Source organism: Silene latifolia, chromosome 11 (genome assembly GCF_048544455.1).
Source record: "Silene latifolia isolate original U9 population chromosome 11, ASM4854445v1, whole genome shotgun sequence".
Classification (NCBI taxonomy): domain Eukaryota; kingdom Viridiplantae; phylum Streptophyta; class Magnoliopsida; order Caryophyllales; family Caryophyllaceae; genus Silene; species Silene latifolia.
In genome coordinates this window covers 7,867,132-8,007,684 of record NC_133536.1, presented here as the reverse complement: position 1 = coordinate 8,007,684, position 140,553 = coordinate 7,867,132, and the positions used below count along the sequence as shown (strand labels likewise).

The following is a 140,553-nucleotide window of genomic DNA, read 5'->3' as shown; positions in this document are numbered from 1 at the left end:
GGTCCGGGAGACCGATCTCATAACCAAAACGGTTATTCATAGCATCAATCGCAAGCAAGGTCCGCCAAGTATATGGAGCCACTTGGCAAATAGCCAAGTGATTCAAGTTCAGATACTCTTGAACCAGAGGAGGAAAAGGAAACCTCAAACCTAGACGGAAAGCATATTCATATAAACAGATCCACCCCGCCCTCACTGAGTCGGCTTTTTGGCCAGGGGTTGGGATGTGAAACACCACATCGTCAGAGAAACCAAAGGTTTTCTTGATATAATCAAGATCCTCGGAGGTAAAATCGGAATCACAAGAATGTTTGGCGGAAAGGACGCCGCCGGAGAGGAAGTCGTCAGACGGCATCACTGGATCCGAAGCCGAGGTCGAAGAAACAGATTTTTTTGGCATGATGTGCAAAGAAATGAAAAGAAAACGAGTAGGAGACAAGTACCTGAGGAAAGACGGCCGGCGAAAAGGAGGGTTTATGGGAAAGAGAGATGAAGGTGATTGATGGTGATGGAGAAGTAAGAAAATAGGGAGTTTGGGGGAATACCGAGGGATATAAAGGAAAGAGAGGAAGAGTTAGTGGGGGAGTGGGATAGTAATTGTGACAGTTGAGAAGTTATTAATAGGGGAAGTTGTAGAAACCGAGATAACTGCTAAAACTTCGTCAGTTCTCCGCATCGCAGCTGAAATTCCCGCCTAAAAATATTTGAGACGGAAATTTGGGGGCAATTGTTAGGGATAAAAAATACCATTTAAATATCCTGACATGGCATCCTATTATCAGCGGAAATGAGTGGCAAAAGAGTGGCCACGTGGAGCATAGCAGTTGGTAGAAGAAGGGAGAGAGGGATTGCTGAGGTGGCGCACTGGGGACCGCAGGATTAAAGAAGCAACAAACACAATATAGCCCAAAAGAAAGAAGCCCACACGCAAGATAAGAATCATTTACATAGACCATACATATAATTTGAGTCAAAATCCTCTCTATTTCTTGGATGGTAAGTATTTGAATGGTATTAACAATAATACTTTTTCTTTTCAGTCAGCGTTGGGATGATCTAATCGTCTATATTCATGAATAGATGAATGATAATTATATAAATTTAAAGAAAAATGAGTATCAAGTCTGATGGGGCATATTCTGCACCCGCTGACCGAGTCAACATATTGAGCAAGGTCAAAGATATCCACAAAGAAGTCAACGACTTGACAACCCTAACCGACGCAGCACATCGGCTGTCGCTGGTCTCGGCTGGCAAGCCGGCCGGGGCACATATCCGCGTACTCATATCCAAGACCCCTCGGCCGGCCTGCCATAGGTCCATCGGCCGAGGGTAGAACGGTCTTTCCACCTGCTAGCCACTTGGCCACTACGTGACAAAAGGTGAAAGTCTATAAATACTCATCAACCCTCATTGAGGAGAGGATCCACAATTGAACCTAAGAATCACTATTCATCTGGTAATATCTTCCTTCTCTCTCTACAACATACACTTTGCCAAGTAACAACTTACCTCTCTAAGTTTACTGACTTGAGCGTCGGAGTGAGTACGCTCGGCCAAAGCCGAGCCCTCAGTTTGTTCATCGTTTCAGGAGACCGAAAGGAGGATTCAAGCAAAGACGTCATTCTACAAGCACGGGTGGTAAACAAATAACTGCTCTGGAATTACACCCGGAACAATTGGCGCCGTCTGTGGGGAACAATACTAGAAGCTAGTCACATTCATTCCCAAACAAAAAAAAAAAACAACACACAAAAACCCATCCAAAAAGCTAAGAAGATGTCGAAACAACAAGAGGTATTCGTGACTGACGAAACCGAATTCTGCCAAGATGATACCGTTCACAATTCTGGAGTTGCGCAGCCCTCCACCGGCGGAGTAATCCAACCGGAGTATGGGACACCAAAGGAACCAGATACGCCGCTACCCGCCGACCAGGTCACCATCATGGGACATGTGGTTGACGCAGCGAAGCTGAAACTACTTCTGGACCTAATTGGTAGTACGCCGGCTCACACTGTCACGCCGACAAGAGCGGCGGAACCCGTCCAGGAGACCAGGGCCCAAAATGTGACTCCGAGAAACTTGAACGGAGCGCTAGGAGAAGCTGACCCTACCAAGACGCCGGGGGAGCCCAGAGTAGTCGTGGTAGACCTAAGTCCTTCCCGAACTCGTGGGAGGACGGCGTCACCGCGGCACCAACGAAGCACACCCCAAAGGAGCGAAAGAAGCCCGACTCGTCAGAGTTGGAGGAGAAGCCCGACTCACCAGAGTCGGAGGAGAAGTCCTTCCCGCTACGAGGAGAGGAGCCGGACTAGGAATGCGAGGAGCCGATCGCCGCGTGTCGTTCGACACGTGGTCAGACAGCCCCTCAGTGCCTATGTCCTTGAAACCGCCGTGCCGACCAAGCTGAAGTTGTCGGCGCTCACATACAAAGGGGATAGCGACCCCACCGACCATGCCGAGACCTTTGAGTCGTACATGTCGATGTGGGAACAACCCGATGAAGTCTGGTGCCGAGTCTTCCCAACGCCCTTGCATGGGATGGCTTAAAGTTGGTACAAAGGGCTGCCCGACGGCTCGGTATACTGTTACGCCGACCTAAGAGACGCCTTTTTAGCCCAGTACTCTTGCAACAAGAGGAGGGCCGTGGAGACATCGGATCTCCTAACTATCAGGCAGGAGGGAGGCGAGTCTCTACGAAGCTATGTGAAGAGGTTCGACGCCAAGTTCAAGCAGATTCGGAGATTAATCCCGAGTTGGCGCCTCGCGATCGATGAAAGGCCTCCCAAGGGGAGACTTAAAGAACAAGCTCATCAAGGACGGAGGCCTGGGCTTAGATGCCGCCAGGAAGATGGCCGACCAGGCCATCAAGGTGGAGGATTATCACAAGACCTGGGTAGGCCCCAGCGAGGCCGAGCACTCAGAAAAGAAGAGCCGCCGGGAGGACAACCCGGATGAAGGACGCCGTGACAATAATCGGTCACGGTCCGGTGAAAGACGCCGTGACAATAATAGGTCACGGTCTGACAGGTCTGCCAGGAAACAGAATTCGGCGGGCGCCGGGGAAAGTTCAGAACTGTACTACCAAAAGCGGTACAATAATCACACCCCCCTGGTCGTATCGGTCGCCGAGGTCTTCGCCCTGAGCAGAAACGAGGGACAGAAGTGGGAAAGGCCCCCTAAGCCGAGAAGGGACGGTGACACGAGCCAGTACTGTGAGTACCACGGCCACACCGACCACTTAACTAACGACTGCCGGCATCTGAAAAATGCCATTGAAGAACTGATCCGGAAGGGGAGCCTCGGCAAATACGTTGCCGGAGGCCAAAAACCAGATGCGGGCGGGTCAAACGAGAAATCCGTCTTTGAACGAATAAGAGTGATCTATGTTGTCATCGGGGGCAACGAGAACGGTGGGTCCGCTCATGGGCACAAACGGCACCTGAATGAACTATATCAGGCCATCAACTTTGTGCCCAACACAACAACCCCCGCTTCCAACATCCCCGAGATAACCATTGGGAAGAAAGACTACGAGGGAGTCATCGCTCCTCACAGCGACCCACTCGTAGTCCACCTGGACATAGCCAACCACTTGGTGAAGAGGTGCCTGATTGACACAGGCGCCTACACAAACATTATGTACAGAGAATGCTTTCTCAGCCTCGGTCTGAAGGTTGAAGACTTGAGCCCCTGCGCCAACCCATTGTACAGCTTTTCTGGGGCCGGCCTGGTACCCCTAAGGTCAATCAGGTTGCCGGTAATGTTCGGCGAGGGAAATACGGCCAAGAAAGTTATGTCTGAGTTCGTGGTCATTGACGGTTCGTCTGCCTACAACGTCCTCATAGGCCGAGTCACTCTGAGTGAGGCCGACGCAGTAATGTCCATCCGGGCCCTGACATTGATGTATGTCTCGGACCGGGGGGAAGCGCATAAACTCGTCTCAAAGAACGAGAAGGGTGAGGTAGTCAATGTCCAAGTATCTGCCAGAGGGTGCGACATGCAATCCTTCAAAGTGGCGAAGAAATCAGAGAAGGGGAAGAGCCCATCCTTGCAACAGGAGGGCGAACGCATGGACACCTCCGTCGGCATGGTCGAAGGAGCCGAGACTGAAGAGGTGGAAATTGACCCAGGGCGCACCGTAACTATCGGTGTCAACCTGGAACCAAAATTCAGGGCCGCTCTCCTGACTGGCGCGAGGAAGAACAAAGACGTCTTCGCCTACTCAGCGGCCGAGATGCCAGGCATGAGCCGGGAGGTAATTATTCACAAGCTGAACGTACTCCCCACCGCTCGCCCTGTCAAGCAAAGGATGCGGAACTCCTCAGCCGAGAAGGATGAGGCCATCAAAGCCGAGGTAGATAAATTACTAGCGGCGGGCTTTATCATGCCTTGTACTTATCCTGAGTGGTTAGCTAATGTTGTGATGGTAAGGAAGTCATCGGGGGCATGGAGGATGTGCGTAGATTTTACCAATCTTAATAAAGCGTGCCCCAAGGATTGCTATCCCTTGCCTCGAATAGATAGTTTAATTGACGCCACGGCAGGCTACACTATGCTGAGCCTGCTGGACGCCTTCTCGGGATATCACCAGGTATTCATGGCCGAGGAAGACATGCCTAAATGCGCATTCATCACTGCTAACGGCACATACATGTACAAAATGATGCCGTTTGGTTTGAAGAACGCCGGTGCAACGTACACAAGACTGGTGGACAAAGTGTTCCAAAATCAAAAAGGGCGAAACATTGAGGCTTACGTCGACGATGCTATTGTAAAAAGCAAGTCTGACAGCGAGCACTTGGCCGATTTACACGAGACATTTTGTTCGCTAAGGAAATACAAGATGAAGCTCAACCCAATGAAATGCAACTTCGGTGTTCGGGCAGGTAAGTTCCTCGGCGTACTTGTCAGCGCCAGGGGAATTGATGCCAATCCAGATAAAGTCCGAGCAATCCTAGACCTATCGGAGCCAAGGAATCGAAAAGAGGTTATGATACTGACCGGGAGGATGGCGGCTCTAGCCTGTTTCATCTCTCGGTCAGCCGACAAGAGCACCCCATTCTTCAAAGTGTTGAAGGGGAATAAAGACTTCAGCTGGGGGGAAGAACAGAGCACAACTTTCAAGCAACTGAAAGCTCATCTTCAGACTCTCCCAACCCCGTCCCGTGCCAATCTTTGGGGGAGACGCTATACCTGTACATAGCAGTTACCTCAGGCATGATCAGTGCCGTGATCATCAGGGAAGAAGACAACAGCAACACCCAATCTACTTTGTCAGCCATACGTTGCTGCCCGCCGAGAGAAATTACCCGCTGATCGAAAAAGCAGCCTTTGCTGTCGTCATCGCCGCAAGAAAACTAAAACCCTACTTCGACGCACATCCCGTGACGGTCTTAACCGACCAGCCATTGGAGAAAACATTGGAAAAATTTGAGCAATCCGGCAGGCTCATCAAATGGGCAGTAGAGCTATCCGGCTTCGGCATTCAATACAAGCCGAGGCCCTCGATAAAGGGGCAGGCACTTGCAGACTTCCTTGCCGAGTGCACTTACCAAGAAGAATCACACCCCGGGGTATGGGAAGTATACACCGACGGGTCCTCCACGGCAAACAGCTCAGGCGCCGGCATCCTTATCATCAGCCCAAACGGGGACGAGTTTGAGTACGCCTTGAAATTTACCTTCCCGGCCTCAAACAACGAATCCGAATACGAGGCGGTGAAAACAGGAGTCGAGCTAGCAAGAGCTGCCGGAGCAGAACATATTGTGCTGAAAACAGACTCTCTATTGGTAACTAACCAAATCAGAGGAGAGTATGAGGCTCGAGACGACGGAATGGTAAGATACCTGGAAAGGGTGAAGGGCGACACAGCAAAATTGAAGTTCTTCAAAATTCAGTGCATCCCCAGGTCCGAGAACAATCGAGCCGACGCTCTCTCAAAACTTGCCAGTTCAACCGTCAAGAATATCAGCCGAACCGTGCTAGTGGATATCAGGACTGCTAAAAGCATTGCTGACACGCTCTGCATGGTAGGCAACATCGAGGCCGAGACGACGTGGATGACTCCAATAGTGAAATACAGACTCACAAATGAGTTGCCGGATAACCGCAGTCTGTCTCAGAAGATAAGAAGGATCGCCGCCAGGTACCTATTGTTTGAGGGAGAACTATACAGAAGGTCCGTAATAAGACCACTGTTGAAGTGTGTCGGCCCAGCCGACGCGGAGCTAATTTTGACAGAGATTCACGAAGGCATCTGTGGTCATCACATGGGGTTAAGAACACTAGCCCACAAAGCTCTCCGAGCCGGCTACTTCTGGCCCACCATGCTTGAGGATTCCAGAGCCAAAACCAAAAAGTGCAAGAACTGCCAAATGCACGCTCCGGTGATACATGCTCCTTCCCGAGACCTGCAACCGGTGCTTAGTCCCCTTCCTTTTGCACAGTGGGGGATGGACCTGCTAGGGCCATTTCCAACGGCCTCCGGAGGAAGAAAGTTCTTGATCGTCGCCGTTGATTACTTCACCAAATGGGTTGAAGCTGTAGCAGTACCGGCGAAGACCACAGCGGCCGTCAGAAAGGTAATCTGGGAAAATGTTATAACTCGTTTTGGGTTGCCCCAAGTCATGGTATTTGACCACGGCCGAGAGTTTTCGAGTGACCTGATAATGAACTGGTTAGAAGAGCTTGGCATCAAGTTCGCATACTCCTCCGTCTGCCACCCACAGAGCAACGGGCAGGCGGAGGCAGCCAATAAAACAATCCTCAAAGGTTTGAAGAAGACAGTTGAAGACCTTAAGGGAAGATGGGCCGATGAACTACCCGGCGTCCTGTGGTCCCTCAGAACCACGGAGAAAGAAGCAACGGGGTACAGTCCTTTCCACTTAGTCTACGGATCCGGCGGTCCCCCGCTGAATTGAAGCAACGGTGCCGACATACAGAACGCGAACCTTTGACCCAGCCGACAATGAGGAAGGCTTAAGAGCCTCCCTAGACCTGGTCGAAGAAAGCCGAGATACAGCACGCCTCAACTTGGCAGTATACCAAAACCGGATGAGAAGAGCCTACAGCCGAAGAGTCCACAAAAGGGACTTAAAAGTAGGGGACCTAGTCCTAAGGAAGTCGGCCGCCACCAACAAAGGAAACATTCATGGTAAATTGACGGCCAACTGGGAGGGTCCCTACAAAGTGGTTGAAGAGATGAGACCGGGTACTTACCGGCTGACGGACATGGAGGGTATGCCTTTGATGAGCCATTGGAACACCGACAACCTCAGAAAATACTTTGTATAGCGGCGGAGGTGTCCAAAACAGTTGTTGGCACCCCGACGCATGTTCATATCTAATGAAGAATCATCCAAGTTTTCCATCAAAGTGTTTATCCCCTGCGTATGCTCAGTTGCCTGGCAGAATAAGCGGTCAATATGTCTACAGATACGTGCGTTGTCGCGCCGTAACCCCGATTACCTCGGCCAAAGCCGAGAGCGACGGGGACACAACGGTCGATACGCTAGAAGAAACGTATGCTTAGTACAGTTGAGACGCAACTCTAGCCGCCTCGGCCAACCGAAGGCCTGGCAGAGGAAGCGGTCAATATGTCTACAGATACGTACGCTGTCGCGCCAGAATTCGATTACCTCGGCCAAAGCCGAGAGCGACGGGGACACATCGGTCGATACGCCAGAAGAAACGTATACTCAGTACAGTTGAGACGCAACTCTAGCCGCCTCGGCCAACCGAAGGCCTGGCAGAGGAAGCGGTCAATATGTCTACAGATACGTACGCTGTCGCGCCGTAACCCCGATTACCTCGGCCAAAGCCGAGAGCGACGGGGACACATCGGTCGATACGCCAGAATAAACGTATACTCAGTACAGTTGAGACGCGACCCTAGCCGCCTCGGCCAACCGAGGGCCTGGCAGAGGAAGCGATCAATATGTCTACAGATACGTACGCTGTCGCGCCGTAACCCCGATTACCTCGGCCAAAGCCGAGAGCGACGGGGACACATCGGTCGATACGCTAAAGACGTTAAACACAGTTGAGATATGCATTCTAACTGCCTCGGTCATGCCGAAGGTAAAAACGAAGGCACTCAATTAATAACGCAAGAACACAAGTGAAGGATTGTGATCAAAGCCCCGGCCAGGCCAAGGGCCAATAAGATAAACTTTATTGAAAATAATCACAAGGAGAATACAAACGACGGCCGTCCCCATTTGGATAGCTTAAACACAACCTACCAAGAGTTTTACAACAGAAAACAAGGAAAAGAAAAGCAAAAGATTACAAAGATATCATTTGAAGCGCCAAAAGATGGCAGGGAGGAAAGGCTCAATAGTTGGCCCCCGAACAGCTAAAGCTATCCGAGATGCCGGGTGAGTCTGGTAACGGCCGCCCGTCTCCCTATGCCTGTTGCTGCCCTCCACCGGTAGCAGCAGCATCTTCGGTGACCGGCTCAGGAGAAGACTCGACATTTTCAAGTGCCTTTAGCCTCTCAGCCTCCTCTTTGGCCTCCTTCACCTTTGCATCATAGGCCGCCTTGGCCTCAGCTATCTGAGCAGCCTTCGCCGCCTCCGCCTTCTCCGCAGCCGCTGTTTCCGCAGCCTCGGCCATCTCATCCAGAAGCTGGTCAAATTTATCCCACGGGAAGGAGCCTTCGGGGAAGAGCTTCTTGATTGCTTCCCTGGTCGCCTCCTCGGCCTGGTCCCGGAATTGGGCGCACATTTTAGGGATAAGCTCAGTTTGAAGCATCTCAATATCTTTCTCCTTTTGAGCAAGGATAGCCCTTGTGTCCCTGTGCGCCTCCGACTGGGCATGGAACAGATCCTTCCACTCTTCCCTTTTGGCAACCACGGCGTCATGAGCGCCCTTATACCTGTCCCGCTCCTCCATCAACTTGGCGGTGGCGGCATCAGCAGCCTCAACTTTGGCTCTCTCGACCACTAGCAGCTTCTCAGCTTCCTCCTCACGCTTTCGGGAAGCAAGGAGGTCCAGCTTAGCCTTCCCGGCTTCCCCCTTTGCAGCGGAGAGATCAAGCTTAAGCCGTTCGATTAATGGCCCAGTTTGGGCCATGGCCTTTTCTTGCTCCATAATATGGGAGCGAGCTAGTTGAGTCCACTTCGCCAACCTCTTGTAAATTCTCGTACCCTCTGCCACAAGCTCGGTGGAGGGAATATTCTGAAGCAAGGAGTCAGCGGTGGCGCTTCTATCATCCGCCTTCTCAGGCTGCTTCTCTAATTGCTGCTCAGTAAGAACGGCGACTGCCGACGGCGGATCTACAAAAAATTTACACAGAGCATCCATGTCAACATGCATTGACACGTCAGAAAGTCTATCACCGGGAATGTCCAACGAACCAGCTAGGTCTGAACCGCAAGTTAGATCCGTACCAGTCTGGACCCTCTTAGATGGAGGGCCGGCTGAGTCAGTCTTTTCCCCGGCAACGGTGGAAGCAGACGGTGGCTCCTTTCTCTTCTTCGGAGGAGGAGGGCCCCTCGCAACGGTCACCACCTCCCTAGAGATATCGACGACCTCCACATGCTGGGGTCGAAGAGGAAGTTCCTTCCGAACCGCTGGGGTCGAAGAGGGAGTTGGCACTGACGTTGTCGCCAACCTGGACGCTGCCTTCTTTGTTCTCTTCGGCACGCCTCCGAGAACCCGTGCTTGGGCCGCCGCCGGATCCAGTGCCTTCAGCTGCTTGTCCATGAGTTCGTTGGGAGCCAGTCTACGATCACGCGTGTCAGCCGTAGGATGCCGCTGAACGACCTTCCCGTCCTTATCAAGCCCTAACCTCTTCAAGGTCCTCTCAGACAGATCCTGGCCAAACCGGTCTGCAAGAAATCAAACAAGAGTTACATAAAAGAAGTAAAACAAAGCTCTAAAACAGGAGCATAACAGGCAAAGATGGGCCTCACACCGACCCCACTCACCCTGGTTGAGGGCCGGTATGAGGCCGACGTGGCAAAGCAGCTCATCCTGAAGAATAATCTGAGTCGGGGGCACCCATCCCTTCTCTGCATCAAACAGCTGCATCGCCCGCTTCTCATCCGCAGTGAGAGGGACCATCGAAGCGTCCATCTTCAGCTTACCCCGGGTGACCCATTTGTCATGCTCTGCTTTACTCTCGCACCGCAAATTAACTTGGTGCTGGAAGGACCGGGGCAGCGGATAGTCATCTGGCACTTCGACATACACCCATCGCCCCTTCCAGCCCTTACAGGAAGAAAGCTTATCAACGGAGACGTAGCCCGGCTCCATCTGCACGCTGTACCACCCCACTTTACCAGAGATCGATGGCCGAAGATGATGAAGCCGGCGGAATAAGTTAACTGTAGGGACCTCCCCCCTAAAGAGACAGAGCCACACGAAGCCAACTATCGTCCTAATGGCCAACGGATGCAGTTGAGCCACAGCGACGTTCATAGCTTTGATGATGGCCATGACGTGTTTATTCAAAGGAAACCGGAGCCCATACTCCAGGTGCCTGATATATACGCCGATATGACCCGGGGGAGGGCAACAAACCGCCTGACCCTCCTCAGGGATAACAATTTTGTACCCCTCACCGAAGGAGAAATGACCTACGAAAAGAGTTCCACCGGAACAACTGGCGAATTTATTGGTCCAGACACGGTCAAGACCAGTCGTGCATGCCTCACCATGATCCGGGATATGCAGCCTCTCACCATCAGAAGGGGTCCTCTCATCATCATCAGCATCATCACCCTCATCCTCCCATTCCTCCAAAATTTGTGGATCAACTACGGGAGAAGGAGACCTAGGGCCCCCAGACCTTATCGGGATGGCATCTAGTATCCCCTCCTCATCAGGACGCGACGGGGAACCCCCCGGCGCAGAAGTGCTAATTCCGGCGTCAGCAGCGGACATGATGGCAATGATTGCGTAACAAAATAAGAGATTGAGAAAAATTTGTTTGTTTACCTTGAAGAAAAGCACTAGCCGAGGTGACAACTCTGAAAATTAGAAGAAGAAAAAAACCCTTGAAAGTTTAGAGAGAAGAAAATTTTGGAGAAAATGAAATTGGTGGCTAATTTCAGGGACTAACTGCCCTATTTATAGGGGAAAGCCCATGAAGAAGGACCAATCAGGGCACAGCCCATGAAACGCCAGCCAATCAGCGAACAAACACGTCTCAGACATGCAACCACGGAATGTCAATCGTTCCAACAGTTAAACGTCAATCAACGCAACAGTGGCCAAGCGTCTTCAACACACCCCTTCATATCTCTTTGCCTTCTCATCTTCCTCAACAAATTCCTAAGTATCTGTTCTCCGCCGGCCAGATGATCAACCAAGCTAGGAAGCACCGACCGGGGGCAATCAAAAACAACCGGCACTCTCAACCCTGGTCTCGGCCAGCGTCATTTTCTTTTCCACATCGGATGCCCTTTACACATCCATGTGGAGGGGGGATATGGTACGGCCTAAGCAGAACCAAGCCGAGATAGAAGAAGTCACCGAGATAGAAGAAGCCGGGGCAGAAAATTTTATTTGCGCAGAATATACGCTCGACACGCATCGGAGCCCATACCACGTCATAGACTACGCTGGGGGCAAATTGATGGGGCATATTCTGCACCCGCTGACCGAGTCAACATATTGAGCAAGGTCAAAGATATCCACAGCAAGTCAACGACTTGGACAAATTTAACCGACGCGCAGCTGTCGGCTCGGCTGTCACTGGGTCTCGGCCGGCGGCTAGCCAAAGGGGCACATATCCGCGTACTCATATCCAAGACCCCTCGGCCGGCCTGCCATAGGTCCATCGGCCGAGGGTAGAACGGTCTTTCCACCTGCTAGCCACTTGGCCACTACGTGACAAAAGGTGAAAGTCTATAAATACTCCTCAACCCTCATTGAGGAGAGGATCCACAATTGAACCTAAGAATCACTATTCATCTGGTAATATCTTCCTTCTCTCTCTACAACATACACTTTGCCAAGTAACAACTTACCTCTCTAAGTTTACTGACTTGAGCGTCGGAGTGAGTACGCTCGGCCAAAGCCGAGCCCTCAGTTTGTTCATCGTTTCAGGAGACCGAAAGGAGGATTCAAGCAAAGACGTCATTCTACAAGCACGGGTGGTAAACAAATAACTGCTCTGGAATTACACCCGGAACAAAGTCATTTAAATTTAAATATCATGATTTATAAAACCCTAAAAAAACCAACGGCATAAATTTGTCGTACAAGAACTCCATGGGCATGCTCAAGAAATAATGATACACTAATAGATAATGCAGGGATGCAATACAGGAAGGAAGGAAACCATCTTATTAAATATACTATGAGGCAAACAACACGAGAAAAATCGGCAACGAAACTACACGTGACACTAATCCCAATAAACTAAAAGAATAAGAGAGCTCTAATATTTTCCCGCCTAAATGAATATTTTATATTTGGGCTTCATTATATCATATCTACAATTGGGCCAAACCGCTTAATTCCATATAATTCTATTTCATTTACACATTTATATGTCTACAACTAGGCCAATACAGATTAATTACATACAATTACTTACCTACTAGGAGTACAAAATAAGAGCATTCATATATTGTTTTTACTTCTAAAACGAAAAAATTGCCAATAATATTCTCCCTCCCAGCCACTATAATGTTCCCTTTTCCCCGAAACGGATTATTCAACTAATGTTCCCCTTACTATTTTTAGAAACTTTTACTCTTATTTTATTCATTCCTCTCTCCTATCACCAAACCCACACAACTCTTTTACTCCTATTTTATTACTTTCCTTTATGTTTTGGCCCCACAATTCTTTATTTAACTACTAATAATTCATCTCTCTCTTCTATCATCAACCCCACACAACTCTTTTACTCCTATTTTAATACTTTTCCTTAAGTATTGTGCCCATATCAAATGGGAACAATATAGTGACTGAGAGGGAGTATATTTTTCTTACACTTTAATTTAATATCTATTTTTACTTTATACAACGTGAACATTTAAATTTTGGTTAATTTTTTATTTTTATTTATTTAATATATACATAATATATTTATTACAACACAGATACACACAAAATAGTTTCAGCAATTTTATACAGAGTAACAGTGTTGAACCTTCTTTTTTCTATCTCTTGATACAAAACATTACTAATATTAAGTTTTATTCTATACTAAAATTTCAAATAGAGTTAAAATACGTTAAATATAATTGTTAAATTCTCTAATGCCCTTATCTAAAAAACCGCGTGTGCGCGGGATTTATACTAGTACGTGTATCAATTAGTTTAGCTACGTTAAATTCCTACTGCTTCAAAATTATGTATGCAAACAAGATTAGAGGAAAACTGGCTTAGCATTGATCGAGACATAGGGAGTAAAAATTTTGGGTTTTGTAAAAATTATGAGTTTTAATATAAAGTTTATGAGTTCGTTCACTTAAACCTAAGATTCAGTTAATTTTGAGTTTTAATGTCAAAAAATTAAAATGTAATTTATAAATTTAAAAGGCTCAGAAAAACACATGTAAATTCATTAACTAGAAGGTATGAGGTAATACATTAGATGCGTAATTCTTTTTTCCAGAGGATTTTGTCATTTTCTATACATTTTACTTTTGTCTTATCCATTTATTTAACCCGTTTTATTGTTTAAGGGTTAAAGAGAATATCCCCGCCATAAACAAGTATTTGTGTTGAATGTTTTATCTAGGGAGTATTTTAATTTTAAAAGTGACTATGGTGAAGTCTTTTAGTATTTGATTAATAATTTAAGGATTGTGTGTTTTTTAGGATTCTTTTGGTTTAATATCTTTGAGATTTGTAGTGATTTTATTTTGATATCTTAAGGCCTACGATAATTAATGAACCCGTAAAAATATCAAAAGTAAAGTTTGTTAATATTTGAGATATTAAAAATGAAACTGTTCCTTATTTCAATGTATGATGCAATCTATCACTCTAACTAAGATCAAATGGTATTGAATTTTGATACAAATTGTTTCTAATTAAATTTGGATTCATGAGTCTGTTTGAATTGAGATTAACATTTCATAAGCCATAGATTAACATTCATAAACCATTAGTCTTAAATTCATATACTCTCAATCATTTATTTATTTTTAATTAAAATGATCTTTCCAAAAATAAAAAGAGTAAACAAATAATTAGAAAAAAAATTATTACACAAGTGTCAGTGTCAACTTTCAATCAATTTGTTGTTATTTGTCATTTTGGAGCCTGTACAAAATACAAATACTTTAATACTTCCAAATATTGTCACGTGTGTTATATCTTGATCAATATTAAATTCAAAATTATTTTTAAAGTTATGCAAAAGAAAATCAATAGTAAAACACAAATTCTCATTTGTGACGGCACATATCCGTCACTCCTGACGGATACCATTTTACCTCACAAAGTACCCATTTTTTCTCTCTCTGCAACACTATTCATGTGGTCCCATTTCTCCACTAACCCATTTTGTTACCATTTTAACTCACAAAATATCCGCCACAAATGGTGACCCGTTACAAGGGAGACCAATTGATAGTAAAATATGGGTAGTCTTAAAATTAAGAAATTTATCTTTATAATAAGATGTAAATGGGGAGGGACAAACGCAAATATATTTAATCCAACGGTTAGATGCTTCTTTTATTAGTTCGTAGTTATAAGCTTAACTTTAAATATTAGTTGTTCTACTGCGCAAAATAACAAGGTTTTTTTTTTTGTGTAGAGGGAGGCGTAAGAACGATTTTGGAGTACCATGCACCTCTCACTTTACCAAACTAAGCTAGTTAACATTCTCGCACAAAATAACAGTGTAGAAAATTTATTTTAGATAACATATATCACACCAACCAATAATTGAACTTAATCACATAACAACTCTCCTTTCTTGTTGCAATTTTCTTTCAAATTAGTTAGTTATATACATTCCAATATTTATCTCTATCTCTATACACAACAGTAGTCTAAGTAGTGGCAATTCAATCCTATTTTTTTTAAGTTTTTGTTTATTTCTATGCATTATTGGTTAAAAGATTTGTCAAAACTTAAGATTGGTGGATTCGGGATTTGGACTCAGCGGAGGCAAACAGATAATAAATAAAGGAAACTTAAAAAAAGGTTGAACGCGTGCCCATGCTAATCCTTCCCGAACTTCATCACCGTACCAAGACTAAAACTTGACTATCGTTTTATTTTAAATAAACATACTCGTGTTGTATTCCAAAAATAACAATTGATTAGTTGAAGTACCAAACAAGATCATAATCTCTTTCAACCTATATATTGGTCCTCGTCATTACTCTTTACTTATATGCTGTTGGAAAGACAACATGACACGGAATCATATCACATATAACTTTAATTTTGTATAAAATACATTTGTAGTGAGTGTTGGTATATGAATTATGATCCGATTCAAGTTAATTAGTTGAAAGGTATTTTAATCCTTGCTTGATAATTGAGAGAACATTATATATTGCACGTTCCTAATGCATGGTATATGCGTCTTCTTTTTATATGGAATATTCTAAGGGTGTGTCTCAAATTAGGTTATTGGGTCTTGTACCAAAACTTACAAAGAATAAAAGGTTAAATTGGTAGTTTTAGCTTTCACTTATCCTCTACTCTCTTTGTAAATTTGGTGTTGGATTCTCCGGTAAATGGAGAGGATCTTAGCCCTTTATTTGGAGGGAAACAAAGGGATGAATTTGGAAGCAATTTACTTTCTGTAGATGATGCACCTAGCCTAAAAATTTAGCGGGGGTCAAAATTCAAAAATAGATGAAAGTGAAAAAAATTGATTGTACCAAACTTTAAATCTTGGTTATTTTCCTAGAAAGTGATACCAAATTAACAAATCTACTACAATATATTGATGCATGGCTAAGAAATGACAAATATCTAGTTTTCTGTGAGGTTTTGAGACAGCGCTGCCCTTATTGTAAGTCGCCACTAGAGTTAAATATCATTGCGGGTTGGGTCGGGTCGGCCCGCACTAGCCCAGCCGCCCACTGGGCCACCCCCTTCTCAGCCTAATAAATGGGCCCACATGGCCCATATAACCCACTTGGGCTGAGCTCGGGTTGTGATTGGTGACGCCAGGCCCGATCACTTCCCTGCCAAACCCACTAGGCCCGCTTGCATTACCGGCACACTAACAAACTGGGCAGATCAAGGCCATCCTTCCCCAGCCCGATCCGCTATGGCCCGCCACCCTTGCACTGCGGTGCGGGCTCGAGCCTCCTCCACCCCGGCTCGGACCGCCTTCCAGCCCAGTCTGGCTTCCCAACTCGACCCAGTGTCTACCTTCAATTTGCACAACAGCACCCTCAAATGTCTTCTTTTGCTTCTGAAATTTTGTGTGGCCGTTTTTTATGACCCGGGCAACCGTCCGTATCATTTACGAACATTTTTGTTCCGGAACACTAAGATCCTGAAAACCGTGTATTATACACTTCGATTTGAGCCGTTCGGGTGGTCATAACAGGCTATGTTTATTTTTCTCTTGGTTCTTCTACCACGTGTTAGTTGTCGCTTCAGGAGTTACCCTATACGATTTCAGCTACAAACAACAAGTTTAAATCCATTTTAACTAGTACTTGTTTTCTACCCCTGACTAGTTTATCGCAAATCGACACCCCCAAATGTTCTTATTTGCTTCTGAAAATTTTTATGGCCGCTTTACCCGACTCAAGGAACCGTCTGTGTAACTTCGGACGTTTCTGTTTCGGGACCCTAAAATCCTGAAAACTGTGTATTATACACTTCGATTTGAGCCATTCAGGGGGTCATATTAGGTCATGTTTCTTTTCTCTCGATTTTGGTACCACGTGTTCGGAGTCACTTCAGGAGTTACCCTTTACGAATTCAGCCCCATACAACATGTTTTTATCCATTTTAACTTATACTTGATTTCTACCCCCCGAGACAGGTTTATCACACACCGGTACCCTCAAATCTCCTATGTTGCGTCTGAAAATTTGTGTGGCCGCTTTATCCGACCCGAGGAATCGTCCGTGTGATTTACGGTCGTTTTTGTTCCGGCACCCAAAAATCCTCAAAAACCGTGTATTATGTATGCATTTCGATTTGAGCCGCTCGGGAGGTCGTATCGGGTCGTGTTTCTTTTTCTCTCGGTTTTTGTACCACGTGTTCGGGGTCGCTTCAGGAATTATCTTATACAATTTCAGCCTCAAACAACATGTTTTGATCCATTTTAACTTTTACTTGATTTCTACCGAATACTGGTCTTTCGCACACCGGCACCCTCAAATCTCCTCTGTTGCTTCTGAAACTTTGTGTTGCAACTTTATCTGACCTGAGGAATCGTCCATCTGATTTACGGAGTTTTTTGTTCCGGGACCCTAAAATCGTGAAAACTGTGTTACACTTCAATTTGAGTCATTCAAGAGGTCGTATCGGGTCATATTTTTTTTTCTTTCGGTTTTTGTACCACGTGTTCGGGGTCGCTTCAGGAGTTAGCCGTTACGATTTCAGCCCCAAAAAACATGTTTTTTTATCCATTTTAACTTGATTTCCAAACGAGTCTGGTTTATCGCACACCGGTATACTAAAATCTCCTCTGTTGCTTCTGAAATTTTTTGTAGCGGCTTTATCCGACCCGAGTAATCGTCCGTGTCATTTACGGACATTTTTTTCCGGCACCCCAAAATCCTCAAAAACCGTGTATTATACACTTCGATTTGAACCGTTCAGGAGCTCGTATCGGGCCCTGTTTATTTTTCTCTCGGTTTTTGTACCACGTGTTCGGGTTTGCTTGAGGAATTACCTTATACAATTTCATCCCTAAACAACATGTTTTGATCCATTTTAACTTTTATTTGATTTCTACCCCAGACTGGTTTATCGCATACCCGGCATCCTCAAATCTCCTCTGTTGCTTTTGAAATTTTGTGTGGCCGCTTTATCCGACCCGAGGATCGTCCATGTGATTTACGGATATTTGTGTTTCGGGACCCTAAAATCGTGAAAACCGTGTATTATACACTTCGATTCGAGCCGTTCGGGAGGTCGTATCGGGTCATGTTTATTTTTCTCTCGATTTTTGTACTACGTGTACGTTCAGGGTTGCTTCAAGAATCACCTTATACGATTTCAGCCCTAAACAACATGTTTTGATCCATTTTAATTTTACTTGATTTCTACGTGAGACTGGTTTATCGCACACTAGCACCCTCAAATCTCCTCTGTTGCTTCTGAAAATTTGTGTGGCCGTTTTATCCGACCCGGGCAACCAACAGTGGCATTTACGAACATTTTTGTTCTGGAACACTAAGATCCTGAAAACCTTGTATTATACACTTCGATTTGAGCCGTTCGGGTGGTCATAAGAGGCCATGTTTATTTTTCTCTTGGTACTTCAACCACGTGTCAGTTGTCGCTTCAGGAGTTACCCTATACGATTTCAACAACAAACAACAAGTTTAAATCCATTTTAACTTGTACTTGTTTTCTACTCGTGACTAGTTTATCGCAAATCGATACCCTCAAATGTTCTTACTTGTTTCTTAAAATTTTTATGGCCGCTTTATCCGACTCGAGGAACCGTCCGTGTGACTTACGGACGTTTTGGTTTTGGAACTCTAAAATCCTGAAAACTGTGTATTATACATTACGATTTGAGCCGCTCGGGGGGGTCATCTCAGGTCATGTTTCTTTTCTCTCGATTTTTGTACCACGTGTTCGGGGTCGTTTCAGGAATTACCCTTTACGATTTCAGCCCCAAACAACATGTTTTTATCCATTTTAACTTATACTTGATTTTTACCCGAGACTGGTTTTCGCACACCGGTACCCTCAAATCTCCTTTGTTGCTTTTGAAAATTTGTGTGGCAGCTTTATCCGACCCGAGGAATCGTCCGTGTGATTTACGGACATTTTTGTTCCGGCACCCAAAAATCCTCAAAAACCGTGTACTGTGCATTTCGATTTGAGCCGTTCAGGAGGTTGTATCTGGTCATGTTTCTTTTTCTCCCGGTTTTTCTATAACGTGTTCGGGGTCGCTTTAGGAATTATCTTATACGATTTCAGGCCCAAACAACATGTTTTGATCCATTTTTAACCTTTACTTGATTTCCACCCAAGACTGGTTTATCGCACACAGGTGCCCTCAAATCTCCTCTGTTGCTTCTGAAAATTTGTGTGGCCACTTTATCCACCCGAGGAATCGTCCTTGTGATTTACGGATATTTTTGTTCCTGGACCCTAAAATCGTGAAAACCGTGTATTATACACTTCGATTTGAGCCGTTCTGGAGGTTGTATTAGGTCATGTTTCTTTTTCTCTCGGTTTTGTACCACGTGTTCGGGGTTGCTTCAGGAATTACCTTATACGATTTAAGCCCTAAACAACATGTTTTGATCCATTTTAACTTTCACTTGATTTCTATCCGAGACTCGTTTATCGCACACCAGCATCCTCAAATGTCTTCTTTTGCTTCTGAAAATTTGTGTGGTCATTTTATGCGACCCGGGCAACCGTCCGTGTCATTTACGAACATTTTTGTTCCGAAACACTAAGATCCCGAAAACCGTGTATTATATACACTACGATTTGAGCCGTTCGGGTGGTCATAACGAGTCATGTTTCTTTTTCTCTTGGTTCTTCTACCACGTGTCAGTTGTCGCTTCAAGAGTTAACCTATCCGATTTCAGGCTCAAACAACAAGTTTTAACTTTTAATCCATTTTAACTTGTACTTGATTTCTACCCAATACTGGTTTATCGCACACCGGCAACCTCAAATGTCCTTTGTTGCTTCTGAAAATATGTGTGGCCGCTTTATCCGACCCGAGGAACCGTCCGTGTGATTTATGGACATTTTTGTTCTGGAACCCCAAAATCCTGAAAACCGTGTATTTATTATACATTTCGATTTGAGCTGCTCGGGAGGTCGTATTCGATCATGTTTCTTTTTCTCTCGGTTTTTCTACCACGTGTCCGAGATCGCCTGAGGAGTTACCTTATATGATTTCAGCCCCAAACAACATGTTTTAATCCATCTTAACGTATAGTACTTGATTTCTACCCGAGACTGGGTTATCACACGCCGACACTCTTAAATGTCCTCTGTTGCTTCTGAAAATTTGTGTGGCCGCTTTATCCTAGCCGAGAAATTATCCATGTGATTTACGAATATTTTTATTTTTGGACCCTAAAACCATGAAAATCGTGTATTATACACTTTGATTTGAGTCGTTCAGGAGGTCGTTTTGGATTAACAAGTCATAAATCTCACAATCCGTACCCAACCCAAACCCAACCCAATTATGACCAAAGGCGTAGGCTTCAAAAGACAAAGCCCAAACAAATTCAATTCTCAAAACCACAAAATAAACACAAACATAATCCCTTTCATTCACCAAACAAAAGAGAGAGAAAAAAGAGACGGTGTTTCTAATGGCGTCGTTGTGTTTATCCGCCATTAACGCCACAACCGGAGCTCCAATGGCGTCAACTTCTTCATCTTCATCTTCCAACAGTTTACGGTGTTGTCTGACCTCTGTTAACCCTATGAGACTACATCGTAAAACTAGCAGAAGGTCGCAGGTTGTGTGTATGGCTCCTGATGAAGAGAAGATGACTCGTCGCTCTCCACTGGATTTCCCCATCGTACGTCCCTTTCTTGTTTTTAATTACTCCATCCGTCTCGGTTATTTGTTTAACTATTCCATTTACGAATCACCCAGTCATTTGTTTATGTTTTTTTTTAATAATCCGGTGCATTTTGTCCACTTATCATCCATTAATAATAAATACGGATTAGTACAATTTGTTTCTCTTCTCCTCGATATTTGTCTAAAAGTAAAGTTAAACAAATGATTGACGGACTTAAAACAAATAAATGATTGAGACGGAAGGAGTGAAATTAGAGTCTCACTGTCTCAGAGACGATTGTTTTGATTGAAGGTATCGATTTTACGTTTAATTGCGTGTTGTGGTGTAAAATTCCGAGAAGTTGTGAAGATTTATCATTCACGAGACCTGTTAATCAAGTTCAATGTTGTCTGTGTAAGCCAATTTGTATCCAAATTGAGTAACAGTAACAAATTAAGTAAAAATTTAAGGTAATTCAGAGTATTCAAATCTGTGTGCTGTGTTTAGCAAATGAATCTATGATGTAGCTTATTGTCGTAACAAAGGGTTTTTGTAACTGTTGGCTGAGAATTACACTAATCATAGAGTAGTTACATTGTTACGAAATTCGTGGTATGTGTTTTTTCTGGGGTTGGAGGAGGGTTTATCGATTTAGAGGTGATCAGATGCGGACTTGGGCTGGACATTATCCGAACCCCTGTAAAATTTTGAAAATGCAATGTATGTACTCATTTCTTTGGCTAACCTATCTAATTATTTTGGACTATAGGACCGAGATGTTTTAAAAACAATTCACTTGGCGTTGTGTTGTGTGCGCAAAGCTCTTTATATGATTTTCGGGGATGGGGTCGTATTTCTAGGATTGTTTATAGTTGAGTCACTTTTTGTAATTTCAGTTTGACCCGTATTCTTCGTTCATAGGAAACAGATGCCATATACATTCCACATCCCTTAGTGCGCTTGGGTGTTGGAAGTTATCATGCTCTTTTATAAGATGATAATACATGTTTGCAGTACTGGCTATCCAAACTCCTTTTTGTAGCTCATAATATTGGCTTGAAGGAGTCTAACACTACCATTACTTGTACTATGATACTGTCATACTGAATTACATTTTCGTATTTGGCTTACTGATTACTTGTATAAAAAACATTTAATCCATCTCCAGGGGAGTTGGGAAAGGAATACGAGGCTGAACCGTACTTGCACAGAAGCCTTTCTAAACATGTTTAACATTTGTACACAAATGACCAGCCTTATTAGTGCTGAGTAAGAGTTGTTCGTTGGTTAATTGTGAGTGTTAAACCAATCTTGCAGCACTCAGAATGGTCTGTACTGATTTGCTAATTTGGATGCTCGTTGTTTTGAATCAAAATTATGAACTTTATAAACTATCACCCTGACAGTGCTTCACTGAATTGGCTATTATAGACACTTCCCGTTTTGCTTTTCTGTTCTTGAGTAATAAGTACTCCGTACTGATCACTCTAAACATCTGGTTTAAGTTCATCTTTGTAAACTCAGTCCTTTTTAGTCTTTTCATATTTTGTGTGGGACTGTGGGTTCAAGTTGACTAGGTGTGATTGGAGCTAGTTTATAAGAGTGGCTTAATTGCATATTGTGTATTTAGACAAGCTCTGCATTTAAGAATTACTCCCTCCGTTCCGGTCATTTGTTTACCTTTGGTTTTGTCCCAAAGACCAAGGAAAGAAGACGGGGCCAATTATTGGATGACAAGTGGAATAAATTGAGTGTGGATGATCAAACTGCCCATCAAGGCATTCCTAAAATAGAAAACAATTGACTAAGACACCCCAAAATGAAATAGTTAAAACAAATGACCGGGACAAAGGGAGTTTAAGACAGGCTAGTGATTTAGATAGAGCCAAAATGGTGTTGTGTCTTGAGGTTTTATTAGAATTTGCATACGTAGGGGATAAGTGGATAACGTGAGATGCATCTGTTACGCTCATCTGAACTACCTTAGAAGTGGAAGGGGTACAAGTTTCCTTGTTTGGTTAGCCAATTAGGCTAGAAGCTGAATCAAGATCCTTTCAACATAGGAAAAATTTGGAAGGAGAAAGATCACTGAATTGTTCGTTCTATCCGTGCCCCATTCCTATCCCCTTCCTAAGAAGGTCTTAATGTTAGCTAGGATTAGCATTTAAATCCATAACCATAATTCATTTTGACAAGGTACTCAAAGATTGTGGCTTTTGTTCAAAAATTCAGAACTAAAATGCATGATGAACTGTACTCCTTGGACCTATCTTGAACTTGTTTTGAATCTTGTAGAGTTGTTTTATGGCAGGAATGGGAAAGACCGAAGCCGGGGAGAAGACCAGATATATTTCCTCAGTTCAGCCCTATGAAAACACCATTACCAACTCCAATGCCAGCGGACCCGCCTGAGGAAGACGAGGACGAGGAAGAGAAGAAAGAAGAGGAAGAAGAAGATCCCGAAAAGGAAGAGCCAGATAACCCTGAGAAGTAGTAAACAAGACTGCACATACTGCTCTTGTATGAAGCAGCAATGTCATGTCCAATTATGCTTGGTCGGTGGTGTCTACACTAGTCACTTTATGTTGAGACCGTGAATCCTTGCATACATATGTGGCAATTGTACTAGTGGATCGACTCTGGTGGATCAAATACCCGAGTTTATGCAATCAGTTAGCTACAGCCTGCATTGTTGAATGTTTCTTTCTGCAATAGCATCTCAATTTTGTAAGTACTTCTTCGGTATCAGTTTGTAGGGTTTTGTCACGTTATCTGATGATTATATCGTGTTTTTGCGGCCGTTTCTCCTGTTTACTTGGTTAATAAAGATGGTAATTTTTTTGACGGAAAGTGTGACTTGATAGTAGCCATATGTGATTGTGTCATTCTGGACACCCTCTCGCTTTGATGGTCAAATAAGTTCAGTTTTCGCATTTGTGTGTTTAAATTTGATGGTCAAATAAGTTCAGTTTTCGCGTCTGTGTGTTTAAATTTGAAGGTCAAATAAATTCAGTTTCGCATTTATTCGTAATTTTTTTAAATGGAAGGTGGCCTTACACGAGAAGTGTGGAAGACACAAGTAACTTCCTTCTCACACAGAAGGGTCATGATATTAGAATTCCTGAACTTATTTTACACAATGTTTGCGTAAGACGATTTCATACATGAAAATAACTGGATGCAATCTAGCGCCTTTTTGCGCCTCAGGCTCCGAGTACAACCCCATAACATGTCTGCAATCTGCATAGAATAGATATATAACTAGTCATTAATTTGATGGCAACTGAACATAGCAAGGAAAGATGAACAACAAATTCTAAAATTGCCTACTTTCTGGCCTAAAATCCGAAAATCTAACAACATTCTAAAATTCGACATATATTTCATTTCAATTTCCAAATTTGTGTATACCTAAACTATCCGAAGCTCAGTTATCGATGGTTTCCCTTCCCGTCCTCCCTACGACACCACCCATTCTCTCTCGTTTCGTCCCCTTCTAACTCCGAATTCTGATTCTATCAATGTATTCAACTAAGTGTTTCAAAAGCATGACGGATTTTATTTGGGAAGGAGACTGACCGACGTTTGTATTAAAAATGATTTAATTTCTCCGAAAAATGGCTAGTTTGCTAGTAGTTTCATTATACAAGCTAACCTGGGCATGCACTGTCGTTCGGAGTACTCGTTAATCGTTATATGTCAAACAAATCCTCTGGTTTCTAGATATGGTGAATACGTCATACTCACAGTTGTCGTCTGCTCCGAACTAACCCCTAAGCTAGGATAAACAAAAACACAAAAAACATCAACACGTACAAAAATTACACTATATCACTATATTACTCTCTGTGTTTACCTTTGATTAAAATAATCGAGTTCAAGTCTTCAGACTATAATCATATAAATGTAATTATGTAAATTAGCTTACCACATAAACCTCAAGAAATTGATTAGGAAGTGAAACAAATAATTTTCTCGATGAAGAAAATCACGACGGATTAATCTATCCAAGTTCAATTGCCGAGGAAGAAGATCACTATAATACAGCAAAGTTGAGACCGCGGCTGTTGGATCGCTAATCAGTGTCGTTAACAATCTTACGAGTGGTCGCATCATCAATGGCACAAGTGACTGAATTTGCATCATAATAGTACGTAATTAGGGAAACAATCAAATAATCAATCAATATATATACATGCACCATGCATGGATAGTTGTTGGAAAATAAATTTACATACGTCACTAAATGTTAATTCTGTAAAGTATCTCTTCATGAATTTACGTCACTAAATGTTAATTCTGTAAATGTTATGAATCCAGTGAATGACAGGAAGGCGTTTCATAATATTTACGCACCCCTAGTAATAATTGTTATAAGGAACACAAAATTAAAAGTGTTTATAGCGGCCTAGCTAGCGGGAGTGAGACGGAAAACATACCATTTTAACAACGTCCGGCTAAGGCGATGAAAACGAGATTAATTGAGAAATTAAGGATTATGGAGCGAGATAAGTAGTAGGGTTTATTTGGTTAATATGAGAAGATGGTAAGTTAGTTGTTAAGTGTATGCAGGCCCGGTTCTGAGGGTAGTTTGGAGGGGCGGTGGCCTAGGGCCCAGGGTAGAAAGGGGCCCATTCGTCTAGGGTTTATAATAATATTAGGGGTCGTTTGGTTCAAAGTATCGGAATGGATTGGAATGGATTGTGATAGCATAGAGGTATGGAGTTAGAACCCAATACTTGCTCACAGGTGATTGGTTGGATCTTGGAACGGATTGAGAATTGGAATGGATTGAGAATAGTAATAGGGTGGAATGGATTTAGTAACCTGAGTTTATAGATGGGTATGAGATAATTGAGATTCCAAGGGGTTGGAATGAAGTTAGAATCCATTGGGTATCTAACTCCATTCCAAAACCTTCCAACCAAGCACTAGAATGGATTGAATCCATTCCAATCAATTCCAAAAGCTCCAACCAAACACCCCCTATAATTAACAATAAGGAAAGGAAAAAATATCATATTAAAAAAAAATATATATATATATATTTTAAACAATTTTTTTTTTTTAAAAAAGGTGGATCTCACCCTAAATCCTACTCTCTCTTTCCATCTCTATTCCCAAAATCCCAATACCCAGGCAAAATAAACGGCTGGTATGGATGTAGAACCTTGCTAAAACAAGTTGAAGGCATGTTGTCATATTTTGAAAAATTTAGAGACGAAGGTTTCACATTTGGTATGAACATTGCTAAAAGTATTGCACTTGATATGGATGTAGAACCTACCCTTTCGACAAAGCGTCGTGTTATTAGAAAGAGACATTTTGATGAAAATAATCAAGACGATGAACAAAACCAGTCACCTGAAGATTTATTTAGACATGAGTATTTTTTTGTTGTTGTTAATATGGCAATTTCTTTTTTAAAAAGCAGATTTGAGCAACTAAAGACTTTTAAAAGTATTTTTAGATTTTTATTTGATTCAAGCAAGTTAAAGTCTTTGGATGAAAATGAATTGAGAGAATGTTGTGTTACTTTTCACTCTACTTACGTATCCGATGATTTAAATGATCTTTATTCTGAATTGAAAGTCCTACAATATACCTTGCCAAATAAACTAATGTCAGCGACTGAAATTCTTGAGTTTGTTATAAGTTGAGATTGTTATTCGAATGCTTCTATTGCTTATAGAATTTTTTTAACAGTTCCGGTGACAATGGCTTCAGTTGAAAGAAGTTTTTCGAAGTTAAAAAGTTGATCAAAACCTACTTTAGGTCATCAATGTCACAAAAACGATTGAATGGTCTTGCAATTTTATCAATCGAGAAGGAACTTTTGAAAGACGTTAAAGTTATGTTATCATCAATAATTTTGCATCTCATAATGCTCGTAGAACCCGTTTTTTAGGATTACAATCTACCACGAGTTAACAATGGATTTTAATAAAATTGACGTTATATGTTTTTTTTTAAAAAAATTTATTATGCAGTAATAATTTTTTTTAAAGGGGCCCCGATTTACGATTTTGCCTAGGGCCCCAAAAAACTCAGGAACGGGCCTGAGTGTATGTTTTTATTCAACAACTATTCAAATCTACCATTCTACACTTCCCACTTCCTCACCATCACCAATCTACCTTGCTTTATACTTCTTCCGTCTCCGTCATTTGTTTACCTTTACTTTTGGCATAATTTTTAAGAAGATTAGAAGGGAGCATTAGTGGTTAGTGTTAATAAACGACAATTGGATCATGATGGGTATGGAAGATCATGAAAGATAAACAAATGAATAAGACACCCAAAAATGGAAAAGTAAACAAATGACCGAGACGGAGGAAATATGTTAATATATACAAGATTAATTGTTCATGGTCCATGACTACAATATTATTATTATTATTATTATTTAACATTAACGAGTTCTATAATTTAATAGTCCTGAAACTTAAATGCAAGGGAAGTCCTCACAAAACCAACTCGATCCAAGCTTTGACTGATCAGCTCATCAGCCTGGACAACCGATTTAAGTGACCTGACTCAAAAATCACATAAAATGACTCAAAACGATTGATTTGAAAGCTAAGTACTTCCTCTAGGTCACAAAGACTCTCATTTTATTTTACGCGGTCTTTAACATAACATTATGACTGTCATTGTTTATACGTGTACATTAATTATTTTTGTTGTAAATATATACTCCCTCTGTCCCAGTAGAAGTAAACAAATGACCGGTAGAGGGAATATATTTTTCCTGAAATATATTCTAAGTTTCTAACACTCATAACAAATATAAATCTTAATTTCATAATTGTATTTTTTTCATAATTTTCAACCTCGAAAAGTTAATGCGGGTTGGGGCTAGACGTGGGCCGGGCTAGCATGATTTTCTTGGACCACGGACATATGGATTCGCGGGTTTTGGGCGGGTCCATGGGTCGGGCCTTTGTAAATTTTGGAAAATACGTTATCTAAGCCCGCTTTGTTAGCAGGCGGGATGGAAAGGGCGTAATGGGTAGTCGCGTCCATGAACAGCTCTAAACTTAAACGAGAAGGTCTTTGTGAAACAGAATTTTAATGTTCATACAATCGTAAATTCTTGGGAGTTTCCACTCTTGTTAGTCTTGTACACTAGGGTATTACTAATCTGCCTTGAACCATTTGTTCACTAACGATCATATAAAGTATGGCAGTTGGTCTTGCTTTAGACGGGTTATTTTGGTCTTAGACAATAAGATGGATTTTATAAACATTTTCCACTATTGAAAAACAAGTTACCATAAGCCATAACACTGATTATATTATTGTGGTTACATTTACTCATAAAATGATCATATATATATCCGTCTGAATTTTAAGACAAAAAGTGACCGTCTGAAACAAGAATTTGTGAAGGTATGGAATGTCTTCTACTATTAGTAAACTGGATTACGTGTTCAATTAGGCAATTCCTTGCTGAATGAGTTTTGTCATTGCTTGCTCTGCAAGGAGTCACCCTTGCATGGATTAATAACCCAGCTGTACGTCAAAAGTTAATTTTTACATAAATTACCATTACCTTTTTTGACATAAAAAACAAGGAAAAAAGATGTCGCACTTTTAACTTTGTTGAATATAATAACTGAGTTACCGAATTAAAATAGATAGTACTTTTATGCAAGCCAAAAAAAAAAAAAGAAAAAAAAAAGGATAATTTACCCATCTTTGTTCGTCATATACGGTTTAAAACTGACCTAAAATAGATAGTACTCCGTACATTATTCAATGAACTTATTCGGTGTGTTTTTGTGTTATGTATGAATGCTTAACTTTTATCCTGTTTTTCTACTGGTGGCGAAACAAAAGCAAGTTTTATGTGGGTTATGAATAAAAATAGGTCGACTCAAATTATGTACTGAATTTGTTACAATTAAATTGAAATCAGCACAGCTAACCCGACCTAACATTGATCAACGGAAACAAAGCCAAATCAAAAATTGACTCGATAACCCAAAAAAATTGAAATATGTAATGTACAAATTTAAATCAGCACAGCTAACCCGACCTAACACTGATCAACTGAAACAAAGCCAAATCAAAAATTGACTCGATAACCCAAAATATTTGAAATATGTAATGTACTATATAATATGATCCAAACTGGTTTAATTCAATCTAACATAAACAACATCAGTTGGTTTTTCTTAAGATACTTTTGACCCATTTTAAGTTTAAGACGGATTTGGCTGGAGCCGGATTGAGATGGGTTACCTTGACCCTATATCGACACTAAGGAGAAGGCCAGGCTGGCTGGGGCAGCTAATAGGCTAATCGGCCGAGCCCGACCCGACCCATAACCATAAATATTGATCTTTTTACAAGCTCGTGCTGGGCTCGACAAGACATGCGGGTTGACTGCTTGCCATTTTCTGGTCCACTGGAGCAAGTCAGGTCGAGTTGAGCTGAGCTGAGCTAACCCACATTGTTGGCAACCTCTACTATTACTCAAGAATTTAGTGAAATTATAACATTTGAGAAGTATACACAACAATGCTATAGCTTATACGATACACCCATTCATCAAACTATAAAAGCCCCAAAATTTTCTCATCTCAAACCTTGTCCAAAATAAGATCCAAGTTGTAAGAATATCCATACTACCAAGCCACATAAAACCCTTATTCTAAGGACATTATTAATCATTACATTACATAAATAAAACAACCAAAATAACAACAAATTCCCCTGTTTTTCTCACTACCTTAAATTTAAGGGCTATTATCCTACTTGGCACAACTCTTTATTTTTATTTTTTCCTTTTTTTCCCCCCTAATATTAGCTTAATTTTCTCAATTACCCAAAACCTTCATTATTTCTCCTTCATTCATATAATTCAATAATTAAAATTCATAATTCATAGCAATATTTCTTGGATTGTTTTCTTACCCAGAATTTTTTACCTTGTTAAAAATTTACCCTTCATTCTTTTCTTGACTTGATTGCTTAAAACTTAAAACCCACATTTTGAATTTCCTACATTTTACGTAAAATTTTATTTTTCTTCATCATTTTTTTTAGCTTCCTACATTGGTTCTATTAACTCAAAGATATAATCTTTGAGTACCCTTTTCCGAAATAAATAAACAGAAAATAAAATTCGGCGCAAATGTGGGACGGATTATTGCATCGTAATACTTTTAGAGGAAAATGGTGAATAATTTGATTTAAGATTTAATGAACTTTATTTAATTTTGAATAATAATTATGATTAATGATCATGTTTTGGTATATTTAATAATGATTGCAGTTCATTAATATATATGGGTTTCTTGATAATGCTAGTTAATTTTCTTGTTTAAGACGGTTTTACACAAGTAGATTGTAAAACGGGTTTTTGAATTAGTACTACGGAGTATTTTTTTTGTTTTACCAATGTGGGTGATGATATGTTTGTAGGTGAAGTTGTTTAACACGATAATTGTGTAAAATCGTCTTACAGATTAAATGGGTTTTGATAGGGGTTGTTTGATTGTGCAGTAAAACGGCGTTAAGTCGGACGAAGACGAGGTTAGAGGTGATAAAGAAGAAACGAATTGCAATGCAGAAATTTCTGAAGAAAGATATAGCTGATCTTTTGAAGAACAACCTTGATCGTAATGCATATGGCAGGGTATTTTGTTACCTCTGTTTTTTTTTATTAATTATAATATATGATAATTTGTTTTTATTTCATTATTTTGCATGTAAAGGTGCATTAATTTGGTTTTGATTAATCGTCAAAAAAAAAAAATTGATTTGATTAATCAGGGTCGTTCCTAAACCCTTTAAAACCCTAGCTACCTCTGTCCCTATAGGTAGTTATCTATTTACAGTTTTGTAAAAAAGATTTTGAAATAAAGATAACTATCGATTGAAACTAAGGAAGTACCGTTTTCATGTCATTATTGTTATATACCGTTATCATTTGTTAGGTTTAACGTTTTTTCAACACAATTGGTAAAAAATGTTCTTTATTTTCGGTTGGGTCGAGACAATATGTTGTTTATATACATTAGTAATGTTGTTATACGGAGTGTCTTAAATGATGCGATTTACAAATGTCGACTAGTTTAGTTAGTAAGAAACATGGTAGGAATAATCGAGCTAGTAAACATGTCAAGAATGTTGTGTTTCAAGTCCTGAGACACCGGCTATAAACCCGTCTGCATCAATTAGATTTGAGGTACCCCAGTAGAAAAGATTACAAATTTAGTCAAAAAATTGTGCATATTTTTGACATTCATGATAATACAGTGTGCTACATTCTTTCTTGTTGCAGGCTGAAGGACTGTATAATGAATTGAACCTCACATCTTGCTATGACTATGTCGAACAATGTTGCGCTTGTGTCTCGGAACATCTCAAGCAAATGCACAAGGAAAGGTACTTCATTGATTTTGGTAAACTTACCCCCATTGTTTGTCTTACTGTGACCTGTAATAAAATTGCGTCGAGAATTGCATTGGCCATTCTGCTACTTCACAGTTGTGTGTTTTTAACATTACATTCAACAGGGAATGCCCAGAGGAATGCAGAGTTGCTGTTTCATCCTTGGTATATGCTGCAGCTAGATTTGCTGATTTACCTGAATTGCGCGATCTTAGAAATCAGTTCAATGAAAAATACGGAAAATTGCTAGAGCCATTCGTCAGTAAAGAGGTACTTACTCGCGATATAACTCCTAATTTTGTAAAACTGCATGCTACATATGATCTTATGCGCGCAATCTCCTTGGTATTTGATCTGACTGTCAAATGATTAAATCATGATTAGTTTGTTGAGAAGCTTAAACCGAAACCTCCAACAATGGAAATGAAGCTACAGTTGATGCAAGAAATTGCACAAGAATTCTCGATTATTTGGGACTCTCTTCCTCTGCAGCAACAGTTACACAATCAAGGCATTGTAAGTCAATCTGACCTTTCCATCTCTCCATTTTCTTATTACTATCATCCTCACCGATATTTTCGTACAAACTACATTACATAAAACTTTCTTGAAAATGAATTAAATTTAGTACATTATATCTCTACATTTATTTAGAGAAATTAATTCAGATTGACATCGATTGATCACTATAGTCGGATAGGGACAGAGATGGAGGGAGTACAAGTTACTCAGAATACTCATACCTTACCTACAATTAGACCTGTACTCGGGCCGGGCTCTCCTGGTTAGGCCGGGGCGGGCTGGGATATGCTTGACTGGGCCAGAGCCTGAGGTGGGTCAAGGGTGGGCCTTACCAATTTATTTTTTATTTTTTTGCTAAAATGGCGGGTCAAGGGCGGGCCAGTTGAAATTTTAGGACCTGGGCCAGGCCCGGGCAAACAGCGGGCCAAGGCCGGACCGGGCCGGATCAAGTTGCATAAAATAACGGGTCAAGGCGGGCCGGCCCGTATAATGGCCAGCTCTACCTACAGTAATGATGGTTGCTTTCTCAGGATAAGCCTACAAATCTCGGACCAGGAGTGGCTGCAATTGAAAGAATGTGCAGAAGCAGGTCAACTATCAGTCAAGTCAAGTCGAAGCAAGAAGATGGTAGCAGTCTGATGAATGAAGATCAGACAAATAATCCCAAAACTAGAAGGCACAATTCTTTTTCCGAAAGCAAAAAGACTGTTCCGGGAATGCTGCAGGATGAGAAAAGACAGTCCTGTTTAAGAAATGAATCTGAGAACAATCCTTGCAGAAAACCCTTTACCAACAAGATAGTCTCTGCCCCTTATGTAATAAAATCTGATGAACGAAAATCCGACACTGCACCTGAGGATATTTCATCGAAAAACAAAGAAGATAACGATTTGTTAAGTAAAGCTGCTAAACCAAGGCCTAAGTCAGTCAGGACTAAGTTTCTGAATAAGTCAATCAGCAGCGCGACTAGCAACTCCGAGCATGGGACTGGGATTGCTGAAAGAGAAATCAGGAGCGCGAGGGTCCCACAAGCGAGGACAGGCAATGTTTTCAGTGACGAGGAGGATGAGACAGACACAGACAGAGACATTTCCGGTAGTTTTGGAAGAAACATGATGAGCTTTTCTAGATCACCAGAGATACCAGGAACTCCAAAATCGACATTACCTCCACCTCCAGGGCAAAGACGTTATCTTTTCGCGGATTCTCAGACAGATTCACCAGGGAGAGACTCTGATGGGCAAACCAGTTCAGATACCCCATCATCTTCTGGTCGCAGCAAGTTTCTACCACCTGACTATCCACAGCCTGATTCTCCTCCAACTGAGACTGATATCTCACCATCCATGAGACATGTGAAATCGGATTCATTAATCAGTGATAATGCCGGAGTTATTAAGCATGTTCATCCTAAGATGCCAAGCTTTGATGAATTAGCAGAAAGAGTTGCTGCCCTCAGAAAGATCTGATCAATGAACATACAATTGTTGCATTTGTAGGGAAACTGTAATGTGGTTACTGTATTCTTTGATTCTTTCTGTTCCACATGAAAAGTAGTACAGTTGTACAAATCCCGTCGAAACAGATATGATATGATATGATATGATACGACAATTTTACTTTTTCTTGAATTTGCCATTTCGCAGGGCAATGATAATGCTACAAGTAAAAACACTTGTTAGCGGGTTTTAAATTAGGACTCGCCTCAAACCTCAGGTCGCCAAAGTGAAACTATTTTAACCTTAGAACACCAAAATATAATAAATCCAAGGTTTTATGTACAATGTACCTAGTAACATGTCTTGATCTGAGTGCACTTAAGTATACAAGTGCTCTGTCCTATATTATCTGTCATTTTGTTTTTTGTATAGAAAACTATCAGCATTAATTGATTCCATTATAACTTCTTTAACCAAAAATAGAAAGTAGAAAATTAACTCCATCTACTTACCCAATATCATCGAAATTACCTTTATAACTCATTTGACACACACAATGACACATCGATCCAGAAGAATTTTAAATTACGTAGGAATATATTTTAATATATTTCATTACGTTATAGTAGACTTTATCTTTGTAAGGATAATCTTACCTCTAAGATCATATTTTTAATTCAATTTTTCGATGTTTTTCTGCATTACTCTATTGCATTACTAATCCGTCTCCCTAGTAGGTGGAAGTCATTTTCGGAAATGAATCTGACCACATCAGCATGCATCATGATTCATGAGTGAAGACCATAAGGGACGTCGCTATACAAACTTTACCAAATATTTTCACAAATGTGGACCTCCCTTCATTCCTCTCTGAAACTCTCAGTTTGCAGTTCATTACTTCAACTCCAAAGTTTCATCACATGTGATGTGCCATCTTACATCTTAAATATATTCATTTTTTTTAATAATTAATTTTTGAAATACCAAGCATTAAAAGTATTCACTTTAATTAATTTTTAAGCTTATGAAAAAAATCGAAATCATAAAAATGGACACCCTATTTTAATCCAAAATATGCATAGTTCATAAAAAAGGACACGCACCCATGTCAGATCAAGAGTCAAGACGGTTAACCATAGAAAGACGGTTTCTGAATAACCCAAAATGAAAATTACATCAAGAATTGTACAAATGACATGACTAATACCAATAAATTAGTGGCATGAAGCAGAGGTTATAACCTATAGAAAGACGGTCTCCGAATAACAGCCAATATGAAAATTACGTCGAGAATTGCCAACTGACATGAATAATACAGTAACTTTGAGACTTGAAGTAGCAGTAAATAATATGTTATTCTTACAAATTTGCTAAATAGGCAAAGTCTTACTTTGCAGTGGAGCTTGACAAAAATGGCACACACTACCAATGCCCATCTCCCTTTATTAATTACTCACATACTACAGTTTTTACTATCTCACCTGCAACTTCCTCAACTACCCTTTATACATCAAACACAAACTTATTGTCTTGGAGAGTTTGGTTCAAATTCAAAGGAGAAAGAAGCAGCTACCCTACTTGTAAGCTGTAAGTGTTTTGTATGCAAATTTGTACGCAATTTTCACTGTCATTTTTCCGGAAACATTTTGATGTGTTGTAACAAAAGGTGAGAGCCTTTAATTTTCCCTTTCCTTAAGTTTGATTGTTGCTGCTAGTGTTGTTCTTTCACTCCAAAGGAAGCTTAAACAACTGGTTGTAGGGCTTTGAGACTTGAGAGATTGCAGGAAGAAGCATTCTTCGCTTCCGTCTCTTGTAACCAGCTACTCTAGTAAGTTTTAAGCCTTTTATATTTCAACAGAAACTTACATTCATATGCAATTTTCACTATGATTCATTCGGAAACATTTTTGTATGTCCTACCAGAAGGTAAGGTTAGATAGATCTGACCCTCCTTAATCCGTCCCATTCGTTTGTTTACCTTTTTTATTCATTGTGACGGGTATTTTATTCCGGTCAGGATTACTGATTAATGCTGCAAGTGTTCTACAGTTCTGATATCCCGAAATGGTTTCCCTTTCCCTTTCCCTTAGTTTTGATTAATGCTGTAACTGTTGTTCCTTAACCCACTTAGGTGAGAGGCCTTGCTGTTGAAACTTAATCCACTTTTTTAACACCAAATTAGGCAAACTGCACAAAGTTTCCTTAAATGGTAGTAGTACTTGTACAAGACCTTGTAACATACAGGATTAATTTCGGTGTTCTGAAGTTTCGATTTGGTTTCCCTTTTCTTTAATTTTGAGTATTGCTTTAAGCTTTCACTTCTGATGCATAGTTATAAGTAATTGTCTTATGGTTACTTGAATTTCATCAGCCGAAATATGCAACTGCGCGAAATGGTTTCTCTGAATGTTAGTTTTGTATAAGCATGGTTTATCTGAATGGTTTCTCTGAATGTTAGTTGTGTATAAGAATGATCTCTTGTTTTCGAGGACAACACAAACTTATATTCATACGCTTCTCTGTTAACTGTTGGTTGCACTTGGTTTACAACTCAATTATTTTTCTTAATGTTGCATGTCACAAGCCTTTAGTTCAACTAAAGAATGGGAGACATTTGTAAGACGAAGGCGGAGTGGAAGTACTGGCACAAGATTCCTGTTACCAACCAGAAATTCTTTAAGATTATGCTCGGTGACTTTGAGTATCAGATAGTAAGTCGAAAACACACTTAATAATCTCTTAAAAGTTAAGGCATTCGTATCAGTTTCAACAAATTCACTCTTTTTTCGTGTAGAGAATTCCAAGGAAATTTGTGAAGAACTTTAGAGAAGCTTTGTCGAGGTGGTGTACATTAAGCGGACCAAGTGGAAATGAATGGAAAGTTCGAGTCAAGATAGGAGAAGACGATCTCTTGTTTTCGAGTGGTTGGGAAATTTTTGTTAAGGATAATGGAATAGAAGCTTATGACATGCTGGTTTTTCAATATATGGGTGGTTCTACTTTCACTGTGTCTGTATTCAATAAGAATGGATGTGAGCGTGAAGGCTCCTACTTTGCGAAAGTGAATTCATCAAGGTCTTGTTGCTCAAGCATACTTCACCGGGTTGAGGATGACAGCAATGTTGCGATGCAAAAAGGCGAATCTATGAATGATGGTGAACATTCAGCAGCTTTTCTAAGAGGGAAAAGGAAGATTAAAGCTCAAAGATCTCACTATAATGCTATTTACAGAGGAAAGTGGAAAGTTGGCAGCCGAGTTCCCAATTTTGCCTTGTCCGACAATGATGATGACGATGATGATGACAATGGTCGTGGTTATCGAGAGGAGGAGGAGGAGGAAGAAGAGCTGGAAGAATCATTTTCCTGCAATGCTAATTTCTTTAAGCCAAGTACAGTCCAACTTTTCTTACATTTCGAAAATGATTTGGGGTCGGCTGATATGAATCATCCTTTAAAACAATATATGGGATTTATTAGATTGCTAAACATGATGATTTTTTTTTTTTTTTTTTGCAGGAAAACAAGTTCAGAAGTGTTACATTTCGGGTAGAAGGCAAGTAACGGAAAAAGAGAAAGAAAGAGCATGTGTAAGGGCTGAGGAGCATATAAAGAGGAATAAAGCCAATGGAATGCCAATGGTTGGAATCATAATGCTACCTACCCATGTTTACAAGGGTCTTTATCTGGTATGTTCTTGTATCCTCACGGGTTTAGGCCTTGTTCTTTTGTACTGAAACTGATCTGATCACTGAACTGAACTTATAGGATCTGAACTGAACTGAACTTATAGGATCAGATGATTTGTCGGTGTTTTGAACTGTTGGATAATGAGTGTTTATTATGCAGACTATCCCAAAGGAATGGGCTATGGATAATATGCTGAGAAAAAATCATGATGTGGAACTACAGGTTTCCGGAGCAGAGGACTATTGGTTGGTCGGAGTTAGATGGATTCAAACTACACAATGCCAACTAAGGCCAAAATGGGCAGATTTTGTGCTAGACAATAACCTTGAGGAAGGCGATGTTTGTGTTTTCGAGCTGGTCACAAGGGGGAGTATCAAGGCCAAAAGACGACCTGTATTCAATGTTCGGATCTTCAGGGTTGTTGCAGATGTTGTTCCTTTGACTTCAAAGCGTATGGCCTAGACATGATTCCGAGTTTGATGTTTATTAGACTTGCAGATTGTATTATGACTTATTATCACAACTTTGTTGAAGATGCTTTTCTGGTGTACAGGGATTTTATTGGCTTCAAACAGGTTCCGAAACTAAACTTTTATAGACTAGTAGATAACTCGATCAATTTTTGATGTTTTAAGAAAAACTGATCGAAAAATCTACTAGTCTATACGAAAACTGATTGAAACATATACTAGTCACATTGCCTCGAACCACGGATTTTTCATTTTCTCCTGGAACAGGTCAGAGGAGAAAAAGCATTGTAATGAATCAGTTGATGGTTACTGAATACTGATATATGAGTAATGTGACAACTACCCGATTAATGCAATTCTCGACACAATTTCCATTACAGTGCAAATTACAACTAGTTGATGCAATCCACGACAGTCGACACAATATTACGCCTAGTCAATGCAATTATCGACACAATTCCGATTACAGGGTTATCCGAAAACAGCCAGCCATTATATGTTTTCAAGAATATCTAGTGAGAAATAAATCATTGAAGAGTCAGAGAAGTACAGCAATCTAAAGGCTGTCTCTAATTCTCAAGAGTCATATAAACACACATCACCCCATCAACTTCTTAAAGTCAATACCCACACCATTTAATTTGACAACCTATATCGTTATTATTATTATTATCACAAATTCTTATTTAAGACGGATATATCTTATCCGTCCTAAGACAGATACAACCGTTTTACAGGAGACCAATTGTATTACTATATATCCACAACATTTAATTTGACAGCCTATATTATTATTATTATTATTATTATTATTATCACGAATTATTATTTAAGACGGACATAACCTATTCGTCTTAACACGTATACTACTGTCTTAAGCGAGACCAACTGTATTACTATATATCTAACATTTTGCTCAAATTTAGTACCTAGCTTATATTATCTTATCCTTTTAGCATATTCCTACAATTATTAGTTAGTTGATCATACATTAACACATTACACATTCTTCTTCAAACCCTTCTCCAAATTCTCAATAATTCCCGGTTTTCGTCAGAAAAAACCATCAAAGGAGGACTAGCAGGAGCGCGTGCCCTTTCCCTCGGCCATTCAGGACGTCCTGAATTATTCGCGATATGGAAAAGAAAAATTGGAAAAACCAGCAAACAATAACTCTAAACAAAAGCTACTCAGAACACCCATTTGGAAGATTTATGTTAGAGACAAAGGGTAGAGAGGAAAGAACAGGATCATCATCAAAAATACATGGATTTTTGAAAATGTTAAGAAGAAAGTTTAGAAAAGAAAAGAGATGTTTTGGTTCGGGTCGTCATTCGAATCCTGTGATAGTTCCTTACAACTCTTATACATACTCTATGAATTTTGATGATCAAGGTTTGAGCTTGGCTGAGCCTGATGAAAACTTGTGCAGATCATTTTCAGCTCGATTCGCTGGACCGACGTCTAACATGTTTAACAGGATTCAGTCTGTGAGATGAATTTGTTTGGTTTCATGAAGGGTTTAGAGGGTCCAAAATGTAGCATTGTAAATACAGTAAATTTCAGGGTTTTGTTCTCCAACTTTTTTTTTTGTGCAAAACATGAGAAAAAAATCAACTTTGTACATTAGTTGATCATATAGATTGCATGTAGATGTTTTGAAATCAGAATTACAATCTGAAAGTGTGTTTTTTTTTCATGTATTTTCATGTGTACATATCGACAATTTTGATTTTGATGCATTCTGAATCAGATCATTAGTAGTAGCGATTATGATTTTACTAACTAAGCTGGTTGGCACGTGTAACAATTCGATAGATTTGTGATTTTATTGTATACATAGTGACGATGTTTGCGAGTTTTTTTGATTAAGATGCGTTTTGAATCAGGTCATGAGTATTACTGATTATGACGTTTACTATCTATGCTGGTTATTAACATTTGTAAGAAATCGAGATCCTTGTGACTTTATTGTATACACAGTGACAATGTTTGTGAGTTTTTTTTTTTTTTTTTTTTTGGATATAGATGTGTTTTGAATCAGGTCATGAGTATTATCGATCATGATTTTTACTAACTATGTTGGTTATTAACGTTTGTAAGAAATCGAGATCTTTGTGACTTTATTGTACATATAGTGATGATGTTTGCGAGTTTTTATGTTTGTTAACACCTGTAATCGAGCTTGTTCGTAATTTAGTACTAGTATATCTACTACTTTTCAACAAAATTCATTGTTCATTGTTTGAAATCAAAAAGATAAGGAAGATTAATTGGAAATTGTGTACAAGTTCTTTCGTGTTGTATTAATTTAAGCATGTGTCTAATTCAATGAGGTGTCTGATTAATTAGTCAGACATTCTCAAAAAAATGAGTAAATGTATAAAATGCTTAGTTGCCATTTTAGACTATTTTAAAGACCATTTGTTAATTTTAAATAACTAGTCTCTTTCCAACTGATTTGTCTTATGAAATTTATGACAAAAATGAAGTAATTTTCCATAAAAATAAAAGTACAAAATGAATTCGATTTCGAGTTCGTAATGGACTTGCTACCGTATACAGTTTTCAAATACACGAGATGCTCCGATGCGAAATGTAATAGACTAATAGGGATACACGCAAACCAGCTTGTACAAGTAATTTGGTAGAGGGTTGGAACACTACAATATTGCAAATTTAATATGCGACTGTTATATGGTACAAAATGACTAATAAGAGAACAATAAGAGCATCTCCAACCATAAGGAAGAGAATACGCGAATAGTTGAGGAAGAGGAGTTGAGCAGCAAAATAGAGCTCCAATGATGAGGATAGAAACTCACAGAGTTGAGGAAGAAAACGCTGCGCTCATTTCGTGAGGAGTAAAACTTTTAAGGACGAATGCTTATGTTACTCAGACTCTCCGAGGAGATATTCTACGATAAGACTCATTAACGGATCAACAAATCACATTTCCTTCACCATCTACCGTCTTTACAATCATTTTCTATCATCGCGACAACCACCACCACACTTTACTCGACCCTCATATAGATCACTCTGAACCAAATCAACCACGACCATCTTTGTTTTATCTTTACCAAGCACCCCCTAGAGTATCATCTAAATTGGGATCCACCGATAATATCATAGAATAACCCGAGTAAAGTTTAGAAGCAATTAAAAAACAAAACAATAGACAAATAATTAAGGTACTACAAAATAAAATAGGTAACAAATGAAACCAACATGGAAAAGTATATCCATGTTTTTTCTTTGGGTTTTTCTAACGTGTGCCCTTAACATTAATAACCCATATATGGTAAGTTTAACAACAAATTCATATAAGATACTCAAGTATATTCTCATTTTTACCATATTTAATGAGAATATCTTGTTAAACTTACCATATATGGGTTATTAATGTGTGCCCTTAGGGCACACGTTAGAAAAACCCTTATTCTTATTATATACGTAATTCACAAATCTTGACATATTTATGTTGATCTTAATATTTCTCACCATATATGATACTCTGACAGAAAAAAATTTGTATTTTATTGACCGTATTTTTTTTATAAAATTGAAACTTAAAAGATTTAAATAGAAGCATTAAATAATGTTTGTTGAAGTAAAGAAGAAACTCCAACAATTAATGTAGACATAATATCCCAAATAGTTAAATCTTATGTAACACGGTTTTTCCACGGTTTTACATTATTGAAATGAATCCATAAACATTAAACATTGGAACGCACGCACCCAAATACTAAATGGACCCATTTTACGCAAATATTCATATTAAATTTGTGATAGTCAATAATACAAAATACAATGTGCATATTTAGTAGAATACCATAAAATGGGAAATTCGAGTAATTACCTTTCAAAATTCATTCTTACCACAAATATAGATTCGATCACTTAAATAGGTCAAATCTTAGTAATACATTTTTGCTAAATAATTCCAATTTCAGGTAGATACATGAAATCAAAACGTACTTTAAATATTTATGAGCATTCATTCATATCTTATGTTTCCTTTATATATTCTTTAATGTTATAAAATAAATATATAAATATGCATGAATTTTGTATATATATTAATTAACCTTTGATATTAGTAAAATCAAAGGAAATTAAAATTTCGATTTAAAAAAATGCCGAAAAATATCCAAAAAACCATTCACAATTACATATCAAAGATCAAAAAACAAGCTCCACACCTTCAAATATCACATAGTTCACTTTCACATACTACTAGCAAATTACTATCAGGTTGTAAGCATCCTAAGAGCCTTTCTTATGATTTCGAGCACAAAGAAAATCAACAACAAAAAAACGATGAGGCAGCGACGTTGGAGGACATTGATAGGTTCTTAATTGAGAATTTCAAGTCATTGTATGGCCATGAACTCGGCCGTGAGGAGGAGAATGACGAGAAAAAGGGGAAAGCGGAAAAGGAAGGATATACTCGAAATGGGTCTGAATCGAGTGGTGTACTTTATGACTCTCCGAGATTTTTCACTCCGCCTGTCGACCTTAATAATGGGTCCTACCGGTTTTTGGCATCCCAAGCCTCGTCAGGGTCGTTGCTGGAGGAGACGAGGCTAAGTGGGTCAGTAGGGACCTCTACCTCAGACGAGGTAAGGTCCGTACTTTCACCTTCCTTGGTGGATACTATGGTGCAAGGCCGCGATCAAGTCAAGAATGACAAGCCAGCAATCCCAGAAGGGATTGATGACTGTATCGCGGTCTTGACAGTGTCACCAAGCCCGTACGAGGATTTTAGGAGGTCTATGTTAGGGGTGCTAGAGGCAAGGATCCATCATAACCAAAGGGTAGATTGGGACTTTATGCAAGAATTATTATTTTGTTACCTTAGGTTGAATGAGAAGAAACAGTATCGTTTTATCCTTAGTGCATTTGTCGATTTGGTCGTCGTTTTACGACAAAATTCGAGTAATGGAAAAACAGAAGGGTCACAAAGCTCCGACGGAGATAAAGGTGATGTTAAAGGGAAGAAACGAGGCGGTTATTGAGCGCTTTATTAGCGAATGCATCACCACCGTGAGTCCGTGACGGAACTAGAGGGATCACAAGAGGTGGTTGCAAAACAAAAACAAGAAATTAAAATTTGTTGCAATTTAGTTTTTAAAACTGCATTTTTAAATCCTGTTTTGATACATAATGTACACTACTTTGTTTTTTATTTGAGTTTTCATAACTCATGTGTACTGTTATGCATATTTTGCCATAACTTATGAACTGTGAATTTTTTTTTAATAAATTTTCTGAGTTTCATAACTTATAAATCTATAAATCGTCAACACATTAGTTTGAGCAAAAATTTACCTACGTTCTACAAAAAAAATTAGGAACTTAATTTTAATTTTCGTTATCCATAAATAATGGGTGCGTATTTGGGGTGCTGTGTTTTCACATCTCGGTCCGCCCTTGCATGGGCAGGTGGTATACTGGTATGTATTACTCCATATCCCATTGATTTCCTTGTAACTAATGTAATATGAACACTAGTCTTTTTGTTTGAAAGAGAAACTTTACTGATTTGGAAAAGGAGCATTGACCATTGATGGGGCATATTCTACACCCGCTGACCGAGTCAACATATTGAGCAAGGTCAAAGCCAAAAGACAGCAAGTCAACGTATTAGACAGCCTAACCGACTTAGCCTGTCGGCCTGTCACTTGGGTCTCGGCTAGGCAACTAGCCCGCCGGAAGACACATCCGCGTACTCATATCTAAGACCCATCGGCATGGAGTCAACAAGGCCAGCCGGTCTACCATGGGTCCCTCGGCCGAGGGTAGAACAGTCTTTCCACCTGCTCTGCCACTTGGCCACTACGTGACAAAAGGTGAAAGCCTATAAATACTCCACTTCTCTCATTGAGAAAAGGATCCGAAAATAATTGAATAACCCATAAACTCACTATTAATTTGGTATAAACTCTCTTATCTCTCTACAATATACTTTGTCAAGTAACACACAACTTAATCCCTTTAAGTTTACTGACTTGAGCGTCGGAGTGAGTACGCTCGGTACCAAGCCGAGCCCTCAGTTTGTTCATTGTTTCAGGAGAGGCCGAAAGGAAGAGTCAAGCAAAGTCATCATTCAACAAAGCTTACGTGGTCATAACACTGCTCCGAAATCACACCCGGAACAACCATAATCAAACAAAATGTTATGCTTGCTAATTCAGGAAAAAAAAATCAATCTACCTAAATAGGAAAATAAGGGTAAGAAGATTATACATCTGATGTATTACTATCAGTTGCATAGTTTCTGAACATTATAATAAAAAAATTTGAGTTTTGTTTTAAAAATTATGAGTTTTATTATAAAGTTTTTGAGTTCATTTACTTAAACATTAAGCTCAAAAATTTGAGTTGTGACGGAAAAAATTAAAATCTAAATTATAAACTTTAATAAACTTAAAAAAAATACACATGCTAAAAAACAAATAAAGTTTGAGGTAGTACATCCAATGTATGTTTTTTTTTCGGAAAACATGCTTTGATCTTTTCAGGTATGGGATCTTCTGTACTTTTTCTTTTCTTTTTTTGGACAGATTTTGAAGGATCACACCCCGTGTTACTCAGACACGCCGACACGTGTCGGTCAGCGTGTCGGACACGGCTATTTGGGGTGAATTTTCTTGTTTTGTGGTCTAAATTGAAGGGTCGTGTCGTGTCGGACACCGACACGTGTCTGACACGCGACACGGCAGTTAAGTGAAGTGTCGGAGTAACATAGATCACACCACAGCGAGATACTACCAAGTATTGATAGGAGATATACGACAAATATTGACAATTGTACACAGGGTATAGACATCAAATGAAAATGAACCTAAATGAAGTTATTAAGATGGTAGTTTTGCTCAAGAATGTCTTGGCTTTTGTTAAATGAAAAGGTTTTTTTTTTGTAATTTTAACGGGGGGCACAAGTGTTGCACCAAAAATTTAAAGGCGGAGATAAAAAGCGATATAATGAGAGTAATTAAATTTCCGAAAGACCATTGAATTTTAATATTATTCAATATCTCAGCTACAAATATAATATACATGGGTTGGGTGACTGACTATACATCATAAATACGGCAGAGTATTCCGCATTCATTTAACTTCAAGAATGGGGGCTAGGCTGAATAATTAGCATACTCCACCGGGATCGAGAACATCCTCGAGCAAAACAGACCATAGTAGTTGTACAATTCGAGCTGTAGATGAGATGAGCCAACTTACCCCCTTGACCTCTTCATCAGAAGCTGCCAATGACATTGCATTTTTCCACCAAAATGAGACGAGGTAGCAAAGTCGCCGTCTAGAAGCGGTTTTATGTTAGAATTCACCAGAGCTATTCATCTTATTCCCAAACTGACAATAAAGGTTCCGACCAGTGGCCATGATGGCCAATCTTCAAACACGCAATTAGTTTACACTTCCAACCTCCATGTTCTCTTTAGAAAAACCTATAAAAAAATATTGATTTTAGAGAAATAAATAAAACGGGCAAGTCAATGCACGGGAATAAACAGGTATGCATAATGCCTTCACGGCATTCCTTAGCTCGGGAAATCATTAAGGCGTCATTGCTCCATTCCCCTCCGTCTCTTGTCATCCTCCTGTGCTAGAAGGATATTGGATCCCCCCAATTCTCGCTCCCGTCAATTTCCCAACAACCCAGCATAGAATCCAAACAAGATTCCCATCCCTTTCTCTCCCCTTCCCTCCAAATTTCGTCATCCAAACAAGGGGTTAATCTTGGTCATTGTTTAATCAAACACTAATTATTCATATGTCAAACCAACGTTTGGGTCCAAATGCAGGAGGCAACTAATTATTCAGCAGGTAACGCGGAGGGCTATAACTACCTGATTCAGAGAAGATGGACTTACATTATGGCTCAGATGTCCCACCAATTGATGTACAATATTCCTCATACAAAGAATGATACTTCTCAGGGATATAGTGCTTAAATCTGACACAAACAAAAGATAATCAGTCCCAACAATATTTATTCAGAAATTTAAAAGTGGAAAACAGTCGGCAAACGCTAAGATGTCCCACCTAAGACTCCCCCCATCCCATTTATAAAGTCCCGATTTTGACGCTATAAGGCAAACGCTAACGATTTTGACCATTTTTTCTCATAATATATATAAGAAATTCTAAAAGTTGATAGCATGAAAATACTTTGTTTTGAAATAACAAATCTGACATCTTATAGTACTCCGTATATATCTAATAATATCTTGAGAAAACAATGCTAATTTGACAACCATTGACCACGAAAGTCAAATGGGGACAATAAATTTGGGATGGAGCCATGGAGGTAGGATACTGTTAGTCTGTTTAGCAGACTTGCAGCTGTCAAACTATATAACCCCAATTTCAACCATGAAATTAAAAAAAAAAACGTCCTAGGCACTACGTTTTAGTTCTTGTCTTGAAAGATGGTTTTATGAACTGTATTCATTAAGCTTTTGATTTCCACAGAGGACACAAATACAAAGATTTCATGAGGCAATGCACCAACATTGTAACATACTCCCTCCATTCAACAATTATCACCCCCTTTCTCTAATAAATGGGAGGAGTATTATATTGAAGTGGGGTGATAAAAGTTGAATGGAGGGAGTATTCCGTATATGATAGCACAAAGCACAAAAGGGCTACTATGTTCAATTTTTTAAATCAATCAACCTTTCACATGCTATGGTATGTAAATGCCTTTGGTAAGATGACAGTGATGCTACCAAAAAGAAACTATTACCTTGATAGAAGAGAGCGCCTATCTTGCCCAGAAAAAAGTTTCACGATTGATTGCAAAACAGGACTAATAGTCATAGCTCGTGATTTCAGTGCCTTCAGATAGCCAAGAAATTCTTTATATTCTGACTTGTCAAGTATTTCCTGAACCTGCAAGTATATATCAATAGTGTTCATACAAAAAGGGAACAGACAGACTATGTAAAGATACTGGACTACTGTCTACTGGCAGTTGAACCCTGAGATCAGCTACTCCATTTGTTGTCTTACATAGAAAATATATACTTTAGATATGTAGGAGAAATTAACAGCATGAAAATTTATATACATCCTGAAACCGAGGCAACATCATCCATTTCATTTTGTCATTCAGAAAAAAAGTAGAAGAATCAACTTATTTTCAGTACTTTACAGTGGACAATCAACTCAAAAGGTAAGTAAAACTTTCCAAGGTGCAAAGATTTTATTTCTGTCTGATAAACAAATATGATCAATCAACCTATTTCTGTTTGATTATTTAGAACCAAAGCTCCCAACAGAAATACAGAATGAGAAGTAGATATATACGCATAATCACACAGGAAGCAAACCTGAATTAGAAAATTCTGTCCTTTAGCTTTGTCATTTAGAGTAGAAGCAGAATGGCTATCCAAGTTTGCCTGGTTGGTTGCCCTTTCTCGAGAGGTCATATTACCACCAATCTCTAAGGAACCTTCCTTTTTTATATCCAAATTATCTTGATATTTTTCTGTTAAAATAGATTTGCCTCTAGAGCATTTTGATAGAGTTTCTTTGATTACTGATGTTTTCTCACAGGTACTCCTTTTGTGCTCGGTAAAATCAGGCTCTATCTTAGGAATTTTCTGTCTCTTAGACAAGCTACTTACAAACATTGCATCTGACCTTCGGAAAGGTGAAGCATCGTCAGCCAAGTCAACTAAATCAGACATCTCATTTCTACAAGTAGTTCCTGTAGAGAGTAGCTTTTGCTTCCCAAATAAGTAACTTGGTAGTTTAGCTGATGTAGCCTGCGTTTGCTTTTGAAAAGTAAGAGAGGATCTATTGGCAGGAAGAAATTCTTGTAACAGGCTTACATCGTCTAACTTTTCGACCTTAATACCAACTGTTGATGACACAATACAACAGTCTTCATCCAAACCCTGCTATAACATATCAAAAAATGAAATTAAATGTAGTTAGTGGAATAGAGTTGCATAATCAGGAGTCTCCTCAATGGATGTAACATGCCCTAACCGATTAGCTGATTACCCTTGTGTTACACAAATGGCTGACCCCGTGACCCGTAATGAAAACTGCTTCAAGTACTGCAATTAGTCATTGTTACTTCACACTTCACAGTGAAAAGAAACACAACTAGTTCAATGAACAATTTTCATTCCTCAGTGGTTTAAGTTAACTTAAGATCATTTACATAAACTTACCAAGGAATTAACTTTCTTCCCTGAGCAGCATCCATTGAGAGGCTGGGTGACTTTTTCTCCACAAGCCTTTACTACTGAAAAAAAAAAAGAAAAAAAGAAAAAAAAAATTAGATGTCAGCCTTCAACTTTTCAAGCCTAAAGTGCAGGAACTTCCAACAATACACCAAAGGCTTTTCTACCACATATAGGTACTTAATTAGTCTCTTTCCATGGTAGAATCTTAGAAATAGAAAACTAAAAACGGTTTTAAGACAATTTGTCTATCATTGTACACAGATACAAAATGGCATAGGTTTGATATATTCTGAAGCAACAACTTCCTATACAGAAAATGGCTAGAAAGTGCAAATTGGTCACAGAAGTCCTACAAATAAAAGAAAACCGAATCCAAAACTGAGGGTTTAATGAGGATCCCCCCCTAGAGTTACGATTATCGCCATGAAACTTAACACTGCTCTTATTTCTAAAAACTTAAAATGGACTCTCAGTACAGGTCTGGGTTACTTCCTGAGTCATGCTAAACCCAATTAAAACACTCGATAATATGCCCAACTTATTCATTAGCCTCTTTACTTGTAAATGCTTTAAAAGATCTAAATGCTCAAAAAATAATGAGTAGGATTGGTTAAATTCAAGAAAAGATTTAGTATGACAAGGGCTTATCTACATTGTTAGAAAACAGGAGAACATGCAACAAAGTTACATCTCCCGGCACAACCTAGCTAAGTGGTAACTCGAGAAACAGAAGCAGCCTAATAATATTTTAGAACATCATTACCCAAGGACACACCAGAGCTTGTTTAAAAAGTGTCTGACAGGAAACTTGGTAATGTACATGTATCACTGGCAAAATTATGTACTAATCCATAACCACAAAAATTCTCACCATTAGATACAGTCTCTAGTGGCTCAACCTTTACTAGTGGTTCAACCTTGATCAGACGCGGAACTTCAACGCGAAAAAAGCGAGTCAAGGAATATACAACATCTCCAAACTTGGAATAGCACTGCATGGACAAACTAAGCATTTAGACACTCCAGCTTGACCAAATCAAAACAACTAAACAATAGAGGATTATGAAGATAGCCCAAGCACACCTTGATATGAGGCTGTATCCATCGTGATACCTGTGCTTGGCGGTGTGAAGTTGCAAACCTGTTGGCAGCTCAATATTAGAGATGATCAAGTTTGAAACTTCAGGAGCAATCGTAAGTATATAATGAGATTTTAAAACAAAGGCAGCACTCCCAGGGACCTTGACCACCCTGTATATATTAATCTTTTATACTTTTCGATTCAAAAATGAAATAAAACTTAAAAGAGCCATAGAATGAACCGCTAGGATTTAGACATCATCTCCAAATTTTGAAGAGCTTGGCTTTCATTTTAAAGGAAATAAAGCATAAAGATAAATTTCACAATGGCATCAATGTACGAGAAATGTTTAAATCTTTTTAAAGTTTAAGCTACCTAGTTAATTACAAATTCACAAGGGAATGAATTTTACATCAATTTTGTGTTACAGTTGTGTTTAGCAAGGAATTCGCATAAGTAATACTACCATGTATTGGACAATTGTAAGTGTAAATTGAACTTAATCTATCTAATGAAAAATAAATATTACTATTGCTCATCCCCATTCCCATAACTACCAGTTGATCAGTAAAACAAACAGAAAAGCACATTTATTTATAACAAACAAAACATGGTAGCAAATGACACCAAAAAGAAAGATAATAATACAACAATTAAACACATGCCATTTCATAGGAAGAGTAATAATGCAACAATGTGCATTTCGCTTTAATATTTTCATTGTTTCATGATAGCCACAAGTAGGAAAATTCGTAAAAGAAATATATGGAGAGCTTTACAGAGAACCTTTCATCACAAAGTATTATTGCTCCATAATCATGGCGATGCCGAATGACACGTCCAACAGCCTGATTTACCGCACGAGATGCTTGCTGATCATACCATTCCTCTCCTGTCAAAGGCTATGGAGTATAATTCAAGATTTCCAGTTAACAAGAATACTGACATTCTACAGTTACAACCTTAGATATAGATATCCAAATACCTTATGACTTAAGGTTTTGTTCCGTGCACTTTCATCCAAAAATTCACGTTTAAGACGAACCTACAAAAATTATATACACGCATTTTGCTCAAAAAAATTAAAATATAAATCACACTAGTAATGGAAAGTGACTCCATAACATTTACTGCAGCCCAAAAGAAGTAAGACTCTTCCACGTATGCTGAATTCTAAAAGTAACTGCAACTCTTCAACAAACTAGCTTGCAAACAATAACTCTCACCAAACTCATGTTTTCACTCAAGCAAGATGCGGCAGCAAGGGAGAAAGAAACAACACTTCTTTCAATCAATATAAGCCGTTATCTAAAGAACAGATTAATGTTGAAATCCTTTCCTCTCCAGAATCCGACAGATTTCCTAGTTTAAAAGATAAATCAACTGAGAGAGATGGAATAAATGTTGTGCATCCGCCATCACAAAAGATTTAATGTTTAAGCTTGGGAAGCCGACATTTCCAGTCATTATGACCCTGTAAATTTTATCAATATCATATGATGTACCAGGGTCCCTGCATGATATCTTACATCAACTATATAGTATATAGTTGATGAAATTTAACGTAAGTACGTAACCACCGTGGTGAGCAGGCCAGAACAGAGCAACTAAAAGCAAAAATGATAAACCTTGGGACAATACACACAAGCCCTTATATATCTTGTACTATATTCTCAATAAGGATGAAGGCAATGAACCTTGGGATCTGTCCTCGTGGCAAATGGTAATCCAGTAATAATCACAGCCCTCCCATATTGATCGGCAAAGTCCAACCCTTCACTGACCTAGGGAAAAAAATGACAAGTTAATAATATGGCTGTCAATGAGGTAATGCTGGAATTAAAATAAGTCAGACATAAAAAGGTTTATGGTGCAGAATGACAGTTGACATGGGAGTCACAAAAATTGGGTACCTTGCCACGACAAACCGCAAAAAAGACTGCTCCAGAAGTAGAGGGATCCTTTAACTTGGAGTTAAAGTCCTGAAATTGCATCTTAGCATCAGGCTCCCAAATTAAGATGACATTAGAAAGTAAGACACGTCGAAAAGCAGTTGGAGTAACCTCAATTGAAGAGGAAAATAATGCAGATTGTCTAGGTTCTATAACAGGCTGCTTAAATTTGCAAATCCTTGCCCATATTGTAAGTTGACTGGAAGCACTTCTGTTCGACTAGAAGACAATGATGTATACCACAAGAAACCATCATTAAATCAAATAAAGAAATAAAAGAGAAGGATACAGTTATCCTTTTCTTATTACTACATAAACAAATCTTCTTTATGAACAACATAAAGTCTTCGGTAATTACGTTGTCCTTCCAGCAACTAATGCATTGTTCCATGACATAGTATGATGCAAAGAAGACAAGAAGCCCGTCAGGCACAATCCGAGCAAAATTGACTGTAACAAAACATAATGAAAACCAAATGAATAAGTGGAAAATCAAGAAAGCGGTGATGTGATAAGCTGAAAGCATATCATATTTCACTCGGGCTTCATCACACACTCAGGATATTTTCGAAATAGAAAAATAAGATACTATTAAATCAGTTTAAGGAGCAAAAAGATGACAAGTAGCTCTAGCAATGAGTAGTACGAAGTGCGAACGATATTTTCATTGGAACATCGGATTTCCAAATGCCTGTCATAATTAAGCTCAAAGTAGATGCAGTCGCTCTAGTGAGAAATATCACAGAAATTTACCGATTAAAAACACCCCTGAAGAAGCCTTCCAAGCTTTATGATCAACCCGTCAAATGACGGAATAATATTAAACATTTCCCCATTTAGCCATTTATCACCTTTTATTTTTAAAACGGAGATCCTGAGAAGCCCAAAGTTCAAGAAACTCAAGAAATTTCCACCCAACTTCGCATAATTGAACATGTCCCCATTTACCACCTTTTATTTTTGAATTTTCCAAACAGCATGTGTGTTATTAACACAAGGGCAAGAAAGTGTACACCACCCATATATATTGTCTCCATATGACTTTGTTGATCAATGGGTGTCAACTTTGACCATTAATTTCTCGAAATATACGTAGAAACACAAGCTAAAATTAATCAATATTGATGGATAAAAACAGTTTTTTTGCAAATTATTATCTTTAGAAAGTGTAGTTTTTGGATATTATGTGAAAATATTGGTCCACCAAGTCAACCACATTTGATCGCTAAAGTCGAATACGAACAATATAAATGCGATGAGGTTAGCAATACACAACTATGTCTTCAAAAAGAATAAAAGCGGTGAAGCTGAACTTTTGCATACCTATGGCATTACCCAGCTCCTGTTTGTATTCTAAAACGTCACGATTTCGGTAAGACGAGTTGAAAGAATAACCAGAAGGTCCTTCTGATACAACACCTGTCCAAATTTGATTTGACGATATAACATGAGGGTTCTCTAATCGTATTGGAAATTCCCTGTTGCGCAGAAAATAATTATTCAGTGAGGGTACTTTAATCAACAGTAATTGAAGAAGCTAAAGCCCCCCACTTACAGCTTCAATTCGTATGCAAAAGAATCTAATGGAGACAAAGTTCCTGATGTCAGAATGACAGAACCGACTCCCCTTTTAGAGAAATCTTCCAAGCAAATTCCTGGATTAAAACACCACCAACTGAGCATCCTAGCCTTAGACACATTACCTGACAAAGTAAAATAAGTGAGATTTTGTCCAAGAAAGTTAATCAATCATTATAAAACACGTGGGAACAGGTAAAACACAATGATGAGAAGTATTATGAATTGTGGTTCAGCCGAAGCCACGTAATAATATGCACAAAGTGAAGGACACATAGTTCCAAAACAAAAAGGAAACATTTAAGTAAAGATAGCGCAATTAGCAAGGAGCTAGTCTCAGATATACACATCTCTTAGCACTGAAATTGCAGAAATATCATCCATGTCCTATACTCCTATGGCCCAAATGGCTGAGTGGAAATAATTAAATTAAACTGAAACCTTACAAAATCTACTAATTAGATAACTAGTTTTTTTTTTCCTAATTTTCTGTTTCCTACAACCCAAGTTGGGAAATGGCATGGCAGATTGACAACCAAATACATTGCTCGGATAAATCTCTGAAATGTGGTTTTGGATTTGAAAAAAATGACATAATGATGTACTAAAAAGTTGCATAAGCAACAATTGAACACAACAAAGGCAAAGCAAGTGAGGGTCAGACATATGTAGCTTTACTGCCTTACTCCTATGTGGAAAACACGGTGATGACTCCCAAAAAAATTGCCGCCAAGGATTGCATCTTCCTTACAACATAAGAAGCAGAGTCTAACGAAAAGGTGACATAACAAAATATGTTTGCTTCTTTCAAAGCTTAGCATATATAATATGATACTAAAGCTTTATGTAATCCTTAAGCTTCAAAATTATAAGATCCACGCGGTCCTACCGGTAAAATCATAAAAATCACTTGCCGCGCTTTCTTGAACATGCACCTGAAATTATTGAAAAACGTTTTTTGAGTAAAATAGTCAGTCATCTTATTCTACAAGAACAAATCCGCACCTGCACTCCCCTAAATATGGAAGAAAAATAAAAACTAGAAAATAATGGCAAGGGTAGCCATACTTACACGATAGTACTTTGCATGAGAAGTACCTCCATCTCTGAAGATCAAATTTAGAATCTCTCCAAGAGTTTCCAATCGACTGTTTGACTCTTTCCCCCCAGTTCCATTTGTATCTACGATGAAGGCATGATCGCAAAAAAAATTAAGGATAACATGAGAGCAACAGTCTACAGATTGAAGCTTCACACTTCACAAAAGTGTAAGCACAAGTTCACCCAGAATCATATGCATACAAGAAACAGGAAGCACTTTGCATATACAATTGCCAAAAAAAAGATACATGTATATACTGTAATCATGAACTTTACAGATCATTCTTGACTTACCTTCTTCAAGAAGCAGAACAGCTTGCTCAATTATTCCAGTGAGCTTGGTTGCATTTTCGCTCGTGACATTTAATTCCCCGAGTAACTCATAAATATAAGGACCAGGTCTAGTAAAACCAAATTCCCGAGACACAATTGGCACTTCTGCAATCCTCTTTTCAAGCTTCAATAAAAGAGCTGCAAAAAAGACAGGGTGACGTGTAGGTTTCAGAATTAAAAGAATAGACGTTTCAACATAAAATGAAACCGAGAATAGTCAGTGTCTTCACATGAATAACAAATCATAGCAAGTCCTCAGTATATCAAACCTCGTCCCCTCAGAATCCAATACCTCTAAGAATTGCAAAGTTGTCAGGACTACAGCTTGGATCAGCTGACTTGTCTATGTCTCTTCTTTTGACAGAAAGGTCAATGCACTTCTTTGCTTCAGAAATACAAGCAGATAATAACGCAGCAGGTAGGTCAAAAGAAGCTGCATCAGCACAAATTCCTTCCTGCATGCAAGTAAAAATAAATATAGGCTCGTCTCACAAAGGAAGGAAGCAGATTAGAAAATGACTTAAATAGAAAAAACGTAGAACTTAGACAGAATGGTCTAAGCAATAAAAACAACACATAATCCAAAATGAAATATATCCTCTTCTCGCCTAGTCCATTTCAGAGTCCTGAGATGAATTGATCAAGCACGTTGAATGTTTGTATATTGTGTTTCCCTGTTACATGTATTTTTTTATAGGCATGTACTTGCACGAATCACCATGTATTCCAACTTTCTCCAACACCTCAAGGTCAATGAATCCAACTACCAAATGTCAGATTGAGCAATCAAGTATGGTCCAGATTTTAATTGCAAAACTGTGAAACCAACAAAAGTGATGCATCCTAGTTCGAAAAATTGAAAGATGTACGATTAGAATTACATATTACATAGCTTAAAGAGTAATTGTTGCAGCATGGCTTGAGTATCGCAAAAAGGCAAGCAATGTCCTTCAGCTTTTAAATATAGGGAGAAATAATCAAATTAATGGAACACAAAAAAGACTGCATAGAATTACGATAATTGATCGTGACACTTAGATGGAAACCTTGCACAAAACCACCAGACGGAAGTTCAGAAAATGTGTGAAAAATTTTCATTATTTTCATATACAATATGCACAATAACTTTTAGTAATGGGTGATACCTCAATCACAACTCACAAGTCAGTAACCATATTAAATAACACATAAATATTCCATTACTCACCAAATTATGAGCTTCATCAAATATCAGGATGCTACTATTCCACTCTATGCCAATCCTATCTTTAAAGGAACGATCGATTAGATAGTTGTAGGGTGCAAATAATATGTCAACGCCTTTAAGGAGCTCACGCGACATATAGTATGGACACCTGCACAAAAAAATGGTTCTCAAAACAGAAGTCATAAATATTAACAAATCTCATAAATAATATTGTGGTAATAACAAGGCAGACAAGCTTAAGGAAGGAAAGGAGGGAGGGAGAGACATCTACGAGTTCAAGAAATATAAATTCAGAGTAAGAAAACACCTACGGTCCACAGCTTCTCCCAATGTTGACCAAATCCTCTATGTCCACGGGTTCATCCCCAATATAAGGATTGCTTTTAAGGAAGTCTGTCAAACAAAAAAGATGAAAAACAAAGTTTCAGAAATGGATTCTACCGAAAAAGAATATTAGAAGGCAAGAATACTTATTGACGACCATAAAGCATCATAAAACCAGTCAAACATGTGTGGCTGCGTACAAACCTTTTTTTTTTAAACAAGCATGGTGTTTTAAAATTTAACATTCAAGTTCAATTCTAAGGTGTAAATTTTTTGAAAAAAAAAGGGGTCAACACTGTTCTGACGATTGGGAATTTAAGTAAAGAATAAATACGCATCAAGAAAACTACAAGGTAGTAAACTATTTTCAAGCAACACCAGCAGTCACGGCTAGTTGCATCATCACACTTACAAAACCAGAGAAAACAAGGGAACTAATAATCCTACGTGAAAACAAGGGAACATCCACTATATACTAGGAGAATAAGTCTAGTAAAAAATTTCCCACCAAAGTGTACTTATGGTTATTATTTTATTTAAATTCTAACCCGTAGAAATACCTCAAACCCGTAAAACTCTAAAGGAGTTCAGTAATGAAGATAACAAGCAAAAGAGACCATATCCCAGACGTTTTAATATGTTTAACAAGGAATATGGTAAGGGAAAAGTATTAACATCTCTAGCTTGTAAGAAAAAAAATAACTTGTAAAATCAAGGACAATATAGCAGTTTAGTTCGCCACAGGCAGTAGGGAAAATTTTAGCTAGCTAATCAAAACTCAATTTTGCTCAAACAAAATTAAACACTGGATAGCGGAACTTGCTAAAATGAATTTAGCTACAGTCTCTTCAGGTTTCTCAAACAAATACTTTTTCTCTCAGGCTAATTCAGCATCGTAGGGAAAGAGACAAAAGAATTCTTGCATTTATTTTTAAAATAATTATCTTCATAGTTCAGTCCAAACAAAAACAATGCAAAGAACATAAAGAAGATGAACAAATGCAGCAATTTCAAATTAACCTGCTGTTATCTTATAATGTCCACAAGCTCGTTTGTTGCTGCGTTTCCTATGATACTGGCAAGAATTGCTCTGTGCCCTCCCACGTAGTAACTTCACTTTTTCATGAATGCATAGCTGCTCGCGAGAACCTAAAACCATCATTTTAGGCCTGCACATTGATGAAGGTGTAGAAATCAAAATAACAGCTTCAACAATCTATATGTGTCCAAAAAAAAAAAGGAACTTGTCATCCGTTTACAAGAACTAATTAAGGAAGTGAAGAAAGCCAGCAATCAAACCAAGACATCAAACGAATGAAAGACAACAACATTAGTGCCTCAAGGGCTACCGCCTAAAGCGAGGTAAGGAGGGGTTTGATGTACGCAACCTTACCCATGTGTTAACAACACAAAGAGATTGTTTCCAAATGACCCATCATAAAAATTATGTCGATAGTTGCATTGCATGACTGCAATTCACAACAAAAAGAACAACAGCTAGCATGGTCAGCATTTTGCTCTGTTCCGCAATAATCGAGCCTTTGAAAATAGGGTATCATTTGTTCCATTGGAGATGGAAAATGAAAGACAGCATCAGCTGTAAGTAAATAAATTAAAAAATGAGATGGAAAAGCAGCTTAAGAGATGTGACTTCTAGGAAAAAAATAGTAATCCGTAACAGACAGCACTCACAGCAGCATGCTTCTTGCCTTGTATCGTAATATAAGGAGAAATGTCGCGGGAATTGAGCTCATAATTAGGAAATACGAGAATGACATTTATACATAAGGAACCAAAGACAACTGCTTTCCCAAAAGTTGTAAATCTCAATATTGAGTAGACTTTAGCATAACTAACTGACCTGTAGTTGGTTTTTTTCAATTCGTGAATCACCTGGCGAAGCTGGCTATGGGTCCGTGAAGTATAAACAATTTTCGGCAGCAATGAGCCAGTTTGGGATTGTGACGCTCGCACCTCCGACTCATTTTTTATCGCAGATTTACCAGTGGAGAAAGGACCCAAACTCGCCCTGTAAGCCAAAGTAGCACACAGAAGACACAAAGTTTTCCCGGTTCCAGTCGGACTTTCCAACAGTGCGTTGCATTTCTGTGATTCAAACACATGAATCATAATTTAAAATCTTTCAACACATACAACACCGACCACCACAGAAAAAACAGCCAATTCATCACTCTTCAATTTAATAAAATCAAAACTTCAGCAATCACGACAGGTGACAACTCTAAATATTTCATCATAAGCATCCGCAAAGGTGGGGAAATGCCTCCCCATATGTCCTCTCTCTCCTCAAATAGGGAGCCTCATTATTGCACACACTTCCCCTTAATTAGAGGCTCCACCATTTATAGAGGAGGTCCCCAAAAAAATAAGAAGGATAAAAAGTGTTCTTTTGGGGAGGTTCCCATATATTTGGGTGTGTGTTGGGGAACCCCATTGTTGTATAGATGTAGATATGAATTGGGGAGGGTAAATGTAAAAGTTAGTGGAAAATGAGGTGGACGAATAAGAAAATGAAAGAGAAAATATGGGGAGCCTCACCTTTGCGGATGGAGACATCCAAACTTACAAAACCCGCGTATCAAATCAAATGTAGTATAACACAGCAATGGAAAATTAAACGGCATTCTCTTTGATTCAAATACTTTCTATACCCTAATACGATTAAAAGGCTACGAAAAAAGTGAACTCTCAATAACTTTGTGAAAAACCGTCTCTCCCAAATATTTGCGTTAATATTTACCCAATCATCTACATCATTTTTTTGATACTAGATCATACTCCGTACTCCGTATTAAAATCAATTCACTTTGCAATTAACTTTTACATCAACCTATAAACGTTAATCATCAAAAAACAAAATCATAAGGAATACGGGTAACAATTTCAACTAATATTTTTACAGTAAATTACTAAAAGAGTAAAGAAGATTACTCCTTGTAGTTACTATAGGTAATAAAAGTAAAACCGCCAGAAAAGTAGACTCTCAGTAACTTAGTGAGAAATCGTCAGCATTTTTACCAATGAACGGTAATTATCAGGATTGAATCATCAAAAACACAATCAAACTGAATCCCACTAACAATTTCAATCAATAATTGCACAGTAAAAAGGTAAAGAGTAAAAAAGATTACTCCTTGGAGTGCTTGAATAACTTTATCCATGTATTCGATCTGAGAATCGTAAGCTTCGTAAGGAAAATCGACACTGACGCCATTGATATTGTAAATCGGCATGAATAATGTAATTCAATTTCAATTTGAATTATCAATTTTCGGAGATAGGAAAATGGTCGCCGATAATTAGAGAACTCATAAACCCTAGAAAATGGGGATTTTTGGGTGAGAGTTCATTATAATTTCCCGCCAAGTTTGTTGTGGGTCTTGTTTAGACTTTAGGACGCTTCTTTACGGTCCATTCGATTCGAAGTGTATATCTAGCTTGCTAAGTAAGACTGAGATATTTGCCCCAAAAAAAAAAAAGTAAGACTGAGATATAGCACAAATTCTCATTATATATATGGACACTATCCGTCTATAACTCCGTCTATAGTTATAGACGGATAGTGTCCCTCTCACAAATTAAATTGGGTAGTACAAGTGGGTGGAAAATGGATCCCCACTTGCACTACCCACTTTAATTTGTGAGATGGACACTATCCGTCTATAACTATAGACGGATAGTGTCCGTCTATAATGAGACGCACTGGAGATATAGTCACGCGTCACATGGAGACATCGCGAATTTACTTATGAGCACTTAGATAAACCGGTAATGTTATCGGGGGTTCTTCTAATAATTTAATTAATTAATGTCTCGTATCAACTCATGGGAATACAACAGTGTTAAAATTCACGAGGAAGAACCGCCCCAATAAACCTATCTGACTCGTGTCCAAACTAAACTTTTTTTTTTTTTTTGGCAGCTGTAAAAAAAGTTTTACCTAACTATCCATAGCCTTACATGCAAGACTATGGGCATCATGATTAAAGCGCCTAGGAACATAACTAAAAGCTAAACAATGAAAAGAAGTAAAACAATCACAAATCTCCTCTAAAATAGCCTTTAGAAGAAGGTGACGTCTCTCCATTCCTGCAAGCTGCAAAATCAAAGATAAACAATCTGATGAAATCTCCAAGTGACGCAATCCCCTTTCACGAGCCCATAGCAGCACTAAGAGCACACCAAGACCTTCAGCTTGCAAAGCAGATTCCACCTTAATTTTCCTTTCCATGCTATGAAAGATTTGGCCGTTTTCAGACATAGCAATCCACCCAACACCTGCCTTGTTAAATCCCTTCCAACCCGCATCAACCATCACTCGCACATAACCACAATCACCAATCCTACCCACGACACAAATTGGGTTACTATTACGAACCCAATTAGCATTATCCCTCGCTAATGGTGTTAAGTTCCCTTCTAAGGCACAAGCACCCTTTTTCAACTCCTCAATAGCTTGAATCCCCGTACTTACAATTTGTGACCAATGGTTAAAGAACATCATAGGATGAAATTCCACACCTTGAAAAAGAATTTGATTGAGAGTACTCCATATGCACCAAAGTGTGGCAAGGAAACGGATCTGTTGTTCCTCGCGACACTCCGATTTTTCCAAATATACCATCCAATCAATAATCCAAGTGTCAATTTGCAAAAACGAAGCCTGATTCGTGCGAATGCCAAGCTCAGAACAGGCCCACAATCTTCAGGACACAGGACAGTCCCTAAATAAGTGCTCCATAGTTTCTAAGGCCGTCTCTCTCCCTTGACAAAACTTACAACTCAGATCAATCTCAATATTCCGCTTCACGAAATTAATGCCCACAGAGAGAGTATTAGTAAGAATCCTCCAAAGGAGAATTTTCCAAGTCGGTGGACCCGGTAACTTCCTTAATTTTTGTTTACAAAAAATCAACCCAGCACGACTTAGCCGCTCCTTATCCTTCACTGATCCTCTCCTTACCATAAAATCTTGAAAGAGGATCCCATAACCACTCTTGACACTATATTGACCATCACTATTATGTAACCAATAAACTTCATCTGTTGTTTGTGTTCGACAAATGGGTTTTGCTAGAATAGCTTGTACACTGTCATCCACCAAAAAAGTATGAAGAAATTATTCATTCCATTTTATCTCCACGCTATCATGACCATTTATCTGTAAGTCTTTAACCATCAAATATTGAAGGCCGACACGGTCAATCCCCAAGCAATCATCCTTAGGTTCCGGATAATCTCCATTAACCCATTTGTTAGTCCATACATTCAACTCAGAATCCAAACCTAGTTTCCATCCGATTTGGTTTCGCACAAATTCCAGACCATGAATAATACTTCTAGCGCCCCATGATAAGTTGCTACCACTTTGAATCACCCAGTTATCCTTCAAAACACCATCTCCCAACAATTTTTTTCCGGAAAATGCGTGCGAAAAAAGATTGATCACCAGATACAATTCTCCATGCATGCTTCCCTAACATTGCTTGATTAAGACACTCCATATTCCGAATTCCAAGGCCGCCCTCCCTTTTCGGTAAACTAAGAAACTTCTGACTACACCAATGGATCGTTCTCCCCAATCAACCACCCGCCCACCAAAAATGTGATAATAAAGAATTAATCTTATTAGTCACACTTACCGGTATTTTAAATACCGATAGAAAGTAATTAGAGATATTTGATAGGACAGATGTGATTAAAGTTAACCTTCCCGCTGGGGTCAAAAAAATCCCATTCCATGAAGAGATTCGCTTCATGACTATATCAATAAGTCCTTTGAAAAGTTCCCTCTTCGATCCTTGCAAATCAGTAGGTAAACCCAGATACTTTCCCAAACCTTTGGTTCCTTTTACACGCAAATTCCGCATTCCACAACGTGCCTGTGCAAGTGTTGTACTAGGACTAAAAAGAATTCCCTATTTATCTTCATTCATTACTTGACCAGACACCTTGCAATACTTTTTCAAAATAGCTCGTAGATTCCTCGTCGAATTTTTTCTATCATGTAAAAAGAAAACCGCATCATCTGCAAAGAACAAATGAGACAATGCCTTCACCCCACGGCACAACGTAATCCCTTTCAAAGAGCCACGTTGTTGTGCTTTCAGGACATTACATGATAACACCTTCATGCAAAGGACGAAGAGATAGGGGGAAAGCGGATCACCCTGCCTGATATGAGACTGTCGTGACGCAATTCATGATTAGAAAAATCAACCTTTCCGGCACTCCAAATTTATAAAGCACGGCCCGCAAAAAATCCCACCGTACGCGATCATAAGCTTTACTCATATCAGCTTTAAACGCATACCGCCAGATTTCCCTTTCTTGTGCGAATTAATCTTATGTAGAGCTTCATTAGCCAAAATAATATTATCTGATATTTGCCTTCCCGGAATGAAGGCATTTTGGAAGTCTCCAACCAGATAACCCATCACTTTTGCCATTCTATTTGTGACACATTTAGAGACAATACGCATGAAGACGTTACACAAACTTATCGGTCGATAATCCCCCACCTTCTCCGGGTTATCACATTTCGGAATTAAGGTGATGAAAGTCCTATTATGTTCTTTGAGAACCATCCCCGAATTGAGAACCGACAGAACCGCCGTTGTTACATCCTTTTTAATAAAATACCAACATTTCTGATAAAAGATTGCTGGTATTCCATCTGGTCCCGGTGATTTAAGTGCACCCATTTGGAAAACAGTTGTTCGCACCTCTTGAGCCGTAAAGGGCCGACTTAACACATCACAATCATCACCATGAACAGTCTTATTTATCCCCATTAAGACTTCCTCCATTAAGTTTTCCCGGACAATTCCATCATCAGTGCATTGTGGATTATATAAATTATAGAATGAATCATAAAAGATTTCTCCAACAAGATCCGGCTCATAAATCCAATTACCATTACCATTCTTAACCCCTAGAATAAATTCCTACCCGCACGCCCTTTTACCCAATTGAAAAAATACTTAGTACAAGTATCACCTTCAATCATCCACTTTAATTTTGCCCTTTGTCGCCAAAAAACCGCAACAACTTTAGCGAATTCCTGAACCTTATCATTAGCTCTCGTATACATATCATCATCACCATCATTAATAGCAGCATCCATACCTCTTTCCAGTTCCGAATCAAAATCATCCCATTTCTATTGCCACTCTTGCCTCTTATCCAAAGCCCAGTGTCGTACTTCTTGTCTTACCATAGAGAGCTTTCTTGCAACTTGGAAAGCCGGCGTTCCACGAAATCGTCGTTTCCAGACTTCTTTGATAATAGAAATACACTCATCATACTCCAAAACCCATGCATCCACTTTATAAGGCTTGTTACTTTTATTTCTTGTGAGATGTAAATCCAACTCTATTGGTGCATGATCCGATATTTGTATAGGAAAATGTTTTATTCCCGTCTCCGGAAATAGCATAAACCAATCCTTAGAACCAAGCGCTTTATCAAGCCTTTCGTAAACTCGTTTTTGCCCTTTGCGATTATTACACCAAGTGTATCGTGGCCCTTTAAAAGGGATGTCCACCAATTGGTTATTGATCTTCCATTGATTGAACTCCACTGCCCCACTAATAGGTCTTGTATTTAAACTCAGTTTATCACTTCCATACTCGACATGATTAAAGTCTCCAAAGACAAGGAACGGATGTACAAGTGTAGCTAAACAATCCTCCAAATCATCAAGCACCGAACTTCGCAAATGAAAAGACGGAGCACCATAAAAAAGCACCAAGTACCACAACCGACCATTACATTTTTCTACTAATAATACGATAAAATTATTACAAGTCAAAATGGGACGTAACTTGGCCTCATGCCTCCATCCTACCCAAAGCCCCCCCGAGCTTCCATTGGCATCAATGCCTACAAAGTTATGGAAACCAAACTGCCTAAACAAAGGAGAAATACAACTAACATTACATTTAGTTTCAACCAAAAAAAGAAAATCATAATACTTAGAACTTATAAGCGCCCTTATCTTTGGAATTGTCGGGGCGAGCGCATTATTAAGCCCCCGACAATTCCACATCAGCCCATTCATGACGAACCAGGAGGTTGATTTGGTCCAACCTCCGCAAAACCACCAGTGTTACTAGCCTGCGACGAATCAGTTGAAACCTCAATCACTACAACAAATAAGGTAATTGGCGACCATATAAGGCGACTGAGAACAGTCGCCATTTAGAATAAAGCGACTAAGGCCCGTCGCCCGCACTTCGTAGCAAGGTTTGGTCGCTTTTGGCGACAGGCGTTAAATCGCCAATTTTGGCGATCAATTTTTAAAGCGGGCGACAAATTGTCGCCAAAATTGGCGACTGTCATTAGTCGCCAATTTAGCGACTGCCATTTGTCGCTTTTTAAATATACACGTCATCTCCATATCCTCCAAAATGGCGACGGGTAATGGTCGCCATTTTGGCGACAGAACTTGGTCGCCATTTTGGCGATCGATTTCCGTCGCCAATAACACTCAAGTTTTTCCGTCGCCAACGTCCCTAAAATTAATTCATGACCAGAGACTTAGCGACGGAATGCCGTCGCCAAATGCCCAGTGTCCGTCGCCAAAATTACATGTTTTTTTGCCTAAAAATCGTTTTTGACCTAGCCAAATACGTAAAACCCGCAAATAAACCAACACTTCCAAAGAGAGAACACATGGGAAGCCAACACAACCAAACTTGATAAAGAAAATCAAGTTCCATACACACAACTACGAGTTCTACGAGTTTGGTCATCTAACATTATCCTAGAATAACTACGAGTTCTACTACATAACTACGAAACAGGGAAACTTGCTCCCGCTCCACTACCACCTCCATGATTAGGATCTCTAGGATCCTTTGGTTGCGGGCGCCACCCAGTGTTGCAATTGGCGAAGAAGGAGTTCATCCGTTCCATTTCCTCCTTCATCCTCCGAATTTCAGCATCTCTCTCGGCATCCCGCCTCTCCCTCTCGGCATCCTGCCTCTCCCTGGCGGCTAATTGAGCTTGGAGCACACTCACGACACTTGGGGTATAAGGTTGTTGTTGGGAGGAAATTGACCCTCTTCTTCTTGTAGGAGGGTAGAAAATCTCCTTTGCCGACCCGGCTCCATACACATCTCCTCTTTGGAACCCCTCAACAAGATCAAACCATAGCTCATTGTCATCAATTTCCGGGTTGTTCTTCCTACGGACAAGGAATTGTTCCTAAAAAATTGATAAAACATTAATGGTTAGAGGTTACTTATCTAAAAATTGATAAAACATATACTTTAAAAAGCTAAGAAATTTTTATTTTTTGACACTTACATATAACTGTTGATCTTTTTCCTTCGCGAAGATCAACTTGCCCTTGCTTGTCTTCTTTGCGTGAGTGTCAACAAAGAGATCAACAATCGTGGGTACCTTACCCTTATTCTTCTTGGTCTTCCGGAAAAAAAACAAGGAAATTGTTACTCAAACATGATAATTAATGAGACTAATTAAATTAGAAGACTATTAAATTAAAAGCTAAGACAAATAACTTACATCTAATACCACACGATCATGAAAAGATTGAGACCCTCCATAATGAGTAGGCTCAACTTCCGCATCCTTATCTCCTCCTTTCCTGTTGATCTTGTTCCGGGCCGATGCTTCCTTGAACTCAGGACTGTTCCGGTACTTGGTATATTCCTCATATGACGAACCTGTAATCAATAAAATAACAATCATTGGTACACGGTCGTCATTAATGAAATCAAAAGGGTCAAACAGGAGTAGTTGTACGGCGTGGTCATTACGGGCCAACAGGAGTAGTTTCTACCAAACTGACCAAAAGGGTCAAACCCATCCGTACACAAGCCAAGTCTCACATTGCGAGGTTCCTCGGCAAAATCGGGATATAACCTATCAAAACGCTTCCACTCCTCCCCGTCACTCGGATGACACATCTTTCCTGGTGTACGAGGATTTTCTTCGTGCCATCTCATTTGGTTGGCAAGATTTTTTGTGGCATACATTCTTTGAAGTCTAGGAGCTAATGGAAAATAAATTAATGTGTTTTCTGATATTGGTTTCTTTCTCTTTCCACTCCTTTTATTACCCTTCTTCCCCTTCAAAACAATATTTCCTTCACTTGTCTCATATCTATCCCTTTGACATTTCTTACATTTGTCAAGCAAAGCATCATCTTTCCAAAAAAGCATACATCCTTTAGGACATGCATCAATCTTTTCATGTGGAAGTTGAAGACCTTTGACCACTTTCTTGGTATTATAGAAATTTCGGGTCATAACATTATTATCGGGTATAACATCCTCAACCAACGTAGCAATACTATCAACGGCTTTAAATGGCATATTATACTCACATTTTAAAGAAACTATCCTGGATGCAACTTGTAACAATGTCATTCTACTCCCCTCATATAAGGTTTTTTCGGAAGCACTTAGCATGTCAAAAAAGGCTTTTGCTCTTGGGTTTGGTTGTTCTTCATCAATCATTGGTACACGGTCGTCATTAATGAAATCATTAGACTGAAAGGCATCAAGTACCATTTCTCTATATGGGTTCTCATTTTGTTGGATTTGAGGTTCTTCGGGATAATATTTTTCTCTATGGGAGATCCAATTGTAGTAGTTTGGAAAAAAACCATTTGTAACAAGATGCTCTTCTACTTCAATGTCAAATAAATATTTTAAGTTTTTACATTTAGTACAAGGACACCTAAGTTTATGTTGTTCCAAATCATATGAATCTTGACATCTAGCAAATTCAATAAATCCACGAACTCCTTTACAAATCTAGCGATAGGACGTTTCTTCTTATCTACTCTTTCTTCGTACATCCAAATACGTTCGATCTCTTCATTTTAATCTATAAGCAATATATAGCAAACTAACCATTTTAAATAATAATATTTAATTTCAACAAAAAAAGCAATGGTTATCTCATCCTCCATTTTATGCTAATTTCAAGATTTCAATTGGGTCCTTATCACTCCAACCTAAACCCATCAATGTACGTTTCAAGTCACTAGCAAACACACATTTGTGAATTATTAATGAGAAAAAAATTCGGCAATTCCCCTTAGTTCTCCAAATACACAATGTGGAAAAGATACATATTCCACATATGTATTCAGAGAACATTGGAGAAATTTGCAACCAAATTCTTTTCTCATTAATAAAATCACAACTATGTGTTTACTACCTAAGTGACTTGAAACGTACAAAGACAGTCCCAAAATGGGGACTATTCAAGAATTGCTCCTAATGAGTAATTCTTGAACGGGTACTAGGTCATTATATATTAAACAAGTTGTCAAAATTATAAGGCAAATTTATACAATCCCCTAATCAAATGACATTACTAATTTAACAAATTTATACATCATGCTCATTCCATTCAAGAAAAATGCTAATTAATTTTTTAAAAATGCTAATTAAATCATTCTAACTTAATTAATTTGGTTAATTATACAAGTTGTCAAAAATGCTAATTTCTAACCCTAACTCAAATTAATTAACAAAAATGCTAATTAAATCATTCTAACTTAATTTGGTTAATTATAAGGCAAATTTATACTACCTTCATAAAACTATACTACCTTCAACAATACTACTTCAATATTACTAAATCTAAGCATCACTAATCAAATCACATTACTAATTTAACAAAAACCCCAATTTCTACCTTCTTAAAACTATACTACCTTATACAATCCCCTAATCAAATCACATTACTAATTTAACAAAAACCCCAATTTCTAACCCTAACTCAAATTAATTAACAAAAATGCTAATTAAATTACAACTACATACAATAATAAGCATCACTAATGTATAAATTACAACTAGATACTAAATAAACATCACAACTTAAACAAAATATGAAGGATTGAAGTAATTAAATCGATTTGAGTCGAAAACAAACCTTTATTATAAACAAAGGGTCGGTAGGGATGTAGTGTGCGGATGGCGGCGGCGTGTGGTGGCGTCCGGTGGTTGTAGTTGGTGGTGGCGTCGGATCGTCGGACAAACTGCGCTGCGTTTTTTTTTTTTTTTTTAAGTTGATTGAAGTGAATGAAGGGGACGGGGTGAAGAAATTGGCGAAAAAAAAATAAACAGAGGGTTGGCGACCGTTTTTGGTCGCCAAATTGGCGACGGGTTTTGGTCGCCAAAATTGGCGACTGATTTCGGTCGCCAATTTGGATAATATTGCGTCGCCCGTGGATTTCATACGGATTTTTGGATAAAAAGGTATAGTCGCCAAATTGGCGACGGATAGTGGTCGCCCGTTTTTTTTTTCCTGTCGCCAATTTGGCGACTGTAGTATGTCTGTCGCCTTTATCGTGTTTTCTTGTAGTGAATCTCCATGTCAGTGACCGCCACCCTGAATCCTCCAGCTCCCACTGTAACAGGCACCTGGAATTCACCACCCAAGCATCTCTTTTTGGCCAGCTGAGAGAGATACTTCTTAGCACTGTCAATGGATTCAACAACCTCTCCAGGAACCAAACCATCATTAGTCTCTGAGCAGCATTTTCTCTTTCTCGCAGCAACAACAGCATCCCTATAGTCTCCTCCCACACTAGGCTTGTGATAACAGTCTGCTAAACCCATCAAGCCATCAGAAAGACTAGCAGCTTTCTTACCATCATCCATCAAAGCAATTAACTTGGCAGAAGGAGTCCCATAAGACGGGACATCAAAGAGCTTTACTTTCTTCAACGCTGAACCTTCACCAGCATCTAACCCAGAAATATGGCCACCTTTCACAGCTTTCCAGATTTCTTTTAATGGCTTAACAGCAGCCAATTGTGCTTCCAATTCTTTATCCTTCCTAATAATAGCAGCAGGAATAACTGAAAGTACCACCTCAGTCTCCTCACCTTGAACAGCAGCCACTACACCTCCCTCCACAGGTTGAGGAAGGCCATTGAGACACAGATCAGTATTAACTTCAGTCCCAGTCACTTCTTCCATATGTTCAGAACTTGTCAAAAGATTAATGGCAGAACTGTGATGAAAAAGAGAAGACTCATTAGAAGGAGTCCTCCTATCCCCTGGTTCAATCATCCAGCTACTAGGGTACGAGTCAGTTTCCCCTTCCTCCTCAAAAAACTCCTCCTCACTATCAGAACTTATAACAATAGCATTATTTGGGCTATTACCAGCCACATCAGGCACCATGGGGTCCAAGATACCTCCCACCGGAACATTATTCTCACCCAACATAACCTCTGGAAAATGGTAAGTAATTGGAATTCCCCCCGGTGGTGGATCAAAAGTCTGATTATATCCACGATCATCATCAAGAACCCTTGCCCATTCAATGTCACTCTCAACACGGTTTAAAATTGCCTCTTGTAATCTTAGGTCACGATCCAAAGTCCTCCATTGATGACCATGACCAGCATAAACAACATAAGGATCATTAACTTGCACCTGCTGCAACAAATCTGGAACACCAGCAAGCTGTTCCCCTGAACCCTCAAAATCCTCCCCTGCACTGAAATACATTTCCTGATTTGCATTACTCCCCTCCCCTACTAACCAGCCACCCGCCCCAAACCTCCTTCCCTGCGGCTGACCCTGTACCCCACCACTACCCTCACCCCCCTCTCCAATAGTCCCATTTAACCCAGTTGCAGCAGTCCCATCCACCCCAGTATTCATAATCCCCTGACCACCATCAACATCAGCACCTCCTTCTCCCATAACCACATCCTGCCCCCGTCCTTGCAGATTTTCATGACCTTGCTGTTGACCATTTCCTCCCTGATGGACACCTCCCTCCCCTCCCAAGTGAACAGCTCCAAAACCTACGTTAAACACCACTGGTCCAGCAAAAGGTTGAGTTGTGACCGCAAAACTCATGCCCGACAAAACTCTACCACCAGGAGTAGTCCCCAAACCAAAGTCCACCACCCTTTCTCTTGAATGTCTCCCTGGATTTTCAGAAGCCCGGCGTCTATCTCCCAAATGCAGTCTAGAGGAGATATACCGGGTAGTAGATGGTGTTGCCCTCAAATCCATATTAAACATAGTGTGATTGTTATTCGCCTGGAAAACCACAAACCCTCTTTCAACTGATCTATCCAACATGTGATTCACAGATGACACCACTGACATCATGTTCTCACGGCACTGTGAACCCTTATGCCCCACCTTACCACACCTAATGCAGTATTTAAAGACCTCTTCATATTTAAATTGAACCCACAAAAGATGACCAGCATCCATGGCCAGAAAGAAGGTGAACCTAGTCGGGTTAATGTTTAAACTTTTTCACCTTATTTCGACCAAGCTTCGTCGACCTTCTTCTAGCATGATTCACTTACCCTATGGAATGTGGTTATCGGTTGTGCTCAAGACACAAGGGGTTTTAGTGAATACTAGCTTGGGTTCGTTGGATATGTGTGATGTTATGAGTGATGGGCAAATGGGGAAGATGCTTATTAAAATTGAAAATGATGAATTAATTTCGGTGAAAATTAAGAAGGATCCGGAGGTTGGGTCATCTAGTCAAGTGAATACGGGTGGTATGCGGGAAGTGCTTAATGCCGTGGCTGAGTTGGGTGCGTGGCTTAGGGAAGATGCTCGTCAAAAGGACTTGGCAATCTCGGCCCTTGCTTCTACCATGGACCTCATCCGTGGTGAGGTGGATATCATTTCCACCCTTGTGTCTACAAAAGTGATGATGCTCATGTGGATGATGATCCTTTGGGTAGTGGCTCGGATGGTGAACAAGCTTCCTCCCCTTAGCCTATCCCTTTCCTTTCGGCCCCTTAACTTTTACCCGTGCCTTTTCATTTTGTCCCACCTTGGTTGTGCCCTTCTAAGACTATTCTCTTTACTTGTTATCTTGATGCTTGGTGGTTTGTATTAAACTCTATTTAGCCGTGTTGAACTTTGATTAACTTATGTTTAATCTTTGTTTATGTTGACCTTGTTACCTTGTTACAATTACATGTGTCTTTTTGCGTTTTCTTGTGAAATATATGCACTCTAATGCTTTTGACATCCCTATCCGTTTGATGATGTCAAGAGGGGGAAAAGGTAAACTCATGCTTTGAATCTCTTTGTTTATTGATTACACTAATGGCTTGTCTTTCTTGTTTTGGGGCAATGTAAAAATTGTCATGGTAATTTGATTCTAACTTTTGCCTTAGGTAAGGTAATATTGTCCCTTCTCTATCATTTGATCTTGCTTGCTTAAAATCTTGAATTAAGGTGTTTACATTGCTTATACATTCGTTTGGGGCTTGTCATCATCAAAGGGGGAATTTGTTGGGTTCCTTATGTTGATGATAACATGCCCATTTGATTTGTGTCATCTTAGTTTACTTTTTCAGGATATACGATCATATCAAGCATGGATTAAGAAGTGTTGAAGTTGTTATTAATCCCATTGTATTTAGTCAAGTGTCATCTAATGTACAAGCAAGAAAGTAGAGTATATTAGAGTAATAGAAACAGTCCAGACGACTGTTGCTTTCACACGCAAACAGCTGCTTGGATTATGCCACAACTCGTAAAAACTTGAAGCCCCCTTTTTTATCTTTCAAATGCTTTCACGTAACTCTTATTGTTTCAAAGATAAAAAATCAGATTTTAATAAAGAGATGGTATTCAATAAAGAGTGGTTTGAATTATTTTCAAAAATGTTTCCTCTTTATGCAAATTCAATCCTTTGGTTCCTTAAGAAAACAAAGAATGCTTTTTGCCATTTTAGTGTCAACTTGTCATCATGTGACTTGTCTTTTCTCTCTTTGTTTTCTGATTTTGCATGAGCTTTTAAGGTTATTTTTCAAACCATATTTTCCTATTCTTGCCTTTGCAAAAGAGGCCTTTTTGGTGCAAGTTTTGGGTGGTTGCTATTGCCCTTCACATGTGAGGTCTTTGACCCTTCAAAACCCTAGCAACCCCTTCACTCACCTCCTCTATATAAACCGTGCATCCTCTCCATAAATCTCGAAGACTTTTCTGAATTAATTCTTCCATCTTTGCAAATTGTTTTTAAAGCTTAAAAATCGTGTTTGTTTGCAAAATCCTTTAAAAGTCTTCAAGTGTCTTCAGTTTCTACAGTCGTGGCTACTGTTGCTTTATAATACTAAACTCTCTTGCTTAAGAATTGTTGATCTTGTAAAGTTGTCCATCTCTATTCTTTGTTAAGAATATGTTAGTGGAAACTTGATCCTATAACATTCTAAGTGTGTTAGTAGAGTTTAGGACGGAGTAGTCTTTAACTCTTGACAACCGGAGTAGGTTGTGAGTTGTTGAGTTCTAGGACGGAGTAGTCCTTTAACTCTTGGCAATCGGAGTAGATTGCGAGTTAGCTTGTCATAAGAACGGAGTAGTTCTTGTACTAGCTTTGCAACCGGAGTAGGTTGGCGTCTTTTATTACAAGGGTCTTTTAGTTGTCGGAGTAGATCACTAAAGGAAAGTAATAAAAAGGTAGATTGGACGTAGGCACTTGAGTTTCTTGCCGAACCAATTCAAAAATCTCGTGTTCTTTGTTTTTACTTTATTTCCGCTGCTTTTTACTTTGTTTGTTTGTTTTTGTTTCGCTTAACCTTAGAAGTAACAGTTCATCATCTTTCATCGCATTTGGTCTCAGTCATATTCCACAAACCGAGACAAATAGATACAGTCAGAACGATTGTTGCTTTCATACTTCAGCAAACATTCATCGTGATACTTGTTCAATCTTTCAATATTATTCAAAGTATCCTCTAATCTCTTTTGTTCACTTAACTTACTTTAATCCAATAAAGTTGAAGTTAAAATTTTTAAAAGAGTACCTAATTCACCCCCTCCCCCTCTTAGATACTTGAATCCATAAACTCAACAAAATGCTTGTTGGAGTGTAAATTTACTCTGTAGCCTATCATTGTCACCTACCATTTTTGGTGTGCGCGGCTGATAGAAAAGTTGTCGAGTTTTTTACTTTAAGTAAATACTCCGTCACGATTATTTTATTTTTAAAAATATATCGTACTATCTAGTTTTAAAAATTATGCAAGTTATGTAATTTATTCGCATTATATGTAATTCATTCCCGTAATTAAATGTAATTTATTCTCGTAATTTTATTATTATGTAATTTTTTTATTAATTATGTAATTCTTTCCGATTATTTGTAATTAATTTCATTTATTCCGATTTTTAATGCATTCCGCTTATATGCAATTAATTTCATTTATTCCAGTTCTATAAAATTATTTCATAGAATTTTTTCTAAGACGGAAATTGTCGCATGTTTGTATTGTCGGACGATTTAAAGAACTAATTTCTTTGCACACCAACGGGTCCCACCATAATCTGAATTTCCAAAAAAAAAAAGAAAAAAAAGTTGTACAAATGACGTGGCGCATCCTGCATTCAGTATTGTCTTCTGAATTAATAAAGATAAGATAGGTTGGGCATGTTAATTTCAAGAGATGAGTGAGTTACGATAGTTTCAAGCGAAGACTAATGCACGAATGCTATTTTGAATATTTGACTAAGGTGTTTGCGCATCAAATTTAGACTAATGCACGAATGCTATTTTGAATATTTGACTAAGGTGTTTGCGCATCAAATTTATTATTGGCTTTCTTCTAGCCTTCACTCACTCTCAAATAATGTCATGAGGTACTTGAATGATTTCATGGGTTCTATATATGTGAAGAGTAACGTAAATCAAACTTGATCTTAGGGAAGACATGGACATTAAAACCATATATTAATGACTCAAGGGTACAATGGGAAAATTTTTACACCATACGGATATCTGGGGGAAAATGTATAAAACATAGGGGTACCATGGGAAATGTTCAAATTTGTATTTTTATTTCAAATTTATTATTAATTATTAATTTATTAATTATTGTCACGTCATCAAAATTTAACTTCTAGTTAACGGTCGTTACATTAAGGGGTACCATGGGCACAAACATAAAACCTCAGGGATACCATGGACATATTCTTAAAAGTAGGGGTACCATAAGAAATCTGACAAAATTCAGGGGTACCATGAGAAATTTCCGTTTTTTTTAAGTCGTAGTTCTCGCAAAGATGGTCAATTTTTTTTTAAAAAATCGTCACTTTCTGAGCTCGTAAACACGACTTATGGTCTCTTAAAGTTTTCCGGATAAAAAAATTGGGTATTTCGACAAAATGTCAAACCTCAAGGACACCGCGAGCATTTCACGTTTTTTCAATTGAAGGGGTAAGAATGTTATTTAATTACTCCGTTAATCAGTCCTAAAATCGAAAGTAGACTTGAGAAGCACGAACACTCCTCCCAAGTCCCAACCAACATCCTCTTGTCCGACTCCATGTTTGATGTTTGACTTCGACACGTGACAAAACATTTTAGAACCTATAAAACAATTGGTCTCCCTTGTGACGGGTCACCATTTGTGGCGGATATTTTGTGAGTTAAAATGGTAACAAAATGGGTTAGTGGAGAAAGGGGACCACATGAATAGTGTTGCAGAGAGAGAAAAAGTGGGTACTTTGTGAGGTAAAATGGTATCCGTCACTCCAGAGTGACGGATATGTGCCGTCACAAATGAGATTTTGTGCCTATAAAAATGTGTCTAATTTTTAATTTAGGCTTGTTTGGTAAACAACTGATTAATTTTGTCAGAAGTAAATTGTAAGAACAGATTATAATTAGCAGATTTTGTTGACAGGTTTGACAAGCATATTCGATTAGGAGATTTTGTTGAAGGTGTTTGTTAATTAGCATATTCAAATTAGCGGATTATCTCATTCTCTACAAATGACAAATAGGGATATGAATGAACTATGAAATAAAGGTAGGGTTATATTTTCCTAACGATAAAAAGGTGAATTTATTTTTCTCCAATCTACTCGTACAATGTGCGGGGTAGATTCAACCCCAATTTACTATCTCAATATCTTATTTGTCAAACGCTCCAAATAGCATAGTAATTGGTCAAATATACTCAAATTTCGGCAATTCGCTCTTTACTAAACAACCCCTCACTTGAATACAATTTGATGTCGTGTCTTGACTTGTTTTGACTTAGGTTTGTCCTCACACATTTCCTAACTATACCCAGAACCAAGATGCTTAGGGACTAAAAAACACCGTGGATATTCCTTGAAACGGTCATATCCGTTGAGCATAAAATAGGTGGTACTACCACAAATAAATAGACAGCTAGTCTTACTATAGAGTATAGACGAATATATCCGTCTATAGTTAAAGACAGGTCAAATAGCTTGAAAGTGGTAGCATTTTTTGCCCCTACCACCCCACTTGTTGCTTGTCTTATTAGAAATGTGGTATTGTATTTGGCCCGTCTTTATTATAGACGGATATATGCCGTCTATAATGAGATTTTGGGATAAATAGATAGACGAGACAAATTTATTGTCTTTTCCTATACATTCTACATTTTATATTTTATAGTTGGTCTTGTTTAAGACAAGTATTAAAGTTAAGATCTTTCGGCTTTCACAACCCTTGTTTTATTTCTGCTTTATTTAAATCGGTTGTGAGTGATGTCTTATCTTTTTTTAAGATGGTCCAAGGATTTGTGCTTGCGATTTTGATGGTTTCATAGGATTGCATATGTTCAGTACAGTAGTGTTTTTCTAACTGGTATTTTCCATTATAGCTAAAGATCATTATTGTTGGGTTTGTATTGCGATGGAATATAGTAAATTTAATTAATTGGTCGTGTTTTTGTTGTGAAGTAGCTGTCAGTAGTCACTATAAGCAAATTTTGGCGCGATTTTTATCATGGGCGACTGGGAATAGTGATTGGGTTTCTCTGTGTTGTTATACAAAGGTAAGTTTTGCATACATCCGATCACTCTTTTACCACACCATTTGCGAAAGCCTTAAGGGTATGAGGGTGTGGTAAAAGAGTGATCGGAAAGGTGTCCCTTGCTTACCTGCATAGTTGAAAGCGACACCAGAGTGTCACATTTATAACTACTTGCAACTATGCAGGTAAGCAAGGGACACCTTCCCCAGACCTTTGTCGCTTTCTGTCGCTTTCAACTGCACTGAGGCCTCTTCATGGCTGGAGGAAGAGGTATGAATTTACTAAAGGAGGAAAAGTGATAAACCCGTTGTCCAGTTACAAAAAGAGGTATTGGAAGAGGAGTCTAAGAAATGGGTGAATGCTCTCATTCTGTATGTGCCAGGAAATACTCCGACTTTGGATTTGATGAACAATTTTGTTGAACAAGAATGGAATACGGTGGCTAAACCCACCGTGCTTTTACATGATGACTCTGGTTATTTTATCGCCAAGTTCAACTCATTAGGTGATCTGACTGTAGAACTGTCTTGTGTTCTGGACCATCATCATGAAACAATGGACTCCTGATTTTAGCTTTCAGAAAGAGGAGTTTTTCCGAGTGATTCCTTTGTGGGTTCAGTTGCCAAATTTTCCATTGAATTGTTGGGGTATGGATTCCTTAAGCAGAATATGTAGTGCCATTGGCAAGCCTATGTATGTATGCCGATGAGTGTACATCAATGCAGTCAAAGATTGCATATGCTAGAGTTCTAATTGCCAAGGCTTGTTCACTTACAACTCATATACTAGAACGATTTTACCGTTTAAATGGTAGCTTAGACCGAGGCAATTGTTAGCGCGGTAATGGAGGGAAAAACAAAGGAAAGTAGGATGTGGTGGTGATTGTGTAGAGTTAGGATGCTCTCCCCAAGTATGCTGCTCCTGTTTTCACGATAGCCGATTTGAAAGAGAAGGCAGATAAGCTTACCAGGTTCTGCTCTGATGATACTCTTTCAGCTATACATAACTTTTTTGATCTTGTGTACATAATTTCTACTCCGTCTGTTGCAACTTTGCAACTTTGCAAGTGATGCATGGATATGCTTTTGAATTGGGCTCCTTAAATCGGACTAACGATGGATTGATTCAACAGGTTGTGTAAACCATTATTGAATAAAGCCAAACCCAAGCCCTGAGACCGAGAGTGACTGAAGCAACCCAAATCTGGAAAGCGGTTTTGTAAAAGGAGCTGACTTGTAGAAAACCGTGATAGGATTAATGTTTTGTATGTCCAAGGCACTTCAGTGACTTGCAGCTAGTAATTTACCAAAACTTTTGAGAGACTAGAATCTAGATTGCTATATTTTCACTGGAAGATGTTTCGGAAAAAAAATGCAAGTTTATCCATCTTTCCTGCAGATTTTTAAAATTTGTCTTCTGGCTTTTATCTCATTTTGTTGCATATTCATTCATTCTTGTATGTCTCCTTAAATAATCGTTTAAATCACGAAGTGGAACACCCATACTAGTTCAGGATGTGGGTTACGGAACTCCGGAAGCCAGTTAATCCACTGATGAAGTAGGGAGGTATTACTTGCTGTTGATGAAACTGTAGTCTGGTGGCTGGTATCACTGAGCTTTTTTTTTTTAAAAAAAAATTGAGGTTAACTTTTGGGCCATGTCATTCCGACTCGGCTGTAAGTTTCAGACACAAGGGAGTGTCAAATAGGTTGTGTAAAAGATTTTGACTTTTGGGTTTAAACTGAAGAGTAGTGTCCTGTTATGTTGTGTCCGAGTGCCAGACACGCGACATGCAACCAAAGTGAAGTGTCGACTAGATAAGCTTTTGGGTTGCTTTTAAAAAAACTGAAAACTAACCACTTGATAAAAGGTAACCACTCATAAAATGTTACCTATCAAATTAATGGTCATATTTTCTCATTAAAATGGTCACTTTTGGGTCTGTCAAAAGATCCCGTCACAAATGAGAATTTGTGTATGAAGTTATGATTAATGCACAAAGTTGACAGAAAAGCTATTTGTTTCTGATCTTTTGAGAAACAGAGAGATTAGAGAAAAAAGCTACTATTACATGTTATAAATGCAAAAATTAACGCATATATTAATGCACAAGTTAATGCTGAATTGTTAAAAAATTAGAAATACAGCTGAGGGTTAGAAGTTGTAGCAGTCCAAGAGTTGAAGTTATATATTACTGAGTATTTCCCTTTTTATTCAACAGATTCTTTACGTTTGTCACATTTTATGAAAAAATTTTTGAATAAACGTAACTTGCTCAGTTTAAACTTCAAACCAGGTAGAAAAATATTACTTTGTGTTGTAAGAGGCCCTTTCATTCTGTAATGGCTAGTGCAAGAGGTATGAGTTTAAGCTTCATAGCACCTGCAGTAAGGGAGGGCAAACCTGTGGTTCAGTTACGAGAAGAAGTTGTCGAAGAAGAGTTCAATGAATGGCAGAATGCTCTTATCCTGTATGTACCGGGCGAAACTTCCTGGACTGTGAGTTCTATGATAAGTTTTCTTGAACAGGAGTGGAACATGGTGGCTAAACCCACATTAGTGTTCCACGAGGAAGACGGGTATTTCAGTGTAAAGTTTGATACTTTAGATGATCGGAACACTATTTTGTGTTCCGGGCCATATTATATTGGTGGAAAACCGATGATCATGAAACCATGGACCTCGGACTTGAGGTTTGAGAAGGAGGTGTTCATGAGTTCGATTCCTGTATGGGTTCAGTTGCCGAATCTTCCTTTGAACTTTTGGGGAGGGGAGTCTTTGAGTAGAATCGGGAGTGTCATTGGCAAGCCATTGTATGCGGATGAGTGTACGATTAAGAAGTCGAGGATCTCATATGCAAGAGTTTTGATAGACACTGATATTACAAAGCCCCTGCCTGACTCTGTGACAATAGCGGATCCGAGTACTGGGAAAACCTTTGTGCAGAAAGCGGTGTTTGAATGGATACCAGCACTAGGTAACGATGTTCAGGTACAGTGCGCCATTGATTTTTTTTTTTTTTTTGATTTCAACATAATTTACGCGCATAATACTCAGTATTAAGTATGTGGCTCCATCGGAATGGGAAAGCATCACGGTATGTCTGTATGTACATAGAACAAATATCATCTTTTGTTGAGTAGTTCATCGCTGTTCCTGTTACTATGGGTCTGTTACAAAGGACTCAACGAAGACTTGACTTGTAGCTAGTCGGGTTATTCTTGGTTCTATGGGTCTGTTACGAGGGAACAGAGACTTGAGCGTACCTGTATGTATCCTCGTAGGTCCTAAATGCTTGTGCAGGAGCTGAACCATGGCCAAAACACAAAAACCAGCAGCAGAATGCTCTCCCGAAGTATGCCAATCCTGTTTCGACAACAGCTGACATGAAAAAGAAGGCAGATGAGATTGTCAGGTTGTGTTTTACGAGAGCACGAGACTCTCCCACTAATCCTTCCATTTTTCCTTCTTCAATTCTCAGATTAACCATGGATTGATGTAACAGGTTGCGTAACCCAAGAATTACAAACCCCGAACAAGCTGCTAATGACAAGGGCGCAACTCTGGAGCCTCAACAGCCACAGAAGCGTATTAACTCTGAAAAGTTGATACGCCAGCTGCGGCAACACCAAGAAGCGTTAAGGAAATTGTTGGCGCAGATCACCATCAAACGAGAGCCCCTACTGTTACTCAACAGTGAGGGGCTGTATAATGATGTTATGCACTGAACGCCAGGGACTGGCGCCAGTGGCGCGCACTGGAGTTTAAGTTATTGGCGCCTATATATCCATTTTGTACCTATTTTTCAATTGAAAGAACTTGTAGGAAAGCATGTTATTTTTGGCAGCCGTAAAAAAAAGGTTCTTATACAGATGACATTTGACTCATATGGTCAAATGCACTTATTTTAGTAATACCGTAAACTAATACAACAAAGTAACTACATCGGGCTGTTAACTCAACTGAAATACTCGAATTCTTGAAGCTTTTAGAGAGGATAACATTTGCTTAATAACTCGAACAATCCGCTTACAGAGAAAAATCCATGCCAATCACATAAGATCACATAAGATCACAAAAGATTTGCTACTGATCTTATTGTTTAATTGGCAAAGGGAGTACAAATTGATGAAATATATGTATCAAGAAGTCAATGATTTACATTATTTACTAGATACTACTAAATAAGGAGTTAAGGACTTAAGGAGTAACTAGTAATACAACATGAAGGTCATCAACTCATCACAGACCGCGGTTTTCAGGCGAGAGTTCAGTCTCATCATCAGCATCTTGTCTTATCTTCACAATTTCGGCCTGAGCTCTCTCCAAAATTTCTCTCATTTGCATTTCTATTTGCCTTTGGAAATCCATCCTCATGTTTTCCAAATCCGCCATTTGTTTTCTCTTATTAATTTCAATGTCTTCATAAATTTCACTAAATTTTTGAATGGAGTTTGCTAGCAATTGGAAGGAAGACCCGTTACTTATTCTTCCTTTCTTTTTCTTTCCGTCTGAATCATCTTTGTCGTCCTTTGAAGCTTCTGAATTGTCAGGGCTATCTCTCATCTCATCTACTCCATTCGCATGATTCAAGTAAACTTTTGGGTTCGTGAAGACGTATTCTCCAGAGTCGATCCCACATGAAAGGCTCCCTGGGCGCTGTGAAGGAGAAGACAACAACATATCCATCTTTGTAAAGAAAACCCACTTGCTTACACTTCCTTCACTAGAAGTAGATCTCATCTTCTCCTTCTTGTATTTCTTCTTTAAGACGTCCAATCTATTTCGACATTTAGAGACTGTTCTCTCAATATTGGTTTCCTGCGTTACCTTATCGGCAACTTCTTGCCATTCTTCAGAGCTAAGACTCTTCCTACCTAGTTTGACGAAAAGATCTCCCCATGCATCTAACAAAGCAGATGTCTCACGATCGTTCCAGATTGCTCTTTCATCCCGGCCAACAGACAATGGCTCAGATTTCACATCCACATGAGCAGATGGAGCTCGTACACGTGGAGCAAATTCATAATTTGACACCAAATCCTTCAACTTCCTCTTCTTTTGAGGCCGTTCAATGCCAATATTTGCCATCTCCCCATTGCATTGTCTACCACCAACGCCATTATCATCATTATCACCACCGCCATCATCTTCCTCCTCCTCATCATCAGAAACCTCAACCTCATCCTCATCTTCATCCTCATCTTCATCCTCATCATCATAGCTATCTTTGCCAATCATCCTAACACCATTAACTTTCCCTACTTCCTCCCCCGTCTCATCATCATCATCATCATCATCAACATCATCACCATCATCATCCTCTTCATTACTAGCATTAGCATAATGGTCACTCACCCTAGACTGCACCACAGCATTTCTAGCCGGAACCTTGAGCCGAATCGATGTACTACTATACCCTTGTTGATTAGTAACACCATATGTTCTTGCTTGTTTCCTTACATCATTCTCACTATCATCCATTCTTAACAATCCAACACAACCCTAATAAATACTCAAACTACTTACTCCATTTTCAATAACAATTCAAATTTCACCCCCAAATCCACAACTCATACAACATTTAATGCAACAATCTACAAACACCAAATTACCAAATTACTTCAACCAAATTCCCAATTTGTCTAATTCTCCTAATTGCATGTAAAAATTGTGATACATGCATGAAATTCAAAACCCATATCTATAATTCCAAGAAACCCACAATTCAACTTCAAAGTTCCAAACTTTATTATTCAATGATCACAAACCTGCAATTTAATCATACATGCAATTCCAAAACCAGCTTATTTACATAATTAACCAAACACAATTATGCATAATTAACACAAATTATAAAAAACCTGCAATTCAATAATACATGGAATTCAGTGTCTTTTATATAAAGGGACCGTCTCACAATATAAAACCGTCTCACGCAATAATTTACTGATTAATTAAATACCCAAATAGTATAAATTACCTAAAACTCAAATTAAACAACTTTTTGTTAAAAGGGTAATAAAATCAAGAGAAACCCACCTCAAAGATTGCATCTATATGACCCAGAAATGAAATCCCACATAATTAATTTCTCTGGGTGATAATTACAAACCCTAATCAACATTTGGGTAAAATTGATTTGATTTTTCAATAGAATTGGGGGGTTTTATGAGAAATAAATGAACCAAATTAAGTGAGAAAAGTAGATATGAGATGAAATTTGTGAAGATTTTAGGGAAGAGAATCAGATTTGGTTGAGAGAGTGAATGTGATTGAGTAGAGTGTTGAGTAATATCTACAGTTGGATATTGTAATTGATGATCTCAGTCAGGATTGTACTTTTGCAGGTAAAATCTGTACCGTCCACGTTTAATTTTTGATCATATTTTGGCTGAAATAATTTAATTAACTAAATTGGGTAGGTTGAAAAGTTAAATTGGTGGGTAGTTAAGTTGGAGGTAGTTGATAGAAAATACACAAAAACTGTGTAGATTTGGGTGTAAATGAGTTGATTCCGCTCGGCAAGTTATGGTACTTGTTCGGTCAAAGCTCGCCTCAAACTCAAACCCAATTTGGCCGAGCATGAGCGCAACAAAGCTAGGTTCGTGGGCTCTTTTGGCTTCGTGTTTCTAAGATAATTTTTTAATTACACTTTATTTTAAATTGTGTTTTTATCATATATATTTTATTTTATTTTAGGTGGTTTTTTGAGAAAAGAAATTTAGTTGAAATTTTTAAAATATTCAGACCAGTAGAGCTCAAGCCTGGACTCTTATTTTCAAGCCAATCTCGAGGCTACCCAAGCTCAAGTACAAAGCTAATAAGTTATTACTTCCCTGATCATGCTCCACAGAAAAAATGCTGGTGAAAAGCTCAAAATCGAGCTAGAACTCTGATCGACTACAAATTATATGGGTCATTTGGGGCGAGTAAATAACGTTAGATCCACTTTTATAAAACCCATTATACCTCTCCAATCGACAATTTTGTAAAATAGTCATTTCTTTTTTCAGTATACCAACGTAACAAGGGATAGATGAGTATGAAGCTGATAACGATGCAAAATACACCCACTTACCACGGCCACCAGGCTACCACCCGCCAATTCGCTACTCATAAAACTCAAGTATGGAAGGTAAGCTTATGCTCAATTTCTATTGAATATAAGCTGTGACACAAATTGGTGTACCAAGTCCCAACTTTAATTAGTAATCTGCACTCCTTGTCTCTTTCGACACACTCCCTCCATCTCAATAATTTGTTTAGGGTTCTGATTTTCGCAGTACACATTTTACTCAACGCAGTACACGGTTGACAATTTTACCCCTCCCATTTCCCCTTCTATTTTCTCTCACTAACCTCTCTCTAATGTTTTTTCAAAATATCAATTCATGCCAAATATTTCTCAAATTTAAAATCTCAAATCCTATTTCCCCTCCCGTATCAATTCATATCAATTCATCTCGAAATTTACGATAGTGTGTATAGGGTAGATGCCGTTCGTCGGCCGCCGACTTGGTCGCCGCCAGTAGTGGTGTGTCGGAAGAGGGGAGATGCGCCGATGGTGATGACGTCGTCGTGGTGGTGCGTCGATGGTGATGACGTAGGTGCGGTGATGATGCGGCTGTGGTGATGGCAGGTGTTGCCGATGGTTAGTGCCTTAGTGGCCGGCCGTTAATGTACTACATTGATACAATTTTGTTTGTTTGTTGCAGTAGTACTACGCCTGTACTACATTGGGTATTTTTTTTATTTTTTTTAGTTTGTGATTTACAAGCAGTAACCGTATATATATGTTTGTACTGCGTTATCTAACAATTACTCGTAACTACCTATTCATCATTTGAATAATTGATTATAATTGAAGAATTTTAATGGGGTTGAAGTCTTGAAGATGGAGGCTTTCAATAGCAGATAGATGGGGAGAGAATTAGGTTTGAATGTTTTTTTAGTGAAGGGCAACAAATGGAAAGTTTGGTGCAAAAAGTACTATATTGAGTAAAAAACGTACTGCGAAAATAAATTACGTTTGTTTAAGTTGGATAAAAACAATCTTCATAGTGAATAGAAAAGGTAAACAAATGATTGAGACGGGGAGCATCTAAAATGAATTGCTACCAAGCTAATCAACAATAATAACATTTCTATTGTCAAATCTAACAACCAAGCACTAGAGAAAAGTGAGAAACTGTGAACGCTGGCCTGTCATAGTCGGACGGTCTAACCTGCAATTAATGTAAATATATATTGAAAAATCTCTGCTGGCTAGTGGCTACTAAGAGCAAGTCCAATGGTGAGCTATAACTTTATAGCTTGGTAATTCCACATCATATTTCAAGCTACAACCCTTAAACCATTCCAATGGTAAGCTATAAGTTTCTAGCTTTGTTTTTATTTAATAAATAAAAAATTAAGAATAAATCAAACCTAAATTTATTTAGCTAAATTTCTATTGGTCGATTTGTGATAGTGGGTCCATTCAAGCTACTAGCTTCATTAAGCTAGTTGCTTAAGGCAAGCCATTCTATATGACCATCTCCAATGGTGTAGCAACTAGCTTGCAATTTTAAGAAATTGCAAGCAAGTCCTTAAGCTACACCATTGGACTTGCTCTAAGATGTCTTGGCTTGACGATATTTACAACACGAAGTTACAAAAGAGGTTAGCACAAAGGATATCAGTTCAGAACTCACTGGTACATGATCTTCAGGGCCTTGGCATCACAAAATCAAACAAGGTCGCATAACTGTGCGACTTACATCCTGTCATCCCAAATTGCAACTCTATGCACGCAAACTTTGGCGGATATATCATCATACTTGTTCCTAGCAGAGTACAGGAGACGGTTTTATAAGAGCAGATTATTGAAAGAGACCATTAGAAGAAGTAAACTACTATGCATTACAGATTTAAGGATTACGAGCTGTGACAATAATTTCATGGTAACACCATAGCAATTCAAAATGTTCGATGTAGGCAACCAACCAGCCAATAAATGGTGTGAAATGGAACATGATAATGGGATACACAAATCTGATATACTCCGTAACAATTTACATCATGTAAATGTTCTCGAAATAAAACTCGTCAAACAACATATGATTAAATAAGAAGACAGTTCATCTATGAATATGGACTGGGGAGAAAACACCTTAAACGAGAAATCTACCAGGTAAAATTGCATAAATGATTGGTTTTACCTAGCTTCCATGCTTGTGACAGCAGTCAAGTAATTTCTGGAGATCTTCGACATCAACATACAGAACAGTGTCATGCTGTTCGGATTTCTCTTTCTTCAACGATTTCCACTGATTAGATATATTAAAAATGCACTGTATCTGTAACCCCCAGTTAAGAAAAACAAGAACAACCAATGTATTTTTCAACCACCAGCAATTTGATTTAGCGGTGCTATTGCTGTGGTCCATGCCAAAAACGTTGAAGAAAAGAAAATGAAGTAAACCTAAACAAATACAGAGACATAGGATACAGCAGCAGTCCTTGAGTTCAAATTTGTTCTCACTGTAGTAAGTATCTCTTCATTTCCCGAGGATTTATCACATTCGCTGTCAAGGAGGGCATCTTCGATCAAACCTAATCTACTTACGAACGTCCAAACATATTGGTGAAGAGAGCTCATCTCAATATCTTTGACTCGAAGCAGAAGTCTCGCTAGTACATTCCATAATGCATTTCTTGCCTCAAGATCATCTGAAGTGAAAGGCAACAAATCTAGCAAAGACTGCAACAGAAGCAAATCTGCATGCGCAGAGCATTAGTTGCCACATACAATGTCACATGACTGAACAACAGTCAAAATTTGGAAGATCAGTATTTTCCTCTTCCTTCTGACAGAAAAAATGAGCATCGCATTCTGAAAAATTTATCTACCGAATTGGACAGAAGAATGAAATTAAAGACATCTGAATCAAAGGTTTGAACATTAAATGGCCTCTGAAGTGAACAGTACAGCACTACCCCAGTGGCTCAAAGTTATCTGCTTATGATGGGTTGAGAGGGTTGGATGTTCACACACCCCCCATGTTAACACACATACGCTATTTCCGGATGACCTCTGAAGAACAATAACTTCGAAAATTAGCAGCATATTTACCTTTTGACAATTCCAAAGCCAGATCAGGAGCATCAGCTAGAAAGTTCGCAACCAAAACAGCCGCTGTGACACAGGAACTGGATATCTGAATGCGAATCATTGTAAATCCCCAGTTCATGATAATATTAATAACAATAACAAAGAATAGCTGGCTTTAGTAGGAGTGTGTTATCTCTTGTATTTTTTTGTCATGTAATTAACTACTTAATTGTAATGCTTGAGCAGATTTTCCAGAAAGGAGTCTTTCACATATTCTCAGTTGGGCAATAATGCTGTTTTTGACTATTACACAAAATCTTTACAGACTCTAGGATCATTCAATTGATTGACCACTGTAACTAAAACTTGATGCGCTTTATTTCTGCGGGATGTCTACTTATAATTAAGTTTGCTGGATTTCACCAGGGAGAGTTAATAATGATTGGAAAGAGAGAATTTGTTTCTCAAGGTATATTGATTGAACTAAAAGAGCTTGCGGAAATTTATAGGGCAACCTATGTCACATCAGTTTTCTAAACCCTGCAAAATCCTTTATTTCATAGTAGTGACTTTGTTACTTCATTTGGTTGAAAGCATCGGAAGTTCAAAATTGATAGCTTGTCTGTGGACTGTAGAACCCTTCCCTCCCATGTTAATGCTTAAGCTTAATGACTTTATGCCTGTTGTCCTACAGCCCTCCATTTGTATATAATACCAGAAGTAACCCCCTTTTTTTTCCTACATTAATGCCAAATTTGGTTCTACACCCTCAGATTGTATGGGATAACTGTCCAACTTGATTTCCTTGTCTACAAACTGGTAACATCTTCTACAGTGATAATCCGAGATACTACATAGACATTAGACAGTTATTCAATTAGTAAAGGATTTCAAGAGTAGACCCAAATCCTAAACTTCTCCACATAAGACCAGTCACCAGTGGACTCTCAAAATATACTTTAGCCAAATGACCTATGCGAGCGTGAGATCCAAATCCTAAGCTGTCTCTACATACACAAATTCTTATTGAAGACGGACACTATCCGTCACAAGCTGAAGACGGATAGTGTCCCTCTCACAAAATACAAATGGATAGTGCAAGTAGAGGGAAAATGGATACCCCCACTTACCCTCCCACTTGCATTTTGTGAGAGGGCTACTATCCGTCTTCAGCTTGTGACGGATAGTGGCCGTCTTCAATGAGACGGACTCCTCTACATAAGGCCAGTCACCAGTGTGACTCAGAATATTCTTTCAGTATCTTTGAGAAAAAGAGCACTTGATTTTTATCAAAGAAGTGCATTACTAGAGGACAGGGCTTCCTACAGATAACTGATGTGCAAATGATTTCAAGATCACACCTCAATCTTCTCAGGGAATTTAATCAGTTCCACAGCCATCTGAACAACTTCCTTTTTTGAGCAGATCTCTTCTGAATAATCATCAATCACGGAAAGGGTTTCAATTGTGCGAAGAATTGATTCCAGTGCCGGGTACCTAAAAGTGCAAAGAAAACATATAGATACTCAGAACCCCGATAATCAAATGAATCATCCATGTGACAAGGGAAGTGCTAAACTGCTAATAACCTAGTATAGAAGACAATACACCAAGTTTTTTCCATTTTCAATTAGGCAAAAGACTCCCAATTCTTTGCTTATGGATTATGATGGAATAAAGCAAAATGATTCATTAAACCATTTGAGGTTCTTTTTATTGTCCATATGCCCTCCTATTCCGTCCAAAGCCCTCCAGCAGCATAAGCCTTGACGGTACTTATGGATGGTTCATGTTTGCTACCCTTATCTACTATGATAGATGAAGTCTCACTAGAAGCCGTTTCAAGACAGCCAAAATACCTATATAGGCAGGCTATGCAGCGTACCACAAGTAACTGAGTTACCTTCATTGAAAAAAACCCAAATCTTAAATTTGTTCTTATATGGGGCGAAAACCAATTTCTCTCTAGCATCAACAGACAGAAGTAAAGCTCATAGAAATTAATAACTGCTGTGGTTAAATGTTCTCACTATAATTTTATGTGGCCAAAAACTCCCATTTCTTCATAAACTAAGCTGCCTATATCATTCAGACTCAACAAAGTCAGATCTGGGTGCAAGTCCAAACATCAATTCATTAACAATTTTCGAGATTTTGCCTTAAATGGATAGTTAAAGTGGCATGTCGCAATACCAATAAATCAGGGAAATAGAACGGCCAGAGTTAATAGCTAAATCAAAATTTGACAGACTTTGGCAGATAAAGGTCATCAGCTGTGAGCCCAGAAGAAAACTAAAAGCATTTGCCTTTGCATGCTAAGATGTTAACTCCACATGACAGATAACAAGAATCTTAAAACAAAAGTATGGTTATTACTTCTGAGCACAGAAGAAATAAGAGAATACAAGCAGACACAATATAAACAGTCATCAGGTAACTAATGTGAAACGCCAGCTTGCAATGAAAACAAAATAGCACTAAAGTATAACTAAACTCATCTGAAACAATATGGAACATCACAAGTAACACGTACATAGCTGTGACATTCACAATTTAATCTCCAGGCATTCACAGATCTAATTCTCATGCATAAGATGAACCTGATGAGGAATGTCCATACCTCTCAGGCATTCTGTCACCTGTTAATTTTTCGATCTCAAACGCCAAGAGATTGACCAAAAGTCTTGGCAGTCCCAATTTCACAAGAGTAGGAAGAAGAATAGGTACAACTTGTTGGTTTTCCATAATTGCTAACAGCATCCCAACGCTCTGTCAAAGTCAATTCCATAAGAACAAAAGAATCTTTAGTTCAGGCGTTTATTTAACATCGACCATTAAAAGAGTACTGGTAACCATGCAATATAAGGAGCTCCATTATTTAAGGAAGAGTTTCACTAATGGGATGAGAGTCGGATTAAAAACAGGTCCAGCAATTTGAAATCGTTATAATATATAGGTACATCAAGCTGCAAACCACAGGGCTGAGAGTCTCTGATGAGTACTTTTTCATCATTTACAGGCAATGATGTATTGGACTAATGTGGCAGCTGAGTAGTGAGTACATAGGCTAAACACGTGGAGTATTTAAATTACCAGATTGAAAGAGAGAAACAGGCATCTCATATTTGTAGGAAATTTTATGCATCAGCTCTTTAGACTGACAACAGAAGCAAGCATCATAAAAATCATAAATCACAATACTTTAGAAGATGGAATGTGCAATATTGCCATAAGTATCATATAACACTGGCCAATATAATTAAATTATCAAAAGTCTATGAGATATTCATGCACATATGCACGAAAGAAAGATGTCTGGGGAGTCTGAAGATCAGACAACTGCAAAGAGGAAATGTAAGCTACCAAGGCTTTCCAAGTCTGAAAATCCAAGCAGAGTTGGACGGACGATTATATTAGCAACATTGGCAAGTCGAGAGATACAGTTACCCTGCTTTTTACTTCTTTAAATTTGCTGCTCATATACATATCTTATGTATATCAAAATTTTCAGAAACGCATGAAACTAGTGTTAGTCATGGTAGGGCAAGGGAGCAACAAATAAGTTTACCTTCTCAGTGAGGGTAGGATTTAAGGTATTTTCAGCGATCCAAAGGACACGACTTAAAATGCTATCCGACTGCAATGCTTTTGCCCACTCCATACTCTGACAACCTTGAAGACCCAAAGTTAGCAACCTGCATAAACGTAACATAGACCTCAAAAACCTCTTGTGAAAGAGACCATATAAATTGCTTCGCAATGGCTATTGGCTAACACAGCCCGTATTCACAGCAAATCAGCTATGCTCAAACTGCCTAGAAGTTGGTACAATGTTCTCAGCAATTACCAAACCTAAAATCATTTTGTTAATCTACTCTCTTTCAAACATAATGAGGATCTTACTAGGCCAAACCCATCTCAGATTAACCCAGATCAGCAGTAATGGTCAGACCCTTTGAACAGAGGGGTAGAAGGCCGAAGGGTAGAGGGCACAAATTGCTTCTACCCAATGCAAGTTAGAAATCCAACTCCAACAGGAATATTTAAAACTTTTAGGTCTGTACAGCGCAGCTAGCACTTTGGGCTGAGAAGTGTGAACTTGGTTCAACCGTTCAGGCTATCCACTTATATTTGGATATTTTTATTGGGGTCAACTGCAGCTTGACTCGAAAAGCAATATTTATAACCAGACTTACCGACAGACTTCACATAAGCAAGGAGTATCATCAGAAAATACTTGATTTGCTATTGTCTCGAGGAATCTATTTGTGGTGGTCATTTGGTTCATAACAACTTCATGGCAGGCAAGATTGCCAATAATCCCTAGGCTAATCTCCTGCAAAAGACAGTTTTGCCAGCTGAACTTGTCAGTGTTGTAAGAATAACCGCAACTACTTCAAGCAAGAAGATCAATTAAAAAAACTCGCATAAGAATCACATACTGTAACACGCACGGAATCAGTTGTCAGAAGATTGGCCAACAATACATCAACCACGAGGTTTTGAGCCTGAAAAGCACAATGCTATCACCATCAAAAGAAGACATATATGATACAGTGGGTTGCCAAATTCATAATACACATAATTCGAATTCGCAATTCAAATTCGCACAAAATAGGGAATTGAATACGCAAAAGTATTACAAAAAAAAGCAATTCGTGAATTCATAATTACTAATACGCTTCATTTACTTAATGATAATAACAAAAAAACAAAAGGTTCATTGCATAAAGATCAGCAATTCAGCATTACAAAGTGACGGAACCACCAAAATAAGTCTATTGATCATATTTATATTTTTCTGGTTTCTTAAGTAAACACAAAGTGACGAAACCAGACAAAACACCAAAATAAGATTAAGTTGCTAGTCTACTGATACATTTTCTCCTTTCCCTTTGATGATCTTTGAAGTTGATCATATTATATTGAATTTTTAGTTTTTAATACACGAATTGAACTTGTAAAATTCGCTAATTTTGATATATAATTTGCGAATTAGTGCGAATTAATACTTGAATTAAACTTTTAGAATTCGCTAGTTTTTATATATATTTCGCGAATTAGTGCGAATTAATTCGAAAACGTATTGCGAATTGATACGCGCGTATTAATTCGCAATACACACCCTATGTTAGCGAATTAGGTAACCTGATACACGGCATTTCCAGTGCCTATTGTAAATGGCTTCAATTTGAGAGGCACAGCTCTACCGATATTTTTTTCTACGCTTCCAGATAGAAGGTACCTGTCTCCATACCCTGTTATATATACATCCTGACTAAAAGACTTCTAGATTACATAATGATCCACTTCAGCGAACATGTATTCAAATGAAACAACAAGAAAGACATCGAGGCGAAAAAATAATAAGAAAGACGTATTGAGGTGAAAAATTACCATGAACTCCGCATGTTCTTTATTAGCAGCAAGGTCCCACAAAATGCACCCACTTTCTTCCCAGGCCTCTTCTCTCGTTAACATTTTCGGACAATCAGAAGATCTAGAAAGAACACCATTTTGAACGTCCATGGCATCGACATCACCATTGGAGGAATGTATATCCCCATTTATCTTGGGAGAGAACGAAGCAGGTTCTTGACTGTCATCGCCTTGTTTATCATTAACAGGTAGAAGTTTGCGAATCAATGAGATGATATAACTAGGATCAACTGTAGTTGGAATGTCGAAAAGCTGAACCAAAAGAACATAGAAAATGTTGTCACTATGAAGATCCTACAGCAGTTAACATACACAGCACACCGAAAAGCCGTGCTGAAGAATGCAAGACTGATTTTGTCACCGTTTTTATTTTGAGTTTTTGACTTTTTTAGTGGGGTTTTCTGGTGCTTTAGATTTTGGAACTGTTGTAAACATGACAACTCACTGAAATCATTTGATGCATCCAATAATGAACAGTGTTTCCTCGATTTCGTTTGTCAACACCATGAAATTCTATTAGTAACAGACTAACAGGTCATCAAAGAAGCTACAATCAGTATCACACTACAAAACACTTCCTATTCAATATGATCAAATTTTCTATGATGTCAAATATGTTTTCTGAATCTAAACAAATGTGCGTACACGAACTGATTAACCCATTATGCAGATGCTCTGTAGCTTTTCAGTCTGTCATTCTTGCCACCAAACTGCCTCTCACATCTTTGGTTTCCCTCTACCATTTATATCAGATAAGTTTCAGATGACCATCAATTGCATTGAACTCATGCCAGTGCTATATCCTCTCCATTATTGAGTGAAATCTTACAGCCATTGGGCCATTTAAGGACTTGGGTTATGAAGCTAAAACTCTTAAATTTTCAATCCATCACGTCACATCTATCTACAATTTCCAATGGGCCAAAGACATTGTTCTTTGCTTCTAAACTATGATTAAATGAAGCAAATAGACTCACTAAACTAGCTACGTTTTCTTTTATAAAAGTGGTAACGGTCATCCAATGCAACACAATTTTCATTTTTAAGTCATATGCTTTCCACTATGATGTTCACATGACGACTAATTGGCAAACCAACTACAAAGCAAACTCGAAGCTTCTTCACTTTCACGTTCGATGATATGATTTCCACAATGAAGTTCACATGATGACTAATTGATAAACAAACTACCGAGCAAATTCAAAGCTTCAATATCATGATTTCCGCTATGAAGTTCACTTCATATGAAGACTAATTGATTAACTAACAATAAAGCAAATTCGAAGCTTCGTCACTTTCAAGTTCAATATCATGATTTCCACTATCAAGTTTACATGACCACTAATTGATAAACCAACTACAAAGCAAATTTGAAGCTTCATCACATTCAAATTCAATATCATGATTTCCACTATGAAGTTCACATTAAGACTAATTGATTTCGTCATTTTCAAGTTTGATATCATGATTTCCACTATGAAGTTCACATGAACACTAATTGATTAACTAACAATAAAGCAAATTCGAAGCTTCGTCACTTTCAAGTTCAATATCATGATTTCCACTATCAAGTTTACATGACCACTAATTGATAAACCAACTACAAAGCAAATTTGAAGCTTCGTCACATTCAAATTCAATATCATGATTTCCAGTATGAAGTTCACATTAAGACTAATTGATTTCGTCACTTTCAAGTTTGATATCATGATTTCCACCATGAAGTTCACATGAACACTAATTGATTAACTAACAATAAAGCAAATTCGAAGCTTCGTCACTTTCAAGTTCAATATCATGATTTCCACTATCAAGTTTACATGACCACTAACTGATAAACCAACTACAAAGCAAATTTGAAGCTTCGTCACATTCAAATTCAATATCATGATTTCCACTATGAAGTTCACATTAAGACTAATTGATTTCGTCACTTTCAAGTTTGATATCATGATTTCCACTATGAAGTTCACATGAACACTAATTGATGAACCAACAACAAAGCAAATTCGAAGCTTCGTCACTTTCAAGTTCAATATCATGATTTCCGCAATGAAGTTCACATGAAATTAATCCAAAGATTCATTATGATCAAATTACAGGTATAATTACGAACATATAAGCAACTATCACAAAAACCAAACTAATTACAAGTTAAAACTGCAAACGCAAACTAAAATCAACACTAAAACTACATTTTCAATGCGAACTTACGAAGAATGATTAAATTAGAGAAATGAAACCCTAGCTTTTCAAATTAGGGATAAACTAAAAAGGAGAAAGTAAACCTCGTCAGGAGGAGCAGAAGGATGATGCGTAGGGCCATTGTTGTTGTCAGGTTGAAGGTGTTCTACTATGTCTTCTTCTCTTTCGGCATCGTCGTCGTCGCCTTCGATTTCAGGCTGCGGTTGCCGCCATTGTTGTGTAGCTTCCGTTGGAAATGGAGATACAGGGTTCGATTCCGGTGACATTTTGTCTCACTTCTAATTAGCTAGTGTGTTTACTTAGAGAAAAATAAACAATTTTATAAAAATTTTAATCACATTTTTTCGAAAAATGGGGTAAATCTAAATTGTTGTATGGAATATAGTATAGGGCGATTTTACATTATCTTATACACCTCATTTAATGATAGCAATAAATGAGACGTACAGGTATTACAAAGTCTTTATACAGCATACAATAGTCTTACTAAAGAAGTTTGAAATCAAATCATAACTCATAAATTCATACGAGTATACGACCATACATATACATTATTCTCACATTTTGAGACATTACTTCTCTCTTCATTATCTCTCAAAATATATGAGCTAACAATATGAAAAGTATATACTCTTATGAAAGGAAATTTCACGACGAATCTAATGATATGATTTTTTTATAATTTTTTCTCGAGTATTTTTTCATAAAAAACAAAATCAAAGGCTTACCTCATAAAATGAAAACGTCATATATAAAATAATGGAGTGAGTATCACTTTGTGTTGTAACAATGGCATCAATGCAATAGTAGTATTCTTTTAGCTAATTAGTCGAAAATTCAAAATGGTTGCCTCTGAATCTCTGATGTTGGCTGCATTCGAACTCGCGTATAAGTACCTCTCGTGACTTTATGAGCTATACGAATTGATATCGCTATACAAACTTGGACTCTCTTGCTCCAGTAATTGTATAAAATTTCAAATATTCCTTAAAATTTCCATCAAAAGAAAAATAATAGTAATTCTGCTACTCAAACGATGATGACGATATTTGCTCTGAATATACAATAGTTACAATTACAACCTTTCCGAATGAAATTAACAATGGTTATTTTAATGAATTGTACGAGTCTCTGACTGATTTTACACATTTCGAAATATATTTGGATAAATGATCAAAGACTCAAAGGTGATCTTTGTTGTCCAACAAAGTCAAATGGGTACAATAAATTTGAGATGAAGAACGTATCCGGCTTGACATTTAGCTAGTAGCTGCTGCTGGTGGTGACATTCCAAGGTGTCTCAAAAGTGCCTCATGTGAAGGTTCACGTCCTCGGAACTCTACGAATACCTGAATTTGACACCGGTTTTACATTTAGAGAATCCTAAAAATAGCTTAATGAAGGCGGACATTTTTGCTACAAGTGGAAATGTCAGACAAATTTGACACCGGTTTGTACTGAAAGTAACAGTTAAGTCAGTAAGGAAGCCCTTACATCAAGTGGTGATTTTCCTCCGCCTAAAGCAAGTATTGTATCACGAAACCTCCGACCTATTTCTTTGAGAGCCTGCAACAAAGAAAGTCGTTTTCAAAGTTGAACAAATGTGTGTCGAAGTACCAGAACAGGCTATTTAACGTCAAGTCCTCGTGGCTTTTGATTCAAGTGTGATACCCATATGTTCAATTGTTCAGTGTCGGACATGGTAACACGAGGCAATATGAAGATTACAAAAATCAAATATTCCAAGAATTTAGACCTACCTTAGGATTATCCAGACCAGCTTCCTCAAATGCTGAAAAGGCATCATAAGACATCACCTCTGCCCACTGAATATATATTTTAGAATTCGGAAGAATCAATTTGTCTCTCGGAATTTCAATGTAGTACATTAATTAATGGAAGATGCAGAATATAAGCATCATCCCATAGCCAAAGAAATCATAGTATAAATTCTGGTCCTCCAGATCAATAGTTATTGATGTATACAAAATTTGAAGGTATTGCGGCCATATTTTAGGTGGTACTATAACCCGCAATTATCCCAAAATGACAGACCAGGCTACGACAGTACGACGATCTTTTTGAAGATCAAGATTAAATCAAAATTTCATTCCACAATGAATTTTATCTCGTACGAGATGGAATATGAGACCAACCCAATGTATTCCTCATCCAATCATAGGGTTAATAAATTGGTCTCACGTGTGAGTATGTGACGTTGTCTGATATAAGTTTGCAATGATACAATCAAGTTTAAGTATACCAAGTTGCTAACCTGATAGCTGTAGTATCCTGCAGCATAATCATCTGATATAGGAAACCAAAACCAGCAAAGAAAAGGGTACTGGTTGAGTGGCTGTTACACGCTGATAAATCATCTTGACATGAAAAAAATCAGGTTGTCAAAGAATGGCTGACCTGCAAAAATATGACTGAAAATACACAGAAACTTGTCTTCAGGGAGAAGAGGGATAATATTTGTCGTCCTTCCAATTCTTTGGTCAACATCGTAAATTGATTCCGTCCCTCCGGGAATATAATCTGCGTGTAGCTCAAGATCAACACCTGCATATCGCATCTGGAAAAACTAGCTTAAGACTTGGTAGACTAACATCTAAAAATATTCATCAGTCAACACGCAAATCTTAACGAGCTCAAACATGCACGTAAACTGTGGCTTGGTAGCATTAAAGTTTAAACCAGGAAAAAAATAGTCTCTTCTGGCAGTCTGAGAGTAGCTCAAGGTCACAACTCTCGAGACATGTTATCTACCAGACAACCACAACTCGATGCAAAGCGTATCTGATTTTCGAGTGCAATTTCAAGCATAAATGTTCTAAAATTAGCATCATCTGATTCTGTGAGTACCTGACGAAGCATTGTTGAAGCAGCACGAAACGTCCTTGCAGATTGGAGTTTGGAACATACTTCCTCAGACAGTGGCTCCCCTGTTTCATAGTGTTTGGCAATGCTTGTCAATACGGACCTGCAGTAGGATATACCAGATATTGTCAATATATCATAGATGTGATCATAAAAAGATATATTCTGAACTTGCAAATGGAGCTACGGAGTTGTGTGCAGATTGTGGACAATGGTTCAGACTTCAGAGAAGGACATGCAGCAAGCATTGACTGCTCCCCTGCCTAGGCATAATCGCCTTTGTTGCTACGTAATTCCATTTTAGATGCAGCCAAAAATTACTATCTTTGACTTTCATATATGATGAATAATGAAATTTCACTCCCTATCCCACCATACGCAAGAGCCTTCGAGACACTCAGATAATGTTGCTGATGTATTTTCTGTAAATTCCGAATTCTCTTTGATACGAGAATGTCAAATATTATAAAAGGGTGTCAAAGAGCATGAACAAACTTGACAAACTAGAAATCATAGTGTGTCTAAATGACAGTTCACATCTCTTAAAACACGGAAATGGGAAGAAGGTAAACAAGGATGGTGAGAATAAGGTTGCATGGACTTACTTCTGGTAACACCAATTTTCCATGAATGATGAAGGTACTTCAACTGCATCCCACTCTATACCCCGATTACCGGAAACAAAAACCTCATCTTCCTTGGTCAACATAATTTGAAGGGCATGTCCAAACTCATGGAATATAGTCTCAACCTGCCCAATGATGTAAAAATTATATAGAGAATCTAAGCTTACTTGTGGCCTACGGAGTATAAAAGATGACCAAATTTAACTGAAATAGGTCTTTTTTTCCTATAACTCACACCAAGTTATTTAGGTTATTAAGCAGAGGTTGCATCGGCTTACCCAGGAATCAGCACATGCAACATTTAGATTCAACTCGAAAAGTTCAAGAATCTCAGAATATGGAACAAATGGAGGTGTTTGATTGCACACCACATTATTTATCAGAGAAGTTACCTCACGAAATGTCATCAAGCTTGGCTTGTCTCCCAATGGAGGTGTTTGATTGCACACCACATTAACAATAGGGAGTCTACACGATGTACCATCACGAGAAAGGGAACGACTACGACCAGCAACAAGAGATACCCATGCCCCACCTCGCTTTTCTGATGGCCGAGAATATGGATCTAAATAAAAGTAGGCGATTGGATTTCCATCAGGATTCTTGACATAGTAGAACCTTACATCTTCGTTCCACACCTAGAAACATAGCAATATAAGACACCAACAATATCATGTAGTTATATCTACAAAACAAATAACAGAATCAAGAGACTATTACAGGAGCTTCCCCATCTGCAACGATTATCTCAACATCAAAGAGCGTCTTTGTTAGTGAGAAAAGGCCATCCATTACGTTCGGAAGTGATAAATAAGGACGTAATTCTTCCTGAAAAAATGGAAACAATAAAAGTTCAGAAAGTCCAAATTCACTGGTAAAAGCATTCGGCTAAAAATATATAAGAACCTACAATCATATGCACATGGAAGGCAAATTAACTAGTCATAATCTGTGTTACTCTGACTTTTATGATTCTCTCGTATACCCGTGTCATGTCCGACACTCGACACAAGGACGTTGGTAAGGCACTTTGACACTTCAATTTAATCCAAAATATGCATATTTTTCAACAAAATAGCCTTGTCCGACACTTGGGACATGCCAGATATTTCTAAGCAAGTCCAAGTAACATAGGTCATAACCCAAAGATGAGATATCTGTCCTATTTTTGTTGTCCGTGACCATCTCCTGTCCCACCCTCTTTTGCTTTTGACATAATCTCTTAAATAATACAGCATAAGTTATGGTAATTTACATATTCTATTTTTGTCCATCCCAACCAATAGTTTTCGTTTCATGAAAGCAAATGTAAACTACTTGTGGGGACAAAGCGAACATTAAGTTGATGATGTTAAAAAGAGAACAGGGTGGGGAAGAAGATCTACTGTCGTGATCAAATAAACTTCCAAGATACAATCAGAGAAAAGTATTCACAAAAGGATTTAGGCCCTCTGGCTTATTTTCAGCCCAGCCCAGCCCAGCCCAGCCCAGCCCAGCCCAGCCCAGCCCAGCCCAGCCCAGCCCAGCCCAGCCAGTTGTTGTTGTTATTATTATGAAGAATATGATTATTAATAATAATATTATTAATAACATTGTTAATTTTAATATTACTATCATTAATACCTAATTATTTTTTCATATACGAATTTTACTCTTTCACATACACTTTTTCAAAACGTTCTATTTTGTACCCTTTAATTTCACCTAAAACTGAACCAAGTGAACTCTTAAATCAATATTTTTCCCTAAACCTTAATTTAATTGCTCAAATGACTTAAAACTTACAAGATGAATTCTAATTTATCAAATAATAAATTAATTTACTTGTTATCAATTAATAATATTATTTGTTGAGTTTTAACTAATCAACCAAATTTTATATATTTGTTAAAGATGAAATTAAGGTCTGTCCATTTTTATTTATCGAAATAATTAAATTAGGATTGTTGGTGCTTCGTGGTGGCTACATAATGAATCAAATTAGGATGATAAACGGCTAGACTTTGAACATCAATCTAGAAAATCGGTGCTCCTTTATTTCATCTAATTAGATTGATGGTGAATCATGGTTCATGGTGGTTACCTAATTAATAACTATAATAATAATGATAATAATAATAATAATAATAATAATAATAATAGTTATTATTATTATTATTATTATTATTATTTATAAATGGATGCGCGCAGCTTTCATAGATAAAAAAATAAAAGTTTACATGAAATTGGTGGGGAGCCGAGAGACAATCTGGGCTCTCATACCCTTAGCAACAGCAAAGCTAAGTCTAGTAAAAATATAAGCGGCCACCCGAACCCCGCATCCTAAGATACCGAGAATTTCTGGATCCGCTTGAGCAAGGCAACAGCATCCGAACCCAGCTCCCCAAGCGAAAAGAAAGAGAAGGGAAGGAAACCATAACCAGCTGCCGCGCATAACTCCCCATACTTAGAACACTTACGCTGAGCAGCATCAGTGACAACCCGGTCGGGCACACAAAATCCATCAACCGAGTGTGAGTCAAGGGAGAAGACCATGTCAAATCGACGCACACATCACGCCCTCTGTCCCACGAATAAAGCAGCAAATCCGCAGGACGAAGAGAGCCACCATGTCCGTCAACCAAACAGATATCAACCTCCTTACCCGTAGAAATACCAGATCTATAGCAGATGTCGAATAAGGTGTCACGAACGAGGTTGTGCCGATGCGATGCTTAACACCCACAGTACCAGTACAAAAAACAGCATGGTCCCCGTAAACATCATCAGCAAAAACCCGAGAGCAAACAAGACAAACCCTAGATACCGTGAATAACGGAACACCTAGTCGATATCCAAGCACACTACGATAAGTCCTCTCGTTCATACTCTGACCCACCCAACCCAGAGATAGGAATCGCACGCAACCAATCAGAGGAGGGGCACCCTGCTGAGACTTCCACAACGCAAGCTCACGCGGTGTCAAAGAGAAAATAGATTCTGAAGCAGCAGCAACTGTCGCGAAATATTTATCTGCCAATTTCTTTATAAGTTTGGGGGCAGCAATTTCACTAGGGTCACGTAAGATAGCAGAACTTGTAGTCTCATAAAACACCCGCAAGGCATCGTCGAAAGTAGGACCAGCATCTACAATACCAGAAAGTCGTAGGAGCTTAGCCTGCAAATCAGCAGACTACAAACGGGACGCTAGAAAAGCATAGTGTAAAACATCTCCCGCCGCATAAACACCAAGTCCACCCAGATGAAAAGGGAATGTAGCAAGGCACCACTTCCAATCCCCAAAACCAGTGCGGGCGCGGTGGCAATCGTTCAAGTTGGAACGAAGGGCAAAAAGATCGAAAGGAAGATGGACCTAACCAAAAACACGGGGAGCAAGTCAAAGAGAGAAATAGAGTTTAGAAATACCAAGATCTGATCTCTGCGAAGCAACTCACATTGCGGGTCCTCAATCCTCGCGACCAAGTCCATAAGCTCAATGGTCTTAATCGCTCTCTTCGCCACAATTGTCAAAAATAGAACAAGTACTGACAGGTCCACTCAAAAACAGAGACACCATCCAAGGGCCGAGCAATAGAAGGGAAAACCACAGGAAGCCGACTACGAGGATCCTCGAGAGACAAAGACCTCAGTCTTGGCGACATTAAGATGCAGTCCAAAACGAGGGTCATCCGCCATAATCAAATCCAAAACCCTCCCTACCTCCAAAGTGTCCCCAACAATGGTGTCATCATCCAAGTACCACGCCTGCATAGTAAGATCAAAAGAATCCCGGATTTTGTTCACTAAGGGATGCAAAACCAAAGCGAAAAACAAAGGGCTCAAAGGATCACCCTGCTGGACACCCTGACAAGACCACAAGCAATGCTCCCCATAAAAAAGACGGGCAGGGTTGGAATAACAAAACCCCACCCAACGAGAAAGAATCGGGCAATGACGGCGAACTTCCTGAAGCATGGTCGCACGATCGACAAGGTTGAAAGCATTCTGGAAATCAACCAGCAACATAGAAAGTCCCACCTCAGCACCACGGGCCTCAATGAGCCGATTCAAGGCTTGCAAGATAGCCTCTCCTCCACCGGACACAACTACCCCATACTGAAGACCAACAAAATAAGAAGACAAAGAAGGACCAACCAAAAAAGCACCAACCTTAGAGACAAGCCATCTCCCGGACAAAGTGCAGCAATGAATAGACGAACACCACCACCACCGGTTTAACAAGCGGCGTGAGCGGGACGCTGGCAATGTACTCACCCAGAGCTAGAGGACACCGGCCCTCAAGAAAAAGATTAACCACCCTAATAATAGAAGTGATCAATTCATCAGAGATAGCCACAGCAGCGCCACTCAAACAGTGCACAAGGTGCTTGGCACGAAAACCATCCCTCCCACAAGAAGTGCCACGTGGGAAACTTCGAATCATATCAAAAACCAATGTCGAAGAGGCAACAAGAGGATGATGATTCACAAGCAAAGGAGGCAATGAAGGAGGTGGGGCGACAAGATACTTCTCTCGCAAGGCCACAAGAGTGGCATCAGAGTAGGGGGCGACCCCAGAGGAAGAAAGCACCCGAACAAACGAAAGATATAGTGACCATCACAAATCTTCCGTCGACATTGACGGAAGCTCACTCAAATCAAGATCCTCCTCCACATGAAACAAAAAAGGACCCTTATCCAAACACTCCTGCAAGAGCTACAAACCACCCCGAGGCACCCCCTGAGCAAGGATAGCCCTGGCAATACTCTCTTCCTGAAGCTGGTGCCTAATAACGGTCCTACACTCAAGATTACTCCGAGTAGCGAAGGTCTTAAGCAGACAAAGTGGCAACACAAGGAAACGAATCCAGCAGGAGAGATCACCAGGAGAATCGGCCACATCATCTAAGACCCCCTTCAAAGCCAGAGCAAACCCAAGACGACACTTAGGAGATATATATTTCACGGTGCGAAGGCCCAAATATAACAAACGATCAAGCGAAGATATAGACCACTGAGCTAGCTCAACCCATCATCAGACGAAATAACGCCAGGGGTCTTGGAAGACCCTAAATAATAAAGCTATAGAGACCGTCAACACACTCCGTAGGCGCCACAATAACACCCCCACTATGCCGACATCTAGAGGAGGTGTGTTCCTTCATGCCTGAACTTGTACGGTTTCATTGTCCTTTTTCGAGTCTTCATGCGTGTCCGGATGGTTTTGGTAAAGGCCTTACTAAGGCTGCATGGCAGAAACATTTACAAGACCGGCATTGTCATGTTGGTGCTTTGGAACTTACGCGTCAAACTCTTGCTGATAGTCTGACTGTTTTCTCTAATGCCGAGATTACTTTGAAACGGATGAGGCTCTAGTTGTGTGGGGTCTGCTTTAAAACCCGTACCACTCGCTCTAGATGTCGGCATAGTCGAGGTGATATTGTGGCGCCTCCGGAGTGTGTTGACGGCCTCTACAACTTTCATATTTACGGTATTCCGAGACCATCGGCTCCGTCTCCTTCGGTTACTTCGTCTGATGATGGTGTTGAGCTCTTCGCTTGATCGTTTGTTGTCGTTGGGCTTTCGCACCGTGAAATCTATTCCTCTCAAGTGTCGTCTTGGGTTTGCTCGGGCTTTGAAAGGAGTCCTGGATGATGTGGCTGATTCACGTGATAACCTCACCCGCTGGATTCGTTTGCTTGTGTTGCCACTTTGTCAGCTTAAGACCTTCGCTCCTCGGAGTAATCTTGAGTGTAGGACTGTTATTAGGCGCCAGCGTCGAGTAGCGTCGAGTATTGTCAGGGCCTTGCTTAGGGGGTGCTTGGGGGTGGTTTCCAGCTGTTGCGGGAGTGTTTAGATGAGGGTCTTTCGTTTCATGTGGATGAGGATCTTGATTTGAGTGAGCTTAACCTCCGACAATGTCGACGGAAGATTTGTGATGGTCACTATACTGCTGCTGTTCGGGTGCTTTCTTCCTCTGGGGTCGCCCCCTACTCTGATGCCACTCTTGTGGCCTTGCGAGAGAAGCATCTTGTCGCCCCACCTCCTTCATTGCCTCCTTTGCTTGTGGATCATCATCCTCTTGTTGCCTCTTCGACAGTGGTTTTGGATATGATTCGAAGTTTCCCACGTGGCACTTCTTGTGGGAGGGATGGTTTTCGTGCCCAGCACCTTGTGGACTGTTTGAGTGGCGCTGTGGCTATCTCTGATGAATTGATCACTTCTATTACTAGGGTGGTTAATCTTTTTCTTGAGGGTCGGTGTCCTCTAGCTTTGGGTGAGTACATTGCCAGCGTCCCACTCACGCCGCTTGTTAAACCGGTGGTGGTGGTGTTCGTCCTATTGCTGTTGGCACCGTCTGGAGATGGCTTGTCTCTAAGGTTGGTGTTTTTTTTGTTGGTCCTTCTTTGTCTTCTTATTTTGTTAGTATGGGGTGGTTGTGTCCGGTGGAGGAGAGGCTATCTTGCAAGCCTTGAATCGGGTCATTGAGGCCCGTGGTGCTGAGGTGGAACTTTCTATGTTGCTGGTTGATTTCCAGAGTGCTTTCAACCTTGTCGATCGTGCGACCATGCTTCAGGAAGTCCGCCGTCGTTGCCCGGTTCTTTCCCGTTGGGTGGGGTTTTGTTACTCCAGCCCTGCCCGTCTTTTTTATGGGGAGCATTGCTTGTGGTCTTGTGAGGGTGTCCAGGAGGGTGATCATTTGGACCCTTTGCTTTTCGCTTTGGTTTTGCATCCCTTAGTGTGCAAACTCCGGGACTCTTTTGCTCTTACTATGTAGGCGTGGTACTTGGATGATGGTACCATTGTTGGGGACACTTTGGAGGTGGGGAGGGTTTTGGATTTGATTATGGCGGATGGCCCTCGTTTTGGACTGCATCTTAATGTCGCCAAGACTGAGGTCTTTTGGCCTATTGAGGATCCTCAAAGTCGGCTTCCCGGGGTTTTCCCCCCTTCTATTGCTCGACCCTTGGGTGGTGTCTCTGTGTTTGAGTGGACCTGTCAGTACTTGTCCTGAGATTGTGGCGAAGAGAGCGATTAAGACCATTGAGCTTATGGACTTGGTCGCGAGGATTGAGGACCCGCAATGTGAGTTGCTTCTGCTTAGAGATTGTACTGGTATTTATAAGCTCTATTTCTCTCTTTGTACTTGCTCCCCCCGTGTTTTTGGTTCGGTCCATCTTCCTTTCGATGCTGCCCTTCGTTCCAGTTTGGAACGTATTGTCACCGCGTCCAGTCCTAGTTTTAGTTTTGGGGATTGGCAGTGGCGCCTTGCTACATTCCCTTTTCATCTTGGTGGACTTGGTGTTTATGCGGCGGGAGATGTTTTACACTATGCTTTTCTAGCGTCCCGTTTGTAGTCTGCTGATTTGCAGGCTAAGCTCCTACGACCTTCTGGCATTGTAGATGTTGGTCCTACTTTCGACGATGCCTTGCGGGTGTTTTATGAGACTACAGGTTCTGCTATCTTACGTGACCCTAGTGAAATTGTTGCCCCCAAACTTATAAGGAAATTGGCAGATAAATATTTCGCGACAATTGTTCTTTGCTGAGAACTGCTTTCTCTTTGACACCGCGTCGGCCAAGCGTTGAAGTCTCACAGGTATCCACTCCTCTGATTGGTTGCGTGCGATTCCTATATCTGGGTTGGGTTGGGTCAGAGTATGAACGAGAGGACTTACCTTAGTGTGCTTGGATATCGACTGGGTGTTCCGTTATTCACGGTATCTAGGCCTTGTCTTGTTTGCTCTCGGATTTTTGCTGATGATGTTTACGGGGACTACGTTGTTTCTTGTAGTGGTACTGTGGGTGTTAAGCATCGGCACAACCTCGTTCGTAACACCTTATTCGACATCTGCTATAGGTCTGGTATTTCTACGGGTAAGGAGGTTGATATCGGTTTGGTTGACGGACATGATGGCTCTCTTCGTCCCGCGGATTTGCTGCTTTATTCTGGGGCAATGGGGCGTGATGTGTGCGTCGATTTGACAGGGTCTTCTCCCTTGACTCAGACTAGGATGATGGATTTTGTGCCCGGTCGGGTTGTCGCTGATGCTGCTCAGCGTAAGTGTGCTAAGTATGGGGATTTATGCGCGGTATCTGGTTATGGTTTTTTTTCCTTCTCTTTCTTTTCGCTTGGGGAGCTGGGGCTCAAGCGGATCCAAAAATTCTTGGTATCTCGCGGGGGCTCGGGTGGCTGCTTATATTTTTACTAGACTTAGTTTTGCTGTTGCTAAGGATGTGGGGGCCCATATTGTTTGTCGCCTCCTCACCAATTTCATGTAAACTTTTATTTTTCTATCTATGAACAACAACAACAACAATAATAATAATAATAATAATAATAATAACATCCATGGAGCTGAGCTCAGCACTAAAAAGCCTAGGCCTTACACCATGAGTTCTTAGAGCTAAGAAATTTGATGTTTCAAACAACAGCTACAATTAAAAGGTCTGCATTTTACTGTCCCTAGAAGTTACTGATGGTCATCATGAAGAGCTAGGGACTTAGTGACGTACTGCCGTAGATGACTAACGAAGTAATCATATAGATGTTTCTAATACTGTATAAGCATGAGAACATGACTGTAATATCCCGAGAATAAAGAATATAAGTCACCTCCTTGATGTCATACCCAGACTCGCGGATTCTCTCACTCCAGAAGTTAATGTCCCAATGGTTCAAAGCAGTGGCCTCCACAGCACCTTTAGCTGCAGCAAATTTTTTGAGGTCTTCCAATTCTGGGAAGATCAAGTAAAACATCCAATATATCAAGCTATAGACAGTAATTCGCGTTGCACTAAGGATCTAAGGACTAACTCAGCGTCCGACTTGAAACTACTACTATGTCTGTTAAGGAGAGAGAGACAAATTAAGGAGTATTTTCAAAAATAAAGTAGTATTAATCGTAAACTCCTCAAAAAAAAAATTCAATTAATCAGTGAAAAGATTAGCACAAAAGCCAGGCACATTCAGCCCTTAAATGAAGGTATCAGATAATCAGAAGTATTTCCTCATAGGAAGTGTTTTCTGTTCCACTGAACTGATGATCATTTGTAAAATCACTGTTCATAATTTTTAAACACGGGGGAAATAATTTTTGCGTGTGCATTTTACCTAGTTTGTATGATGAGAATTTTTAAATTTATGGATTATAATTCCTTCAAATAATAGTTTTACAAAAATTCTAGGTCTGCTGCTGCTATTCGAGTAGTATTATCTAAGATGGAATTAAGAAATTTGAGCTATAATCTTCTCATGAGGACCTCGCAGTAAGAAGGAAGGTCTACGGAAATACAAAGAGAAAATATGACACGGATAAATAAAAAAGGATCCACTACAGCTATATATAGTAGCCTACAAATAAGAATAGATATATAACTAATGCTTCAGCCTTACCACAAACTGCAGTGTCCCATGAGGAAACACGAAGCTTTTCAAGTAGTTCTTTGGCTTGATCAACAGTGGCCATTTTCGTTGCCAAGCTCACCTAACACAAATTCATTAATCAGCGGAGACTCGTACAAGTTACAATGATTTTATGGAAACACCGTCAAATCAGCTGGTTGCAAAAGGGGGGAATTTAAGCTATGTTATTGGGCTTAGTAAGAAGTATACAACTCGAGTAAGAGTCCAACTGTCAGATTCGGCTATTTAATGAAAAAAAATCTCCAATCCTCGTTTTGAAATGAAGTTTCTAAGTATCATACCCATATCAGTGTGTTAAGAGTTACACATTGGTACCCGAGGAGATATTAAGAGTCGGAGTAACTTAAAATAATATCAGAGGATACCTCCGCATAGTTGGTGTAACCAAGAATCTTAGCTTTCTCCAGCCTAAGCTCAAGAATTTTCTCTATTAATGGCATATTATCAAGTTCTCCCGAGGACGCTAATGCGATGTAAGCACGGTACACTTCCTCACGTAACTCTCTCTTTCCTGCATGCTGCAATACTGAGCGATAGATTGGAGGATCCAATGTGATAACCCATGGTCCATTTTCAGCTGTAGCCTCCACATGACCCTGGAGAAAGTATAAGAAATCAATATCAAAAGGAATGTAGTTATAGATGAACTAAATTCCTACGAAGAAGTAACTTTTTGCTGCAAAACATGAATATAACACATAATGGGCACCTTAGATACAGCTGCCTTTGCTGTCAATGCAAGTGTTGTAGCTGGCAAACCTTCTACATACACTCTGTCAGTTATAAGTTTCTCATAGTTTTTAGTAGCGTCTAGAACATTAGCCTCGAATTTCAGGGCTAGTTTTGCCAGCTCCTGCAATTTTAAGAAAGACATCCATAAAATGAAATGTCGAAAGTGCACTATGGCACAGCATCATAGAACAAATTCTGACATGCCATATTAATAGATTCTGTTATTCAAGCATCATGCTCTTCGTGCAGTATAATACTTTTACTAATACAATTTCGGAGTAAAATATAAGGTATGGGTTTACAGATACCCCATCTCCTTAAGCTAGATGTCTCCCCTCTTACTATGGATTCTCAGAAACAAAAATACATTTTCTCCTGTTTTCCCAAAACTCATATTAAGATCCCCGGTTCAACCTTCTCCAAGTTTTTTTAGGTAGTTTCTTCTCCTACAAGAGAAGATCGCTTCTAGAGTTCTAGCCTTCTAGGGATGAGGAAAAAAAATTACAATCGAATTTCTATCTTCTTCTCAAACTAATACATCACTCTCACTAGAAAAAGCTGCGTAGACTTTGCTGGAAGTATTCCACACAGGTACATGTCAGGTGTCAGATTCAGCTAATTTCCGTGGACTTTCACGTTTTTCGCCTGATCTAGAGTGTCTAGAGTTCCGTAGTTTTGTAACCTTACCTAGGAGTCCAATGTCCAACAAGGCTAAGTGAGGTAAAATATAAAGCCTGAGCAACATAAGTCTCACCAAAACTATGAGAGTTCAATGCTATTTCAGCATACATATACTCAGACGATAAAAGGATAAACTAGTATGCAGGAGCTGTGCAGAGACGGACGAGGGGAAACATTACCATCATATGCTGTGTGTACGAAGACAGTTCCAAATTTTTAGTATCAATTAACTTTTAAGTCTAGACTTCTTCCCAATCAACTTTATATAGAGAAAAACTCACCTGCTGAATTTCATTAAATCTCTCTCTTTCATGACCTTCAAGAGAGACACCACCAAGAATAGCTGTCTGTAATTGACCTGAATAGTCATATGAGCACACAGTAGTGTAGATTAGAACAAACTACCCAAACATAAATACACTGCTCAGTAGGGATATGCAGTTACATGTACAGAAACAAGGACTGTTTACTATGTATGAGTATGACAAAAGACTTGCTTAGATAGCATAGGAAGAAAAAAGGGGTTACTGATCCCTTTAACTCGTAAATTCCTACCTTCAACCACACGTTTACGAGAGTCACTCAGAGTTCCCCAATCTGAAGATTCGCGAATTTCTTTGAACGCTTTGTAAATCGCTTTGCTCTGGCTTAATCTCAACTGAAAATCTACCTTTTGTGGCTGTTAACAGATCAAGCAAAAAATGCAGTGAGATTGTAAATGGGTTATGGGTTTTCCAGACATTGACTTCTCTAGTCAATATGTTCATGAAAATTATTAGGATATTAAACCATTGATTGGGCCTCAATCATCGACTTAAAACATTTTGTTGACATAGTCTTCTAACATGGTATCAAAGCCTAGTCAATTTTTTGGTTGAAATAAAATCTTCTCACAAAAACATTGATTTTATAACACAAATCACAATTATTTGGAACATTGATTTGAACATAGTTCATCCTAAAATATTAAAAACTGGCTCAAAACAAGATTAATTGAACAATCAATAAAAAAATCAGGGTACAAACCTGAACAAGCTCAACAGCAGCTCGAAGCTGCAAGGAATCTTTAACCGAACTAAGATGATCAACAACACCCCATACAACATTTAATCTATCTATAATCCTCTCCAATGGAACAACCAACTTAGGCCATGTTGGTTCAACCTTACTCTCAAGTTCAACCAATTCAACTTCCTGCAAATTTCTACCATCTTATTAGTACTACGGAGTATTTATATAAATAATGTTAGCAGCAGGGAACCAGGATCTTTAGTTAAAGTGAAACATTCGAGAGGCGAACTAGTAATGCAATCAGGTAAACTAGAAAAAAAAATTGAAAACCTTATCTTCATTTTTCAAATTTTTTTACTCTCTCTTAAACAACCTCTTTGTACTACTAACACAAAGGTAAGGCCGCATACATCTGACCCCCTTACCCCGCAATTTGCGGGAGCCACTGAGGCACTGGTGGGATAATGTTGTTGTTGTATCTTGGAAACCGAACTTGATAATGTAACAAGGTAAACTAGACAACATCAAAAATCTTAACTTCTATTTTTAAACTTTTATCAACTTGGAGGCAACTGCCCTGCTAGCCCCCTTAGTTCCGCCACTGAATGCAATAGCGGAACCAGAATTTGAAGTTAGGGAACGCGGAAATTTAAACAGGGCAAAACACCAATGTACTCCCTCCGTCCGGTCAATTGTTGTCTTTGTTTTTGGCACAAAGACCAATGAAAGAGGAGTGAGTCAATTATAAGATGACAAGTGGACCAAATTGAGTGTGAAGTATCAAATTTTGCTCATCAAATACAATTCTAAAATAGAAAGGACAATCATTGACTGATACACCCAAAATTGAATAGGACAACAAATGACGGACAGAGGGAGTAATAAAGTAAAGTAGCAAAAGATCGTAAATTTCAACTAATAACTTCGATTTTTTCATTATTCGAGGGGGTGATCGCTCCTATTAGCCCCTCTAGCTCCGCCACTGACTGAATGTTAGACTACCCAGAACTTTAAAATGACAGATAATGATGAATATTGATGACTGAAGATAAAATATACGAGTATGAAAATTCAAAAGGGGAGATAATTAGTTAATTACCAGTTGATTTAAGAGGGATTGAATCCCAGAAATGATATGGTTGGGTTGGATGATATGATATTGGGGAAAAGTGAAGTCCTGCAATAAGGGATTGTCATCCATAGTTGCCATTGAATGTTTGGATGAATGGTACAATGAGCGAACAGAAACGAGAGTAATAAACAGCTAATAGCCGCCATTTTTTAGGGTCAGCGTTCTGCAATGAAGTTTCAGTTTTTTTCAAGCAGTTTGAAAAGTCTCTTAATGTTCAGACGCAAATACTTTTTTTTTTTTTTTTTTTAAAGGAAAAGATCAATTCATTAATAAAACGCCAAACGACACTTACAAAAGATATGTATAATCGAAAATAATTCTAATAGAAACCAAATGACAAATTTCTCATGTAAAACTACGGATCTCAAAACATGATATGACGGCTCGTCCTTGTATCGCTCTCTTCATATAGCTTTTAAGGGATCCTTCATTTGATTCATTGATGGAGAAAGTTTACCAGTAGTTTACCTGTTACTGGCACCATAGATCGCTGACGAATAACGCATATCCATTGTAGAGGCGTATGATGAATCATCAACAAACCGTTCTTATCTATAATTCCAATAATAATACTAAACCCTAGAAAGACAAGGACTGAAAAAACTCTGAAAATAGAGACGGAAAAACATATCTCACCAAAAGGGGGACTTTTATTGATTAATTCATAATATTTCATACTAGTAAATTATAAATGAAACTATTTGAGGGGTTTACCATCAATCAATGATCGATAGAAGCCCCAGATTTGATTGATGGAGGCTAGGTTTTTTTAGAGAGAAGGAGAAGAAAGTTTTGGGGATCGGTTATTATTTGTTTAGAAGCAAATACTTTGGTTGAGACTAAACTGGTAAAATTGACCCGATCCAAAAGACCTGGCCGGAGTTTAACCAGAACTCGAATTGAACCCATCTAATGTAACCCGACTGAACGTTTATTATTACACACCGACCCGAAAATGATTTGAAATGACCTGGACCTAATCCAACCTGACCCGACTTTTGAAAACTCGAACTAACCTTATCCCGGGTATAATTGAGACTAGACCTTGTTAAAATTGACTTGGTCTAGATAAGCCAACCCGAATAACTCGCCTCGTACACGACCTGACATCCAAACTCAAGATCTTAGCTCGACCCAAACTCGAGTTAACTTTACCCAAAATAACTCGACCTAAATGTTCATTGTTACCCACTGATTATTATCCACGAATAACTTGATAATTGGTGTCCCGAAAATGACCTGAATCCGAAATAGTGCGACCCAAACTCTTACAAACCCGAATTTGACCCGGACTGAACTAACCCAATGTGAACCCAACCCCTTCACCCGTTTGCCTGATCTAACTGAGAGCGCCATAATGATGTTGAACTTAAAACGAGTCAAGTGTATTGATGGAATAAAAGTATAATGGTATTAAAAAAAAACATTATCGTATTAAAAAAAAACATTATCTCCTCTATATAAAATAACTTATATGCCTTGTCAAATAGTCTTACCTACCTTAAATAATCATGAAACGGTCTGACTCTTAAGAGTAACATGAGTGTAAGATTATTATTCAATTTATTGTGAGTCATAAGGGTCAACAAAACACTACTAGTAGACCTGGCAAGTTTACTAAACTCGTATTCCAACCAACACCTGAATTCAAAACCGAAGTTTAACCCGAACAATCAAAGTCGAATTGATAACTATTGATCGGGATATAGGGAATACATAACTGAGTTTAACTTTAACATGATTCATCCAAACCCGCCAAATCCAACTCCCGTGACTAGGGCTGTTCACTCAGTGGTCCGGACCAAAGATCAGACCGGACCGGACCATTTGGTCCGGACCAGACCGGACCGAATTTTATTTGGTCCGGTCCACGGTCCACCTATTTACTCTACTTTGGTCTTCGGTCCGGTCCTGGACCAAACCGAATAGACCGCGGACCGGACCGTGGACCGAAGTTATGTAAGAAAAGAATTTTTTAAATTGTAATATTATTGATTTTATTTTCTATTTTGTTTACCCGTATTATAAGATGTGTAATTATGTAGTTAAATCTAGTAAGAAAATAATGTTGTTTATTTTGATCATTACGAACTTCTCGAGTTCTAGTTTTATATGCTAAAACATGTCAATGACAATAATATTTGGTCCACTTTGGTCCATTTGGTCCGGTCCGGTTCGGTCCACGCGTTTTTATGGTCCAGACTGGACCGGACCAATATTAATATGGTCCGGTCCTCGGTCCACCTCTTAACCCTTCTTTGGTCTTGGGTCCAGAGAGTTTGGTCCAGTCCGATCCGGTCCCGGACCAATAAACACCCCTATCCGTGACGAGTTCGGGTTGTTGCAATTTCCAATCACCCAACCACTATTCTTTTTTTTAGACAACTGTGTACTATTATAGATAAGAAAAAGTCAGAAATATACATACCTGTTACCATACAAACCGAGGGCTAGTAGAGACCCATGAACTAGAAAAAGCACAACCAACATAACTAAAATTACAAAGAGAGTTGACACCAAAACAAAGACGACGCTTTTTAAACGGAGGATGGTGGTCAAGCTGGAACGAGCAATAATCTTTTCTCTTAGAACACGCGCCCCGCTCTTGGACTCCCCGTCAACTCGCAAAAAAAAGTAGATGAACGTCTGATCATCAACATAGATTTATTCATTACCTTAGCTCGAACCCGATTCGAGCAATGACTACTGGTAGAATTCCCCACAAATCTGCTACAAACTGCTCTTGAATGCGTCTTCGTGACTGCAGAAAATACAAACGGACTTGGACATGTCAAAGTGTTAGAACCGACCTTCAGAGGATGGTCCAAAATAGCACCTTCAGACAAAGAAACTTTGGTAACCTCGCAAAAGTGATTAGAAACCTTCTCAGGTGACAAACGAGGCTTCTTAACTTCATGAGAAATAGCCTCATCGTCATTGAACTTAATATGATTAATAGCTGGATCAAAGTCCACTGCTGGATAATGATTTTTCGGCAAAGGAGGATAAGAGGAAACTGCTTCCCCATCGTCATTGAACTTAATATGATCTGGATAATGATTTTTCGACAAAGGAGGATAAGAGGGAACTGTTGCTTCCTGTGAAGGATCTTCATTGAGGGTTCCCGGAAAAGATGAAGACTGAGAGAAGAGGGGGCGAACCTTCATATAAGCCCCTGATTTGGGATGGAAAAATTGTAGATTCCTCCCAAGTTTCAAGTTTTCGTAATCTTTGTGTGACAGATACAATTTTTTGTGGGCTTGTCTTTTGTTAGAGAAGCTGCATTTTGTAGTTTCCGGGGCAAAGGTAAGAGAAGGGATATTATCACATTGAAATGGCGAGGGAGAGGGAGACTCAGAACCGGAGTCCATAAACATGTCAGAACTCGCGCTACTTACAAACTGGTCACAGCTAGTCGCATTGGGTAAACATTCCATATTAGTATATTACTACACGAGGCTGTACTCACAGCACCAGGAGATGTAAACTTGTTGTCTATATTACTACCCAACCACTGTTCAAAACCTCAACAATACGCAAGACCATTCAGACCACCCTTAACGAAACATAATTCACACCACAAAAACCGAAAGAAAAAGTGGGTCCCCGCCACATTTTTTTCAAAATAACTTAAAATATTACTCCAAATTAACCGTATTATTATCCGTTATCCACAAAATCCACAACAAAAACTCCTAACTCCATTAACCGATTCCACGACCGCCGGAATTCCGACGACATCAATGTTTCCGGCGAAAACTCCGCCGTCAAACCTCCCTTTCTACGACGTCGTTTTACGGCCGCCATGTTTCCGGTCGTCGAGTTTCTTTCTCCACCGTAACAACCACCGTCTCTTCGCCTCCTTCTTTCCGGTTGCGATCGCAGCAGTAGAAGCTTCTAGAACGAAGTGTAGTTGTCTGGTGAATTCCTCAGCGCTTAGTGATTTTGAGGAGAGAGAAAATCGAAGTGATGGTAAAATTGTTGATGATGATGATTCTTCTTCTGATAATAATGATCTTATTCTTCCGAAGCAGAATTCTCCTCCTGATTTGCTCTCCCTTGGAATTCCCGAGCCTGTTTATCAGGTTTTGTTTTTTCTCGATAAACTTATCGTGAGACCGTCTCATATAAAAATAAAAATTACTCCGTTCTTGAATTATTACAACTTTACTGTTTCGAGAATTGTGTTTGGATGTGTTACTCGTATATTCGTATGTAGTAATTGTAGATTAGGTATTCATAAATCATAAGTGATCAATTCGGTCGAATGCTTGCTTAATGAGTATGTGTTCCAAAACTGAGCTTAAGGTTTTTTTTCTCGAATCTCTGAGTGATGTTCTCGCTTACAAGTTTCTTGTGAGATCGTCTCATATAAGAGTTAATTGCAACTTTATTGTTGCAAAATGTTAGTGTTTAGATGTGTTATGTAGTAATTGAAGATAAGTTATCGATAAGTGATTAATTTGATCGAATACTTGCTTATGAGTTTGTGTTTATCGTGTTTTTTTCTCGAATATCGAGAAATATTTTCGCTTGTAAGTTTGTTTGTCGTGAGATCGTCACATATAAGAGTTACTTGAATTAGTCAACTAAACCGTTGTAAGAATTTAGTTTATGGATATTTGAGTGATCAATTTGTGTTTGGTGGAATACTTGCTTATGAGTTTGTGTTTGAAACCTGAGCGTTTTTTAGGGTTTTCCTCTTTCATTTCGATTAATACTTTCGCTTGCAAGTTTGTTATGAGATCGTCTCATGTAAGAGTTGCTTGAATTAGTGCGCTGACTGCGCTCTAACTGTTTCAAGAATATCGTTTTTGGATTTCTGTGGAGTAGTAATTTAGCTTAATAAATGGTTGATTTGCTCAAATATTTGTTTAAGAGTTTGTGCTTGTTGGGTGTACTGCTTCGTTTGTCGAATTTTTTCTACAGAAGAACCTTTTCAGCTGCAACTCCTGATTTTAATAGATTTGTTTTCGGATCCTGAATATTAAGTTCAACTATAGCCAATTCAAAGATCTTTCTTGAGTTTACTTAAAATTCTGAGTGTGATTAGATCAATAAACAGTACTCCTAATCTGTATAAATTGTCGACACTCGACAGGGGAAGGAGTTTAATTACGACTTCTTGTGTTTTCCTGGTGAGATTTTATTAAAACTGAACTTTACTGATTATGATTGATTGATTGTATGATCAAGTGTGATGTAAGAATTGTAGAAGATAGAAAGATAGAATAGAATCAGAGAATTGTATTATGAAAAAGTAAGTGCAGAAATACACAATGTTCTCATATTTATACACTGAGACCACCGACTTTCCTCAACTAACTAATCCCAACTAACTATGGTTAGTTCTAACAGAATTAAGTTAGTTACAAAATAGTTAGTTAGATGCCTAACTAACTTATATCTATAATATTCCCCCCTTAAGCTGGACTAGTTTGAAAGATCAGTCCAAGCTTACGAGAGAAAAAAGAATGCTGATCTGCCCCTAAGGGTTTTGTCATTATATCAGCTAATTGATTGCCAGTCCTGATATGCTTAGTAATCAGAAAGCCCTCTAGTTGTTTATCCCTTACAAAGTGGCAGTCTATGCTCAAATGTTTGGTTCTCTCATGGAAAACCGGATTTGCTGTGATATGGATTGCTGCGTTGTTATCACAATATAGAGTAATTGGATGAGTAACAGGCACATGTAGATCTTTAAGAATAGCTGCCAACCAGACCAATTCAGATGTTGTATAAGATAAACTGCGATATTCAGATTCAGCAGTGCTTTTGCTGACAGTCACTTGTTTCTTGGTTTTCCAAGAAATCAAGGATTGTCCTAATAAGATGCAGTAGCCACTAAGAGATCTGCAAGAATAGGCACATTGTCCCCAATCTGCGTCACTGAAGGCAGTTAACTGAAGATCAGAATTAGACTTGTAGAATAGGCCTGCATTAATGCTGCTTTTTAAATACTTGACAACATGCAATGCTGCCTGCATATGAGGTACTCTTGGTTGAGATACAAATTGGCTCAAATGCTGCACACTGTAGGATATATCTGGCCGTGACATATTTAGATAAAGCAACCTTCCTACAAGACGTCTGTACTGTTCTGGATTGTCCAACAGTTCACCCTGGTCTGTGGAAAGTTTAAGGCCTTTTTGCATAGGAAATTTAACAGCTGAGCAATCTTCCATCTGTAAATCTGCTAAAATATCCATGATGTACTTTCTTTGGTTTATCATCATCCCTTCACTGTTTCTGGATATCTCTAAACCTAGAAAATATCTCAGGTTCCCTAAATCTTTAATAGAAAATGCTTTATCCAACTGTTGCTTGACTGCATCAATCTCAGTTGTTGATGTACCAGTTAACAACATATCATCAACATAGACTAAGAGAACTGTAAAATCCTTAGTCTTTGGATCTTCCTTGGTGAAAAGAGAATAGTCTTGTTTAGACTGCACATACCCCAAGCCTGTTAGGAACACTGTAAGCTCCTTATTCCACTGCCTACTAGCTTGTTTCAATCCATATAACGACCTTCTTAGCTTACAGACCTTGCCAGGTTCTATTTCATAACCCTCAGGTGGTTTCATATATACATCTTCATCAATAAACCCATGTAAGAAGGCATTATTGATATCCAACTGAAATAATGGCCAATCTCTTGCTGCTGCCACTGCTAGTAGGGCCCTAACAGTAGTAAACTTAGCAACTGGAGAGAAGGTATGCTTATAATCTTTATCTTTAACTTGATTGAACCCCTTGGCAACCAACCTAGCTTTGAACCTCTCAACTGTGCCATCAGGTTGATACTTAATTTTATATACCCATTTGGATCCAATGGGTTTGTGTCCTGGTGGCAAAGAAACAACCTCCCAAGTATGATTATCTTCCAGAGCTTGAACTTCCTTTTGCATAGCCTTGACCCATCTATCATCAGTTTTTGCTTGACAGTAGGAATAAGGCTCATGCTCTTGCATAACACTAGCAAGAGATCCAACATACTCTGGATCATAGCCTTCCAAAGTAGGTAAAACAGTTGCCTGAAAAACTGCAGCAAGTGAAGTGCTTGCTGAAGACAACCCCTTGCCAGGTAACTTGTAGTGATAGTCTTGCAAAGAAGAAGAAATTTGTCTAGTTCTTGATGATCTTCTGACAGGCTCAATGACCTGCCTAACTCCAATAACCTCAACTGGATCAGGAATACTTGGACTGGTATGAATTCCAGTGTCCTGACTTTGTGAGCTGTTGTCTGGTTCTTGAGAATTAACAATAATTGAAGAAGTGGCAGGATTCACCAACTCAGTGGTTGTGATATCCAAATTCTCATAGCTTCTATCTCTCTTAAAAGGAAAAACATTTTCCTGAAATCTTACATCTCTGCTAACAAAAACCTTATGTAACAATAAATCATACAATCTATAACCTTTTTGCCTATGTGGATACCCAATGAATATACAATGCCTTGCCCTTGAACCAAACTTATCACTAAAAGTAGGTGGCATTGTAGCAAAGCAACTACATCCAAAAACTCTTAAAGTATCATAAGATGGTTTCTCCCCAAAAAGCAATTCATAAGGGATCTTGTTTTGAATAGCAGAAGATGGCATTAAGTTAATTAGATGTGTAGCTGTAAGAAGACAGTCTCCCCAAAACTTAATGGGCAAATTAGCATGTAATCTAAGGGCTCTAGCAGTTTCCAACAAATGTCTATGCTTACGTTCAACTCTCCCATTTTGTTGTGGGGTTCCTACTATACTGGTTTGATGCAAAATACCTCTTGACTTAAACAAAGAATCACAATGCTGCTGCAGAAATTCAGTACCATTATCTGATCTAACAATCTTAATTTTGCTGTCAAATTGATTCTCAACATATAAAATGTAATCTTTTATTAAACTTGCAACTTGATCTTTGTTTTGAAAAAGAATTGTCCAGGTATTACGTGAGTAGTCATCTAAAATAGTCAAGAAAGATTTAGCTCCTGTCATAGAAGGTGTCCTGTAAGGACCCCATACATCCAAATGAATTAACTCAAAACACCTAGTAGCTCTACTTGAACTAGCAGGAAAAGGTAACCTGTGATGTTTAGCATAGATACAAGTATTGCAGGCAAAATCTCTTTTTATTACATTCTGAAAATCAGGTACATATTTCAACTTATCAACAGACATGTGCCCTAACCTTACATGAAACAAATCTAAAGTTTTGGAGGATGCATAAGAAGCAAATTTCTGTAAAGTAATTTTGTTTAATAAGCTATTTCTATAAGGACTTTGAAATTTATTATGAACTAATGCTTTAACTAAGCCAACAGATTGATTAACACCCTCAGTCTGCAATCTCCTATTAAACCTGTATAAGTCTCCCATCCTGGTTCCCTTTGCAATTACTAGCTTATTTGAAAGGTCCTGAAATTCACAACCAGATGCAGTAAAAACAACAGTTAAACGATTATGGTCAAGTAACTTTCCAACTGACAAAAGGTTTTGCTTGAAATCAGGGATAAAAAAGACATTGAACAGCTGTAAATTATCAGTTAATGCAACAGTGCCTATCTTGTGCACTAGCTTAACACTACCATCAGGCAAACCAACTCTTATTGGTTTCTTAAATACTTGAACATCAGTCAAAATGGTAAAATCATGTGTCATATGGTCTGATGCGCCAGTATCCACAATCCAATCATGCAAATAACCAGTCTTATTAGCAGTGAAAGCATAAGACAGGGGAGAAAACTTACCTGCAAAATTAGCAGATGAAACATGAGGTTGTTGGTCAGAAATTCTTTTCAGAACCTGATCAACAACAGAAGTAACTAGTCCATCTAGCATATCTGCAGTCAATAAAGAACTGGAACTAGCACTGCACCCTGCACGATCAACCTCAGAAATAGGATCTTCATCCAAGGGAGAATCAAGCAAAAGATCAGCTGCATTGGCTCCTCTCTTTGGATAACCAGATCCAACTTTAGCCTTGCCTTTCCCTTTGTCTCCTGGAAAACCCTTGATCACAAAGCAGTTCACTGGATTATGACCCGTCTTTTGGCAATGAGGACACTTTACCAAACCAAAACAAGTTTCCCTGGTGTGACCATCTCTGTTGCAATTATCACAATGCTTAGTTGCAGTTTCTGAATTCTTGACATTCTGATAACCCCCTTTTTTATGATCAGTACTCCTGTAACTAGCGTATGCATTTGCTTCAGTCAAAGAACCCACAGCATCTGTAATTTGTTTCTGACGCTCTATCTTTTGTAAAAGACCAAGAACTTTACCAATGGATGGGAGTGGATCCATGGAAAGAATTTGTGTGCGTATTCCATCATATCCAGAATTTAGATTCATGAGAAATTGAATCAACTTAGCATTGTTATCCCTATCCACCACTCTTCTCATCAGATTACAAGTGCAAAGATCCATCTTTCCACAAGTACAAACAGGCAATGGATCCAAACAATCCAAAGTTTCCCACAAATTCTTGAGCTTACCATAATACTCAACTAGAGACAAGTTGTCCTGTACTACAGCACCCAACTCCTTTGTTAACTGATATATCTCAAGCGCGTTAGCCTGACCATATCTCTCTAACAATTCAGACCATAGTTCCTTAGAAGACCGAACATACTTCAAGCTTTCCTTCAATGGCTTCTCTAAAGAATTAGAGATCCAACGCATGACCATAAAATCGCACCTTATCCATTGATTGTGCCTTTTATCAGTGACAGGAGGTTTTGGTACCGACCCATCTATAAACCCAAACTTATTTTTTGCAGCCAAACTCATAAGCACCTCCCTTTTCCATCCCATATAATCATGGCCATCAAAAGGAAATGTAGTGAGAGATGCATTTGGTTGGTCAGATTGAGACAGGAAAAGTGGGTCGTCATAGTAATCAAAGTTTGTGTTTGATGAATTCTCAGTTTCAGGCATGATGAAGAAATGTCAAGAAAATGTGAAAGAAAATGATATATGTCGAAGAGAAAAAGAACAGAGTAACAAATCAAGAAGATGAAGATTGTTGCGGAAGCAATAGAAATGATACCTCTAACCTTGTAATATTCAAGGAAGAGATCAAATCACCAGAATCATGTATCTGACGACTGATACCATATTAAAACTGAACTTTACTGATTATGATTGATTGATTGTATGATCAAGTGTGATGTAAGAATTGTAGAAGATAGAAAGATAGAATAGAATCAGAGAATTGTATTATGAAAAAGTAAGTGCAGAAATACACAATGTTCTCATATTTATACACTGAGACCACCGACTTTCCTCAACTAACTAATCCCAACTAACTATGGTTAGTTCTAACAGAATTAAGTTAGTTACAAAATAGTTAGTTAGATGCCTAACTAACTTATATCTATAATAGATTTTGAATTGGCATGACGTTACTGATTCTACCAAACAATCTAAATCTTTCGTGAAACGAGGTATGACATTAACGAAAGGTCCAGAGGATTTTGAACTGTGTAAGATCGTTGTATTCGCACAACAATCTCATACAAATTTTATCTTAAGTTAGTAACACACCCTTCAAGGTTTAAAATCAAAGTTTACAATTGGCAACACGCCATTAAATTTGTTTATCTTGTGTTTGGTTGGATGAAATAGGTGGTGGAAGTGACATTGGATGGCAAGATTTCAAATAAAAACATCAATAGAAGGCACTTGCTGAAATCCAGTGGTGAGATTATTCATCTTTTCTTTAGCTTTCTAGTAAACTAGAAGTAGTACCTACTGAAATTGCGGCTGTGCTATGTTTCAGCCAATAATCGAAAGTAAATATAGTGAAATGTTGTTTCCTTGTATATAATCTATGCTGGGGTGTGAGATGATTTCTGTTGCATTTCAGATATCATACTTTATACTCCGTATATGCGTAACTTCTGTGACAGTTGACAAGCATTTGATCCATGCTAGTTTGATTGTCAAATATGTTAGATACGGTGTACTAGCTTAGATTTTGATTGCCACAGATTTTGGAAATAATTCTGTTGATATTTTTGTATGTTAGGCCTTCGCCCTCGAGATATACGTAGTGTTGATCCATCCTTGTGGTTGACAAACTCAATGCCTTCACTGCTGGTATGATGTGCAATCTTGTGTAGGACTCATTTTTGCAATCATCTCAATGCCGGAAATTTCCAGTTGCATAGTTACATATTATGCAATTACTCTTACGGCTTGTTTGGTTTGAGGTCATTATATGGAAATGCTAATACTGTATCTGTCTGGCCTTCTGTAAATCATAGGTCCGAGAGCATGCTATTTTGTTGAACTTGGGCTCCTTGCGGGCAATAGTCATGCAGGAACGTGTTCTCATCTTCAACTACAACCGGTATGGGGTCCTCTGCAGAATTCTGTACATGCTATTAGATTAATAAGGTGTCATGGATCGAGTCTATCCCTTATAAGTTATAATACGAATGAACTCTAGTGATGCGTTGTTTGTTAACTATCTTTAGGAGAGGAGGGAAAGCTTTCATTGATTCGCTGCTACCTCGTTTGAGTCCTGAAAATACAAATGGAGGGATGTCGATGCCATTTGTGCTTGAGGTAAGATATCATATCAGAGACATGTGTCATGCGAAACATAGTTCAGGTGTTAAGATTCAAGAATGTTTTCTAGGCCACACAAAAGTACATTGTTTTTCTATTATATGCACTGAAGAGCTCATCATTAATATTTATAGGTTGTTGAAGCAGCCTTGGTTTCACGAATACAACGTTTGGAGAAAAGGATGATGGATTTAGAACCTCGTGTGAGTATGAAAACGCAGTGAGTATAATTTTGTTATTATTACTATTGAAAATGTTGTAGACCTGAGTGCGCCCTGCAAGATGACGGATGCAAACTGACTTTTTGTAGCAGTATTTCTGAAGAAAAATGTTTTAGAGGGTGAACTGTTGAGATATTGTAAACCAAATACAAACTTTGAAACGATGGGCTAATGTGGGAGATCTTTTTCGTAAATTTTAGGTCCAATCACTACTTGAAGTCCTGCCAAACCGGTTAACGGGAGACATTTTAGAACAACTACGAACTAGCAAGCAAACACTGGTATGATATCATTTTTGTATGAACACAAATTCAGACTGGCTTTAATGGAAAATTATAACCAATATGTATTATGTTCCTTTTTGCAATTTGCAAAGGTTGAATTGGGATCACGGGCAGGAGCTCTTAGGCAGATGCTATTTGATCTTTTGGAAGATACGGATGAAATTCGGCGGATATGTATCATGGGACGGAACTGCACACTTAACCGAACAAATCATTCCATGGAATGCCCTGTTCCTTTGGATAAAGAAATTGCAGAAGGTGAGTCCTATACGGTCATCGTTTATGCACTCAGAACATGATTGCTTTAAATCTTACTCCGGATACACTCTATCTGATGCAGAAGAGGAAGAAGAAATTGAAATGCTTCTGGAAAATTATCTTCAGAGGTAACTTTTTGCTTTCTGCTCATACTGCAGGGCAGTTTATACTACAGGAGTTCAATTTATGATGACCTACCCGAGTTAGAAGTGGTTGAAATTGCTAGTATAACTGATAGAAACTATGATCCCGCATAATTTTAGCTTTTTGTTGAGCATATGATGTCCATTATTTCGAAGGCCTGGTACCAATTGAGTAGAAGCTCCAGGATCTTCAGGATCTCTTATGAGCCGCTTCTTTTGAATGCTGCAGCTGCCTTTATATGATGTGATGCTATCTCCCACTTGTACTTTCAGATGTGAATCTCTCCATGGTCAAGCTGAAAGGCTTTTAGATTCTGCAAAGGAGATGGAAGACTCACTCGCTGTAAACCTAAGGTCAGTGCAGTGATCTGCATCTTTAATCAATTTAAGACAGCGCAGCCTTCTGCAACTTATAATCAATGTTTGGATTCAATGCTTACAATTTGGCTATCTTTAATCGGCATTTGTTAACTGTTCATCTTATTATGTGTGACAGTCTATAGACAAGTTCTAGAAAAGTAAAATGCGAAACACAACTCCCACTGACAAATTTCCTAGTTTCCAGTTTCAGATGTTCAACTAATACTTTTCCGAAGTAAATACTGCATTAAAAAGTTCGTATTAGCTTATGCCTTCTGGCCTATGGGTCCTCTCTCGATTGACACCTTTAGTACTTCTCTGTCGAGCTACCCTCAACTACAACCTAGAGCTTTTTTTAATCCAACTCACTGGAATAATAGCTAAACCAGAAATAAATGATTTAAGGCTGAACGGCCATATTCGTGCTCAAGCAAGCTTCTGCTTATAAGTCTCACGTAGTTTTGGATTCTGATTCTGGAAATTTTGTAGGCTATTTGTAATTTTAAGTTGGTTATTTTAGGTACCAGTCTCTTCTATGTGAGCACATGTTTTTGACTAATTCTAGATGCATTGACTTCCAATATGAAATGATTTGTTGATGAGGGATTCATGATGCTCTTCTGATATTCAATCCCACGTTAGAATGATACAAGTAGATACCAGACACCATTTGACTCTTTCAGCAATTTGCATCATAATTATGTTAGTTTTACTGTAAACGAAAGCGTCTTCACTCTTGCTATCAGAGAGAGCAATGCATACATGCTTGACCTTTTGTGATTCTACACCTCTAGAGCACTGGCAGATGCACGGCGATATGCAAAAGTTCCGAAAAGAAACGATTAGAACTTGTAGTTTTTTTAGAATTATGTATAATCTTCAGCGCTGACCCAAAAATAAAATCTTCGGTGTCCACAAGGGATTCTCAGTAATGGGCATTTGCTAAATGTATTGTTCTGTAAATTTGTGCCAGTTCTCGAAGACTCGAAGTTAGCAAAGTGGAGTTGCTTCTTCAGGTTGGCACATTCTGTGTAGCAATTGGAGCCCTGGTTGCAGGTGACACTAATAATCCACTTCCTTGTTCTCAGTTTATACTGTACATCTGTAATAAACCTATATTCACAATGCCATTATGAAATCATGATGTTGTTCCTTATTGGGCTGCAGGCATTTTCGGCATGAATCTGAGATCGTATCTTGAAGAACATTCGGTAAGTCTCAATCTATAGCATGGTCGTATAGACGTATATAGAGATGGCAATTATGGGCCAAATCGAACCGAAATCGAACCGACCCGAAGGAAAAAAGCTGATCCAAACCCAACTCTTAATAACCCATACCCGATCCACTATCTAAAACCCGTATCCAAATCCACTATTGGAAAACCCGGACCAAATCCAAACCCTATCCATTCGTACCGAACCCGATCCAATCAAATATTTTTGAAATTTTAGGCTTTATTGTACTTCAAAATTCAAAATTTTGCATATAAAATGAATTTTTATATAGTCAAATCAAATTTTGGATCGGGTTTTGGATAATATGGTGGATCGGGTATAGATTTGGAGTGGATATGGATTCGGGAAAAGAATAATGTATTGGGTATGGATTTTGAAATTCTAGATATGGATAGGTGATCCACTAAGTTAGTGGATCGGGTTTGGATCTTGCAAAACCCAATCCATTGCCGTCCCTAGTCGTATATCGAATCAACACGCCACTGATTTGCATAAATCCTTGAAACCTGTTATTTGGTCTGTTATTTGGTATACAGCTGCTGTTATTCTGAGTAAATAGTAACTCTCTTCACCTTGCAGATGGCCTTCTGGTTCACTACGGCGGGAATCATGGTCGGTATTTTGGTGGGATTCTTCCTGATGTATTCCTATCTGAAGAAAAGGAAAGTACTATAATCTCCTCGGACATATTGTCGAAGTAAATGATTTACATTACAAGTATACAACCCATTTTTTGGTTGCGTTAACAGCCACTTGTAGGCAACCCTCCTTAAGGGCCTTCGAGTTTGTGATCCTACCCTGATCAGTTGATCATGCACAATAGCCTCTGAGGTATAGGTTGAATAACTTGAAGGTGTTTTCTGATTGTTGGCTAAAACACGAAGATGAGAGTTATATGTCATGTATAACATTACTCCGTATTTAACAATATAGTTCCACATTATTGTCGCCGACTTTTTTCCAGTCTATCCCAAAAATGTTAAATATTTTCTATATATTGAGCAGAAAAAATTTGTATTAAGCATAATCCGAGATAATAACATTAAACAGTTATGTTGTTCAAGTCATTAATTAGATCGTTCTGAAACGGACCACCAGCAGACCACTAACAAAAATAATATTACAAATATTCTAATAACGAGAGCAAAAAAATACTTGACGAGAGATCTCCATACGCCGCCTTCGGGCTCTAACCAGAAACTAGGGAAACTTCACCAAGGAAAATCAGGAAACCACAAGAGTTGTCCCAGTGTAAAAAAAACTCATCCAGCTTAGGCGGTGGTTGGAGCGGACTCAGTCTTCTCATTCTCCGTGTCCATTGGCTCAGGAATTGCATCTTCGTAGGTCTCAGGGTTTGCATCATTGTCACCAGCAGGAGACTGATCCTCACTGTTCTGAGGTGGTTGTGGCTCCGGTGTTGCAGGCTTAGCTGGGGCCGGTTCAGGTTTAGGTTTCGTCATTATTGGTCTACACAGCCTGTGATGAAAAATTCAAATCGTAAATTCAGCGAGTACACGGGGAAAACCAACATACAACAAACACCTCGCTAATTATATAATCTCTACATTTTCTCTTTATTGTCCAAATCTTCTCTCACAAATTTCCCAAATCAACGAGATGAAAATTTTCAGATTACATTACAATTACCTGTCAATGTCTCCTGCCTTCTCCCACAAATCAGCTGTTCTCAAGACGGGAGTTGCATACTTGGGCAGTGCATCTTGCTGCTGCTGCTTCTCTCTTAGCCAAGCCTCTGCTTCAGTGCAAGCATCTACGACCTACAAACAGCAGAGAATCCCATCTCAAGTAACCGATTACAAAAGTAGTATAGTATTGATGCAAATTTTATGCGCAACACTACCTTCTGTTTTTCTGGAAGCTCAATATGGTCAAAGTTTGGATCTGCAGTTGCTGCTTCCCTGAAACTATTTACATGATTGTTAAAATTTTGGATGACACCACTCCGCTCCATATGCTCCTTGTATCGCTCTTCAATTGGGTCTCCTTTCTGAAATTCAAAATTAGAGAAGTATTAAAAAAAAAAAAAAATCATTGCTTAGTATCTAATACCCTATCCCTAATGTGAACAAATAACTTCTCTCTACAACACCGTTATCCGCAACCACCGAGAAAGAAACACGGGAAATCTCTAGTGTATGAATCACTATGTCATTACATTTTTCAGATCATTGAGCTTTGCAGTATAAACACTCTTGGTCTCGTCTTCTCCATCCTCATACAGCCAGTCTTCGACCTCCTGTAGTGTAGCAATAAACTCGTCTTTCTCTGAAGGACTGACAAACTCGAAGTATTTGTCATTGAGCTGGATATCATGACAACACAGACAGAAAAAAACAGATCAGATACAAAATAATATAGTAACAATCAAATTATAGAGACGGCATTGTCAAATAAGACTCGAAAGAAAAGCGCACAGCGCACCTTGTTTCTCATGTCGTATACGTAAGCTTCCAAAGCATTTTTGCGATCCTTGGTTTCTTCCATGACACGATCTTGTAAGGCCATCTCAAATTCCACCTCAGCTGCTTTCTCTACCTCGGCTTTTGATAGTCCACCATAAACTAACTCTGACACGGGGACTGTGGTCCTCTTGACCTTTTTCTTTGAAGCATCAGCCTGTACAGTACAATACGGTATCAGATTGGTAGTAGAAATTATTTGTACAACAAATTCAGTGCTGCCAGAGTGCCAGTCATATTGAAGTGCATCGACAACGGTAGAGGTGGCCCAAAATTACAAACCAAAATGGTAATTTAAAATCACGTACATTCTAATTTCTAAAAACAACCATCGTCATGAGACTCAAACCACTTCATACGAAAGAGGACCACGAGGCAGCACCGTAGGCCAAAGTCCTAGAACCCGTCAATCTAAAATTCTAAATAGGAAGAAATACAGAGGCATACCTTGACATCTGTATCCATTTGCACTGGTTTTGCTTCAGCCTCAACCGCAGAGGTCTGCGCAAAGTCAGGGACACCATTTTCCGTCGTAGGAGCTTCGCCATTGGCATCTTGCATATTCGCATCAGTTTCAGGAATGATTCCTCCGTTGGGAGCGTCAGTGTCCATCTTAGCCGGTTCTTTCACAACAGGAACATCAATTTCTTCTTCTTCCAAGAGCTGGGATAATAGAAAATAATATTAACTCGGTACTTCTTCCTGAGGAAAGGGAAAGGAGGGAAGAAGGGTCCAAAACTAAAATAATTGATCAAATAACTATAAACTCACCGTAGCTGACTCGACAGACACAATCCCATGCAGATTTAATCTTACTCTTACTTTAAGCTCGGCGAGATCACCATTAGCAGATTCAAACGGACCAATCTGTTCAATCAACAGAAAGACTATGATCAGAAGCAGATAAGATATGCTCCAAGTAGTAAATGATAGAAACAGGATCCAGTGTAACAAATATCATTATACACAACACCACTTACCGTGTATGTACTGATTTGGGCTGGAGCTTGCAACTCACTAACATCGGCATAACTCAAATCCAAAGCCAATGTGCCCGACCTTCTAATTGTTACCTCCTTCAAAGAAGGTAAAGGAGTTCCATTGGGTATCACAATGACGCTTTGCTGCCCCTCAGCTGCTCCATCCTGGCCCTCGGCAGCAAAACCTTTCCATGACATGGAAATGGGGAATGGAAAGCTTTCGTTAACCTGCACGCCAAAAGTCGCATAAACATTCCATTGTACAAAAAATCTAGAAAAGCAGGAAAGGGACAGCCAATCGACAAGGCAGATAAAATGAAGTAATTAACATTTGCCAAAAGTAGACGGACTTTTGAGCAGTATGGAGCAGAACGTAATAACATGCTCACAACACAAGCTTGAATAATTGACTGAATCAAGTTACCTGAAAGTCTTTAACTCTGAACGTTGGGCTACGAATTGCACACTCCAAAGCACAGCCCTTTGCCACACACTCACTGGCATTCATTGTTCGTCGGGGCTCCTTCCCAAAGAATTCAGTCAAAATTCTTATGATGGCAGGGACCCTTGAACCTGAGCCAACCACCTCGACAGTATGAATTTCTTCATTGGTAAGACCAGCTTCTGAAAGAGCCTTTTCCAAAGGCTTCTTCACTCGCTCCAAAATCGGGATACTAATTTGTTCAAATTCATCTCTCTTAATGAATCCTCTCACATCCTTCTCCTCCATTAGACACTCAATGTTCAGTGGGGCCTCAGGATTGGCACTCAGAACCTTTTTCAGTTTCTCACAAGCTGTCCTGAGCCTGAGGCAAGCCCTTGCATTTTGATACACGTCAATCTTGTACTCGTCCTTGAACTTAGCAGCAAAATGCTCAAAAAGGACCTCATCAAAATCCCGGCCACCCAAAGAACGGTCAAACGAATGAGACAAGATCTTGAGTTGGCCTTTTTTGAAGGCAGCAATGCACACTTGTAAACTCGAGTGACCGACATCAACGAATGCTACATTTATAGGGTCATTTTCGGGTAAGTCTGTCTTGTAGATACCATAGGCCAATGCAGTAGCTGTTGTCTCATGGATCAAACGGAGAGGATGTAACCCGGCAATTGTAGCTGCATCTAGGATAGCTCTTCTCTGAAGATCAGTGAAGAAAACTGGGATTCCAATGCAGCAATCCACAACTGCAGCATTCAAATTCTTTTCGGCTATGCCCTTCAAATTTGAAAGCAACATACCCAAGACTTGTGTTGGTGTGAAAGTCCTGGTTTCCCCTAGGTACCTTGCATGAATCAAGGGAAACCCGTCAGGTCCTTCAGTTACTGTAAACGGCACCAATTTAATATCTTTTTGCAACTCAGGATCAGAAAACGGTCGACCTATGAGTCTTTTAATTTGGGAAATGGTATTTTTAGGGTTCATTAATGCAGATGCAGCTCCGGCTGTTCCAACGAAACGCTGCTTCTCACCAAAGGAAACAATTGAAGGAGTCTCCCGTTTGGACTCATCGTTGAGGACAACATCAATACCTCGTTGCCTTGCAACAGCAACGACACAGCTCTCGTTACCAAAATCAAATCCGACAACGCTCATCTTTCAACTATAGAGCCGTTTATCTGAAAAATTTGACAAAAAATAATTCAATTAGATAACTAATCGAGGAGCATATGCATGTACTATAAAGATACACAAAGATGGCAACATAAACATTGAACATCCCCTTTTTCACAACCCAAATGTGTTCACTTCCCCAAGAAGCACGAAGAAAAAGATACAGCACAGATCGAAATTTTTTAACGACATTCATACAGTCACTGTGTTGATAAAGTAAGTCCAACCTTCCCTACATGACAATATTCTCAGCAGATGTACCGAGTACAATTCAGCGTGATTAGCATACAGATTAAGTCACCACTCTAATACTCCATAAGACTAGATCAAACCAGCCTCATTAGCAGCCAAGCAAGCAGAACATTACTCAATGCCTAAAAAGAGGCTCTAAGTCAAAGTGAGTAGAGGTCAGAAGTATACAACTCCTTAAATTTACTCTGATTAAAAAAAAGGGTGTTTGTCAAAGATTCGAAAATTTACTCTACCAGAAATAGTTGAATTATTATTGGCATCACCAAATCCTGTAGCTAAGCTGGGTTTTGAAGTGAGGAGGACCAAACATAGATCGAATATTCTAACTTGGGCTGATTGGTAATGCAATTAAGTTACTAGGGAAAAAGATAGACAAACAAATAAGAATAATCAAAATTTGAGCGGAAACCCCTACTGACCCCCTCGCCAATCCATTAACCAATGCCACATTTGTGGCGTGGTCACCAAATTTTCCAAATCAACTTACACCTAAAACGCTTGACTGACTAGATCCTTATTAGTTATATCGTAAGTAACCAACCACCCAGACTCACATTACGCCATTACTTGCTTTTTAGCAAGGAGTTATTTACAGCAGCGTCATATAAAATCAACAAATTAAGGTATAATTATATGCTGAAACTAATATAGCACAATATATCACACAAACGACATACTAACCGGATTAACCTGCCATAATACAGCTAAACCAAAAACAAGAATATTTTTTTATACATTTAAACCCTAATTACTGATTCTCAGCGGTTGCATAGCGAGTTATTTACTGCTATGTTACATAAAAATCAACAATCCTTTAAGCTACGAAGCTCAGCTGAAACTCTTATCAGACAATTTGTCGAAAACACTATTTTAAACCGAAGTACCGGGCTCATATACAACAATTCATCAAACAAACAACGTATTAAACTGTGCATTAACATGTGCTAATTGGTTAATTACAGATCAACAATCCAAAAAAAGTGTGTTTTTACCTTCATTAACCTAATTACCGAAGCACTGGACTCATATACGGCAATTCATCTAACAAACAACGTATTAAACTGCATTAACATGCAAAATTACCGTTCAACAATCCAAAAAAACATGCTTTTAGATTCATTAAAACCTAATTACCGAACTACTGGACTCATATACGACAATTCATCGAATAAACAACGTATTAAACTGCACTAACATGCATAATTTCGTTCATCAATCCAAAAAAACACGCTTTTCAATTGATTACAAATTATGTTACTCCGATACTTCACTTTGGTTGCGTCACAGAGTGTCCGAGACAGCAACATTACAAAACATCGTTTTATACCAAAAAAATAAAAACTTTGCGAAAAATATCAGTAGCAAAAACTCCGACACCGCGTTGTGTCCGAAACATGCAACCGAGTCAGATTAACAAATATTAAAAACCTAAATTACTTCATATCACTCCAAACGCGCATAAACAATAACAAATTCAATCGAAATCAATCAACATTGACAAAATATGATCAAAATTTGAATACAGTAAGATAAACAGATGAATCGTACCGTATGGACGGAGATTGGAGAGCGTCGGAAAACGGCGGCGCGGTGGATCGGACGGCGGAGAAGAGGAGAGCGAAGAACACGCTGGTGGTTTTGCCGAAAGAAGAAGGTTCTGGAAAAGTTGAATATAGTCGAGAAGACAAAAGTGATGGGGTTTTATACGAAGGAATAAAAATCAGGTGATTGGTGAGGGGTTTTATACGAAGGAATAAAAATCAGGTGATTGGTGAGGGGTTTATGACGGCATTTGGAATTTGGAAAGGTGGTGTGATGTCTAGAATCTACGCAATACATTATTTTATTTTCGTTCTAGAATGTTCTTTCCAACACTCTTGGGAATTGGTATTTCGGCCCTTTGTCCCTATACTTGTTTAAGCCCGGTTCTTTCTAGCTTAATTTCGTTTTATTTCGATTTAGCTTAGCACTTCGGATGGTTCTGTTTAGAGAAGGCAATGGGTCGTGCTGCGTTAGCCCGATTTTCCCACCCCATCGCGGCCGGCCTCATGGCATGGGCAAATTTGTACCGCCCATCGTGCTTGGGGTATTTTTAATGGTTTTTTAATTATTTATCCCTAAAACCTTCGTGCCTCGTGTAGGTTGTGCCTAGGCACGGTTTTTTTGGAATTTTGGCGTCGCGCCCCGCCTCTTACCCGGTCGTGCCGGATCTGGGCCACCTCGTTTTCTTCACCGTGTCGTGATGTGTCCGTGCCGAATTCGTGCCCCCCGTCTTGGCCCGTCCGAATTGCCTGCTCTAGTTCTGTTCAGCTCACCTCTTCACAAATTAACTCTTATTTCAGCTGCTTTCTTGTTCACCTCAGCTCTATTCAATTCTGTTTAGTTCAGCTCAACTTTATTCAATTCAATTCAGTTCCGCTCATTTTACCCGAAAAGAACAAGGCCTTAGATCAAGCAAACATACATAATCGTGTTGAATTTACCTTGTCTTTATATGTAAACGAGGTGTGAATCCTTCAACTCAAACCCAACAAAATAAAATATTTGTTGGGTTTGTTTTGACCTCCACTTATATAAATGAATCATGAATTCTCAAATTTGTGTTGGGTTTGTTCACCGTTGCATTGTTTCGGCACATTGCTTAGAGTAGGTGGATTATACATCTGGTGTATTACCACCAATTCTATAGTTTCTGAGCATTATAATAAACTTTTTGAGTTTTGTTTTAAAAATTATGAGTTTACCATAAAATTTCTGCGTTTATTTACTTTAAACATTAAACAACAACAACAACAACATCAGAGCCTTAATCCCAAAATGATTTGGGGTCGGCTGACATGAATCATGCTTTAGAACCTACTTTAAACATTAAGTTCTAAAAAATTACAATAAAACTAAAAAACATTATATATAAATTTAGTAAAATTTGAGTTTTAATGGAAAAAAATTAAAATTTAACTTATAAATTTTAATAAGCTCAAAAAAAATATGCATATGCTCAAAAACAAATAAAGTTTGAGGTAATAAACTCAAAAAATATACATATATGCTCAAAAATAAAAAAATTGGAGGTAATACATCCGATATATGTTCCTTTTTCTCCATTATTTGCTATACATCACAGCGGCTAAAAAGAGCCATGATACAACCAAAGCTATAAGACAATATTTCTCCTTTATTGCACTTCTTCTTGCTTCAAACTTGAGACCCATACATTGCCTCTCTAGCTCTTTCACCGTATCGCCTTTCTCTGATAATAGAACCTCCATCTTCTCATACTTATTCTTGAATTCTGAAAGTTTTGCCTTGATTGTTCTTTTCTCTTCCATCAGCGTTTCATCCCTTTTGCTTGCCTCGAACTTGAGACTCTTACACCGCTTCTCTAGCTCTTTCACCGTATTGCCTTTCTCTGATAATAGAACATCCAGCTTCTCATTCTTAACCTTCAAATTTGAAAGTGTTGCCTCGATTGTTCTTTTCTCTTCCATCATCATTTCATCCCTTTTACTTGCCTTGAACTTCAGATCCATACACTGCTTCTCTAGCTTCTTAAGCGTATCGTCTTTCTCTAACAATAGAACCTCCATCTTTTCATTCTTAAACTTCAATTCTGAAAGTAATGCCTCAGTTGTTTTTTTCTGTGCCATCAACATTTCATCCCTTTTGCTTGCCTCGGACTTGAGATCCATACATTGCTTCTCAAGGTCCTTCACCGTATTGTCTTTCTCTAATAATAAAACCTTCATCTTCTCATTCTTAAGCTCCAAATTGGAAATTATTGCCTCCATTGTCCTTTTTTCTTCCATCAACATTTCATACCTTCCAAATTGACCGACAACTTTGCTATTTTCCTGCAAAAATTCAAAAATTAATATCACACAACAAAATCCCATATAAACTAAAAAGCACCATCCTGAAATTCAAAGCACTTTATATATAACAGACCCAAGAAGCAACATCATAGGACTAGCCCACCAGGCTCCAACCCCAACCGGTGTTGATTGGAAAACAAAATCAATTTCGCCCAATATGGCCTACTTCAATAAACAGGTCAGTAGGCCTCGAATGCCATGAGCTTAAAAGGGTAAGACAGCCACAAAAACGTACCTTGTAATCTTTATCCATCTGCACTGGTTTTGCAGCTTTTGCTTCAGCCTCATGAGCAGAGGTCTCTGCAGACTCAGGCATATCATTTTCCGCCGTATAAGCTTTGCCCTTAGCATTTTGCATAGTCACAACAGTTTCAGGAAGGAGGCCTCGATTAGAAATATCAGTAGAAGCTTCTTTCACAACAGGAATGGAAGTTTTTTTCAGAATAGGAACGGAAACATCAATATCCATCTTAGAAGCATCTTTCACAACAGGAAACGAAATTTCTTCCAAGAGCTGAAATAAAATTAACTAAAAGTAACTCCCTACTGTTGCAAAAAGAGAAGACATCGGAAGGGAGAAAAAAAAAAAGCGACAAAACTTATAGTAGTAATTATTAATCGCCAGTAGAGGTAGACTAACCGTAGCTAAATCGGCAGACACAATCCCATGCAGATTTAATCTTACTCGTATTTTAAGCATTGCGCGATCACCACTGACGACTTTGATTGGACCAACCTATTCATTCAACAGAAAGACTAAGAACAAAGGCAGATAAGATATGGGAAACAGAACTGTACAACTATGCCCTCCAAGTTAATGATAGAAACAGAATCCAGATGTAAAAAAAAACATCCGAAATAATACCATTTACCATATATGTACTAATATGGGCAGGGGCTTGCAACGCACTAGCATCGGCATAATGGAAACTAACAGCAAATGTGCCAGATGTTGCAACTGTTACAGCCTTCAAAGAAGGTATAGGAGTTCCTTTGGGTATCACAATAGTGCTGTACTGATCCACAGCGGCAACTCCGGCAAGACCTTTCCATGACATGGAAATTGGGAATGGGAAGATATCGTTAACCTGGATACATGCAAGTAACATTAACATACCAAAGGTTGAGAGGAATGAGAAAGCAAGAAACAGAAGGCCATAACTCGCAAAGCAGAAAAAAATGAAGTGATTAACATTTTGCCTGAAAAAAAATAACTAATCATGTGCTCAGTTCATGAACACTTAGACTAGGTACCAGATGATTAAGACGGCACACCCGACCCACAAACAACAGAAGCTCATTTATTTAAAAAGTATCAGCACTAATAACAAAAGTACCAGAACGCAGGCTTAAACAAATGACTGTTTCAATTACCTGAAAGTCTTTAACTCTTATTGTCGGGCTATGGATTGCACACTCCAACGCACAGCCTTTTGCCAGAGACTCACTAGCATCCATTGTGCGACACAGTTCCTTCCTAAAGAACGCAGTCATAATTTTCATGATAGCCGGAACCATTGAACCTGAGCCGACCACCTCGACAGTATGTATTTCTTTAGTACAAAGACCGGCTTCTACAAGTGCCTTTTCCAGAGGCTTCTTCACACGCTCCAAAATTGGAATACTAATTTCTTCAAATTCATTCCTCGTAATAAATACTCTGACATCCTTCGCCTCCATTAGACATTCAATGGTCAATGAAGCCTCATGATTGGCACTTAATAACTTTTTCAGTTTCTCACAGGCTGCCCTAAGTCTGACGCAAGCCCTCTCGTTCTGATGCACATCAATATTATATTCATCCTTGAACTTAGTAACAAAATGTTGGAAAAGGATCTCATCAAAATCACGCCCGCCCAAAGAGCGGTCAAATGAATGAGACAAGATCTTAACTTGGCATTTCCTAAAGGCACCAATGCACACTTGCAAACTCGAATGCCCGACATCTACGAATGCCACATTTATAGGGTCATTTTCAGGTAAGTCAGTCTTGTAAAAACCATAGGCAGATGCAGTAGCTGTCGTTTCATGGATTAAACGCAGAGGATTTAAGCCGGCAATTATTGCTGCATCTAGGATAGCTCTTCTCTGAAGATCAGTGAAGTAGACTGGTATTCCAATGCAACAATCCACAACAGACGCATTCAGATTCTTCTCTGCTATGCCCTTCAAGCTAGAGAGCAACATACCCAAGACTTGTGTTGGTGTGAATGTCTTGTTTTGCCCCAGGTACATCGCATGGATCAACGGAAAACCATCAGGCCCCTCAGTCACTGTAAATGGAACCAATTTAAGATCTTTTTGCAGCTCAGGATCAGAAAATGGTAGACCTATGAGTCTTTTTATCTGTGAGATGGTGTTTTTAGGGTTCATCAATGCGGACGTAGCACCGTCTATTCCAACAATAGGCTGTTTCTCACCAAAGGAAACAATAGTGGGAGTCTCCCGTTTGTACTCGTCGTTGAGAACAACATTAATAACATGCTTTGCAACGGCAACGACACAGCTCCCATTACCAAAATCAAATCCGACAACACTCATTTTTCAAGTGTAGAGTTGATTATCTGAAAAAAATTGAAACATTCAAATAGATAATGAGGAAAGAAAAAAGCGTATGTACAATGTAACATATACAACATGGTAACATAAACATCCCTGGTTTTGCAACTTCAGTTGCTTCTAATAGGAATAATTATAATAGGTGGGCATCAACCATCACCTTAAGGTTTTGGTTGAGATGGTTGACATGGTTCATCTAACATAGTATCAGAGCCAGCCAGTGTGACTGAAAGTCACGGGTTCAAATCTTGGCAGCCTCCAATAACTCACGAAGTGGAAATTCAGCACATGGTATGAGGGGGCCTGTGCACTAACCACTCTTCGAGCCCAAGGTTCAAGGTAGGCCTTACCCTACCTTACAGGGCAGACCACCGGCCTCTTTTAGGACTTAAAGTGGTTTTTACACATCGCCTACCAATAGTCCGGGCTATAGTTTAATGCAATGAGTGTCGAACTCCTGACTTTGTTGCCAGAAGGCAAACTCTTTACCATCAGGGCCAACCTTGTTGGTATATTATTAAGTAATGTAAACTCGATACCCAGTGGAGCAGAAGGTCTCTATTCAGACAGTCATTTTCGTCTGAAGGCTTCCAACGGGTCATATATGACTCATTTACAGCCAAATGTGTCATAAGGCCAGTTTAAATGTAATCCTATTTAAATGGTCAAATTTTAGCATAAAAATGAGAATTTTTTTCAATAATGGTGCCCAATCACAAACAAATTAACAAAATGGGTATTGTTTCAAAGTAATTACCCAAAATGGGTCCACGTCATCACCAAAACTAGGCTCGGATTCAAGTCGCTCTCCCGCTCAACGACCTTACCCAAAGTGTCACCTACTGTCCACCCAAACCTGAGTATGCTACTTCAAGGCAAGTCGCTCGGGGAGTGAGCGATTTCAGGTAAAAACGCCCTCCCCCACAGCGACTTGGGTGTTTGCAAAAAAAAAAAAAAAAAAAAAAAAAAAAAAAAAAGGGGAAAACGCTGTTAATTCGATTCGAACATAGGACCTCACACAAAAACAACATTTAGACTATAGAACCTAACCACCAATCCAAGCAAATTAATATCTTAAAATCAAGTGCTTAAACTTAATATTGAGTAATTATTGTTCAAGTCCCAAAATGCATTTATACTCTTAGGATTAAATATTTAATTTTAAACGCACTAATAAATCATTAAAATATGCTTGGTGTTTTGGTCAATGTGTGAATTGTAAATTTAAGCGTTTTACATCGCGGGTTCAATTCCCATGAACCACACTTTTCGACCTTAATCCCGAACCTAGCATCGCCAAAACCGAGCCTACGTGGACCCATTTTGAGTAATTAGTTTCAAAGTCACCCCATTTCGTTAAATTCTTTGTTATTATACCCCATTTTGGGAAAAAATCACAAAAGGTTGTCGACGGACCTGTCTGAAATGATAACTAGTACTACTAAAATCGTCAAAATATAATATCCAAAATAGTAAATTTGGATGAGAAAACAAACCCATGTTCAAAACTTCAAACCATTAACGAAGAATTTGGGGAAGTAACGACTTAAAATCTCATTTATAATTATTTTTAAAAATTCCAACAAGCAGCAAACGCGCGTAAACAACAGGAAGTATTAAAATGAAGTACTAGTAACATGCAAAACTTACACTTCAATGATCTAAAGTCATAACCTTAACCAAAAAAATAATAATCCAAAAGTCATACCGTATAAACGGTGATCGGGGACAGTCCGGCGGAACGGCCTGCGCGGTGACTCGGATGGCGGAGAAGAGATTAAAAAATCAGGTGGTCGCAGATTGTGGAAGTTATGGAGTAGTTCAAAACTGATGAATTTATTGAAGAAACATTGAGGTAATTAATTAATCAACAACATACCTCCATTTCTTTTCTCTCAATTCCCTCTCCAAACTCATTATTTCTTCTATACTCTATTAACCCTTTATTTTTAGGTATAAATCGTAAACTCAGATATAACCCTTTACGAATGTTCTTTGCCAGTTGCCACGCTCTAGGCAGGGGCGAACCCAGAAATAAAATTTAGGGGTAGCGAATTTTTCTGATGTTGTTTTACACTTATGTTAAGGTGTATATTTAAAAAATTTGGGGTAGCAAAAGTCGATAATCTTAATCATTTTCTGGGAATTTGGGGTAGCGAGTGCTACCCTTTGCTACTATGTAGGTTCCCCACTGGCTCTAGGAAGTTGGACGGGTCTATGAGAGTACGACTTGGTGTGGCACTGATGTTAGACATTTTCCAACTGTTTTATTCTTCCGAATTTTTTTTTTCAAAAACTATCTATCTACTCCGTAATATTTACCACATTTTTATCATTTTTATAAAGGAAATGATAAATACAACCCAATGGGTTGTATTTATTATATTTATCATTACCCTTTTTTTACGGTTTTTCTAACCTATGCCCACTAGACATAGGATAAGAAACCCAAAAAGGAAAGAATTAAATGCATTCTTGTAAAGAAAAGTAAAAAGTGATAGAATATTACAATAAATACTACCTTAATTTTGTGAGAAAGTACTTAATATAGTAATTTGAACTTTTATGGAATATACTACCAAATTAAAATTAATTAGCAACTCTGACGAAATTTTTTCCAAATGAACTAACATTCCAACAAATAAGTCAAAATGTCAATCAAAATAGTCATAATTTTGTCCAAATTAACCACAATCTCGGCCAAATTAGTCAAAGTTGTAAAAAAATTTGAAGTAAATGAGTTAGTAGCTAACTAGTGTAGATCCCGCGCAAATGCGCGGTAAATATAGGCATTTTAATTTTTACTGTATTAGTTATAGATTTTAGATTTATATCTCACGAATTTTTATAAAAAATAATTAATATTAAAATTAATCAAAAGAATTGAATAATTCCACGAATTGTGTTTTTTTATGAAAATATTTTAACTACCTCAAATTATTTTAATAAATTATTTTTTTCATCACGAAGTTAATATTAGGAAATACAATTTATATGTATAGATTTTTTTAAATGGGAAATTAGTTTAATAAATGAAAATCTAATTTGTTTCAATATATAAGGTTGAGCACTTTGGAGGAAAAACTTTAGAGAAGTTTTCTCTTAGTATATGGGAGGATTTATAGTTTTTAAATTTATACTTCATTAATATTTATCAGTTCACTCCATTGTATTTTTATATTAAACAAACAAATTGAAAATGGAAAACTAATAAAAAAATTTATTTAAGTTGTGATTTTTTTTAGTGCATTTGTTTTTTGTCACGAAGCTAATACTAAGCATGTGTCAAGTTATATTTTAAATGGAAAATTAGTTTAATAAATGAAAATCTAATTTGTTTCTATATATAAGCTTGAGCACTTTGGAGGAAAACTTTAGAGAAGTTTTCTCTTAGTATATACGAGTATATATATTGGATGATTTATACTTTTAAAATTTGCACCTCATTGATATTTATGAGTTCACTCCATTGTATTTTGATATGAAACAAAAAAATTGAAAACGGAAAATTAATAAAAAAAAATTATTTAAGTTGTGATTTTTTTAATGCATTTATTTTTTGTCACGAAGCTAATAGCAAGAATGTGTCAAGTTATATATTCTCTACAGTAATAATTATCGCATTACTGAAAAATTTAGCAACTTATAGTTTATAATTTAATATCAATTTTATTTTATTTTAATGAAAAAAATCATAATTATGAATTTATTTAAAAAATTAGAGTTTATTTAAGTATGTGTTTGGCCAAGATTAAAAAAGTGTTTTTGTTTCTCAAAATTAGAAGTTGTGCCAAACATCCAGTTTTTAAAAAATAGAAGCAGTTTTTCTAAAGCTCAAATCCACTTTTTCACCCCAAAAAACAGAAGTAGCAAATTGATGCTTCTGTTTCTATTTCTTCCAAAACCAACAACTATAAACTTCTTCCAACTTTGTTTAGGTAAATTATTATTTCAAGGCATGACGTAACGTTACCGTAAATTATATATTTTTTTTTGTCAAATTATATTAATAAACAAAATTTGTGATCTTTTATATTACTTGTAACATTATAAAACCATACAATAAAACACATATTTATACTCTAGTATTATAAAAATTAATGGGTACTAATTAAAAATATCCCAAGTATCATGAAAAAAATTAAGAAAAACATAAAAAAAATGTCACATTCTTTTATGCATAAATTGGATTCACAATAAATTATACTGTATAATAACTATTGTGCGCCACCATCGTATGAGGCGAGACTGCGAGAGACATAAAGTGAGCATGTTACGATAAATAATGATCATTTCTTTATGTTAAAAAGTGACCACTAGTAAAAATTAGTCACTTTATAAAAAATAAAACATTTTCATTTTTTAACATAAAAACGATGACTTTTTTAGCTAGTAGTCGTACTATACAACGGTCTTATAGTATAACCCGTACATATTTCATTTATCTATGATTCTATATTTTTATATATGTTGATGGAAAATATATTTATACAACAATAAATGAATTCAAAATAAACTAAAACAACTAAATTAGGCCAAACACTAGAAATTATAAAAAGCACTTATTATGAGCTTAAACAAACATACCCTAATTTTTAGAAAAAAACTGTTTTGTGAAAAGTACTTTTGAAAAACAGAAACTATATTTTAAAAACAGGGCCAAACATGCTCTAAAAGAATATATATTCATTGAAAAGATAATAATTTAATAAAAGAAAATTTTACTTATTACCTTATTTAGCTAGATGTTTTTTGGAGGGAAAACTAAGAGAATTTTTATTCTCTTAGTAATAGGGGGATTAAATAGTTGGCGGGGGTTAAATATAGTAATTAGTGTATGTACAAATGTACAATGCTATAAATAATATTTTCGAGTTGGGATTTTCTCTAATTTGATCGGAAATTTCAATTTGGTAGAGTTCGACAAAATTTAAAATATTAGTTTCTCGCAAAATTAAAGACTTTAGGTAGTATTTATGAAAACGAGGTAGTTTCGGACAAAAAAACTCTTATTCTTTTAAATATTACGGAGTAGAAGATTTACGTTCCCCATCCACGTCTCCCGCGCAAATTTTTCATTTGGCTAGTGAACTACTATAGATCCGGTATGAATTCATTAAATTGTGATGCATAGAGATTTTAGTATTTAGTAATTAAACATTAAATTTAATGTTAGAGTCTACAATTATTAATGTGTAGTATTAATTATTAAGAGATTAAAAAATGAAACTGTTCCGGGTGTGATTTCGGAGCAGTGTTGTTACCACGTAAGCCTTGTTGAATGATGACTTTGTTTGACTCTTCCTTTCGGCCTCTCCTGAAACAATGAACAAACTGAGGGCTCGGCTTGGTACCGAGCGTACTCACTCCGACGCTCAAGTCGGTGAACTTAAAGGGATTAAGTTGTGTGTTACTTGGCAAAGTATAATGTAGAGAGATAAGGGAGTTTATACCAAATTGTGAGGTGTTTAGGTTATATTTCGGATCCTTTTCTCGTTGAGAGAAGTGGAGTATTTATAGACTTTCACCTTTTGTCACGTAGTGGCCAAGTGGCAGAGCAGGTGGAAAGGCCGTTCTACCCTTGGCCGAGGGACCCATGCCGGGCCGGCAGGCCTGGTTGACTCCGTGCCGAGGGGTCTTGGATATGAGTACGCGGATATGTCTCTACCGGCTAGTTTGCTAGCCGAGACCCAGTAATGACAAAAGCCGACAAAGTCGCGTCGGTTAGGCTGTCTAATATGTTGACTTGCTGTCTTTTATCTTTG

The 140,553-nt window shown here is 38.7% G+C and overlaps 15 protein-coding genes and 1 long non-coding RNA gene across 26 annotated transcripts; 6 read left to right on the top strand and 10 right to left on the bottom strand.

Annotated features, from left to right (window-relative positions):
• The first annotated feature begins 20,336 nt into the window (after positions 1 to 20,336).
• On the top strand, positions 20,337 to 23,477 carry LOC141610902 (uncharacterized). The gene is made up of 2 exons (XM_074429212.1): positions 20,337 to 20,642; positions 22,939 to 23,477. Exons 1-2 carry the CDS (start codon positions 20,430 to 20,432, stop codon positions 23,119 to 23,121), a joined length of 396 nt encoding a protein of 131 aa, XP_074285313.1. The 5' UTR covers positions 20,337 to 20,429; the 3' UTR covers positions 23,122 to 23,477.
• Positions 23,478 to 24,288: 811 nt separating this feature from the next.
• LOC141612676 (uncharacterized) lies at positions 24,289 to 25,152 on the bottom strand. Its single transcript, XR_012529137.1, has 3 exons — positions 25,067 to 25,152; positions 24,556 to 24,758; positions 24,289 to 24,405 (listed from the first exon to the last, which is right to left on the bottom strand). It is a non-coding gene; the product is annotated as an uncharacterized LOC141612676 (long non-coding RNA).
• A 4,339-nt stretch (positions 25,153 to 29,491) lies between these two features.
• LOC141612675 (uncharacterized) lies at positions 29,492 to 33,176 on the top strand. The gene is made up of 6 exons (XM_074431481.1): positions 29,492 to 29,813; positions 30,141 to 30,273; positions 30,922 to 31,025; positions 31,157 to 31,301; positions 31,416 to 31,547; positions 32,084 to 33,176. Exons 1-6 carry the CDS (start codon positions 29,770 to 29,772, stop codon positions 33,020 to 33,022), a joined length of 1,497 nt encoding a protein of 498 aa, XP_074287582.1. The 5' UTR covers positions 29,492 to 29,769; the 3' UTR covers positions 33,023 to 33,176.
• Positions 33,177 to 34,369: 1,193 nt separating this feature from the next.
• LOC141610901 (B3 domain-containing protein LOC_Os12g40090-like) lies at positions 34,370 to 37,488 on the top strand. 5 transcript variants are annotated; one of them, XM_074429210.1, is made up of 6 exons: positions 34,370 to 34,579; positions 34,752 to 34,820; positions 35,584 to 35,703; positions 35,787 to 36,381; positions 36,509 to 36,678; positions 36,839 to 37,488. In XM_074429210.1, exons 3-6 carry the CDS (start codon positions 35,596 to 35,598, stop codon positions 37,139 to 37,141), a joined length of 1,176 nt encoding a protein of 391 aa, XP_074285311.1. In that variant the 5' UTR covers positions 34,370 to 34,579; positions 34,752 to 34,820; positions 35,584 to 35,595; the 3' UTR covers positions 37,142 to 37,488. The 5 variants fall into 5 exon arrangements, with proteins under 5 accessions (XP_074285311.1, XP_074285310.1, XP_074285309.1 ...); XM_074429209.1 differs by having other exon boundaries at positions 34,708 to 34,820; XM_074429208.1 differs by having other exon boundaries at positions 34,371 to 34,579; positions 35,577 to 35,703.
• A 3,803-nt stretch (positions 37,489 to 41,291) lies between these two features.
• On the top strand, positions 41,292 to 42,173 carry LOC141612828 (transcription repressor OFP14). Its single transcript, XM_074431577.1, has one exon. It carries the CDS (start codon positions 41,292 to 41,294, stop codon positions 42,171 to 42,173), a length of 882 nt encoding a protein of 293 aa, XP_074287678.1.
• A 1,958-nt stretch (positions 42,174 to 44,131) lies between these two features.
• On the bottom strand, positions 44,132 to 58,366 carry LOC141610900 (regulator of telomere elongation helicase 1 homolog). Of its 7 annotated transcripts, none has more exons than XM_074429199.1 (24): positions 58,110 to 58,366; positions 56,819 to 57,063; positions 55,978 to 56,126; positions 54,945 to 55,026; positions 54,634 to 54,781; positions 53,719 to 53,881; positions 53,388 to 53,564; positions 53,065 to 53,174; positions 52,882 to 52,927; positions 51,970 to 52,117; positions 51,738 to 51,892; positions 50,773 to 50,864; positions 50,526 to 50,633; positions 50,376 to 50,444; positions 50,160 to 50,246; positions 49,448 to 49,507; positions 49,249 to 49,364; positions 48,465 to 48,522; positions 48,253 to 48,373; positions 47,367 to 47,440; positions 46,515 to 47,084; positions 45,929 to 46,074; positions 45,051 to 45,133; positions 44,132 to 44,624 (listed from the first exon to the last, which is right to left on the bottom strand). In XM_074429199.1, exons 1-23 carry the CDS (start codon positions 58,209 to 58,211, stop codon positions 45,052 to 45,054), a joined length of 3,108 nt encoding a protein of 1,035 aa, XP_074285300.1. In that variant the 5' UTR covers positions 58,212 to 58,366; the 3' UTR covers positions 44,132 to 44,624; position 45,051. The 7 variants fall into 7 exon arrangements, with proteins under 7 accessions (XP_074285300.1, XP_074285299.1, XP_074285301.1 ...); XM_074429198.1 differs by having other exon boundaries at positions 46,515 to 47,087; positions 58,110 to 58,306; XM_074429200.1 differs by having other exon boundaries at positions 46,515 to 47,087; positions 47,367 to 47,437; positions 58,110 to 58,306.
• Positions 58,367 to 58,918: 552 nt separating this feature from the next.
• LOC141612827 (uncharacterized) lies at positions 58,919 to 62,104 on the bottom strand. Its single transcript, XM_074431576.1, has 6 exons — positions 62,021 to 62,104; positions 61,292 to 61,925; positions 60,918 to 61,006; positions 60,688 to 60,860; positions 59,895 to 60,068; positions 58,919 to 59,681 (listed from the first exon to the last, which is right to left on the bottom strand). Exons 1-6 carry the CDS (start codon positions 62,102 to 62,104, stop codon positions 58,919 to 58,921), a joined length of 1,917 nt encoding a protein of 638 aa, XP_074287677.1.
• A 36-nt stretch (positions 62,105 to 62,140) lies between these two features.
• On the bottom strand, positions 62,141 to 63,413 carry LOC141612826 (uncharacterized). Its single transcript, XM_074431575.1, has 2 exons — positions 63,367 to 63,413; positions 62,141 to 62,888 (listed from the first exon to the last, which is right to left on the bottom strand). The coding sequence occupies exons 1-2, from the start codon at positions 63,411 to 63,413 to the stop codon at positions 62,141 to 62,143; spliced, it is 795 nt and encodes a 264-aa protein (XP_074287676.1).
• Positions 63,414 to 63,754: 341 nt separating this feature from the next.
• LOC141612825 (uncharacterized) lies at positions 63,755 to 64,695 on the bottom strand. Its single transcript, XM_074431573.1, has 3 exons — positions 64,510 to 64,695; positions 64,291 to 64,407; positions 63,755 to 64,188 (listed from the first exon to the last, which is right to left on the bottom strand). Exons 1-3 carry the CDS (start codon positions 64,693 to 64,695, stop codon positions 63,775 to 63,777), a joined length of 717 nt encoding a protein of 238 aa, XP_074287674.1. The 3' UTR covers positions 63,755 to 63,774.
• Positions 64,696 to 74,405: 9,710 nt separating this feature from the next.
• LOC141610899 (uncharacterized) lies at positions 74,406 to 79,336 on the top strand. Its single transcript, XM_074429197.1, has 4 exons — positions 74,406 to 74,776; positions 74,941 to 77,745; positions 78,039 to 78,169; positions 78,260 to 79,336. Exons 2-4 carry the CDS (start codon positions 77,098 to 77,100, stop codon positions 78,480 to 78,482), a joined length of 1,002 nt encoding a protein of 333 aa, XP_074285298.1. The 5' UTR covers positions 74,406 to 74,776; positions 74,941 to 77,097; the 3' UTR covers positions 78,483 to 79,336.
• Positions 78,716 to 81,194, bottom strand: LOC141610897 (uncharacterized). Its single transcript, XM_074429195.1, has 2 exons — positions 80,797 to 81,194; positions 78,716 to 80,525 (listed from the first exon to the last, which is right to left on the bottom strand). Exon 2 carries the CDS (start codon positions 80,236 to 80,238, stop codon positions 78,997 to 78,999), a length of 1,242 nt encoding a protein of 413 aa, XP_074285296.1. The 5' UTR covers positions 80,239 to 80,525; positions 80,797 to 81,194; the 3' UTR covers positions 78,716 to 78,996.
• Positions 81,195 to 82,943: 1,749 nt separating this feature from the next.
• LOC141610896 (uncharacterized) lies at positions 82,944 to 92,875 on the bottom strand. The gene is made up of 12 exons (XM_074429194.1): positions 92,578 to 92,875; positions 90,248 to 90,541; positions 89,293 to 89,358; positions 89,047 to 89,186; positions 88,419 to 88,545; positions 87,471 to 87,619; positions 86,212 to 86,347; positions 84,872 to 84,956; positions 84,248 to 84,516; positions 83,958 to 84,095; positions 83,369 to 83,582; positions 82,944 to 83,032 (listed from the first exon to the last, which is right to left on the bottom strand). The coding sequence occupies exons 1-10, from the start codon at positions 92,758 to 92,760 to the stop codon at positions 83,958 to 83,960; spliced, it is 1,587 nt and encodes a 528-aa protein (XP_074285295.1). The 5' UTR covers positions 92,761 to 92,875; the 3' UTR covers positions 82,944 to 83,032; positions 83,369 to 83,582.
• Positions 92,876 to 93,458: 583 nt separating this feature from the next.
• Positions 93,459 to 109,175, bottom strand: LOC141610895 (organellar oligopeptidase A, chloroplastic/mitochondrial-like). Its single transcript, XM_074429193.1, has 17 exons — positions 108,933 to 109,175; positions 107,849 to 108,016; positions 107,378 to 107,501; positions 107,104 to 107,180; positions 106,119 to 106,262; positions 105,775 to 106,005; positions 105,380 to 105,470; positions 104,600 to 104,721; positions 96,724 to 96,831; positions 96,396 to 96,641; positions 95,983 to 96,128; positions 95,363 to 95,480; positions 94,913 to 95,072; positions 94,770 to 94,801; positions 94,255 to 94,320; positions 93,989 to 94,060; positions 93,459 to 93,843 (listed from the first exon to the last, which is right to left on the bottom strand). Exons 1-17 carry the CDS (start codon positions 109,041 to 109,043, stop codon positions 93,754 to 93,756), a joined length of 2,106 nt encoding a protein of 701 aa, XP_074285294.1. The 5' UTR covers positions 109,044 to 109,175; the 3' UTR covers positions 93,459 to 93,753.
• A 3,338-nt stretch (positions 109,176 to 112,513) lies between these two features.
• LOC141610894 (magnesium transporter MRS2-11, chloroplastic) lies at positions 112,514 to 123,973 on the top strand. Its single transcript, XM_074429192.1, has 13 exons — positions 112,514 to 113,050; positions 119,582 to 119,654; positions 119,985 to 120,055; positions 120,223 to 120,308; positions 120,436 to 120,526; positions 120,664 to 120,732; positions 120,951 to 121,031; positions 121,127 to 121,292; positions 121,375 to 121,420; positions 121,709 to 121,789; positions 122,769 to 122,851; positions 122,963 to 123,006; positions 123,613 to 123,973. Exons 1-13 carry the CDS (start codon positions 112,709 to 112,711, stop codon positions 123,706 to 123,708), a joined length of 1,329 nt encoding a protein of 442 aa, XP_074285293.1. The 5' UTR covers positions 112,514 to 112,708; the 3' UTR covers positions 123,709 to 123,973.
• Positions 123,974 to 124,032: 59 nt separating this feature from the next.
• Positions 124,033 to 130,174, bottom strand: LOC141610893 (heat shock 70 kDa protein 15-like). The gene is made up of 10 exons (XM_074429191.1): positions 129,906 to 130,174; positions 126,918 to 128,110; positions 126,494 to 126,721; positions 126,285 to 126,380; positions 125,961 to 126,176; positions 125,476 to 125,670; positions 125,210 to 125,356; positions 124,895 to 125,041; positions 124,681 to 124,811; positions 124,033 to 124,509 (listed from the first exon to the last, which is right to left on the bottom strand). The coding sequence occupies exons 2-10, from the start codon at positions 128,085 to 128,087 to the stop codon at positions 124,305 to 124,307; spliced, it is 2,535 nt and encodes an 844-aa protein (XP_074285292.1). The 5' UTR covers positions 128,088 to 128,110; positions 129,906 to 130,174; the 3' UTR covers positions 124,033 to 124,304.
• A 1,178-nt stretch (positions 130,175 to 131,352) lies between these two features.
• LOC141610892 (heat shock 70 kDa protein 14-like) lies at positions 131,353 to 136,709 on the bottom strand. Its single transcript, XM_074429190.1, has 6 exons — positions 136,497 to 136,709; positions 133,604 to 134,793; positions 133,102 to 133,317; positions 132,870 to 132,965; positions 132,465 to 132,743; positions 131,353 to 132,208 (listed from the first exon to the last, which is right to left on the bottom strand). Exons 2-6 carry the CDS (start codon positions 134,768 to 134,770, stop codon positions 131,462 to 131,464), a joined length of 2,505 nt encoding a protein of 834 aa, XP_074285291.1. The 5' UTR covers positions 134,771 to 134,793; positions 136,497 to 136,709; the 3' UTR covers positions 131,353 to 131,461.
• Between the last annotated feature and the right edge of the window lie 3,844 nt (positions 136,710 to 140,553).

Excerpts from the sequence above, each read along its gene's own strand:
- LOC141610902 (XM_074429212.1), top strand. The coding sequence starts at position 20,430 with ATGGCGTCGTTGTGTTTATCCGCCATTAACGCCACAACCGGAGCTCCA. Across the intron at positions 20,643-22,938 it reads CTCCACTGGATTTCCCCATC|GAATGGGAAAGACCGAAGCC; the intron begins GTACGTCCCTTT and ends GTTTTATGGCAG.
- LOC141612675 (XM_074431481.1), top strand. The coding sequence starts at position 29,770 with ATGTGGGACGGATTATTGCATCGTAATACTTTTAGAGGAAAATG. Across the intron at positions 30,274-30,921 it reads ATCGTAATGCATATGGCAGG|GCTGAAGGACTGTATAATGA; the intron begins GTATTTTGTTAC and ends TTCTTGTTGCAG. Across the intron at positions 31,548-32,083 it reads AGTTACACAATCAAGGCATT|GATAAGCCTACAAATCTCGG; the intron begins GTAAGTCAATCT and ends TTGCTTTCTCAG.
- LOC141610901 (XM_074429210.1), top strand. The coding sequence starts at position 35,596 with ATGGGAGACATTTGTAAGACGAAGGCGGAGTGGAAGTACTGGCACAAG. Across the intron at positions 35,704-35,786 it reads GTGACTTTGAGTATCAGATA|AGAATTCCAAGGAAATTTGT; the intron begins GTAAGTCGAAAA and ends TTTTTCGTGTAG. Across the intron at positions 36,679-36,838 it reads TTTACAAGGGTCTTTATCTG|ACTATCCCAAAGGAATGGGC; the intron begins GTATGTTCTTGT and ends TTTATTATGCAG.
- LOC141612828 (XM_074431577.1), top strand. The coding sequence starts at position 41,292 with ATGCCGAAAAATATCCAAAAAACCATTCACAATTACATATCAAAGATC.
- LOC141610900 (XM_074429198.1), bottom strand. The coding sequence starts at position 58,211 with ATGCCGATTTACAATATCAATGGCGTCAGTGTCGATTTTCCTTACGAA. Across the intron at positions 53,882-54,633 it reads TTGATGAAGCTCATAATTTG|GAAGGAATTTGTGCTGATGC; the intron begins GTGAGTAATGGA and ends ACTTGCATGCAG. Across the intron at positions 50,445-50,525 it reads TATTTTCCTCTTCAATTGAG|GACTTTAACTCCAAGTTAAA; the intron begins GTTACTCCAACT and ends ATGCAATTTCAG.
- LOC141612827 (XM_074431576.1), bottom strand. The coding sequence starts at position 62,104 with ATGGATGCTGCTATTAATGATGGTGATGATGATATGTATACGAGAGCT. Across the intron at positions 60,861-60,917 it reads ATTGCAAGGTGTCTGGTCAA|GCACGTTGTGGAATGCGGAA; the intron begins GTAATGAATGAA and ends ACACTTGCACAG. Across the intron at positions 59,682-59,894 it reads GAGCGGCTAAGTCGTGCTGG|ATTGTGGGCCTGTTCTGAGC; the intron begins GTTGATTTTTTG and ends TGTGTCCTGAAG.
- LOC141612826 (XM_074431575.1), bottom strand. The coding sequence starts at position 63,413 with ATGGCGACCATTACCCGTCGCCATTTTGGAGGATATGGAGATGACGT. Across the intron at positions 62,889-63,366 it reads GGAGGATATGGAGATGACGT|GCAGTTTGGTTTCCATAACT; the intron begins GTATATTTAAAA and ends TCCTTTGTTTAG.
- LOC141612825 (XM_074431573.1), bottom strand. The coding sequence starts at position 64,695 with ATGATTGTTATTTTATTGATTACAGGTTCGTCATATGAGGAATATACC. Across the intron at positions 64,408-64,509 it reads ATGATCGTGTGGTATTAGAT|ACCAAGAAGAATAAGGGTAA; the intron begins GTAAGTTATTTG and ends TTTTTCCGGAAG. Across the intron at positions 64,189-64,290 it reads AAAAAGATCAACAGTTATAT|GAACAATTCCTTGTCCGTAG; the intron begins GTAAGTGTCAAA and ends TCAATTTTTTAG.
- LOC141610899 (XM_074429197.1), top strand. The coding sequence starts at position 77,098 with ATGGCTAGTGCAAGAGGTATGAGTTTAAGCTTCATAGCACCTGCAGTA. Across the intron at positions 77,746-78,038 it reads CACTAGGTAACGATGTTCAG|GTCCTAAATGCTTGTGCAGG; the intron begins GTACAGTGCGCC and ends GTATCCTCGTAG. Across the intron at positions 78,170-78,259 it reads AAGGCAGATGAGATTGTCAG|GTTGCGTAACCCAAGAATTA; the intron begins GTTGTGTTTTAC and ends TTGATGTAACAG.
- LOC141610897 (XM_074429195.1), bottom strand. The coding sequence starts at position 80,238 with ATGGATGATAGTGAGAATGATGTAAGGAAACAAGCAAGAACATATGGT.
- LOC141610896 (XM_074429194.1), bottom strand. The coding sequence starts at position 92,760 with ATGTCACCGGAATCGAACCCTGTATCTCCATTTCCAACGGAAGCTACA. Across the intron at positions 90,542-92,577 it reads CTTCTGCTCCTCCTGACGAG|CTTTTCGACATTCCAACTAC; the intron begins GTTTACTTTCTC and ends CTTTTGGTTCAG. Across the intron at positions 84,096-84,247 it reads TGAACTCAAGGACTGCTGCT|ATACAGTGCATTTTTAATAT; the intron begins GTATCCTATGTC and ends TGGGGGTTACAG.
- LOC141610895 (XM_074429193.1), bottom strand. The coding sequence starts at position 109,043 with ATGGCAACTATGGATGACAATCCCTTATTGCAGGACTTCACTTTTCCC. Across the intron at positions 106,006-106,118 it reads CAAAGGCAGCTGTATCTAAG|GGTCATGTGGAGGCTACAGC; the intron begins GTGCCCATTATG and ends TACTTTCTCCAG. Across the intron at positions 94,321-94,769 it reads CAGGATACTACAGCTATCAG|TGGGCAGAGGTGATGTCTTA; the intron begins GTTAGCAACTTG and ends ATATATATTCAG.
- LOC141610894 (XM_074429192.1), top strand. The coding sequence starts at position 112,709 with ATGTTTCCGGCGAAAACTCCGCCGTCAAACCTCCCTTTCTACGACGTC. Across the intron at positions 120,309-120,435 it reads CTCATCTTCAACTACAACCG|GAGAGGAGGGAAAGCTTTCA; the intron begins GTATGGGGTCCT and ends AACTATCTTTAG. Across the intron at positions 121,421-121,708 it reads CTGGAAAATTATCTTCAGAG|ATGTGAATCTCTCCATGGTC; the intron begins GTAACTTTTTGC and ends TTGTACTTTCAG.
- LOC141610893 (XM_074429191.1), bottom strand. The coding sequence starts at position 128,087 with ATGAGCGTTGTCGGATTTGATTTTGGTAACGAGAGCTGTGTCGTTGCT. Across the intron at positions 125,671-125,960 it reads AAATGGATACAGATGTCAAG|GCTGATGCTTCAAAGAAAAA; the intron begins GTATGCCTCTGT and ends TGTACTGTACAG. Across the intron at positions 125,042-125,209 it reads AGCTCAATGATCTGAAAAAT|AAAGGAGACCCAATTGAAGA; the intron begins GTAATGACATAG and ends TTTGAATTTCAG.
- LOC141610892 (XM_074429190.1), bottom strand. The coding sequence starts at position 134,770 with ATGAGTGTTGTCGGATTTGATTTTGGTAATGGGAGCTGTGTCGTTGCC. Across the intron at positions 132,966-133,101 it reads CCCATATTAGTACATATATG|GTTGGTCCAATCAAAGTCGT; the intron begins GTAAATGGTATT and ends TTGAATGAATAG. Across the intron at positions 132,744-132,869 it reads TGTCTGCCGATTTAGCTACG|CTCTTGGAAGAAATTTCGTT; the intron begins GTTAGTCTACCT and ends ATTTTATTTCAG.